Raw genomic sequence first — 144,179 nt, 5'->3', positions numbered from 1 at the left:
CCTGGCGCCGGGCCTGGGCAAACCCCCCGGGATAATAGATATATATTGCTGCCCGATAAACGGGTTTTCAGAGTGCCTGAGTGTTTGATTTGATTAAAGCAACTCGGATGAATTCCAGCTTTTTGTCGCGTCCATTCTTCCGATCGACGTGGGAGCCCCAGCTCCTTCAGTATCTTACATGATTCCAACCCTTTTGGTTATTTAACTGATTTTCCTCTAATCTGGGTGGCGGCCATTTAGTATTTCGCCAATATGGGGCCCCCGGGGGGGGGGGGCGCCCGCCTTGGCGCCCGTCAAAAATTGAAAGAGTATGGCATGGGCAACATCTGGGCCAAATTTGGTGCTTTTGGAAGAATTTGAACCAAACGGCCCCAAAATATCCCTAAGGGCCCTTTTACAACATTTGTACAGGTTTTGTACAGGTACAAACAATTTGGATGGTACAGGCGAGGTGGACAAGATGGTCACCAACTCAGTGACCGATGTATTCTGTGATATATGTGCTCGATGTCGTTTTGGTCGATTTAAATTTCTTTTTACCAGTGAAACGTCAGTTAGAGCAACAACATGCTACCCCTAGGCCAGCCAGCATACATATTATGCTACCCCTAGGGCAGCCAGCATACATACTATGCTACCCCTAGGGCAGCCAGCATACATACTATGCTACCCCTAGGGCAGCCAGCATATATACAATGCTACCCCTAGGGCAGCCAGCATACATACTATGCTACCCCTAGGGCAGCCAGCATACATACTATGCTACCCCTAGGGCAGCCAGCATACATACTATGCTACACCTAGGGCAGCCAGCATATATACAATGCTACCCCTAGGGTGGTGTAGGAGAATGTTTAAGACTCAGGAGACTTGAGATGCCCAAACAGCTTTATAAAGTAAGGATTTATTATAATTAATGTCACTTGTTTCAATTCAATAAAGACTACAATAGCTAAACGGTTTAGTACTCCAGTTGTTGGTTCTTCTTCCTTGGCCGGTCCTCTCCTAGCGCTGTTTCCCGTTCCGTACTCGTTCGTTCCGTTGGGCAGCGATTCTCGTGACAAGTGTCGAGTCCAGGAAATGTTCACGCTTTTATGGGCACCGCAGTGTTAATCCTCCCTGCGCTAATGTTAATCTCTTCTCCGCAGAAATGTTACTCGGTCGCCTCACCGGCACCAGCTCGCTCCCCCCTGCTGGGAATTCCTTCAATGCTACATTTGCTTCACAATAGTGAAAGCCTAGGAATGTGCTCTAGCCCGGGGCTGTGACAAGGTAAAACAAAAGGACTCCCAGGTTCCATGTTCCGAGATACATTCCTGACATTCTTACGAACCACTCATTGGTTCACTCACCAATCTCATAACTAGTTACATAGTATAAAGATTTATTCTACCACAGCAGCCAGCATACATACTATGCTACCCCTAGGGCAGCCAGCATATATACAATGCTACCCCTCGGGCAGCCAGCATACATACTATGCTACCCCTAGGGCAACCAGCATACATACTATGCTACCCCTAGGGCAGCCAGCATATATACAATGCTACCCCTAGGGCAGCCAGCATACATACTATGCTACCCCTAGGGCAGCCAGCATATATACAATGCTACCCCTAGGGCAGCCAGCATACATACTATGCTACCCCTAGGGCAGCCAGCATATATACAATGCTACCCCTAGGGCAGCCAGCATACATACTATGCTACCCCTCGGGCAGCCAGCATACATACTATGCTACCCCTAGGGCAGCCAGCATACATACAATGCTACCCCTAGGGCAGCCAGCATACATACTATGCTACCCCTAGGGCAGCCAGCATACATACTATGCTACCCCTAGGGCAGCCAGCATACATACTATGCTACCCCTAGGGCAGCCAGCATACATACTATGCTACCCCTAGGGCAGCCAGCATACGTACTATAATTGGCAGTCCAGAGAATGGCAAAATATTTAACGCTGCCACCACTCTGGAATGGGAGTAATGATTTGTTCTGCAATCTGTTCCACGATCCACACCTGGTTGGTGGGGCAGTGAGACATAGGTAGTGTGTTTATGTGGCAGACAGACATTACTGCTCACAGGTCACGCAGCTTCAGCTGTTATGGGACATGAACTATGCCTTACTGCTCTATTAAGCTAGGAGGTTCAACACAGTATTACACCGACTAGGTTTGCATGGCCACAGGTAAATGATTATGCGGTTTGTCATCGTGCCGAGCTCATAACAAGGGCGCAACCATGGTCGGCGACTACGCTGTCCTTGACTTGTGACCTTTAAATCCTCAATGTATAAAATAGACTCAAGTGTATGCTGCTGAATCTATTCTGGCAGGAAGTATGCACATATGACGTTTAATGCCATGATGCGTTTATCAGGTCAGAAATATATATATATTATACATATACAGGGGCGTTGAGAGGAATTTGAGGTCAGTGGGGGGGGGGGGGGGGGGCTCGCTGCCTCGGGGCCAGAGCTTCTGTAATTTTTTTTAAACAGTCCAGTGAAATCCCTCCGGCTCATCCTCATTTCCTCATTGTTGCATTTAAACCCAGGAGCTGATTTTGCTTTCTTGCAGGAAACAAAACATTCACCTGCTGTTAATGGTACAGTTTCAAACTTTACAGAAAATGGTTGATAACTAGAAATGTGCGTTACAAAGCAATGGATTTGTATCCTCTTTGTCCAAAAAAATTATTAACCATCTTCTCACGCATTGTTTTGCCAATATTATGGAGAAATAGTGTTCAACAGTCGAGGGTGCAAATTGACTCGATCGGTCCAAACGTCCCGCTATCTCCTTTATTTTCGATCATAAGGCTAAATAAAAGTGTCCATTTGTTTTTTTTAAGTTTTTTGTTTTTCATTGAAGAAAGTTCCTTGAAAAGTTATAAAAGAGAGAAATGGTGGGGGTGAGGTTGTTTGCCTCGGGGCCCATGCTGGCTCTCGGTGCCCCTGTTTATATATATATATCTATATATATATATATATATATATATATATATATATATATATATATATATATATATATATATATAGTTACGGATTCATCACTTCCGTCTTTGTGGTTGTCATCCACTTGAAGCATTTTTAGTTTCATGTACTATTATTGTTCCAGTTTGAATGTGAAATGGAGATAACTGTCTTCAAAGGTAAAAATAATGTCTCAGACTGAAAACGAGATGGGTGAGGAAGAAACCGGAAGAAGAAGAAGCGGCGGGCGAGCGGATCAAGTGAGATCGGGAAAGAAAGGCCTATCTGAATCGAGGTGTCGAGCGGACGCTGGTGGACATTGGTCACGAGCGAATATTGGTTTCCCCGGGAAAGGGATTCCTGTGACAGTGTCGTTATTGCTGTGGCAAATAATCCTGCGTGACGGGTTTTGCTTTTGGTTCTGAAAGTGAATCATCGCTGGAGAGCAGGTACGCCTCCATTACCGGCCCGTCCGCCATTTCACCTCACAACAGCCATTTCACCTCACACCAGCCATTCGCCTGGTTCTCGGGTGTCGTGGATTTCGCTTGGGAACTCGCGGTTCTTCGCGGTTCTCCGCTTGGGAGCCGCTGACAGTTCATGTCAGCTTCATTGTCTGGTGAACCGAAGGTGTGAATTCCCAGTCGCCTTTTGGGTGAACTTTTGCCGGACAGACGTCGGCCCGACACCTCACCAAGCGGCTCTTCTGCAGCGTCGACTGTTAGCCGTTCTGGGTTCAGGTCTCAGTACGACTTTTTCTTGTGATCGCGAGAGCCAAGGGGATCGACTTTGGCCTGGTATCGTGACACAGTGACTTTGGGGGATGTTACCGATTGCTCACGTGGGAATAGCGTGAGTTATTGATTCAGGAATAACTGAAAATAATAATAACCAGGTCCGGTTCCTCGGGCGAGTGAAGCGCACTTCGAGCTCTCCACGGCATCGAAGTTTAAGTGTTTTCCCATTCTTGTCTTTGTCAAATTTCCACTGGTTATTTTGCTGTGTACGTGTTATTGTGTGTTTCTGGTTGGTATTGGTTTGTAATTCGTACAAACTTGTGTGTAGTTTATCGTTTTCTGGGTCGTACCTCGTGCGCGGCCTGGTAACTTGGGGCTTCCCTCCCTCCGTCAGTGTTTTGTCGATTTGGGTTCTTTCCTTCACTGTATTGCTTGTTTCTTTTATTTTATTTTCTCCCCCTCACCTCACCTCCCTAGACAAAGAATTCTATATTGATTCTTTCTCTCCTCCCGGACACGTTGCTTGTTCGCTCTCCTCCTCGTCTCGACTTGTGCCCCACCCCCTGTCTCTCGTTTTTCTTCCGCCTCTGCTCCTTCTTTCTCAAATCCACGTTCTCGCTTGGAGACTTTTCCCAGATTGTTTTTCATGGTTTTCATGGTTCTGTTTGGATATTGTTGGAATATGTTTAAACCGCAGCCGTGATGCTGACACCGCCCCCCCCCCCAGAATTTCCATGTTTTAAACGTTTCCCAGTGGTCAGAATAGGTACACCGTATCCCTGCGTGTCGTAAGAGACGACTAAGTGGGTTGGCGTCAGGAAGGGCATCCGACCATAAAAAAAACATTGCCTCAAAAAGAGAACCATGACAATTACAACTACATATGGGCAGGGTGCAGCCCGAAGTGGAGATCGGTTTCTGAGGTTTGGGACATGGAATGTAGGGACAATGACAGGGAGATCAGGAGAAGTGGTGGAAGTATTGGTCAGAAGAAGAGTGGACATATGTTGTGTGCAAGAGACGAGATGGAAGGGAAGTGGTGTGAGAATGGTGAAGGGTAGGCAGGGACAGAAATACAAGCTTGTGTGGCAAGGGTGCCCGGAGGGCGTGAATGGTGTAGGTGTCCTGTTTTCTGAGGAGTGTGTAGACAGTATGGTGAGTGTGACGAGAGTGAGTGATAGGTTGATGATGGTGAAAATGATGATTGGAAAGCTCTTGGTGAACGTCATCTCGGGATATGCTCCGCAGGTTGGTCGGAGCGATGAAGAGAAGGACAAGTTCTGGTGTGCGATAGAGAAGCTGATGGAAAATGTGAAAGATGAGGAAGTTGTTGTGGTGGGAGGAGACCTGAATGGACATGTGGGAAGGAGTATGGATGGTTTTGAGGGAGTTCATGGGGGTTACGGATATGGTGTGAGAAATGGAGAAGGTGAAAGGATTTTGGAGTTTGCTGATGGAGCTGATTTGTTAATTTGTAATACTCAGTTCCAGAAAGAGGATAATAAGCTTGTTACATACACGTCAGGTGGGTCGACGACAACCGTTGACTACCTGATGGTGCGTAGGCGAGATAGGGGGCACCTCCAGGACACAAAGGTGATCCCGGGGGAGGAGGCTGTTTCACATCACCACTTGGTTGTCTGCGACATAAGGGTGAAAGGTGCGAGGAGAGCGCGGCGGGTGAAGTACCAACCAAGAATGAAGGTGTGGAGGTTGAAAGAGGTGACAGTACGGGAGGCATTAAAAGAGAGGCTGAGTAGGGTAGAGGATGATGTGGTTGAGCTTGAAAGTGGTTGGATGTCAATGAAAGCTAGTCTGTTGGGAGCCGTTGGTGAGGTATGTGGATGGACAAAAGGACCACCGAGGCACTCAGAAACATGGTGGTGGGATGATGAAGTTGGAAAGAGGATTGACGAGAAGAGGAAGAAGTTCAAGGAGTGGCAGAAGGCGAAGGGTACGGGAGCAGAAACAGCAGAGCATGAAAGTTATAAGGCAGCCAGGAAGGCTGCAAAGAAAGAGGTAGCAAAGGCGCAGGAGGCATGTAGGAAAATGTTCGGAGAACGCTTGGATTCGGAAGAGGGTCAGAAAGCAGTATTCAGGATTGCAAAGCACATAGCGAAAGAGAGGCGTGATGTGATGGGGGTGAGTTGCTTGAAGGATGAAGTGGGACAAATCGTTGCCGACCCAGATGGAATTAAAGGAAGATGGAAAAGATATATGGAAATGCTGTTGAATACAAAGAATGAATGGGATGGCAACATAGAGAGTAACCCAGTTTTAGGACCGGCAGAGAAGATAACTGAGAAGGAAGTTGAGGAAGCGATAAAAGCAATGAAGAGTGGAAAAGCGGGAGGGCCGACGGGAGTTGTGGGAGATATGTTGAAGGCAGCAGGAAGTTGGGGTGTGACGAGAATGACAGAGATCTGTAATCTGGTGGTGAAAGAAGGTCGCATTCCAGTGGATTGGGAACTGAGTACCCTCGTCCCTCTATACAAGGGGAAAGGTGACCCTCTGGAGTGTGGCTCGTACCGAGCGATAAAGTTATTGGAGCATGGAATGAAGGTATTGGAAAGGGTGTTGGAGAGGAGGGTAAGGAATAGAGTGAAGATCGACGAAATGCAGTTTGGATTTATGCCAGGAAGAGGAACGACAGATGTGCTTTTCATTGTGAGGCAGTTGCAGGAGAAGTACATGGAGAAGAGGAAGAAGTTGTTTTTTGGGTTTGTTGATCTGGAGAAAGCATTCGATATGGTTCCACGCAAAGTATTGACATGGGCATTGAGGAAGTTAGGAGTGGAGGAATGGTTGATCAGAGTAGTGATGGCAATGTACAAAAGAGCGCGCACAGCTGTAAGGACGAAGGATGGGAACAGTGGTGAGTTTGAGGTGAAGGTGGGAGTGCATCAGGGGTCGGTACTAAGTCCACTACTATTTGTAGCTGTGATGGAGGTGCTGGCTCAGAACGTAAAGGAGGGTTTACCGTGGGTGTTGTTGTATGCAGATGATCTGGTGTTGATTGCGGAAAGTATGGATGGACTGAAGGAAAAGATGAACAAGTGGAAGGAATGTATGGAGACAAAAGGTCTGAAGGTGAATATCGGAAAGACGAAGGTGATGGCAAGTGGTAAAGCATGTGGTGAGGTGGAAAGAACTGGGAAGTGGCCGTGTGCTGTGTGCAGGAAGGGTGTCGGAGTGAACTCCATTCAATGTACAATGTGCGCTGAATGGGTTCATCAAAAATGTAGTGGTCTGAGAGGGTCATTTACCAGTGTGGCAGCTACATTCAAATGTAAGGTGTGCACAGAGGGAGCTGCAGATGGAGGAAATGTTGAGTTGGATCTTGGAGACGGCGTGAAGCTGGAAGGTGTGAAAACATTTTGCTACCTCGGAGACATGCTGAATGGAGAAGGTGGATCACACTCGGCAACGGTTGCTCGAGTGAGATGTGCATGGAAGAAGTTTCGGGAACTGAGTGGCATGCTGATGAGGAGGAGAGTGTCGTTGAAGCTGAAGGGAAAGGTGTATGCTGCATGTGTGAGAAGTGTTATGATTTATGGGAGCGAGACATGGGTAATGAACGTAGAGCAACAACGAAGGCTGGAAAGGGTGGAAATGTGAATGGTCCGATGGATGTGCGGAGTATCGTTGAGAGAGAGGAAGACAAATGATGAATTGTGAAAGATGATGGGAATATTGCCTGTGATTGATGCTGTGAAGAGGAACAGGTTGAGATGGTTTGGTCATGTGTTGAGGAAGGATGAAAGTGACTGGTTGAGAAGAGTGATGGAAATGAATGTAGAAGGAAGTAGAGCATGGGGAAGACCGAGAAAGACTTGGCTGAAGATGGTGGAAGAAGAAATGCGGGCAAGGGGGTTAACAAGGAGAGATGCAGAAAATAGGGCAAAATGGAGAAGATTGTCATGGGGACCGCAAGGCTAACCCCCGCTCTGGCAGGGAAAATGGCCTTAAAATGCATGTTGTTGTTGTTGTTGTTGTATTGATTCAGGAAATTGGTGGTACCATCATATAAATTATATGGTGTTTGCTGTGCAAGTGAGGTTTTCTTGTACGTGCGTTACTTGTTATTATTGTGTCGTTTTAATACAATACTTGGTTTTTGTAACAATTGATTGGTGTGGTTTCACCATTGGTCATTGGCACACATAATAGCACATCTGTCTGCCGTGACTCCTTTCGGGGCTCGGAGGTACACCGTGGCCGGGGTTTGGGGAGGAGCACGTAACTATATATATATATATATGTATATATATATATATATATATGAATGAATGATCGTTTTAAGGCCATTTTCCCCGCTAGAACAGTGGTTAGCCTTGCGGGCCCCATGACAATCATGGTTCCCTGTTTGAGGCAATGTTTTTATGGCCGGATGCCCTTCCTGATGCCAACCCTTGGTCACGCTCTGACGATGCGCAGGGATACGGTGTACCTATTCTAAATCGGGGTACATACCGTGATCATTCATCCCAGAAAGCTGGTACTCAATTTGCCGACCTCGGAAGGATGACAGGCTGAGTCAACCCCCCTGGTATTAATTCAGCGATCGACCGGGATTCGAACCCAGGATCCGAGGATAACAAGCCGGCACCCGAACCGCTAAGCCAACACCAGTATATATATATACCTGTATGTATACTACAGTGATAAGGGGCAATGATAAATGCCCTTGAGAGAGGAGGGAGAGAGGAGGGAGAGAGGAGGGAGGAGAGAAACAGAGAGAGAGAAACAGAGAGAGAGAAACAGAGAGAGAGAAACAGAGAGAGAGAAACAGAGACAGAGAGAGAGAGAGAGAGAGAGAGAGAGAGAGAGAGAGAGAGAGAAAGACAGAGGGAGACAGAGAGAGACAGAGAAACAGAAACAGAAAGAGAAACGAGAGGGGGGAAAGGCATACCATAAGCCTTTTGGCTTTCAGAGGCATTCACTCCCTCGTGGGATAGCATGTCGATTTACTTTCTGTGCTAACCCCCCTCTGCAGTTGTTTCTTCACTTATAAAATTATGGAATTACCATGCATTCTGGCCCTGTGGTTTAGGAAATGTGTGTTTGTCTGATCATATGCTTTGGCCTTTGGGCTGAAGTGCATGTGTAAATTAGTTTGACAAGCTTTGTTGGACTGCATACTTCGGCCTTAGTGCTGAAGGAAATGTCCTTAGCTTAGTTATAATGTTTGATTATTGTACTTATTGTTTTTACTAAAAAATGTGCAGACTAGGTCCTAAGACCTCAATGTTAATTCATGACCATGCATTCTGGGTATGTGGGTTCAGATGCATGTGTTTCTGTATGACCTCATGAACCCTGGCCTAAGAGCCAAAGTGTATGTGTATTGGTTTGAAAAGCTTTGTTTGCCCACATCTTGGCACCAAAGTACATGACTTTCACTTTGTTATAATGTTTTATATTTTTACCATTTCAATATTAAAAGGCTTCTTAATAGAGAATGAAATCTTCTTCGTATAAATTATGATGCTGATTAAAGTAAACCTATTCATATCATACTTTTAGGCTGGTTTCTTCTTTTGTTCCAGATTCCACCGTTTTGCCATCATTGATGCAGTGTCTATTATACTGCCCTATCTATTACACCACCATGCAACAGTAACATGGCCATTAGTTATTCATGCCTGTTGTATGTGTCCTTTAGGAACTCCTTAAAACCAGTTAGGTTTCCTGTTTGGAGTTATTTTTAATTTTGTTTCACTGCCAGACAGGCATTCAGAGTTAAAAAAAAAAACAAAAAAAAAACATCTCCTTGCTGCTCAAGTGCAATCTGAATGAATTCAGAGGCAAAGTACTGTAAAACGGAAGGTTTGTTTTCTGATTCATGTTCCAATTCGTGTTCAAAATATAAGATTACATTTAAATAAGTTGTTTCTCGATCATAAGCTGACGTTTTCGAGACAGACAGATGGACTGACGGACGGACATGAAGCAATTACTTAACACTGCATCACATGTGTGGGGCGATTATTTAAAAAAAGGATTGTAATTCAAAAAACATGGGTTCTTACCGAGCAACAAACAATGTGTCACATTTTCAACTTCTTCTTGAAGTTCCTGAAGATGGAGAACTGTTGGTGTGTTAATGCAATAATAGTTTTCAAAATACCTCGTAAAAAGATTCCTAATGCATCTTGTTCAGATTATATACAGTTGAAGTCAACAAAGCAAAATATAACAAGAAAGATCAATCAGAGATTGCAGACCCTCGCCAGGATGTGCTTTTAGTGCTTTTTAAGGCTTTTGTGTTAAAACAAATATGGCGGCCGAACCAGGTGACTGCTGACATCATCATTATTTTTATCTCGACTAATTTATCCCTACACGATGCTCAATAAATTTCATCTTGATCGGACGAAGTTTTGTACTTGTCGAATTATGACGTCATAATGGAGGCACCTATGACATCATCATTAACATATTTTATTCCCCATGGAGAATTGTTTACAATGAACCATGTCTCAATTTTTCCTATTCAGCATTTTCGGAGATATCGAGGTGCAAATTTTTTCGGTTTTTCCAAGATGGCGGCCGAACCACGTGACCTATGACGTCATAATTATCATTTAAAAATTATACAGGTGGAGGTGCACCTGTGGTGAAAATTTCCTGTCAATCAGACCAATGGTTGCAGAGAAAATCATATTTATTCTGTGCAGACAAACAAGTAAACAGACAAACAAACAAATGAAAAATCGGTCAGACCGAGGACTTGCCAGAATGTACTTTTTATCGGCCATTTTGGACAAATATGGCGGCCGAACCACGTGATCGATGACGTCATCGTCATTTGTTTTCTGAACTAATTTATTCCGAGATCATGCTCAAGAAATTTCATCTTGATCAGATGAAGTTTTGTACTTGTCGAATCATGACGTCATAATGGAGGCACCTATGACATCATCATTAACATATTTTATTCCCCATGGAGAGTTCTTTACAATGAGCCATGTCTCAATTTTTTATATTCAGCACTTTCGGAGATATAGAGGTGCAATTTTTTTCCCGTTTTTCCAAAATGGCGGCCGAACCACGTGACCTATGACGTCATAATTATCATTTAAAAAATTATACAGGTGGAGGTGCACCTGTGGTGAAAATTTCCTGTCAATCAGACCAATGGTTGCAGAGAAAATCATATTTATTCTGTGCCGACAAACAAACAATCAAACAAGAAGACGTCATGCGTAGCATGATACTTGCAAAATCCCCCCCCCCCCCCCCCAAAGTTTTCCATTGATACAGCAAATTGTCCATTTCATGAAGATTAAAATTTACAATCTTGATCAAAACTCGGGTCAACAGGATGAAAATTGATGATTTTCCAGATGAAAAATGATGATTTTGGAAGGTTGACCTTGAGTTGACCTTTGACATTTTGACCTCAAAACTAGTTAGTTTCCCTATTTAGTGACTCGATGTGCAAATGCTGTTCAATTTTCAAGTCAATCGGATGAAAATTAAGGATATTAAAAATTTGGCCTATGTTGACCTTTTGGCCTATGTTGACCTCAAAAATAGATGGTGGTTGAATTCAGTGACCATATATATAAATCCTCTAAGAAGTTCAAGTCAATCAAATGAAAATTGGTGATTTTATAAATGTGGCCCATGTTGACCTTTTGGTCTATGTTGACCTCAAAAATACTTGGTGGGTGAATTCAGTGAGCAGATATGCAAATGCTGTTCAATTTTCAAGTCAATCGGATGAAAATTGAGGATTTTAGAAATTTGGCCTATGTTGACCTTTTGGCCTATGTTGACCTTTTGGCCGATGTTCACCTAAAATATAATTTGTGGTTGAATTCAATGACCAGATATGCAAGTCCTCTTCAAATTTCAAGTCAATTGGATGAAAATTGAGGATTTTAGAAATCTGGCCTATGTTGACCTTTTGGCTTATGTTGACTTCAAGAATACTTGGTGGTTGAATTCAGTGACCAGATATGCAAGTCCTCTTCAAATTTCAAGTCAATTGGATGAAAATTGAGGATTTTAGAAATTTCGCAAATTTGGTGACCTTTGGTCTATGTTGACCTTTTGACCTATTGACCCCAAAAAGAATAGGCTTCTGGCTTTTGACCAACTCTACCATTTGGTGAAGTTTGGTGAAGATCGGTTGAATATTGTGACCTGTAGGCCGGTGACAAACAAACAAACAAACAAACAAGAAAACGTCATGCATAGCATGATACTTGCAAAATACGCCCTCCCCCAAAAGTTTTCAATGTGACATGATGGCCTATGGTGACCTCAAAAATACTTGGTGGTTGAATTCAGTGACCAGATATGCAAGTCTTCTTCAAATTTCATGTCAATTGGATGAAAATTGAGGATTTTAGAAATTTGGCCTATGTTGACCTTTTGACCTATGTTCACCTAAAATATAATTTGTGGTTGAATTCAGTGACGAGATATGCAAGTCCTTTTCAAATTTCAAGTCAATTGGATGAAAATTGAGGATTTTAGAAATTTGGCCTATGTTGACCATTTGGCCTATGTTGACCTCAAGAATACTTGGTGGTTGAATTCAATGCAAGTCCTCTCCAAATTTCAAGTCAATTGGATGAAAATTGAGAATTTTAGAAATTTGGCCTATGTTGACCATTTGGCCTATGTTGACCTCAAAATTACTTAGTGGTTGAATTCAGTGACCAGATATGCAAGTGGTCTTCAAATGTCAAGTCAATCGGATGAAAATTGTGGATTTTAGAAATTTAGCAAATTTGGTGACCTTTGGCCTATGTTGACCTTTTGACCTATTGACCCCAAAACAATAGGCTTCTGGCATTTGACCAACTCGACCATTTGGTGAAGTTTGGTGAAGATCGGTTGAAAATTGTGACCTGTAGGCCGGTGACAAACAAACAAACAAACAAGCAAACAAACAAGCAAACAAACAAACAGAGTCACAAACACAACCGACCAATATACTTGAAAAATCTTCGATTTTGCAAGTAACAAACAGACAGACAAACAGACAGACAAACAGACAGACAAACAGACAGACAAACAGACAGACAAACAGACAGACAAACAGACAGACAGACAGAACCACAAACACAACCGACCAATATACTTGAAAAATCTTCGATTTTGCAAGTAACAAACAAACGGACTCAAATGCAATATCCTCTCCTCTGGCGAGGGTAACTAGAAAGCATCTGAAAATGCAAAGCCCATACGCGTCTGTTTGTATTCAGACATCTTCTTCTTCATCGTTATGCTCAAAATCAGGAAAAAAGTTTTAAAAAATGAAAATTTGAAAATTGATGATTTTATGCAGCTTTGACCTTTGAGCTTTAGATCTAAAAAAAATCAGCACTACCTTTTGATTAGTGAACCAATTCAGTGATCCAATATGCAAATTCTTAAAATTTCAGGTCAATCGGATGGAAATTGGTGATTTTACACCACCTTGATCTTTGGACCAAATTATTAATTTGCCTTTTCCATATTCTGATAAAAAAGCTTTGTTGAAAATTTGATGACAAAACTCAAATGGTAAATATAAATTTCAGGTCAATGGGCTGAAAATTTATTTTAGGTGATGCTGACCTTTAAGCTTTTGACAAAATTATTAATTTGCCTTCTCCACATTATAATATAGCTTTGGTGAAAATTTGACGACAATAGCTCAAATGGTGACAAAGTTACGGCTCGGACACACATACATCTCGTTTTTACATTTCTGTTACTCACAATTCTATCTCTCTCTTTTATTCACACACACACACACACACACACACACACACACACACACACACACACACACACACACACACACACACATATATATACACACACACACACACACACACACCCAGAAGTGATTACAAAACCCCTCTCCTGCTGCGCTGGGAACGGGCTAACTAGAACAAAAATACACATTACTCTGTAATGGCATATTGAGCTTGGTGTTGGCTTAGCGGTTCAGGTGCAGGCTTGGGATTCTAGGATCCTGAGTTCGAATTCTGGTCAGATCGCAGAATTAACGCCAGAGGGGTTGACTCAGCCTATCATCCTTCTGAGGTCAGCAAATTGAGTACCAGCTTTAAAAAATAAAATAAATAAAAAAGATATATATATATATATATATACACAAGATTGAAGCTCGTGTAAGAGCTAACATCAATCACAAAAATATAAAAACAGACACACAAAACATACAATAAAGGGAGCAATGGACAAGATGGGGAGACAGAGGGAAGCACACAAGTACAACAGTCGAGAACAGGGACATCGGGAGATCTTTGGGAGGGAGATGGCTTGGAGGGAGGAGGCATGGGAAAGGTGGGGGGGGGGGGGGTGGGAGTATTCCAGGTCTACCAGAAAGGTATAAAACGCATGGACATTGCTAGATCTTCCAGGAAAGAAGTCGGTATTTCATAAAAAGTGGATCTCGGGGTGAATTAACGGGTGTAGTTGGCTTGCTGGGATGAATGATCCTGGTGTGTACCCCAATTTAGAATAGGTACACCGTATTCCTGCGCATCGTAAGAGGCGACTAAGGGTTGGCGTCAGGAAGGGCATCCGGCCATAAAACATTGCCTCAAACAGGGAACCATGATTGTCAAGAACAATATTGTTGTATGAGTCCACCATTTCCCCACTCTGGCAGGGAAAAATGGCCTTAAAACGATCATTCATTCATTCATATTCACTCTGTAATGATACAGTCACGTGAAAAAGTAAGTACACCCCATGCAAAGTTTTGACTTTTTCAACATATTTCAACATACACCTATTTGATCTTCATTTCAACAATATTGATAGATAAAGGTGATATAATATAACAAATATCATGAAACATTTACATTTTGTAGTCCATTGTATAATTTAAATAAACATAAATGCAAATTTTGCATGTGGAAAAAGTAAGTACACCCCTACATTTATCACTACTTCAAATACCTAAAATTAGACTCAGGTGCACCAGCTCAGGTGCAAATGATCAGAACATTGTTAGAGAGGATCTTGGAGGAACCTGTCTTATTTAAACATCAGACATTTAGTTTGGTTTGCTCTTTGTTGTTGAAGTGTGCGGCATCACCATGCCGAGTTCAAAAGAACTCTCTGAGGCCTTCAGAAAGAATGTTATAGATGCCTACGCGTCTGGGAAGGGATTTAAAAAGATCTCCAAACAATTTGAAATCAATCATGCGACTGTCCAGAAGATCATCTACAAGTGGAGAAGATTCCAAACAACTAGCAACTTGTTCAGGCCAGGCCGCCCCAGCAAGTTCAGCCCGAGAGCAGCCCGCAAGATGCTGAAAGAAGTCTCTAAGAATCCCAGAATGTCATCACGGGACCTACAGGTAGCTCTTGCCACTGTTGATGTCAAAGTGTATGAGTCTACCATTAGAAAGAGGCTGCACAAATTTGATCTACATGGGAGGTGTGCCAGGATGCACAGGCCAGGAGGTACAGTTTCAGGAGCTGTCCAGAAAGAACATCAGGGCAAGACTAAAGTTTGCCAATGAACACCTAGGCAAAGACAAGCACTTATGGAACAATGTGCTCTGGACAGGTGAGTCAAAGGTAGAGCTATTGGGCCACAGTACCAGAAGACATGTATGGCGAAAACCAAAGACAGCATTTGACCACAAGAACCTGATACCAACTGTAAAGCATGGTGGTGGAAATATTATGGTTTGGGGCAGCTTTGCTGCATCAGGGCCTGGGCAGCTCAGCATCATAGAATCCACTATGAATTCTTCATTGTACCAGAGGGTGCTTGAGGGTAATGTGAGGCCATCTGATGGAATGTTGAAGCTCAACCGAAGGTGGACCTTGCAACATGACAATGACCTTAAACATACCAGTAAATCCACCAAGGAATGGCTGAAAAGAAAGAAATGGAGGGTTCTGGAATGGCCAAGTCAAAGCCCGGATCTAAATCCCATCGAGATGTTGTATTTGAAACGAGCTGTGCATGCAAGAAACCCCTCAAACATCGCACAGCTGAAGGAATTCTGCATGGAGGAGTGGGCAAAAATTTCTCCCAGTCGATGTTAGAGACTGGTAGACAGTTATAAGAAACGCCTACTTGAGGTTGTTTCTGCCAAAGGGGGCAATACCACCTATTACAGCCAAGGGTGCACTTACGTTTTCCACATGCGAAATTTGCATTTATGTTTATTTAAATTATACAATGGACTACAAAATGTAAATGTTCCCTGATATTTGTTATATTATATCACCTTTATCTATCAATATTGTTGAAATGAAGATCAAATCCCTGTATGTTGAAATATGTTGAAAAAGTCAAAACTTTACACGGGGTGTACTTACTTTTTCACGTGAATGTCTATTCAGCATATATCTGTCATGGATACTAAATAATTTTACAGTTCTTAAAGAGAATAACTTTGTTCACAGCAGGCCCGGGAAGTATTGTTTACCCAATGGCATCAAGTGTGCAAAAATTTGGGGAATTTTATCGCAGCAACCCATAAAAATTAACCAATTAGGAAATACTTTCGTTGGATTCTTCCTTTCAACTAATTGCTCAATGCACCGATTTCAAAATGTTTCTTCAGAACATCAAAGATGAAGTTGGCAGCTCAGCGATGCAAGTTCCTTTTTATATTTTGTTTGCTTGGGTGAGGGAGGTATGTGTGAGGATAGAATGTTAATGAGGGAATGACAGGGTGAACATACAGAAAGGTGGTATTGTTAGGATTGGGAACACGAGGGAGAGGAGAAACCGGGTGGACAACAGGAATACTGTAGTTTACTTGATATTCCCAGGAATTTTCTTTCACAGTTTTACTTTCAAACCATTTAAGCGGGAATTATAATTCGTGGGAAATGCATATTAAGATGGTGCCACAGTCGAACACCATGTCACCATGGATGCTTTTGATGATAGATCCACGAAGATAAAACAACACACGTGCAACCAGTTTAGACAAAAAAACATGCAGGCTCCCAACGTCTCCATCTTTACTTTATTTCCCCAAAATTCGAGGAAGAGGGAGATTATAACAACTATGACGACAAGCTTCGAGCGATGATGGCCCGTACCACTGTGGAGACTGATGTAGCACGTGCTATCAGGAAATTGCAAACACAGCTGGGGCGTCGTATAAATGAGAGCATGGTAGGAAGTATATTAAGCTGGTAGTCATAGAAACAATCCTACTGTTCTCCCCTCTGGGCTGGTGCTCCTGAGTCCTGCCTCACACCTAGCTCGGCTTCACGCTGTTGAAACCAAAGCTTTCAGAATCATTGCAATCTCCCGCAGAATCATTGGAATATCCCGCGATGAAACTAACTCCGAGGGCCTTTCACTCACTCACCGCAGGAAGGTTGGTGGACTTTCTGTCTTCTACCGACTCCTCTCCGGCCTTGCTCCCCCAGCTCTGTCTGTGTGGTCTTTCCCCCAAATATTCCTACAGGTCGCACAAGATCTGCCTGCAACCCTCTTATGGTTAAACTGCCAAAATCAAGACTTTCTGCTCACCTTCACTCCTTCATTCCTCTTTTCTCCCTCCTCTGGAACAAACTCCCTCACTCTCTTCAGTCCCACTCCTCCCTAGAGGTCTTTAAAACGGCTGTTCTCCGCCATCTCTTATCTTCCCCCATCCAAAACCTTGATCTTTTCTACCCCCGCTAATTTAACCCCAAACCCACTTTTTTGAAATACCAACTTCTTTCCTGGAAGTCCTAGCAATGTCCATGTGTTTTATACCTCTCCCACCCCCCACCCCCTTCCCGTGCCTCCTCCCCCCAAGCCCTCTCCCTCCCACATATCTCCCGATGTCCCTGTTCTCCACTGTTGTACTTGCATGCTTCCCTCTCTCTTCCCATCTTGTCTCCCGCTCCCTTGATCTTGTGTTTTATGTGTCAGTTAGTCTTTTTGTGATGAATGTTAGCTCTTACACGAGCCTCGATCTTGTATTCCAAAACAAAAACAAAAAAAAGTATAAAGGCTGCCGACCTGGAGAAGAAGGAAGAATCCAAAGAAGACAATGCAGAACTTGCCGAAAAAGCCGAGAGGCCCTCCCTTGCTTTGGGGTGAAAAGTATGACGACATGGAGAGAGAACGGATTTGAAAAGTTTGGCTCAACGGCGGAGTGATCAACTTGCTTCTTGTGAACTCAATTATGGCAGACTTCTGACTTTTATTTTAGTGTTTAAATAAAAGCTCGTGTTTTAGCGAGCTCGTGTTTAAAATATATTTTGTTTCAAATAAAAAAGCTTATGCTGTATATCTGATGTATTTTCTATAATTAAGTATATCTGATGTATTTTCTATAATTAAGTATATCTGATGTATTTTCTATAATTAAGTATATCTGATGTATTTTCTATAATTAAGTATAACTGATGTATTTTCTATAATTAAGTATATCTGATGTATTTTCTATAATTAAGTATATCTGATGTATTTTCTATAATTAAGTATATCTGATGTATTTTCTATAATTAAGTATATCTGATGTATTTTCTATAATTAAGTATATCTGATGTATTTTCTATAATTAAGTATATCTGATGTATTTTCTATAATTAAGTATATCTGATGTATTTTCTATAATTAAGTATAACTGATGTATTTTCTATAATTAAGTATATCTGATGTATTTTCTATAATTAAGTATATCTGATGTATTTTCTATAATTAAGTATAACTGATGTATTTTCTATAATTAAGTATATCTGATGTATTTTCTATAATTAAGTATATCTGATGTATTTTCTATAATTAAGTATATCTGATGTATTTTCTATAATTAAGTATATCTGATGTATTTTCTATAATTAAGTATAACTGATGTATTTTCTATAATTAAGTATATCTGATGTATTTTCTATAATTAAGTATATCTGATGTATTTTCTATAATTAAGTATAACTGATGTATTTTCTATAATTAAGTATATCTGATGTATTTTCTATAATTAAGTATATCTGATGTATTTTCTATAATTAAGTATATCTGATGTATTTTCTATAATTAAGTATATCTGATGTATTTTCTATAATTAAGTATATCTGATGTATTTTCTATAATTAAGTATAACTGATGTATTTTCTATAATTAAGTATATCTGATGTATTTTCTATAATTAAGTATATCTGATGTATTTTCTATAATTAAGTATATCTGATGTATTTTCTATAATTAAGTATAACTGATGTATTTTCTATAATTAAGTATATCTGATGTATTTTCTATAATTAAGTATATCTGATGTATTTTCTATAATTAAGTATATCTGATGTATTTTCTATAATTAAGTATATCTGATGTATTTTCTATAATTAAGTATATCTGATGTATTTTCTATAATTAAGTATATCTGATGTATTTTCTATAATTAAGTATATCTGATGTATTTTCTATAATTAAGTATATCTGATGTATTTTCGTGTGCTAATTCGCAGGGATTATAATTAGTGAAGAGAAAAAAACGTGAAAATTGCCAAAATTTATTACACGCGACGAAACGCATCAAGTGAATGAACAGTAAGTTGTAAAGGAGAAAAAGTGAATCAAAGTTGGTATTGTGGTTAATCGAAGTTGCTATTGTGGTTAATCAAAGTTGGTATTGTGGTTAATCAAAGTTGGTATTGTGTTTAATCAAAGTTGGTATTGTGGTTAATCAGAGTTGGTATTGTGGTTAATCAAAGTTGGTATCGTGGTTAATCAAAGTTGGTATTGTGGTTAATCAAAGTTGGTATTGTGGTTAATCAGATTTGGTATTGTGGTTAATCAAAGTTGGTATTGTGGTTAATCAAAGTTGGTATTGTTGTTAATCAGAGTTGGTATTGTGGTTAATCAAAGTTGGTATTGTGGTTAATCAAAGTTGGTATTGTGGTTAATCAGAGTTGGTATTGTGGTTAATCAAAGTTGGTATTGTGGTTAATCAGAGTTGGTATTGTGGTTAGTCAGAGTTGGTATTGTGGTTAATCAAAGTTGGTATATTTTAACAAAATAAACTAAAATTAAGCTTTCCTTGAATCAAAGTTGGTATTGTGGTTAATCAGAGTTGGTATTGTTGTTAATCAGAGTTGGTATTGTGGTTAATCAAAGTTGGTATATTTTAACAAAATAAACGAAAATTAAGCTTTCCTTCAATCAAAGTTGGTATTGTGGTTAATCAAAGTTGGTATTGTGGTTAATCAGAGTTGGTATTGTGGTTAGTCAGAGTTGGTATTGTGGTTAATCAGAGTTGGTATTGTGGTTAATCAAAGTTGGTATTGTGGTTAATCAGAGTTGGTATTGTGGTTAGTCAGAGTTGGTATTGTGGTTAATCAAAGTTGGTATATTTTAACAAAATAAACTAAAATTAAGCTTTCCTTGAATCAAAGTTGGTATTGTGGTTAATCAGAGTTGGGATTGTGGTTAATCAGAGATGTTATTGTGGTTAATCAAAGTTGGTATATTTTAACAAAATAAACTAAAATTAAGCTTTCCTTGAATCAAAGTTGGTATTGTGGTTAATCAGAGTTGGTATTGTGGTTAATCAGAGTTGGTATTGTGGTTAATCAAAGTTGGTATTGTGGTTAATCAAAGTTGGTATATGTTAACAAAATAAACTAAAATTAAGCTTTCCTTGAATCAAAGTTGGTATTGTGGTTAATGAGATTTGGTATTGTGGTTAATCAAAGTTGGTATTGTGGTTAATCAGAGTTGGTATTGTGGTTAATCAAAGTTAGTATTGTGGTTAATCAAAGTTGGTATATGTTAACAAAATAAACTAAAATTAAGCTTTCCTTGAATCAAAGTTGGTATTGTGGTTAATCAAAGTTGGTATTGTGGTTAATCAGAGTTGGTATTGTGGTTAATCAAAGTTGGTATTGTGGTTAATCAAATTTGGTACATGTTAACAAAATAAACTAAAATTTAGCTTTCCTTGAATCAAGGTTGGTATTGTGGTTAATCAGAGTTGGTATTGTGGTTAATCAGAGTTGGTATTATGGTTAATCAAAGTTGGTATTGTGGTTAATCAAAGTTGGTATATGTTAACAAAATAAACTAAAATTAAGCTTTCCTTGAATCAAGGTTGGTATTGTGGTTAATCAAAGTTGGTATTGTGGTTAATCAAATTTGGTATATGTTAACAAAATAAACTAAAATTTAGCTTTCCTTGAATCAAAGTTGGTATTGTGGTTAAGCAAGGTTGGTATTGTGGTTAATCAGAGTTGGTATTGTGGTTAATCAAAGTTGGTATTGTGGTTAATCAAAGTTGGTATTGTGGTTGATCAAAGTTGGTATTGTGGTTAATCAAAGTTGGTATTGTGGTTAATCAAAGTTGGTATTGTGGTTAATCAAAGTTAGTATTGTGGTTAATCAAATTTGGTATATGTTGACAAAATAAACTAAAATTTAGCTTTCCTTGAATCAAAGTTGGTATTGTGGTTAATCAAAGTTGGTATTGTGGTGAATCAAAGTTGGTATATGTTAACAAAATAACCTAAAATTAAGCTTTCCTTGAATCAAAGTTGGTATTGTGGTTAATCAAAGTTAGTATTGTGGTTAATCAAATTTGGTATATGTTGACAAAATAAACTAAAATTTAGCTTTCCTTGAATCAAAGTTGGTATTGTGGTTAATCAAAGTTGGTATTGTGGTTAATCAAGTTGGTATATGTTAACAAAATAACCTAAAATTTAGCTTTCCTTGAATCAAAGTTGGTATTGTGGTTAATCAGAGTTGGTATTGTGGTTAATCAAAGTTGGTATTGTGGTTAATCAAATTTGGTATATGTTAACAAAATAAACTAAAATTTAGCTTTCCTTGAATCAAAGTTGGTATTGTGGTGAATCAAAGTTGGTATTGTGGTTAATCAAAGTTGGTATATGTTAACAAAATAAACTAAAATTAAGCTTTCCTTGAATCAAAGTTGGTATTGTGGTTAATCAAAGTTGGTATTGTGGTTAATCAAAGTTGGTATTGTGGTTAATCAAAGTTGGTATTGTGGTTAATCAAAGTTGGTATTGTGGTTAATCAAAGTTGGTATTGTGGTTAATCAAAGTTGGTATTGTTGTTAATCAAAGTTGGTATATGTTAACAAAATAAACCAAAATTAAGCTTTCCTTGAATCAAAGTTGGTATTGTGGTTAATCAAAGTTGGTATTGTGGTTAATCAGAGTTGGTATTGTGGTTAATCAAAGTTGGTATTGTTGTTAATCAACGTTGGTATATGTTGACAAAATAAACTAAAATTAAGCTTTCCTTGAATCAAAGTTGGTATTGTGGTTAATCAAAGTTGGTATTGTGGTTAATCAAAGTTGGTATTGTGGTTAATCAAAGTTGGTATTGTGGTTAATCAAAGTTGGTATTGTGGTTAATCAAAGTTGGTATTGTGGTGAATCAAAGTTGGTATATGTTAACAAAATAAACTAAAATTAAGCTTTCCTTGAATCAAAGTTGGTATTGTGGTTAATCAAAGTTGGTATTGTGGTTAATCAAAGTTGGTATTGTGGTTAATCAAAGTTGGTATATGTTAACAAAATAAACTAAAATTAAGCTTTCCTTGATTCAAGGTTGGTATTGTGGTTAATCAGAGTTGGTATTGTTGTTAATCAAAGTTGGTATTGTGGTTAATCAAAGTTGGTATTGTGGTTAATCAAAGTTGGTATTGTGGTTAATCAGATTTGGTATTGTGGTTAATCAAAGTTGGTATTGTGGTTAATCAAACTTGGTATTGTTGTTAATCAGAGTTGGTATTGTGGTTAATCAAAGTTGGTATATTTTAACAAAATAAACTAAAATTAAGCTTTCCTTGAATCAAAGTTGGTATTGTGGTTAATCAAAGTTGGTATTGTGGTTAATCAAAGTTGGTATTGTGGTTAATCAAAGTTGGTATATGTTAACAAAATAAACTAAAATTAAGCTTTCATTGAATCAAAGTTGGTATTGTGGATAATCAAAGTTGGTATTGTGGTTAATCAAAGTTGGTATTGTGGTTAATCAAAGTTGGTATATGTTTACAAAATAAACTAAAATTAAGCTTTCCTTGAATCAAAGTTGGTATTGTGGTTAATCAAAGTTGGTATTGTGGTTAATCAGAGTTGGTATTGTGGTTAATCAAAGTTGGTATTGTTGTTAATCAAAGTTGGTATATGTTAACAAAATAAACTAAAATTAAGCTTTCCTTGAATCAAAGTTGGTATTGTGGTTAATCAGAGTTGGTATTGTGGTTAATGAAAGTTGGTGTTGTGGTTAATCAAAGTTGGTATTGTGGTTAATCAAAGTTGGTATTGTGGTTAATCAAAGTTGGTATTGTGGTTGAACAAAGTTGGTATTGTGGTTAATCAAAGTTGGTATTGTGGTTAATCAGAGTTGGTATTGTGGTTAATCAAATTTGGTATATGTTAACAAAATAAACTAAAATTTAGCTTTCCTTGAATCAAAGTTGGTATTGTGGTTAATCAGAGTTGGTATTGTGGTTAATCAAAGTTAGTATTGTGGTTAATCAAATTTGGTATATGTTAACAAAATAAACTAAAATTTAGCTTTCCTTGAATCAAAGTTGGTATTGTGGTTAATCAAAGTTGGTATTGTGGTTAATCAAAGTTGGTATATGTTAACAAAATAAACTAAAATTAAGCTTTCCTTGAATCAAAGTTGGTATTGTGGTTAATCAAAGTTGGTATTGTGGTTAATCAAAGTTGGTATTGTGGTTAATCAAAGTTGGTATTGTGGTTAATCAAAGTTGGTATATGTTAACAAAACAAACTAAAATTAAGCTTTCCTTGAATCAAAGTTGGTATTGTGGTTAATCAAAGTTGGTATTGTGGTTAATCAAAGTTGGTATTGTGGTTAATCAAAGTTGGTATTGTGGTGAATCAAAGTTGGTATATGTTAACAAAATAAACTAAAATTAAGCTTTCCTTGAATCAAAGTTGGTATTGTGGTTAATCAAAGTTGGTATTGTGGTTAATCAAAGTTGGTATTGTGGTTAATCAAAGTTGGTATATGTTAACAAAATAAACTAAAATTAAGCTTTCCTTGATTCGAGGTTGGTATTGTGGTTAATCAGAGTTGGTATTGTTGTTAATCAAAGTTGGTATTGTGGTTAATCAAAGTTGGTATTGTGGTTAATCAAAGTTGGTATTGTGGTTAATCAGATTTGGTATTGTGGTTAATCAAAGTTGGTATTGTGGTTAATCAAACTTGGTATTGTTGTTAATCAGAGTTGGTATTGTGGTTAATCAAAGTTGGTATATTTTAACAAAATAAACTAAAATTAAGCTTTCCTTGAATCAAAGTTGGTATTGTGGTTAATCAAAGTTGGTATTGTGGTTAATCAGAGTTGGTATTGTGGTTAATCAAAGTTAGTATTGTGGTTAATCAAATTTGGTATATGTTAACAAAATAAACTAAAATTTAGCTTTCCTTGAATCAAAGTTGGTATTGTGGTTAATCAAAGTTGGTATTGTGGTTAATCAAAGTTGGTATATGTTAACAAAATAAACTAAAATTAAGCTTTCCTTGAATCAAAGTTGGTATTGTGGTTAATCAAAGTTGGTATTGTGGTTAATCAAAGTTGGTATTGTGGTTAATCAAAGTTGGTATTGTGGTTAATCAGATTTGGTATTGTGGTTAATCAAAGTTGGTATTGTGGTTAATCAAACTTGGTATTGTTGTTAATCAGAGTTGGTATTGTGGTTAATCAAAGTTGGTATATTTTAACAAAATAAACTAAAATTAAGCTTTCCTTGAATCAAAGTTGGTATTGTGGTTAATCAAAGTTGGTATTGTGGTTAATCAAAGTTGGTATTGTGGTTAATCAAAGTTGGTATATGTTAACAAAATAAACTAAAATTAAGCTTTCCTTGAATCAAAGTTGGTATTGTGGATAATCAAAGTTGGTATTGTGGTTAATCAAAGTTGGTATTGTGGTTAATCAAAGTTGGTATATGTTAACAAAATAAACTAAAATTAAGCTTTCCTTGAATCAAAGTTGGTATTGTGGTTAATCAAAGTTGGTATTGTGGTTAATCAGAGTTGGTATTGTGGTTAATCAAAGTTGGTATTGTTGTTAATCAAAGTTGGTATATGTTAACAAAATAAACTAAAATTAAGCTTTCCTTGAATCAAAGTTGGTATTGTGGTTAATCAGAGTTGGTATTGTGGTTAATGAAAGTTGGTATTGTGGTTAATCAAAGTTGGTATTGTGGTTAATCAGAGTTGGTATTGTGGTTAATCAAAGTTGGTATTGTGGTTAATCAAAGTTGGTATTGTGGTTGAACAAAGTTGGTATTGTGGTTAATCAAAGTTGGTATTGTGGTTAATCAGAGTTGGTATTGTGGTTAATCAAATTTGGTATATGTTAACAAAATAAACTAAAATTTAGCTTTCCTTGAATCAAAGTTGGTATTGTGGTTAATCAGAGTTGGTATTGTGGTTAATCAAAGTTAGTATTGTGGTTAATCAAATTTGGTATATGTTAACAAAATAAACTAAAATTTAGCTTTCCTTGAATCAAAGTTGGTATTGTGGTTAATCAAAGTTGGTATTGTGGTTAATCAAAGTTGGTATATGTTAACAAAATAAACTAAAATTAAGCTTTCCTTGAATCAAAGTTGGTATTGTGGTTAATCAAAGTTGGTATTGTGGTTAATCAAAGTTGGTATTGTGGTTAATCAAAGTTGGTATTGTTGTTAATCAAAGTTGGTATATGTTAACAAAACAAACTAAAATTAAGCTTTCCTTGAATCAAAGTTGGTATTGTGGTTAATCAAAGTTGGTATTGTGGTTAATCAAAGTTGGTATTGTGGTTAATCAAAGTTGGTATTGTTGTTAATCAAAGTTGGTATTGTGGTTAATCAAAGTTGGTATTGTGGTTAATCAAAGTTGGTATTGTGGTTAATCAAAGTTGGTATTGTTGTGAATCAAAGTTGGTATTGTGGTTAATCAAAGTTGGTATTGTTGTTAATCAAAGTTGGTATTGTGGTTAATCAAAGTTGGTATTGTTGTTAATCAAAGTTGGTGTATGTTAACAAAACAAACTAAAATTAAGCTTTCCTTGAATCAAAGTTGGTATTGTGGTTAATCAAAGTTGGTATTGTTGTGAATCAGAGATGTCATTGTGGTTAATCAAAGATGGTATTGTGGTTAATCAAAGTTGGTGTATGTTAACAAAACAAACTAAAATTAAGCTTTCCTTGAATCAAAGTTGGTGTTGTGGTTGGTAAAATGAAACATTACCAAAAGAAGATCACGAAATGTTATAATTAATACAAATCTGTTTCCTAAAAATCTTTAAGTTAACTCGTTACCAAATGTGTTTTACAATCTACCTGCATCAAATGTTGGGGAAGGAACAGAACGGAATGTAAAGGGAATTATGTGCAGTGCAGTATCACCAAATTTGTTATTCGAGTCATGCATTGTATCGAGATACATTATTGGTTAATCTGCAAGGTACATTCATAAATTGTGAATACACTTTATACTTTTTCAAACATTTTAAAAGTTTTAATTAATTAAATAGCAACATATTATGAGAAACGACTTATAAAAACAGTTTGCCACACTTCATTTCAATGCTTCAATTTTATTCTTTCCATTTCTGTTTCCTCCAACATCTTGATCTGCAGTGCAATATTGTGCTTCAATTTTTCGTTTTCACTCTGTAAAAAAAAATAGGGATTACAATATTTCATTAATACCACTAATTTCAAATGATTCCCACTAATTAATCGTGAGAAGGATAGAAGAGAAATAAACCTCCGTTTGTGTGTGTGTGTGTGTATAATATGTATATTATGTCCTATACAATATGTGTGTATATAATATACAGTATAATTTGCCACGTATAGTGTATGTGTGTGTGTGTGTGTGTGTGTGTGTGTGTGTGTGTGTGTGTGTGTGTGTGTGTGTGTGTGTGTGTGTGTGTGTATAATATGTATATTATGTCCTATACAATATGTGTGTATATAATATACAGTATAATTTGCCACGTATAGTGTGTGTGTGTGTGTGTGTGTGTGTGTGTGTGTGTGTGTGTATAATATGTATATTATGTCCTATACAATATGTGTGTATATAATATACAGTATAATTTGCCACGTATAGTGTGTGTGTGTGTGTGTGTGTGTGTGTGTGTGTGTGTATAATATGTATATTATGTCCTATACAATATGTGTGTATATAATATACAGTATAATTTGCCACGTATAGTGTGTGTGTGTGTGTGTTTGTGTGTGTGTGTGTGTGTGCGTGCATGTATGTATGCATGCATAAACTGTTTAAGAAGCATCGCATGAGCAAAGAAGTACTGGAAGGTTTGTACTTCTATATTTAATCCATAAAAAACAAATCTGCTCACAATTTGGACAGGAAGGATATTCTGCAAGTCAGCATTTTTCAAAACTTGTTGCTCAAATTTTTTGGACAATTCCTGCAAAAAGATGCACTGCATTTTCAAGTTACAGGTTTATCAAATTATTCTTCATATGTTTTACTAATAGAGCTAGCAAGTTAACATAATAATATTCTCTGCATTAATTAGAAAGAAAGAATATGGTTCTACAACTTTTCCATATCTAGTAAAATTCCTGAATTCGATTTAAAAAAATTCAAAAGACAATGCTTTGATTTCCAACAGGCAAGGTTAATTTTAAACAAAATATATCAGAAAGTTAGGTTTTATGAATTGAAAGGTGACCAAGGTATGCTATTCTCAGAGCAGGGTAGGCTATTCCCAAAACGTCAGCTTAACTATAGTTTAGGCCAGGAGCCAGGGAAGCCCGCCATGCAACCCAGCCCAGGACAATTTTTCATGGATACCAAATTGTTCATTAGGATCAACTAAATGAAAAATAATGTTCCTTGAAAAATAACTAATTTGCACAATATCAAATTGAGCCGTTTCTATGGTAACCTATAGAAAAATTAACCATTGCACCTACATCAGTAAATCATGCATATCTGGATAAATCTTAAAGATAGAATAACAAAACTGGTATCGAATTAGAGGTTGTGCATTTCTCCTTAAAAAGACATTGATGTTGTCTTAATTAGCTCATTTGCATAATCATAAATGTTCATTAAATTTAGAAATGTTGCTTAAAATTCGAAAACTGACAATTTCAACACTTCTCAGAAAATATCGGAGAGGTTTATACATAACTAAATCTGCACTAATGCATTTCCGAATTCAAGACAATTAAAACTATAAAGCATCTGAAATTGCAAAGCCTGTCCGCGTCCGTTTGTATTGAGACATCTTATTATTCTTTCGTGTGCTCAAAATAACGAAAACAGTTAAAAAAAACGCAAAATGCAAAATGAAAATTGATGATTTTATGGAGCTTTGACCTTTGAACTTCAGATCTAAAAAAAGCAATCAGCTTTCAGCTTTTGATTGGTGAACCAATTCAGTGATCCAACATGCAAATTCATAAAATTTCAGGTCAATCGGATGAAATTGACTATTTTATGTGACGCTGACCTTTGACCTTTTGACCAAATAATTTTTTTTAAATCCACATATTATAATAAAGCTTTGTTAAAAATTTGATGACAAAACTCAAATGGGAAATTAAAATTTCATGTAAATTGGATGAAAATTGATGATTTTATGTGATGCTGACCTGCTGACCTTTGCCCTTTTAACCTTTTGACAAAATTATTAATTTGCCTTCTCCGTATTATCATAATAAAGCGTTGGTGAAAATTTGATGAAAATAGCTCAAATGGTATAAACGTTATGGCCCGGAAACACACACACACACACATACACACACACACACACACACACACACACACACACACATACACACACACACACACACACACACACACACACACACACACACACACACAGGCACACACAGGCACACACAGGCACACACAGACATATAGAAGTGATTGCAAAACCCCTTCTCCTGCTCACAGGGAACGGGCTCATAAATCTGCTTCCTCTTTGGACAGGAAGGATCTTCTGCAAGTCAGCATTTTTCAAATCTTGTTCCTGAATTGTTTTGCACAATTCCTGCAAAAAGATGTTTTACTGAATTTTCAAGTTACAGGTTTATCAAATTATTCTTCATATGTTTTGCTGGTACAGCTGGAGACTTAATAGAATAATATTCTCCACATTAAATATAAAGAAATAACATTTCAGAAACACATTTTTTTAATACAAGAGAAGAATAATCATAACTTTCCATTTAAATAATAAGGCCTTCCACAAACCAAGACTGTAGCTAAAAACTCTCCTGCGTATTCAGTTGTATCTGCAGACTTGGACCACGTTGGATTTAAGAGAAAGTTATACTCTAATTTATTAAAGACATCCTTTAGCTTGTAATCTTCTGATGAGATGAGAAATTAGAAGATCAAGGTCAAACTCTCTTAGTTTGGGACAGCTTTAAATTTCTCTCTAAGAACATGGCTCATAATGGATCCCATACATTTTGTTCATTTGTCCGTTGCATCCTCATCTAGATCCTTGTCCTGCTTATTATACACGGTGGCCCAAACGTCAGGAACTACATGAGGTTTGGGCGATTGGACGACAATAATTAATTTTTACCTTCCATATTATTTCATACTTGTATATTAAAATAAATTAATTACACATTTTTTTCTTTCCAGATAACTTATGGCAGAAAAATGAACAAAAGATGAGCGAGTGGAGCTTGTTAAGAAATGCTCAAACATCATGTGGGCATATAATCGAAACATGCCTGAAAGTTAATGGTCAGCAAATTTACTATTGTTGACTATCAGTTGTAATCTCGAGCCTCGATCTTGTATACAAAAAACAAAAACAAACAAAAAAAATCTCGCATGGTAATCAATTCATAAACTGGAACGGTACTAGGGAGAGCGCATACCTCCTCCATGCTGAACAGTTTACGTTTTGTATCTCACTGATAGGCCGGATCTGGATTCGGACCTGAACCAAAATCGAATCGGTTTGTTCTTGTGGCCTAACCAGCTCATCCACCAAGTTTCGTCATAACTCATCCACAACTTTTTGAAATATCATGCAAAATGTCATCTCAGCCAAATCTCTCATTGGTGAAGAATCACTTAAAAATTTGGATCTAGATCTTCATCAAAATTCAAAACAATTTGTCACACACACACACACAACCTCTCCACCAAATTGTTTCCAAACACATCCATAACTTTTTGAGTTATCCTGCTCACAGACAGACAGACAAACAAACACAGGGGTGAAAAAAATAATGTCCGTCCACCTTTGCTCTCCACCAAATTTTTTCCAAGCACATCCATAACTTTTTGAGTTATCCTGCTCACAGACAGACAGACAAACAAACAGACAGGGGTGAAAAAAATAATGTCCGTCCACCTTTGGTGATGGAGGTAATAAATTATTTTTAGAAATTTTTTTTAGTCCTTACATATATTTTTTACTTTATACAATATGAACCTTGTGGCTCCTGACTTTTGTGTCACTCTGTACTGTACATGTGAAAGCTCTTCCATGAACATGATAAAAACATTCTTAAAGAGTACGATAGGTAAGATTTTGTGGCAATCGATCAAATAAAGTCTCTCCCTTCCCAGATGTACTTTACAAATATTGTATTTGCATGGACTAAGTAGGTGAAATGCTTTTTTTTTTCTTTCTTTTTTTGTATACAAGATCGAGGCTCGTGTAAGAGCTAACATTAATGACAAAAAACAAACGGACACATAAGACAAAATAAAGGGAGCGGGAGACAAGATGGGGAGAGAGGGGGAAGCACACAAGTACAACATTTGAGAGCAGGGACATCGGGAGATCCTTGGGAGGGAGAGGGCTTGGGGGGAGGAGGCGTGGGAACGGGGGTGGGGGGTGGGAGAGGTAGAAAAAAAAACACATGGACACTGCTAGGACTTCCAGGAAAGAAGTCGGTATTTCAGAAAAGTGGATCTGTGGAGAATTAACAGGGGTGGGAAAGATCAAGGTTTTGGATGGGGGAAGATAAGTAGTTGAAATGCTTGAAAAATTTGTCCGCATTTTATATCCACAATTGCAATTTATCATGGTAAACACGTCTCTACCTCTACATCTCCATCAACTTTGTGATTTTTTCACGAGTTTTTAAGATAATATAATTACCATGAGAACAGGAATCATGTAAAACTTCAGAAAAAAAGGATTGCTCACTAAAAACCAAGTACAATATTTGTTGTGGATTATTACCTCTTCCTTCTTTTGTTTAAGTTCTAGTTGTTGATGAAAATATTTGTTTTCATCCACTTTTTGACGATGTTCTTTCTGCAAGCGAACATTCAGTTAAAGTTTGCATAAAACTGGTTGTAGTTGGGAAGATCTGTATTCAAAACAGAAGGCACCACCAATTTGTACAGGTACCCAATAGGCTACGCTCAGGTGGTAAGATTGGACTACCAAGTGGTCTTCATGTGGGACTCTGCAGGGTCGCCTGAATTTCTTTGTCAGCACAGTTCTGTATAAAGACCACTCGGTGGTCAAAATGTTGTTCCTGATCTTTGCTATTTTAGTTGGAGTTGCCTTCAGTTTTGAATTCAGTTTAAATTTTAAAACATTCACATTTGAGGGTTTCATTGTATGGTTCTACAACTTTTCCATATCTAGTAAAATTCCTGGAATTCGATTAAAAAACTAGAGCTTCCAGGGAAGCAGAACTCAATTGAACTGACTGGACAACTTTAAAGATAAAGTCTTAACGTCGTTTCGGAGCTGAAAACAATATGGCGGCCTAAGGCGGCCATTTTGTGACGAATCGGATTGGAATGCAATAGCAACCTACCTTGTGTGCTAAGGGTTAAACATTCTAAGTTCAATCAAAACCTGTTTATATTTGTGGACGCTAGAGTGTTAACGTCGTTTTCATGACCAAAAACAAAATGGTCGCCTAAGTCCGCCATTTTTCAACGGATCGGACTGAAATGTAATACCAACCTGGTGCTTGTGGTAAGGATGCTGCAGGTCAAGTTTGATCAGAATCGGTTGATATTTGTGGACGCTGGAGTGTTAACGTCGAAAAGTTAACGGACGACAGACGACGGACGACGACGACAGACGACGGACGCCGGAGGGTTCAGTATGTGCCGAACTCAACTGGACGGTAGTACAGTTGAGTTAAAAATTCAAGAGGCAATGCTTTGATTTCCAACAGGCAATGTTAATTTTAAACAAAATATATCAGAAAGGTAGGTTTTATGAATTGAAAGGTGACCAAGGTATGCTATTCTCAGAGCAGGGTAGGCTATTCCCAAAACGTCAGCTTAACTATAGTTTAGGCCAGGAGCCAGGGAAGCCCGCCATGCAACCCAGCCCAGGACAATTTTTCATGGATACCAAATTGTTCATTAGGATCAACTAAATGAAAAATAATGTTCCTTGAAAAATAACTAATTTGCACAATATCAAATTGAGCCGTTTCTATGGTAACCTATAGAAAAATTAAACATTGCACCTACATCAGTAAATCAGGCAGATCTGGATAAATCTTAAAGATAGAATAACAAAACTGGTATCGAATTAGAGGTTGTGCATTTCTCCTTAAAAAGACTGTTGTTGTGTTAATTAGCTCATTTGCATAATCATAAATGTTCATTCAATTTAGAAATGTTGTTTAATATTCGAAAAGTGTCAATTTCAACACTTCTCAGAAAATATTCAGCAACTCTCAGACACACACACACACACACACACACACACACACACACACACACACACACACACACACAATTGCAAAAGGATGGAGGAGCACAGCAAGCAGAGAAACAGGAGCGCAAACCCGATCGGCACGCAGACTTAAGCTGAAGATGAAAACTGTCAAATTCGGACATGACAGTGACCAACCCCCCCCCCCCCCCCCCTCCTATCCCCCGTCCCCAATGAGGGCCTCTTTGGAACTCTGAGTGCCAGATGTAATGGCTCCAATTGTCATTGGCCACGGCGCTTCTGCACTGCAGCATGGACTGACTTCAGTTGACTCTACTCCCTTGTTACTGTGTGACCACCCACGAACCAACTGGCCCACACTGACTGTGACTTTATTGCAGGTGTGCTGGTACAAGCCTGACTGACTGCCTGACTGACTTACCCCAATCTCTGGCTGTACTGGCCTCGACCCGACTGATGCGCTTCCCTGCAAAAGGTTTTACATCTACCATTGCACCCTAACCCTCCCTGTGGTGAGGTTCTCTCGATCCGCCGAGGTACCCCTTTCCCCTCCGAGGGCCGCACACGTGTTTCCGCCATGTTTGTTTTGGGCGTCAAACCTCGCTTATGCTGTTCTACCATGTTGTTGTAGCGGCCATGTGGGGATGGCAAAATACGAAGGGAAAGGATTAAGAACACCTTTTAGAGAGGGGATAGAGACAGACATTGGTGCCGCTGAACACCCGATTATGGCCGCTGCTAATCTGTGATCACAAGAAAGCTTATGCTAACATTAATTACGAAATAACTAACTAATTGTACACCGCACCTTTCCTATGCCATCTCCAGGCATTGCATAACGTCATTGCCGGGCACCGAAGGGGGCTCGGCAATGACGCACGCTGAAAGGGAGTACTCAGTTTTCACTCTGGTTGTTTTCTTGTTTTCTTGTTGTACACCGCTCCTTTGCTATGCCATGTCCAGGCGCTGCATAACGTCATTGCCGGGCACCGTAGGGGGCTCGGCAATGACGCGCGCGGAAAGGGAGTACTCAGTTTTCACTCTGGTTGTTTGTTTCTTTGTTTGTCCGGGCAATATCTCAGCCATCCTTTGAGCTAGAAAGCTGACAATTCGGCACAATAGTGAGCAAGTCCTTTGGCAAAAAGAGTATTTTTTTGTTTTTTTGATTAATCTATTAATTGATTAGTTATTTAATTATTATCGATTCATTAAGTATTTATTTATTTCCTTTCTCATCTGGGAAATATCTCAGGCAACTTTTGAGCTAGGAAGCTAATATTCGAACAGGACAGTGACCAAGTGATGTAGCTATAAATGATATTGTTGCGAATATGGAATTTGGCCTCCATATCCGCTTGTAAATATTCCCCTATTTCCCCAATACTCCCCAACTATCCCCAATCCCCCATTCCCTAGTCCCATTGTCTGTAAACAACAATCAGTAGAGCCGACCTTCCCCTTTTTCCCCCATTAAATGTCGTGCCCAGGTCCACCGCACCACACGTAGACAACTTTCGGACATCTTGCTAGTTATTCTTAGTCTATGTCAGTTAAGGACTCGTTTCCATTAATTATGACTCTTCGTTGCACCAGAATGTGATTATATGGCACCAGTAGTGAGTTTAGGACCTTTCCCATACCTCCTCCCATCTTCTTCCCCAAACAACAACAACAACAACAGAGGGGCACGGCGCTGCGCGGGGGGGAGTGTGCGTCCTGACACCGGCTCGGTTAGCCGCCATTGACAATGCGCTCCAGACCATGCGCTCCACGGGGTTACCACAAAGGGGCTGGCTGTCAGCTCCTCGTCAAGGTCGGAGCCTGGTAAACCCCCCGCACGCACCCAATGAGAAGCAACGTGCCGATTCCACGAGGCGGAGCTAACGAGCCGAGGGCGTGTCACTCCCCGCCGGATATACGCGGCCACGTAGCGGACGTGACGTCAGATGCGCCCCCAGCTTGAGCAGACAAGACGCCATCCGAGCGCTGCGACCTCCCCGCATCTCTAGACCGGACCGGGTCGACCCTGTCCTTGAGCCAAGAGTGCACCTTGAGCCATCGATACCCGCTTTCCTAGCCATCAAACCCCGTGTGAGTCAGCCTTTTGTCCCGTTTATCTGTCGTCTGTTGGGAATAATATAAGATTGTGTTTAAGTGCCCACCTTACTATGCTGTACCTCTCGTCCTTGTAATCTAACCTTCCGCCTTAATATAACCTCCCCCGGAGGTCTTGAGAACTGAACCCTGGGTGTCGTGTCATTTGAATCCCAGCCGTGGTGTCCTTTTCCTTTATTGACCTAGCGCAGCGCGATTAGTCGACGTTCGGGTATAATCGGGTAACTTGTGCAGACGTGGTCATACCAAAACCGCTCGGTAAATAACATCTAAGCCACGTCTGTAACAATTGGTGTCGAGGAGTGGAATTCGAACCCGGGACTAAATTTATTAGGCCCAAATTTGTAACAAGTAGAATCGATTCGGAGCGCGTTTTCCGCGCGTTATTAGGCCCAAATTTGTAACAATTAGAATCGATTCGGAGCGCGTTTCCCGCGCGAAATTATAACGGCCGAAATTTGTTTTGTTGTATAAAAACCCGAATTTTGAAAGTCGCGCTATGGCAGACCAAGACAGCTGGGGTCCGGTAGAGGAGAGTGAGGTAGGGTCGATCCAGGACCAAATTGAGGGACAAGAGGAGAGCGAAGCAGTGAGGGCGGCAGGGTCGCAAAATAGCGTTGTCATGCACGAGGTGGCCGCGGCGTCCACGCCCGCGACCGTAGTGGCGCCACTGGTGGATTCGAACCTTTTTATCCTGCAAATGAGGGCCCTTATGGAACAAATGGGTGAGCAATTGGGAGACCAAATTAGAGGTTTGAAAAGCAGTATGGGACAAATGGGGAACCGGATGGAGGCTCAGAATGAGCAATTGGGGGTAATGGGGAACCGGATGGATGCTCAGGGTGAGCAATTGTGGGTAATGAGGGACGAAGCGAGGGGTACCGGTGAGGGATTAGACAAGAAATTAGAGGGGTTAGACAATGGGATAGAAGGGGTGAAACATGGGTTAATGGGGGTAGAAAACAGAATGGCCGCTCAAGAGAATCAGATAGAGGGAGTGAAACATGGGTTAACGGGGGTAGAAAACAGAATGGCCGCTCAAGAGAATCAGATAGAGGGAGTGAAACATGGGTTAACGGGGGTAGAAAACAGAATGGCCGCTCAAGAGAATCAAATGGAAGGGATGCAAAAAGGGTTAGAGGGGTTAGAAAACACCATGGAAGGCAAATTGAGGGACATGAGGGACCAAGCGGAAAGGGAAGTTAACCAAATGGGGCAGCAGATAGAGGGGGTCAGAATGGGGGTAGAAACCAAACTGGATGCTCACAGGGAGGAAATGGAGCAGATGAGGGTGGCATCTGGGCAGGAGATGCAAGTGATGGGAGAGGAGATCAGAAGAGGAGTGAGTGAGGAGGTCGGAGGAGTGCGCGAGGAGGTGAGGCACTGTAAGGAGCGCATGGAGAAAGAGGTGAGAAAGGGGACTGTAAAATTTCAAGGTGGTATAGAGGAGTTGACGCTGGGAGTAGAGCAGCTGACGGTGGGACAAACGGAGTTAGTGGAGCAGGTTCAAAGGAACACTGCGGTATTAGGAGGTTTAAAAGCGACACAAAACGACATAAAAAACGACTTGATAGCGACAAAGAGGGAATGTCAGATGGTACGTGAGGGACTGACAACGAGGTTGGACGAGGTGGTAGAGGTAATGGAGACGAAGGACCGGCAGGTGAGGACGCACCTGGAAACGGTCAAGGTAGCCTTAGAGGATGAGCTTGAGGAGACGTACCGGGGAATGAAAGAGGTGAAGCAGAAACTAGAAGAAGTGGAAGAAGGGATGAGCGAAATTAAGAAGCGACGGAGAGGGGATAAGAAAGAAATAAAAGAGGAGATAAAAGAATTGGTCCAAAGTCTGTGTTTGGATCGTGATGATGTGCTCATTAACCGGATGAGGGATTCGCAGGTGATGGAGGAGAAGCGAAGAGGAAGAGGACCCGGTGTAAGTGGTGACCAATATGGTCGTGCGTATGATGCGCCAGGGGATTTAAGGAGCTTGGGGGTCGAGATGGACCCGGGTGTTCGTGAGAGGCCGTGGGTGAAGTGTGCGACAGGTCTGGTGTGCGAAAAAGGAGGTGTGCGAGGAAGTCCGGCTCTGGGGTGTGTGAGGAAAAAGTGCGTGCCAAGGAGTGAGGGTGCTGGCGAGAGTGAGTCGGTCGTAGCGCGTGTGCGAGGGGGCACATGGAAGCGCGGTGTGGTGAGTGTTACAGAGGATGTAACGGGAGAGTGTGCGCGAGAAAGGTGTGTGACGGACAGGTGCATGGGGAAAGAGTGCGCTGTCAAAAGTAAGGAAGAATGCACACCTGTGGTGAGTGTTACAGAGGGTGTAACGGGAGAGTGTGCGCGAGAAAGGTGTGTGACGGACAGGTGCATGGGGAAAGAGTGTGCTGTCAAGAGTAAGGGTGAGTGCGTGGTCAAGAGTGGAGGTGAGAGTATTGAGAGTGACAAGGAGAGTGAGTTGGTTGTGACAGGTGAGCGAGGATGTACACCTGGGATGGAAGGATGCACACCTGGAATGGTAGAGCGTGAGTGGGAATGCACGCTGGAGTTGGTGGTGAGGCACGTGGTTGGGTGTGCGAATGAGGGCACACCTGTGATTGTCACAGAGGAGGTGACTGAGGAGGGGGCGCGAAGAGGTGTTTTGGTGAGGTGTGCGACCAACGAATGTGTGCCAAAGTGTTCGGTGGTCAGGTGTGTGACCAAGGCTGTGAGTGGAATGGGTGTACCGAGGTGTGTAAGGAAAGGTATGAGGAGCATGGAAACGGCTGGATGTGTGAGCAAGGAACGGGCTGCGGGGTGTAAGCGTCCAGGTGAAGCATCGACGTTAGACGGGGTAGAGTTTAGAACGACTTATAGCCGAATCGGGCCCTCGGTGCGTGCTGGGCCTCGCTTTGAACGGCCGCGTCCGTGCTCCACTAGGCGGAGCGGGCGGCCCGATAGAAAGAGTCGTCATGGCGACCACTTTTTGGTGAGGCATTCCGGCAGGCCGAGATCGAGCCATGGGATGGCTCCGTGCCGAGATGGTGCGTGGGATCTCGGCCCGGGTAAGCCCCCGTCCCTGCACCGAGTGCCGGACGCATCCAGCCGCTGGCACAAAACAACCAGCATCCATTGCTTGGCTTTACGAAGCCGGGCTTTGGACAGGGATTGGCGCACCGAGAGGTATTAGTGAGTCGACTGGGTGATGAGGTTAGTGTTTTGGACCCAAAATTAGAAAGAAAAAAAAAAAATTTGATGATTGGCAAAGGATTGGCAGTAGTGATTGGCAGATGATGGGTAGTGATTGGCAAATTTTCGATTTGTTGGAATTTGATGTGCAAAATTGGTAGTGAGAGACCCCCGATGTGGTGGGATGGCAAATCCACCATCCTTCCCATGTGGGGGCAAAGGAGCAATAGCTTATGGGGTGTATGGCAGTGAAAACTAGCCCGGGTGGGTTAGGATATTGTGTGTAGGGATCTAGCGAAGATGACATTAGGTGACGATAAGTTTAGTTAGTGACTGATACCTGTAGTGGGGAAGCAGGTAGATTAGTATGGATGATAATGACGTGGGAGCGCAATAGTTTAAAGGGACGACTGGGAAGCGCAAGTTTCAGAAGGGAGTAGTTAGATGAGATGATGCCGTGTGTGTGTGAGGATGGAACAGGTGTGATTGCACAGGTGTGCAACTGGACAGGTGTGTGGAGCAGTGTGTGAGTAGTGAGTGTTGTGGATCAGCGCGAATGCGCTTGGGGAGAGAAGGGTGCAGGTGGCACCAGGTGTGAGAGCACAGGTGTGCAAGTACAGGTGTGTGGAGAGAGTTGGAGTAAGTGGTACGGAGTGGTGTGCATGGTGCGAAGGTGTGAATGGGGGAAGAGTGGACCCCTTTCACGAGTACCCGGGGCGGGTAGTGTAAGTGTTAGGTAGAGGGTACAGGTAAATTGTGGTTGGATATTGGCATTTGTGGTGCGGTTGCAGAATGGTGTTGTGGATGGGTGCATTAGTGTTGTGGAAATGGCTGGGCGTGTAGCCTGTTAGTGTGTGTAGTTGGTTGGGCACTCCACCACTGTGAGGATGTCGGCCAGGTGAGGCCGCAGGTGGGCTCTGGGAGCCGGTAGTTGTGAGTGGGTGCCTGAGGATCCCGGGTGTGGATCGGGTAGCCCAGTGCCAGAGAGGGCACCGAGTGGGGAGAGCGCCAGAGGGCCTGCCCCAGTTAGTTAGGTTAGGGTGAGGAGCTAGGTAAGCTCGGGTGGCAACTGCAGTGGTGGAGGTGTGCAGGTGGGTGGACCCACTGGGAGAGGTACACGCCACAGCCCAGAAATTGTGCGAGGGCACCGGGAGATGAATCGGGGGAGTGAGACCCCAAATTGAAAAGCACCACAGTTTGGCCAATGGGAATTGGTTTTTAGAACCCATAGTGTAAGAGGGCCAATGGGTTGGCCGGAGAAAGACCCCGGGTAGTGTAAAGTTGTTAAAGTCATTTAGGAAATAGTTAGGATTGATGAACCTGTCGCACCATACGCAGCCACTTACCTGTGGTGATGATGATGACTCCACACCTGTGTTTTCTTTGTTTTGTTGCAGGAAATGAAATTGCTGTTGGATTTGTGAGACGCATCACGACGTGGATGAGACATTGGGGTGATTCCATCTCTCCCTCCTTAGGAGGGACTGATGATGAATTGGTGATGGCAAATTATGATGTTGAGTTGAAAATGGCAAATTTGATTGGTTAGGAGGGAGAGAAGACGAATTTGGTATATGGGAGGAACGGGGAAGACAGTAGGGATGTTTGTTGATTTGTAAAATAGATGTTTATGGGTAGTGTTGTGTTTTGTGGATACAGTAAGGGGTAAGGGAGGGGCCATGTAGGTTACCTGGTGGGGGGGGGGGCGTACGGTAGGAACGTACCTGTCTCACCTGGTTCCCATGTGCCCCCAGTGTGCATTACCTTGCATTGCGTGCACTTTTGCGCCCTTACCACCTTACTCACTTGTCTGCTTCTTTTGTCTCCCACCTCCGAGGATCTGGCTTTGGGGTAGAGAGAGAGGAGAGAGAGGTGCTGGCTTCGCAGTTGTGGGCCTGCACTTTCGCTGTTTGCTGCTTGGATCGATACACCATATGGACCGCAATGTTTGTGGCCACCCACAATGGACCGCAGCTCTTTTGCGGCCAAGCACCACCCGTGGAAGGACCTATGGGTCAACGTGGCACCTATGCCAAACAGGTGAACCACTTTTAGTTGACACCACTGAAGGCCACAATATAGAAATGGACGCGGTTGGCGCCTTTCTTTATTTTTTTGAAAGAGGCAAGAAGGCCAAGTGCACCACACGAAGGCAAGACCAGCGGCAGAACATCGGCCGGCTGCGACACCACCGGTGATTTATAGACACTTTATTGGTGCACCGGATGGTGCTCACTGTGTGAAGGGGTGGTGCTTGATGCTTGGAAGGGGTGCTCTGCACTTTATTAAAGGCCGTAGGCCACAGAGCACTCGTGGGTTGGTGTATCGATACTAGCATGCGTGCTCTCTCTATGCATAACATCTGCATGTGTTCCTCCAAAAACAGGTCCTGGATCGTAGTGTAAATAGCAGCGTAGTCTTGTAAATAATGCTCCCTACCGGCTGTATGTTTAGTTTGAGAATTCTTTCCGGATTCGGTTATCCTGTGGGTGTGTTTCTGTGAGGAGAAGGGTGCAACGTCGCAGGGGGACATATTTACTCATTTGTGAATATCTGTAAAACTGTCGCACTCAGGGTAGAGTTAATAGTAGAGGGAACTACATTGCGTGCCACACTAAAGTAGGTAAAAATTTATCGGGTCGGGACGCCCCGAGGGTAGAGAAGGGTGCAATGTTGCGAATATGGAATTTGGCCTCCATATCCGCTTGTAAATATTCCCCTATTTCCCCAATACTCCCCAACTATCCCCAATCCCCCATTCCCTAGTCCCATTGTCTGTAAACAACAATCAGTAGAGCCGACCTTCCCCTTTTTCCCCCATTAAATGTCGTGCCCAGGTCCACCGCACCACACGTAGACAACTTTCGGACATCTTGCTAGTTATTCTTAGTCTATGTCAGTTAAGGACTCGTTTCCATTAATTATGACTCTTCGTTGCACCAGAATGTGATTATATGGCACCAGTAGTGAGTTTAGGACCTTTCCCATACCTCCTCCCATCTTCTTCCCCAAACAACAACAACAACAACAGAGGGGCACGGCGCTGCGCGGGGGGGAGTGTGCGTCCTGACACCGACTCGGTTAGCCGCCATTGACAATGCGCTCCAGACCATGCGCTCCACGGGGTTACCACAAAGGGGCTGGCTGTCAGCTCCTCGTCAAGGGCGGAGCCTGGTAAACCCCCCGCACGCACCCAATGAGAAGCAACGTGCCGATTCCACGAGGCGGAGCTAACGAGCCGAGGGCGTGTCACTCCCCGCCGGATATACGCGGCCACGTAGCGGACGTGACGTCAGATGCGCCCCCAGCTTGAGCAGACAAGACGCCATCCGAGCGCTGCGACCTCCCCGCATCTCTAGACCGGACCGGGTCGACCCTGTCCTTGAGCCAAGAGTGCACCTTGAGCCATCGATACCCGCTTTCCTAGCCATCAAACCCCGTGTGAGTCAGCCTTTTGTCCCGTTTATCTGTCGTCTGTTGGGAATAATATAAGATTGTGTTTAAGTGCCCACCTTACTATGCTGTACCTCTCGTCCTTGTAATCTAACCTTCCGCCTTAATATAACCTCCCCCGGAGGTCTTGAGAACTGAACCCTGGGTGTCGTGTCATTTGAATCCCAGCCGTGGTGTCCTTTTCCTTTATTGACCTAGCGCAGCGCGATTAGTCGACGTTCGGGTATAATCGGGTAACTTGTGCAGACGTGGTCATACCAAAACCGCTCGGTAAATAACATCTAAGCCACGTCTGTAACAATATTTTTGATTTATTGATTAATCAATTAATCGATTAATTATTTAATTAATCAATTAATGATTTAATTAATTGATTTTTTAAGTGGCAAATTCGGATGAAACGGTGGTGGTTTAGGTATTCTATTAGCCAATTTATTAATTATTTAATTACTTTATGATTATTATTTATTTCTTTTCATTATTAATCATTTATTTATTTTCTTTCTCATCTGGCCAATATCTCAGGCACCTTTTGAGTTACGAAGCTAATATTTGGACATGACACCAAGTGATGTGGCTAAAAGTATATTTTTTAATTTATTGATTAATCAATCAATCGATTAATTATTTATTGATTAATCAATTAATTATTATTTTTTTCTGATTAATGATTTATTTAATTAATTTTCAAAAAGTTACAGCTTTAGATGAAGCACTCACTGGTGGTGTAGGTATGCTATTAGTCAATTTATTAAGAAAATATTTTATGATCATTATTTATTGATTTTAATTATGCAATTAATCAATCAATTATTGTACAGCTCTCCCTCCCAATACAGTTTCTATGCACTGCATGGCAGTAGGCGCTCCGACAATGCAGCGTTAGAGGATGTTATTTATTTATTTGGCATGGGGGCGGTGTACTTTGAATGTATGTTTACTTGTTTACCTTTTCATTAACCCCCAAGTCATTTTCGTAACATTATTTGCAAGTGCTGATAAAAAATATTTTATTTTGCAAGTTACATTTAGATAACAAAGATGCCCAAACCTTTCAGGTATAATCCCCAACCCAATTCTGGCTCCCGATCAACCTTTTTGCAAGTAAATCAACAAACCTGAGTTTGATTCAGCTTCTTCTTCATCTTGATCTCTTCCTCAGACACCCTTTGCAGGTCACTCTCGAGCTGTTTCACTCTCCCGCTCAGGTAACAAACCTTCTCTCTTGCTTTCTGCAGAAGCATTAATAAAATTAATTACAAAAAAGATTGTTATTTTGTTGAAAATATTTTGAGTTGTGAAAGCATATTTTGCAGTTTAAAATAAACTTCAAAAAAATTGTTACAGTAACTTTGCTCCCATGTAATACATTTGTGTACGAAATCTCTGTCTGTACTTTAAGGAATTATGAAGAGAGGTATTAAACAACTTCAACACTAACTCTACCATATCTACAGCAGTTGAGTTGTTGAATAAATTGATGGTTTCCAATACATCATTGACAATGTAATAGTATTCAGAATGTTTTGAATCATTCATACCATCAGGGCCTCCTCCTCGACCTGTGAGCTTTTTTCAAATCCATGTTCTTTGCCTTTAAAGATGGATAATATTCAGAAATGTTTAAATATTATGATGTTCACCAAAATCGAAACGATTAGTCCTTGTCACACACACAACCTGTCCACTAAGTTTCGTCCAAATCTGTCCACCACGTTTTTAGATATCCTGCTATGTATCGGTTTTGTCCCTATCTTCCAATGGTGAAGAATCACTTTAAAAATTCTAGTAACCGGATCCGCATCCGGATCTTCACCAACATCTAATGATTTCGTCCTTGTCACATTCGCTACATCTCTGCCAAATTTCGTCCAAATCCGTCCACAACTTTTTTTTAAGATATCTTGTTCACAAACAGACAGGGGTGAAAACATAACCTCCATCCACCTTTGGTGGCGGAGGTAAAAATCAAGATATCTCAAAAAGGTGTGGACAGATTCGGACAAAACGTGGTGGACAGTTTTGGTATGTGAAAAGGAAGAATTGGTTCGATTTTGGGGAATATTCGATTACGGATCCAGATCAGGGAATTTTAAAAAGTGATTTTTCACCATTGTGTGATCGGGCAAAAACCGATACATCGCACGAAATTTCAAAGTTACGGACGGATTCGGACAAAACGTGTTGGACAGGCTTGGCATGTGACAAGGAAGAATCGATTCGATTTTGGTGAAGTACCAAATCCAGATAATTTTTAAAGCGATTCTACACCAATGAGTGATCAGACCAAAAACAATACATAGCATGATATTTCAAAAAGTTGTGGACGACTTATTTACAAAACCTGGCGGATGAGTTGTTTAGGTGACAACAAGCTGATTCGATTTTGTTTCACGTCCGAATCCAGATCCGGCCTATCAGTGGGATACAAAACATAAACTGTTCAGCCTGGCGGAGGTATGCGCTGTACCGAGTGCCGTTCTAGTTACATGATGTGATAATTGAGGCTAATGATGCAACATTTTGGCTTATTCAAGTGTAACCCATAAAAGGTAACGTCTTTTTTTATTAGGAGTTGTTAAATCCTTTCTTACATTTTCTGAACTAGCAATTGTGAGGCCCAAATGAAAAGGCAAAATATCAGAAATTGAAGGCTTTTTATTTTATTTTAAACGATTTATATAAACATCCGCTAAATCATATCACACGCAAATCATCAAAATCTAAACAGTATTTGTAGAATTTCAATAAAAGCCACATCACTGTTCATATCGGTAAATATTATTCCATCGTGTTTGGAAAAACTGGAAAATTGGAAAATTGGAAAAAAATTGGAAAAACAACATAGCCTAATTTACTCCCGGGGGTCCCAGGATTACCCACCCAAAATTTCGTTGCGATCGGTTGAGCAGTTTTTGCGGTACCTGGGAACAGACAGACAGACAGACAGACAGACATTTGGTGAATTATAGTAAGATTGCTCACAAAAGTATGGTTACTGAACAAGATCTATAGTCAATGTGAATCACGTGTCGAGGAGGATTGCCATTTTTCTGTTAAAGGAATCTGCTCTTGCTGATCAATGAACACATAAATGTTGCTGTCGTAACTCTGGAGAGGGACTGTATAGTTCTGCTTAAAAATGGAAGCAAATGTTTTCAAGCCAAATCAAACCAACTGGAACCAAATCACATCACGAAACAAAATGACGTGCTTTTGTATACCGTCATGTATTGTGTTTTTGCCATGTATGAACAACATCGGTCCATACATCTCCAAGGTATGGTTGCGGATGGATGAGACCCAATCCAGAAACCCCGGTTTCGTTTCGCAGGGGCTAATAGAGGCTGAGATGCATTTATTCATCCTAACCTGGATACTGCATGTATTTCTTCAAATACATGCATGTGCCTCATGTGTCCCTTAGCTTGAGAATGTATTAGATGTGCAAGAACGGATTTTGATACATTTCATGGAAAAACTAAGAGAAACACATATAAAGAGAAACATCTATTCATAAAATGAAGTCGTTTGTTCTACCAAATTGGACGAAGCAATTTCATCACTGATCAAATCATTTCACTTTTTCCTTGAGTGATTCGACAATAACTATCATTACGATTATTTGTATGAAATATTTTAAAAGCAGCACCACATTTAAATATATTACCTGGAATAGGTGGACAGGAATGAAATAGTACGGTCGTTTGAAGTCAAAATCATGGGCTACCGGGAAAAAATAGTTACCTAAGCATATATGGCATCAATCAAAGCGTGTTTTTGTGCTCTTTAACATGGTGAAAACTGCTCTTCAATCCTCCTTGGGGAAAAAAAGTTATAGTCGTTTTAGTGAAGGACCCTTTTTCAGTCAAATTTCAATGGCTTCCCATGTCAGAATAGTCTGGTCGTTTGATTGATGTACCGGGATAAAATTGTTACCGAAGCATATGTGGCACCAAAAGAAGCGCAATTTTATGCTCTACAAGATGGTGAAAACTCCTCTTTGATCCTCTTTGGGGAAAGCTTTTTACAGCACGATTTATCCAGCATGGTAACAGCCTTGTGTCCGGGGTGCGAATTTTTTCCCCATGATGGTACAGGGCAATTGTCATTAAAATATAGTATAGTATAGTATAGTATAATTGCCCTGTACCATCATGGGAAAAAAACATTACGCGTCCGGCGTATAGTCAGGCCATTACCAAGCAACATTGCAAAAAAGTGTCCGTCGTTGTCCTGGCATGATTTCCTCGGAAGCATCGCTTCTATGAGTCTGGCCATAAGTGCTGCTTCAACTAAAAAGTGTCCTCTTAGAGCTCTTGAAACAGCCTTCCCCGACATCATGTGTGTCACAGCATTCACACCATAAACAGTTTCAAGCAAGTCCGACAAGCCTGAACCTTCCATCAAGTTGCCGATGCTGCCGAGAAAGCTCATCATGGTATGAAAGCCTCCTAACCTGCAGACTATGTTCAGTGACTTGGCATCGATGATTTCGACAGCTTTTCTCCAGAGTGGCTGGTCAAACGTGATGCACGGTGTAGGAATGTTCAACTTCTCAGCTTGGCTCTGCATGTACAGCAATGTAGAATAGATACAGGTTTCATCAGCAGCGTTTAAGTCGATTATTGGCAACATCTGCACACGAGATTGTGGTGGATGTCTACCAGTTGAGACGTCCTGCGTGAATCCTGACCAGTTAGGCCGTGGGCTTTTGGAGTTGCTAAAGTACCAACCGGAGTGCCAAAGCAATTCTGAGTTTACAGAAGGTGGCAGAACGTAAGGGAAATGCAGCTCAATGAGAGGCTTGTAGACCGTTGAAGAGAGGCCAGGAGTGTCTGGCTCGTCATACGATTGGATGGGAATTCCCTTGTTTGCCACAACTGTCTTAACTTGCATTATCTTGCGTCGCTCGATAGCCTGAGGTGTCACTTGAGGAACAGGTCTGCCAAACGTCGACACTGCAATCACACCCATTCCATGAAATGTTCCACGACCGTCCAGAGTTGCAACGTTGTGGTCAATATTATCACCAACCCACTGGGTAAAACTTCCAGGATAAGCAGGAATTAGATCATCGAAGTTCTCAGTATGAACCACTGACTGCTTGAACCTCGTCACCTCATCATAGGATATTGAATACCCTAATCTGGCTAGTTCATTGATGAGCCATTTGGAACCGTATGCATGGTCAAGCTCAACACCCAAGCCAAATACCAAAGGGGGGATGATAGAGCGAGGTCTTGTCGCATGGACGATACACTGTCCTATTGAAGCTTGCTTGGTGTCGGAAGACAAAATGTTCTCCATAAAAATCCGCAGGCTATGTGGCAGCCACTCTAGGCCGTTTCGAATATCGTCAGTGGTTGGATACTTATCCTTGGAATACGACATTGCCCGGATTTGGGCCTTGATTATCTTTGCCGCAGCGAGAACGATCCTGTCTGTTTCGTCCTCAATGTTCAGTCTTTTTTCCTCGTACCACTTCTCGTTAATGATGAAGTTGGCCATATTCCGGAAGCACACAACGTTTTTTCTTCCATCAACTTCAGCAAAGAAAATGAAGTCCTTGTATCGATCCTGCAAATTCTGTTTTATTCTCTTTACAGAATACACATCACTGCTACCAGCAATCTCGATCATTTTTGAATACAGTTCTGGAAGAGTATACAGTTCAGCTTCTCTCTCAAGCCATTCACACAACTTGTTGAATTGCTCAAACATGTATTGGCTTTCAGGGCGGCCAGCAGCTTTCGAAGCTCCTTTGGGAGAGGCTAGGTCTTTGTCAGAGTAAAATTGAGAGTAGCAAGATTTGTGATACACTGCCTCAGCTGCAACAAGGTCAATGCAGTCCTGAAGGCGCATGCGCACATCCTTAGCCCAAGTGTCTTGCCTTTTCTGACATTTTGCAAGCATTTCTTCGCGAAAAGGAATCGTGCGCACAACTCTAGATTCATCGCGGTCTGGGTGTCCTTTATCAACTTTCACTTCACTGTTGCAAAAGAAACAGTTCTCCCTCCACTGGAATGGTTCTCTGCCGGATCGCAAGTTCTGTTTCTTTGGACTCAATGTTTCCTTTTCCTCACTTGGGCGCTTCAACCTCTTCTTGTCAACGAAGGTGCGTCGGCATTCCCCATGAACAAGAACTTTTCCACAAGGTGTAGTGCTACTTCGCTGGTGAAGATAATCGCGAAGATCAAGTTGGCCACGTACCTCACTGAAGATGATCAGATTTGGCAGACCCTAGTGACCTGTACCGGATCACCTGGTGCCTGGAAGCCATTTCGACCTATAACACAGCTGCTTTCATTGAAGACAAGGCTTTCTTCGCTGGGAGACCTACTGTTATGACATGACCTACTGTTAAAATATATGAAAGGCGTTGGATTAAAGAACTTTGATAATGCATCTAGGCACAAATCATGTATACTTATATCGTGTCTGTGGTTTCTGACATGGGAAGCCATTGAAATTTGACTGAAAAGGGTCCTTCACTAAAACGACTATACCTCTTTTTCCCCAAGGAGGATTGAAGAGCAGTTTTCACCATGTTAAAGAGCACAAAAATACGCTTTGTTGAATTGCTCAAATACCATATATGCTTAGGTAACATTTTTTCCCTGGTACATCAATCAAACGACCAGACTAAAAGTTGCCTGGTGCTTCCTCTTGTACGGGAGATTAAGAGGAGTGAAATGATCAGTTGGGAGGAAATTCCTGGTAAAAATCAAACGCTTATTATGAAAAACATTTCCCTTTTTCTTCTCCTGTACATTGCTTCTCTGTGAATTTTTTTGTGCTCTTCTTTCACCTTATCAGCAACAACAATATCAGCGGTAGCAGCATTATCAGCGGTAGCAGCATTATCAGCAGTAGCAGCATTATCAGCAGTAGCAGCAGTAGCAGCAGTAGAAGCAGCAGCAGCATTATCAGCAGTAGCAGCAGTAGTAGCAGTAATAGCAGCAGTAGCAACAGTAGCAGTAATAGCAGCAGTAGCAGCAGTAGCAGTAATAGCAGTAGTAGTAGCAGTAGCAGTAATAGCAGCAGTAGCAGCAGTAGCAGCAGTAGTAGTAATAGCAGCAGTAGCAGCAGTAGCAGCAGTAGCAGTAATAGCAGCAGTAGCAGCAGTAGCAGTAATAACAGCAGTAGTAGCAGTAGCAGTAATAGCAGCAGTAGCAGTAGTAGCAGCATTAGCAGCAGTAGTAGTAATAGCAGCAGTAGCAGCAGTAGCAGCAGTAGCAGCAGTAGCAACAGGAGCAGCAGTAGTCGTAATAGCAGCAGGAGTAGCAGTTCCAACAGTAGCAGCAGTCGCAGCAGGAGCAGCAGTAGTAGTAATAGCAGCATTAGCAGCAGTAGCAGCAGTAGTAGTAATAGCAGCAGTAGCAGCAGTAGCAACAGGAGCAGCAGTAGTAGTAATAGCAGCAGTAGCAGCAGTAGCAACAGGAGCAGCAGTGGTAGTAATAGCAGCAGTAGCAGCAGTAGCAACAGGAGCAGCAGTGGCAACAGTAGCATCAGTTGCAACAGTAGCAACAGGGACAGCTGTTGCAACAGTAGCAGCAGTAGCAGCAGGAGTAGCAGTTCCAACAGTAGCAGCAGTAGCAACAGTAGCAGCAGTAGCAGCAGTTGCAACATTAGCACCAGTAGCAGCAGTAGCAGCAGGAGCAATAGGAGCAACAGGAGCAGCAGTAGCAGCAGTCGCAGCAGGAGCAGCAGTAGCAGCAGGAGTAGCAGTTCCAACAGTAGCAGCAGTCGCAGCAGGAGCAGCAGTATCAGCAGGAGTAGCAGTTCCAACAGTAGCAGTAGTAGCCGTAGGAGCAGCAGTAGCAGCAGTTGTAACAGTGGTAGCAGGAGCAGCAGGAGCAATAGGAGCAACAGGAGCAGCAGTGGCAGCAGGAGCAGCAGTACCAGCAGGAGCAACAGGAGCAACAGGAGCAGCAGGATCAGCAGGAGCAGCAGTAGCAGCAGGAGTAGCAGTTCCAACAGTAGCAGCAGGAGTAGCAGGAGAAACAGGATCAGCAGTAGCAGCAGGATTAGCAGTAACAGCAGTAGCAGCAGGATTAGCAGTAACAGCAGTCGCAGCAGGAGCAGCAGTAACAGCAGCAGTAGCAGTTCCAACAGTAGCAGCAGCAGCAGCAGGAGTAGCAGTTCCAACAGTTGAAGCAGTAGCAGTAGGTGAAGCAGTAGCAGCAGTAACAGCAGGTGCAATAGTAGCAGCAGTAGCAGCAGGAGCAACAGGAGCAACAGGAGCAGCAGTGACAGCAGGAGCAGCGGTAGCAGCAGTAGCAACAGGAGCAGCAGTAGCAGCAGGAGCAACAGTTGCAGCAGGAGCAGCAGGAGCAACAATTCCAACAGTAGCAACAGTAGCAGCAGGAGAAACAGGATCAGCAGTAGCAGCAGGATTAGCAGTAACAGCAGTAGCAGCAGGAGCAGCAGTAGCAGCAGGAGTAGCAGTTCCAACAGTAGCAGGAGCAGCAGTAGCAGCAGAAGTAGCAGTTCCAACAGTAGCAGCAGTAGCAGCAGTAGCAGCAGGAGCAGCAGTAGCAGCAGGAGCAGCAGTAGCAGTTCCAACAGTAGCAGCAGTAGCAGCAGTAGCAACAGGAGCAGCAGTAGCAGCAGGAGCAACAGTTGCAGCAGGAGCAGCAGGAGCAACAATTCCAACAGTAGCAGCAGTAGCAACAGTAGCAGCAGGAGAAACAGGATCAGCAGTAGCAGCAGGATTAGCAGTAACAGCAGTAGCAGCAGGATTAGCAGTAACAGCAGTAGCAGCAGGAGCAGCAGTAGCAGCAGGAGTAGCAGTTCCAACAGTAGCAGTAACAGCAGTAGCAGCAGGAGTAGCAGTTCCAACAGTAGCAGCAGTAGCAACAGTAGCAGCAGGAGAAACAGGATCAGCAGTAGCAGCAGGATTAGCAGTAACAGCAGTAGCAGCAGGATTAGCAGTAACAGCAGTAGCAGCAGGAGCAGCAGTAGCAGCAGGAGTAGCAGTTCCAACCGTAGCAGTAACAGCAGTAGCAGCAGGAGTAGCAGTTCCAACAGTAGCAGCAGTAGAAACCTTCAAAACATCACTTGGAAATAGGCATGTGCTGAACAAGTACCATTGTGGACAGAGAGGTTGTGTAATGTCAGAGACTGAAAGTAAATCTTCCATGTATGCTACTAGCATGGTTTACTGGGGTAACTTAAAACATCAATAGTGCATCTCTGTAAGCTCAAGTTTATTCTCTTACGCAAGCAAGAAATCATCCCTGCCCAAAGTCACGTTAGAATCATGCTGGACTGCATCGAGCTTGCGTTTGGGTTGTTGCGATGCGATGGTCATTTCATCCATAAGGACAATTTATGAGTTTGAGTTTCAAGCTTCGATCACATCAGGTGTTCTTTTAGACAACAAATTAGGGTTTGTTTTATTGGAGAATGAACCGCTTTGGTTTAGGAGTGCAATAAAATTTTCTAAAACATTTTGGTTGCGGTGCAGTGGTACACTGCAGTGGAAAAGCTGCTCATGAGTCTCAATCCCACCTGGATTTCATCACAGTGGTGCCTCTATCACACCCCTGGGTTTTGTTGGTGACAGCAGGCCTTCACTCTTAATCTGCCTCAATCTCATTAATCCCCTTCATTTTTGATCATATCCAATCTGTCTGCCCATGCTTTGGCACGGAATTACACAGCAGTTGACTCACACTGTTAAACCAGCCCTGGTAGTATAACTTGGCATGTGGTTATTATTAACATGTTGGCATGGCATATTGGCATGTGGTTATGTGGTAAATGTGGTTATGTGGTAAATGTGGTTGTGGTTTTTAAATGGTGTGGTTATTTTGTCCTTTTTCCAGAATTTTCCAGGTTATCTATCCAGACTGTGGCAGGAGTAATCATGGCTGTATGAGCTTTCCAGGGAGTGGAAAATCAGGTACCCTGCCCACCTTGCATCAGGGCTGTAAGTATGTGCATGTTCATCACCCACAACAAAATTTCACCAGATCTGGCTCTGCTTCCTTCAAGATTACATTTAGATAGGACACTGTAGAGTTGTTTTCTCATATTGATGGTCCTAAACAATGGATTGGAGACCATATACTTATCAACAATTTCTTCCTTCATACAAGCAGAGTTGTTAGAGTACCCATCCTCTGGGTTTTGAGTCACTTGCTGAAAAACCTATCGTGTGTGTTTTTCTATGGATGTTTTTTTGCTATAGATATTTTATGAAAACTATTGATGTTTTTTGCTATAGATACAAACAACACAACAACATGCATTTTAAGGCCATTTTGCCTGCTAGAGCGGGGGTTAGCCTTGCGGTCCCCATGACAATCTTCTCCATTTTGCCATATTTTCTGCATCTCTCCTTGTTAACCCCCTTGCCCACATATCCTCTTCCACCACCTTTAGCCAAGTCTTTCTCGATCTTCCCCATCCTCTACTTCCTTCTACATTCATTCCCATCACTCTTCTCAACCAGTCACTTTCATCCTTCCTCAACACATGACCAAACCATCTCAACCAGTTTCTCTTCACAGCATCAATCACAGGCTCTATTCCCATCATGAGGCAAATAGACCTGCACAGGTGTATTATAATGGCAGGTGATTTTAACTGCACTCTGCAACCAAACCTAGACAGGAACGATGCGGAACCCCATCCCGGACCACCTAAATTATTAGCAGAGATAATAAGGGATTTTAAGCTTCTGGATCTTTGGCGTCAACAAAATTCCACGACGCATTAATTTACCTGGAGCAAGATCACAAACAACCAAGTATACCTGGCTAGGCTCGACCGGATCTATATAAATTCACCATTTTTTAATCTCTCCCCTACCACTGGAATTTGGCCCACTGGTTTTTCAGATCACCATTTAATTACTGTGAATTACCGTTCACATCTGTCTTTGAATCGCCAATCTTTCTGGAAGCTTAATGTCACCATCTCAGAAAACCCCTCCTTTAGGGCTGTTTTCGAAGACATATGGTTTGTTTTATTAAATAAAAAACACCAGTTTAGAGATCGGCGTTTGTAGTGGGACAACATAAAGGACCAATGTAGAGGATTTTGCCAACAATTTTGTTTCTTAACAACACAAGAGGAACGTAGAATAAGAGGCTAGTTTAGAATGGAAAATTCTACAAATTCAAACAAATTTTAAAAACTCACTCTTCCCCCCTCCCTTATCCCCCCCTCCCAACAAGAACTGAGACTGAAGGAAAAGAAAGCTTTCCTTAATACATTAATTGAGAATAAAACCCAAGGGGCATTAACAAGATTACGTTTTCAGCTGCTCAACCTTTTGGACACGCCAACCCGATACTTCTTTGATTTTGAATCTAAGGTTCCTCACCCCCAAATTACTGCTCTAAAATGCCCTGACAATTCTGTCATCACTCACCCTGAAGGAATCAAAAGGGAAGCTCGACTCTTTTTCTCCAACCTTTACAAAACAAAAGAAGTTGATCTAAATGGTGTCTCTCACTTATTTGATGGTGCTTCCACCTAAACCCCAGGGCTAAGGCAGAGCCTGGAGAAACCACTCATACTTGAGGAACTCTCCATCACATTAAAGAGCCTTGGCAAAGGAAAATCACCTGGCATTGACGGTTTACCGACATAATTTTTTTAATCGTTCTGGGACTTCATTGGCCCTGAACTGCTTTCAGTCTTCCAGGAGAGCCTTGAAACGAATGAACTCCCATTGAGCTGCAGAAGAGCAGTACTTAACTTCCTTCCCAAGAAAGGTGACCCTTTACTCATTTCCCAGTCGAGGCCAATATCATTACTATGAACTGATTACAAGACCTTTTCCAAAGCTATTGCCTTGCGTTTTCACCCTTCCTAAAGGACATTGTAAACATGGACCAAACTTATTGTGTTCCTGGTCATAATATCCATGACAATATTTCTGTTATTCGTGATCTGATTGATGTTTGTGATATCCATCATGAAAGTGTTGGCCTTGTTTTCCTAGATCAGGAAAAGGCTTTTGATTATGTTTCTCATGAATACTTGTCCGAAGTCTTAAATCGATTTGGTTTTGGACCTTTTATTTTATCATGTATACATATGTGTTACTCAAACGTATCTGCCCTGCTAAACATAAATAATGAGCTGGTGCCCCCCTTTTTGTATTAAAATAGGTGTCAGGCAGGGCTGCCCACTGTCAGGTGCTTTATACACCCTTTTCCTTGAACCCCTCTTAAACACGCTTCGAAAGTCTTTGTCTGGTTTCACTGTTAGAGGTTTAAACCACATTATAAAGACCATTGCCTACGCTGATGATATATGTGTTTGTATCAAAAACTCTGATGACATTGCTAAGATTATGCATGCTTTAGCACATTTTAGCAGAGCCTCATCAGCAAAAATCAACTGGAAAAAGACAGAGGCACTGTGGCTTGAATCCCTTACCCAACCGCCTTTCCCCCCCACTTTCCCCAACTCCCCCCTCACCCCTGTCTCTCTCTCTGCAAATATCGCTTGGAGAAGGGATGGGATCAAGTTTTTGGGAGTTTTATTGGTCCTGGAGATTTCACCAGGCATAACTGGGAAGGTTTGCCAGAGCGCATTGAACTGCTTTTAATAAAATGGAAATGCCTACTCTGCCAATTGTCTTACTGTGGCAGAGTATTGGTCATAAACAACCTGGTTACCTCCATTCAGTGGCACAAGGTTTTGGCTCTGCAACCACCCGCTGGGTTAATCGATGGAATACAGAAGAGCGTCATTCATTTCTTCTGGTCTGGTAGGCATTGGCTACGACCGGAGAGATTGAATTTGCCGATATCTGAGGGTGGTCAAGGACTTGTCAACATAAAATGCCGAATCATGGCTTTTTGTCTTCGCACGATATGGTCCATTTTGCACGAGCCTGTTGTGCTTTGGAGGCAACTTGCATGCTGTATTTTGGGTCAAGTTGAGAATTTTGGTCATGCAAAGGAGCTTTTCCTGATGGACTTGACAAAGTTGGATTTCTCTTCACTCCCTTCTTTCTGTCGAAGTTTGTTAAATGCACGGCAAGCTTTCACAAGCCATTGCGATCATACTACGCAGGAGATATCCATGTTTTTTTAACGAGCCACTGTTTTGCAACTCACTTTTTGAAGGTTTTGATAACAGCAGGATCTTCATTCAAAAGTTTGTTGATGCATCAATAACTAAAGTGTGCCACCTTAAAAACAATGCCAATGATAAGTGGCTAAGTGTTGCTGCTATTGCCTCAGCGACTGGCGTTAGGTCATCTCGCCAAATAGACAGATGTTTAAGGGTGGTGCTTCGTGCCTACAGTACCTCCCAACCTTGGTTGGTTTGTCCTGTACCTCCCTCTGAGCTGAGCCTCTCTCCTTTCCCCAACCTTCTTTTGACTGCCTCTGAAAACTTGGAGCCAATAAATTTTGGCCGCTCCTTTTCCTCTTCCAGTGATAACCATAAAATCTTGTATCTCCAATGTTTAAAAGCTCTTTTCCGCTCCTTGTCTACCCCAGCACCTTGCAAGTGGTCTGCAGTCCTGCCACACACTCCTCCTTTCTCCCCAAACTGGGGATGGTATTATAAAAATCCTGTGCCAAAACGTGCTGGTGATCTCCAATGGAGACTCGCACATTGGATAATACCTACAAATTCTCTTATTCACCGCTTTTCACAAGCGATAAGTGATCAGTGTCCCTTTTGTAGACAGAGTGAAACCTTGCCCCATGCGTATATTCAATGCAGTCATTTAACTCCTCTTTTTATTTTCTTGAAAGTGCTATATGCACATCTTTCTCTTGGTTTCAGTTTTCCAATTTTCATTTTTGGTCCAAGTGGCCCCTTTAACATCCAAGCAACAATTATTTGCAAACTTTTTCATTTCCCAAGCAAAATTGGCAATTTACCAAACTAGGAAATCAAAGATAAAGAATGATTTGTACAGTACAGATACTGTAGCAATGTTCAGAGCATTTTGTGAAAGCCAGATAAAACTTGATTTTCACTGTTACTCGCTTTCCAGCCAACTTGAACTCTTTGAAAGAATGTGGTGTATAAATGATGAATTTTGAAAAAATATATGATGGCTGCTTGGTGCTTTCTCTCTAGTCTTTACTAAATATCCTTTGTGCTTTTTTTGGTATTAACATTTTTGTTGCTTTTGATTTTCCCGATGGTAAAATTGTATGTAACTAGTTTGTTTCTTTTGTTTTGACTGTAAGGAATCTTTATTTTACACTTTTGTAATAAAAAGACATAAAAGCCAAGTCTCTCTCTCTCTCTCTCTCTCTCTCTCTCTCTCTCTCTCTCTCGTCGTGCGTGGGTGTGGCAATCATGGCTGCTGTGTGTGAGGAGCTGTGAGTACTGTGTTGTGTTGTTGCCTTTCCCATCCCCCTTTTCACTCCCTCTGTGTCTTTGTACGTGTTTGTGAAGTTTTCCCCGTGTTTTCCTTCTTCGTTGAGACAAGAGAGAGAAAGAGAGCGCGCACGGTGAGTTTGGTGCGAGTCCTAAAGAACCTTGTGTTCTTCGGGCCTGTGCTCTGCTTGTCGTGTTTTCATTATCGTCGTTTATCGGCTCCCTTATTCTATTTCTTTTCATTTTACCTTCGCCTGCAGGCTTTGCTTGCGATAGGTTCTATTTTGTTTTGCTTTTTCAAATATTTCCTTAGTTTTGGTTCATTTATCGCTATGGCAAACAGTCGTTTGCAGAACAGCATTTACGAGTCACTTACTCGTAAAAATGGGGTAATAGTTAGTCCACCCGACGGGGTTCGGGTCGATGACGTCGTGATGGGCTTGGGTGAACTCGTTGGTTTTGAAAATGTGTTAGCAGCTTCAAAGATGAACCAACGAGTTGTTGTTTTTCTTTCCGAGGAGCGCTATGTCGCTCAGGCGGTTGAAACTGGTTTGTCCTTACCGCCAGATATTTTCGTTAACGTTAGTATGTTGGACTCACCGGCGGTGAAAATCACTTTATCTAATTTACCGCCTTTTGTTAAAAACGAACAGATTTTGTCCGTTTTAACACAGTTTGGCACCGTGGTGTCAAAAATTTCCATGATTCCCTTCCGTTTGCGTTCGGATTCTACAGTCCGCCATATCATGTCCTTCCGGCGGCACTGTTACATGGTGTTAAAAAACAATGCTCAATCGCTCAATGCCTCAGCTACGTTGGTCGTTGAAAATCGAAATTATCGAATGTACATCGCAACAGAGACAATGACGTGTTTCACGTGTGGTGCCTTTGGACATTTAAAAGGTGCTTGTCCGAAGTGTGTATCCGGTGGCACATCTAGACAATCAGGAACAAATGCCGATCCTAGTGGCACATCTAGACGGACGGAACCAAATGTCGATCTTCGCAATGATAATGGCGCGTCTGGGACGGCAGATCAGCCTTCACATTCGAGCGCGGAAATCGATAATTCACCGGCTGATGACGCGGGTTTTACTACCGTGTCCTCCAGGAGGAGTTATAAAAGAGGAAGCGGTAATGAGGACATACAGGCGAGCGTTTCGAAAAAGATAGCGCCGTCGAACGAACGTAATGTTTCTTTTTTAGAAACAGAAGCCCCTGCAGCTGGTCTTCTGCTGCAGAATAGGTTCAGTGTGTTTGCTGAAATGGAAGAAGACGTTTCCGTTCATTCCTCTCATGAACAAGGACCAAGCGCAATGCCCCAAGATGGTGTGGTAACCCCCCCGGTTACTGAAACTAAAGTCAAGAACCACAAACCTGCTCTCGTCCCGCGCCCTGCTGACGATGAAGTGTCTGAAGTAATGGAGGCAGAAGAAGTAGCAGCTCCAGAAGGAGAGTGCAAAGCCTCTGATACAAAAACGTTAATCCCTGTTACGGTTTTTAAAACTCCCGCTGTGGAAACAGCTGCACCTTTAGTAGAAGACGATATTCCCGTTATGAGAGCATCGGTTTCGGTGTGTGGGGAAAAAAATGAAGACCTTTCGGATTACGACTCAGATGGGGCCTCGTCGCTCGCCTCTAGTGCTAGTAGCGAGGTCTGGAATGACCCAGCAATAGCCAAGGAACTGGAGGGTGATGATGATTTATCACCCATGGAAATTCTAAAGTTTCTTCAGGACACCTTTCGAAAGAAAAAGGTTAAAATTATAACCTTCTTCCCGAACCTGTCTGGCTTTATAAACTCCTCAAGACGTCTCCTCCTTAAGGCTGAACAACTTGGTGTGACTGAGTCACAAGTATTTCGCCTGAGAAAGTGTGTATTGAAAGCTCAGAAAGAGCTACAAGCACACCCTAACTTCCCTTTACATGATAAACCTTCCCTACCTACACCATGACCTTCTCTGTTGTAACTTTAAATATAAATGGGGGACGTTCACCCCTGCGTAAAGCTCAGGTAAAGTTGCTTGTCGAGCAAAAACATTTCGATGTTGCTCTTTTGCAAGAGACAAGATGTAGCTCTTCGTGCATGAGCGAATGGACTCGCATCATGAAAGGACAGTGGTTCTTTAGTAGCTTGACCTGTCCTAGTGCTGGAGTGGCTATTTATTTAAATCCTTCTTTCTGTCCTGAAAATGTCACTTTTAAGGAGATTACTAAAGGGCATTTAGTCTCAGTTAATTTCTTTTATAATGGTTACAAACACACTTTAATAAATGTATATTCACCCAGCACGAGCACAGAAAGATTAGTTTTTTTCACACAGTTAGAAATGTCCCTCACACACCTTGATTTTGATGGTCTTGTTTGTCTGTGTGGGGACTTTAATTGCACACTGTATCCCACCCTTGATCGTAATGGAGAAGAGCCCCACCCATCAAGTACAATGCCCTTAAAGAGAGCATTGTCCAAATTCTCCCTTATGGATGTATGGAGACTCCAGAACCCATCTGCACGGCAATACACGTGGTGCCGATGTGCAAATGGCCGGTTATCTCTTGCAAGGCTAGACAGATTTTACATAAATAATGACTCTCTAAATGTCATAGACCATGTTGACACCACCCCAAGTGGTTTTTCGGACCATCACATGGTTGTTCTTCATATACTCTCCCCGGCTCGAAATCGTGGCACTGCCCATTGGACCTTCAATGTGAGTCTTCTGCAAGATGACGCTTTTCCTGTCGCCTTCCGAGCCTTTTGGGAAGCCTTACTACTACGGAAGCCTTCCTACTCCTGCCTCACACAATGGTGGGACAATGCGAAAACCCATATTAGGACCTTTTGCCAGCAATATAGCTCCTTTTGTACAAGGAATGAATCTGCGCTGCAATCTCTAATTGCCAAAGAAATATTGTCTCTCCAGTCAAGCCTCCCAGCTCCCAGTGCCGAAAGGACTAGTTCTCTAATAGCAACGAAGAAAGCACTCCTTGCTCAACTCTGTGCAAAACAAGCCAGAGGGGCTCTAATAAGGCTACGAATGGAGAACTACAGCTCTATGGATACTCCTTCCAAGTTTTTCTTTGCTTTGGAAGCACGAAAAAAGAGAAACCAGCAAATAACTTCGCTGCAGGCACCAGGAGGCCGAACAACACACGATCCAAAAGACATTAGAAGCTTGACAAAACAATACTTCTCTGACTTGTATTGTGCCAGAAACATTAAAGAAGACATGATTCGTTCCTTAACCACTTCTTTGCCCACCTTGTCCGAACCTGCATGTCAACAACTTGACAAGGAAGTGACTCTTGACGAACTTTTTACTGCTTTGCAAACTTTGCCCACAGGTAAAGCTTCTGGACTTGATGGAATCCCTGCAGAGTTCTACAAAACCTTCTGGGATTTGTTGGGACCTGAGTTGCTTGACCTCTTAGTTGATAGCCTACGATCAGGCTTGTTACCAATCAGCTGTCGCAGGGCTATACTTGCTCTCATACCTAAGAAAGGAGACCTCCAGCAACTTAAAAATTGGCGTCCCATTTCGCTCCTCTGCACGGACTACAAGATTTTCTCAAAAGTTCTTGCCAACTGCCTTAAACCTCTGATTGGGGAGATTGTACACCCCGATCAATCCTATTGTATTCCTAAAAGGACAATACACGATAGCATTTTTATTGTACGTGACATGATCGATATTTGTATTGCTGAACATAGAAATGTTGGTCTGGTGTTTTTAGACCAAGAAAAAGCTTTCGACACGATTGATCACTCTTATCTCTTTGCTGTTTTACGGGGGTTTGGTTTTAAGGAAAATTTTATTTGTTATATTAAAATATTGTATAACAATATTTTTAGTTTGCTCAAAGTAAATAACATTTTAAGTCAGCCTTTCCCTGTTACCAGGGGTATTCGTCAAGGGTGCCCCCTGTCTGGCCTATCAACTCCCTATCAATTGAACCTTTACTACATCGTTTACGCACACGGCTACAAGGGTTTTATCCTCTGCCGTTAGAAAATCCCGTAAAGACCATTGCTTATGCGGATGACCTCTGTGCAATTGTGTACTCCGATGACGATGTTCGTGCTCTGGTTGAGTCTGTCGAGGAATTTAGCCTGGCAAGCTCGACTAAAGTTAATTGGGAAAAGAGCAAAGCTTTTTACTTAGGTCCACAGAATGAAACTCCCCCTCCAACCCTACCAGGGCACCTTGTATGGACCAATGAAGGAATACATTACCTCGGTGTCTTTCTTGGAACTCAAGATTTTATTTAAAAAAACTGGGAGTCGCTGATTACCAAAACTGAGCAGCGGTTGATAAAATGGAGGGGACTATTGAGGCAGCTCTCCTTCCGGGGTCGTACTCTGGTCATTAATAATCTCGCGGCATCAATGCTCTGGCATGTTTTCAAAGCACTGCAGGCCCCAGGTTTTATCCTTAAAAAACTTCAAAGCTTTTTTGTGGATTTTTTCTGGGGGGGAAAGCACTGGCTCCGGCCAGGAATACTAAGCCTGCCGATTGCAGAAGGTGGACAGGGGCTAATAGATGTGACGAGCAAAGTGATGGCTTTTCGCCTCCTCTCAGCACGAAGGCTTCTATACTCCGACGTCCCATGGAAAGCCTTTGCCCATTGCTTGCTTAGGCAAGCTGGGAAACTTGGCTATGGTGACGAGCTTTTTCTTCTTGACGCGAAGCACGTGGATATGACATCGGTCCCGTTGTTTTACCGTAGCATGCTGGAAGCGTGGCAGGCTGTTTCTTTTCGCCGTGACACCAGTGCTTACTCCCTTCAGATGTTCCTAAATGAACCAATATTTCTAAATTCTTTCTTTGATGGGGTCTGTAGTGACAGATCTTTCATGCAAAAGTTTATTGATGCCGGTGTTACCAGAGTAAAACACCTCAGGAACCCCTTGGTGCATAGATGGAAGCCAGCTGCTGACATTGCCGTGGCCACCAGTGTGAGGTCCATCAGAGTCATTGGCAGAATTTTCTCTGTGATTTTACGGACCTTTAAGCAAACCGGGTTAAAATGGGACCCAGACATAGAAGATGCCCTCCACCGATCCCAATGTCCTTTCCCAAATCTTTTAATTTTATTTCAAAGTTTTAGGCTCTTTACCCAGATGGAGAAATCCTCAGTGTACAATCTATGTGTTCTCACTCTTTTTCCTGGCAAACCTGCAGAGCCACAAGCTCATTGGCGAGCGCTGCTTCAAGCTAACCGTTTCACAACAATAAACTGGCAGGTGATGTACAAAGAACCTACTGTCAAGCGCTCGGGTGATCTACAATGGCGGTTAGCGCACAACATCCTGCCTTGCAACATCCTGTCCCACCGTATATGTCCTGAAAACTCGGAATTGTTTACAACCTTGTGTACAACCTTGAGGCTTTGTTTTTCTCTCAGCGGTCCGTCGTTTGTGATCCAATAACTTTCGTTCTCTGTATTCCCAGGCTTTTCACCCATAGCCTACTTCCTTGTGTAAATCTCAACTCAAAAAAAAAAAAAAAAAAAAATACATTTCCTTCTCTGTTCTCATTCGTTTATTCATTCTTATTCGTTCGTTCGTTCTTCGACCACGTGTTTCTCCCCCATTTCCCCAGATAGTTTTCACTCATTAACCTTCAATGTTTACACTTTCCCCTCAAGTTATGTATTCCGTCATATTTTATAACACCTTTTTCTTCTTCTTCTTTAAAAGGCTGCTTTCGACTTGCTCACCAAATCAATTCATCCCAAAAAAAATATCCATCTCCTATAGTGCCTTTTTTCTACATTCCCTAAACTCTCCTGCACTCCATCCTCCATCCAGCGTCCTTAAACGTATTTTTAACTCGAAGGTCACAAGAAACTCATTTTGCAATAAATGTTCGTTTCCCATAAATCGTACACTTTCAAAAATCCAATCTCACCCCTCCCCTCCAAATCTTCCCCATAACCCCTCCCCTCCAAATCTTCCCCATCACCCCTCCCCTCCAAATCTTCCCCATCACCCATCCCTTTCAAATCTCCCCCCTTGCCCCCTCCCTCCTAAACTACCACCTCACCCCTCCCCGCCAAGACGCCCCCTCGCCCCTCCCCTCCTAGACTCCTGCCTCACCCCTCCCCTCCAAATCTCCCCCATATCCCATCCCTTTCAAATCCCTCCCCTTGTCCCTTCCCTCCCAAACTCCCCCCTCACCCCTCCCCTTCAAATCTCCCCACCCTCATTGCTTCTCAATTTCCCCCCTCTCACTCCCCCTCCTCAAAGCGTCCTCCCCGCTTCTTCCCCCTTCAAACTCTCACCTCCATCTCCCCCAACCTTCTGCCTCGCTCTTCCCCCTCCTCAAATAACACCTCATTGTGGCTCACCCAATCACCATCAAACCTTTTGTCCGCCCCATCCTTCCCTTTCTCCGAGCTATTCTGAAATCTCTGACACACCTTCAACAGCTCTCCCTATCTCTTCCACCTCTTCCACATCTTACCCTACCCCTCCTCCCCCCTGTTCTGTATCTGATGCTCCCCCTTCCTCTTCATTAACGGTATGGACCTCAAACATCCGGGGCCTTCGTTCAAACTTAACTGATCTCTCCATACAGGTAGCTTCTGTCAAACCAGACGTGATCTGCTTAACAGAAACTTTCCTCCTTTATGATGTCTCTGATTCCATAGTATCTCTCCCGGGCTACTCCCTCCTCCGGTATGATAGACCTGAGCCTCGTCCTGGAGGCCGGGTTGCTATCTTTATCAAAAACTCTCTTCCTCACTCGCCCTGCACTGCACTCTCTCCACCTCACCCCCAGGAATACCTCTGGCTACGGCTTCCCCTTCGCTCCCACCTCTTGTTCATATGTGTGTTGTACCGTCCACCAAACAGTGATGACTCCATCTACATCTCGCTGTCTGATGATATGGACCAACTTCTATCTACTCATCCCAACTCTCTCTTCCTCATATGTGGTGATTTCAATTGTCACCATGCCAGTTGGCTGGGTGTGGGTACCTCTCTCACCAGCCATGGCTCTTCAGCAAAGGACTTCTGCGACTCACTGGGACTGACACAATCTGTCAATTTCCCGACCCGGATCTCAGTCAACGGAACATCTTCTCTTCTGGACTTGGTTATGACTAACTTCCCTGAAAATGTCTGCTGCTCTTCTTCTGCTCCGATCGGATCATCTGATCATGTCCTTGTTAAAGTGGACATCTCTCTGACCATCCTCAGGGAGCCTGCTCAGCGTCGACGAGTCTGGCATTTCACTCAGGCCAACTGGCACGGTCTTCAAGCAGCCATCAATCATCTGGACTGGTCTCCCATCTCTACCACCTCTGACATCAACTCATCCTGGGAATTCTTCCAAAGTAAATTGCTCTCTCTCATGCACAGATTTATCCCATCTCGTCTTCAGTTGTCATACCCTTCCTCCCGTCCATGGTACACGGAATCTTGTGGTGAGGCTGTTGCCCAGAAACAACTTGCCTTCGTCTCCTGGAAAGCAAATCCAACGGAAGGAAATCTCATTTCCTTTCACAAAGCCCGAAACAAGTGTGTGTCCACCCTCAGGAGAGCCAGGAAACAATATCTCTCCGTTCTCAAGACCGAACTCTCTTATCTGTCTCCCTCTTCCAAATCCTGGTGGCGTCTGGTCAAATCCGTTTCTGGTGTTTGTTCCCCCTCCATCCCCTCCCTTACCTCAAACGGCTACACAGCTGACTCCGCACGTGAAAAAGCTGAATGCCTCAACTCTGTGTTTGCCTCTAAATCTTGTGTCCCAAACCCATCCCTCTCTGTACCCACCATACCCAGTCGTACCCTGCTGCTCCTGGACTCCGTGTCCTTTCCTCCTGACAAGGTGGAAAAGTTTCTGTCAACCCTCGACTCTGATTCTGCAACTGGACCCAACGGCATCAGCCCACGGGTCCTAAAATCCTGCTCTGCCGCTCTATCTCACCCTCTCTCTGTTCTCTTCACCCTCTCTTTTGCTCAAGGTCAACTGCCATCTGCTTGGAAATCAGCCAACATCACCGCTTTGCACAAAAAAGGTGCAAAAACAGATCCTAGCAACTACAGACCAATCAGCCTTCTCCCAATTATCAGCAAAGTCATGGAATCCATTATTGCTTCGGATATGAAATCTTTCCTCTTCTCCAATGGCTTGATCTCTGATCATCAATTTGGTTTCAGACCAGGTCACTCTACTCTGGACATGCTGCTTCTGCTGTCTCAACAATGGATGGAGGTCCTCAATGCCAAACAGGAAATTAGAGCTGTCTCCCTCGACATATCACGTGCCTTCGACACGGTCTGGCACCCCGCTCTGCTCACCAAACTCTCCTCCTTTGGTATCCATGGAAATCTCCACGCATGGCTGGCGGACTTCCTCTCTAGTCGTCGTCAACATGTGGCCCTGAATGGGTTTCTCTCATCTCCTCTTCCTGTTCAGGCTGGAGTTCCCCAAGGCAGTGTTCTGGGCCCCGTGCTTTTTCTGGTCTTCATCAATGATCTCTCTGACTCTCTCGAAAATCCTCTCTATCTCTTTGCTGATGACTCCACTCTCTGCCGCTCCATTCCTCTTCCCTCAGATCGGCAGTCTGCTGCCTCCTCACTCTCTGAAGACCTGGACAAAATCACAGACTGGTCAAACAAGTGGAACATGTCTTTCAATCCTGACAAATCTCACACTCTTACTATGTCTCTCCGAAAAGATCGACTGGACAACCCTCCCATCTACTTTCTCAACAATCCTCTCCAAGAAGTTCTGTCGCTCAAGATTTTGGGTCTCACTATCTGCCATGATCTTTCTTGGGAAAACCACATTTCCAAGCTGGCCTCCAAAGCCAGTCGCCGACTGGGCATCCTCCGTCGTGCGAAGTCCTTCCTCGGCACACCTGAGCTCCTCACCACATACAAGGCTTTCATCCACAGCTCAATGGAATACTGTTCTCCCCTATGGGCCGGTGCTCCTGCCTCACACCTAGCTCGGCTTCACGCTGTTGAAACCAAAGCTTTCAGAATTATTGGAATCTCCCGCGATGAAGCTATCTCTGAGGGCCTTTCACTCACTCACCGCAGGCAGGTAGGTGGTCTTTCTGTCTTCTACCGACTCCTCTCCGGCCTTGCACCCCCAGCTCTCTCTGTGCTCTGTCCCCCAAATATTCCTACAGGTCGCACAAGATCTGCCAGCAACCCTCTGATGGTTAAACTGCCGAAATCTCGGCTCTCTGCTCACCTTCACTCTTTCATTCCTCTTTTCTCCCACCTCTGGAACAAACTCCCTCACTCCCTTCAATCCCACTCCTCCCTCCAGGTCTTTAAAACAGCTGTTCACCACCATCTCTTATCTTCCCCCATCCAAAACCTTGATCTTTTCTACCCCCACTAATTCACCCCAGATCCACCTTGTTTGAAATTCCAACTTCTTTCCTGGAAGTCCTGGCAGTGTCCATATGTTTTATACCTCTCCCACCGCCCCCTTCCCATGCCCCCCACCCCCCAAAGCCCTCGCCCTCTCTCAGATCTCTCGATGTCTCCATGTCTCTCGGTCCCTGCTCTCAAATGTTGTGTTTGTGTCCTTCCCCCTCTCTCCCCATCTTGTCTACCGCTCCCGATGTTATATGTTTTATGTGTCGGTTTGTCTTTCTGTGTGATTAATGTTCGCTCTTTCACGAGCCTCGATCTTGTATACAAAAAAAAAAAAAAAAAAAAAAAAAAAAAAATTGTGACCCTTTTGCGACACCCCAGAGACCATTTTTCATATTTTTATTGAATGTTCAAGGTTGGCCTCGTTTTTTAAAATCCTGTCACGTGTGATCCGGGGGCTCGGTTTGACCTTTACACATTGTGTTTTCATATTTGGTTTTAATGTCTTGTATCAATGTAAAAATGAATGTCTTTTAGCAAACTTTCTGTGTTCTGAGGCAAAACTTGCCATTTATTTATCGAGGAAACGTAAACTGCAGAACATTGACGTTTTAGATGATGACGTTTTAACTGTTTTTAAAGCATTGGTTACATCGCATGTTCTTTTTGAGTTTGAAACTCAAGATCCTGTTTTATTTAAAAACCGGTGGTGTGCGAAACAATCCTTATGTGGTATGGTTGGTGGTGTTCTAACAATCAATTTATAAATCTAAAGTATTGCTTCTTTGTTACCCCTTCCTTTCCTGGTTATTTCTTTTGATGCCTGTACAAACATCCTTCACCATGTAAAACTTGTTTTCCTTGTAATAAAGGGGAAGAAAAGTCAAAAGTCTCTCTCTCTCTCTCTCTCACTCTCTCCCTCCTCCCACTTTGCACAGCTGCCGCTCGCTTAGCACGCACGTGCGATTGCCAGGTCTGTTGCTCAGTCACTGGCGGTACGTGCTGTGGCTCTTGTTGCTTTTTCCTTTCTTCCTACCTTTTGGTCCTTTCTGCTGTCCGAGTGTCGGTGTCCCTTTCTATCGTCTTGTCTACTGAGCGAGAGAGGGAGAGACAGCGCGGTTAAAGTTATCCGCTTTAGGTGGTTAACGGGATTTATTTATTTATTTCCCAGTTATTGTTGTTGTTGTTTATTTTCATTTATTTCGGCTTTATAAACCTTTGTACCATTTATTGGTTATTTTTTTCGTTTAGTTACTTCAAATGGCTAGCAAGAATAGTCGAAGTAATGCCGGTCGTGACGCCGATGAGGGGTTAACAGATGAACACGGCATGTGTTTTGTCCCACCGGAAGATGTCTCGCTGGAGGAGACGCTCCTCGCAATCGGAGAATTGATCGGTTGTGAGAACATCCGGGCAGCGTCCCGAATGCACCACAAGGTGGTTGTTTTCGTTTCACGTGTCCGTTTCGCGCGCATCATCGTGCAGAACGGGCTCACCTTGGGTAATGACCAGTTTGTTCCGGTTTCGCCATGGAACACTCCGGCCTCGAAGGTAATACTATCAAACGTTCTACCGACGCTGTCTAATGAGGAAATTCTTCAGAAGCTCGGTCAGTACGGTACTGTGGTGTCGAGAATTATCCAAGCCTCCATTCGCACCACAGACGGGAAGCTTAAGCATATCGAAACGTTTAGACGGTTTTGTTATGTTGTTTTGAAGGATGGTTTGACGCAATTGAATGTCTCTCTCGTTTTTAAGTCGTCAAAACGTGAGCACAGGATTTTTGCGGCAACGGAGAGGTTGATTTGTTACGGGTGTGGTGTACATGGACACACTCGGCAGTATTGTCCTGATGGGGAGAAAACGTATGCCTCAGCAGCCGGACCAGCCCCACCCGTGACCATTACGGAGGATTCTATAGATGTTTCGCCTTCAGTGCGGGAATCTACGTCGGACCATCAAGGTACGGCTAAGAGTGGTGCTGATGAGACCCATACGGATGTGCTTCGTGTAAGCGATGAGTCATCCAGTACAGCTGGCCATCGTGCAACCAATGAGTCAGCAAATGTAGGGGAGAAGCCTCTACCTGTAGAGGGAATGTTTTGTGAGGAGCAGCAGATTGTAGATGCGGCGTCTCGGAAAAATTTGAAACGGTCACTTGTAAGTGCGAGGAATGAGGACAAAGGTGTTAAAGTGTTGGTGGTGCAGACAGGAAGCAGTTTAAACGATTCAGACAGTCCTTCACATGAAGATCAGCAAGGTGGTGAAACTATGGCTGACATGATACCACCTGCTCAGGATGAATGGGAACTTTTTCCTGAAGGTTGTAAATCAACCTGCGAAACCGAACAGCCTACTGATGACCATATCAATTCTAATGGGGAATGCAAAATACCCATTACTACTAATAACGACTCCTCCCCCCCCATTGCAATGATGCATGAGGATGAAGAGGATGAAGAACCTAAGGTAGATGGGGATGGAACAGGTGTTTCTGTACAGGTTCAGGAGGAACTCGTTACTAGCGTCACGGAGGGAATTCTAACTACAGAGACACTGATCGGCCATGAGGAACCAGTGGCAATGGTTGACAGGGCTCCCCCCCCCCCCCCCCCCCCCCACAGGAGGAAGAGCAGCCTTTGGAGATCTCAAAAGAAAATATTGTCAGATTTTTGAAGGAAACTTTCAGACAAAGGCATGTACGAATTAAGGATCATTTTCCTAATATCCAGGCTTTCCTTGCAGCCGCAAAACCTTTGCTGCAAAGGAGTGAGCATGTGGAAATCTCTGAACCTGAATTTCAGCGGCTGAGGAAATCCATCACGAAGGCAAACAAGGAATTAATTGAGGAAGAGGACTTCACCCCCGAGAAGAATCAACCATGGAACTAAATGTTGTATCCTTAAATATTGTTACGGGTCGCGGACAGATGTTATATTGACCGAGCGGTGGTGTATTACCGCGACCTAACAGGATCCCCGACTCACCCGATTCCACCCAAACATTGGCCGGATCGCACCGCAGCTGCTCAATGAGGGGAAAAGACTAAAACGACGAATGCAAAGAGGAAAACGAAGGCAAGGAAAGGTTTGGAAATACTACTAAATTTATTGACTATTTACACACATAAGCAAAAAGAAAGCAGTCATGTTTATTTACAAGCACATAAGACGCAGGTGACAGGGAAAATACTAGCTTACCTACAGACTTAATTAAATACCCAGGGACAGAACAAACAAAACAAACTCACGTACACAAGAAGGGTGGAAAGGCAGGAGGTGGATGGCTGGAGGGAGAGGAAGGTCCAAGGGGGGTCCTGCAGCATGATCGGCGCGTTTAGCAGCCGCCGTTCCTTCACGGCCTTGCTCAAAACTGCCGTCCAGGCCCCAAGTGGCTGTGGGGTGTTGTTGCTGCTGTGGCCTCCGCTGCTTTCCCAGGACTTGTCTGACGCATCTGGTCCAAACCCTCAACTCTTTCTTGGTTCACTCACTCCTCACCACCGACTCCTCACCGCAACCAACGTAACCACTAACCGCCACCACCGACTCCTCACCGCAACCAACTGACAACCGACTCCACTGACTGACTCTTCACGACTCTCTCTCTTGGTGACCGACCCACTTGCTTCCTGCGTGCGCGCCTTTATAACGCCTCCGGCGATTAAGCCGCCGGCCTTTTGGACACGCCCATCGGGGTGCTCACCTCGGCCCTGGTTGGTCGCGCGACCCTCTGGCTCCGCCCTTGATGACGATGGGCGGGCACGCCTTTCTTCTCCGACGAGAGCACAGGTTCAATGGCGGTTATTGGAGGGGAGGTAATTGGGAATCGAGGCTCGGCAATGACGAGAGGGGATGTAATTGGCAATCGAGGGTTGGCAATCACGAGAGGGGATGTAAAAGGGAATGGAGATTTTGGGGATGGGAATGAAAGGGGATCTATTCTCTTTCACTGGTGCAATGGAGTACTTCAATTAATGGGAGACACAGCCTTACCCTAAAACACAGAATAAGAGATAACTATCAACAGGGGTATTCTATTATTTGGCTGATGTGTATGCTTGTGGACTAATTATGGGATGCCCTTTCACCTTTACACAGCTCCGGAGGTAGGGGGGCGCAGAATAAACAATAATAATAATAGTACAGCACACAATCAAAAAATATACAGTCCTCATCTCCGCAACACTGCACCCTCCTCCTCTTAGGGACGTCCCGGGCCTACAACTTTTACTTTTAGTGTGACACGTAGGTGTAGTTCCCTCTACTTTTAACCTGACCCTGAGTGCGACAGTTTTAAAACATAAATAAATGTGTCCCGCTGCTCCATTGCACCCTGCCTAACAGACTTGCGGAATGGTCTTCAAACTACACACTGACGGTGGGAAGCATTATTTACACTTGACGCTACTTTTATTTACAAGACTAACCCAGGACCTGTAATTGTTCTTTCTGGGGGGGAGACAGTCTGCTCTGCATCGACGCACCATGAAAGCACCCCAAAACGCACCAATACAAGCACCCTCAAGCACCAATCGGTGCAGTCACCATTGTTCATCAATAAAAATAAACCAACAACCCCTAACCCTGCAGGTGATCTCTTGCTCTTCGGCTCCCTCTGCTGGTTATTATTATTTTCCTGGTGTTGTCATCTTCCCTTGCTGGCGGCCTATTTGCAATAAAAGAATGCACCTAACGTGTCCGTTTTTATTTTATTTATGGCCCACAGGGGCCGACTACGTGTGGTTCACCTGTGGGGCATCGGTGCCCTGTGGCCAAGGTCCGCCAGCAAGATTTCGGGCCCTCATGGCCGGTGCCAGCAGAGGGGCCATGCCCCAACCCATGGGGTCCATAGGTGGTGCTCGGCCACAGACATGTGGTCCATAATGTGGTGCATCGATGCAGACAGCTGGTTCTGGGAATTTCGGGCGCACAATGGCCGACCCACGCACGCTCCCCTCGGCACCCAGTGGCGCACAGGTCATGTGGGAGACAAAAGGGGAAAGACAATTGAGCGAGGGGTAAGGTCACAAGGGTACACATCAATAAGGCAATGCAAGGCGAAATGCGTATGGAGGGCGAAGTGAGAAAGCTCGTCCCTACCGTACGTCACCCCCCTGTCATCTACCCTACCCTTGCCCTTCCCCATATGTACAAAAATCTACACATTTACAAATTCGTCACTACTGTCACGTCTTCCCCATATTTCCTCTATACCAAATTCGTCGCCACAATCCCTCTACTTCAAAATTTGCCATCACCCAATTCGTCATCAATCCTCATAAGGAGGGAGAGATGGAATTATGCACAATTTCACACCCACGTCATGATGCGTCTCACAATCCAAACATTTGCACAGTAAAAATAATTAAACATGGCATGGTGCGGAGTACCTGTCACCCCAGGTGAGTGGATGCAGATGGTGCGAGGAGACTTCATCCTAACTACTTTCTAAATGATTTTAACACACTTTACACTACCCGGGGTCTCTCCATGCCAATCCATTGGCCAACTTACACTATGGGTTCTAAAAACCAATTCCCATTGACCAAACTGTGGTGCTTCTCAATTTGGGGTCTCACTCCCCCGATTCATCTCCCGGTGCCCTCGCACAATTTCTGGGCTGCGACGTGTAGCTCTCCCAGCAGGTCTACCCACCTGCACACCTCCACCACTGCAGTTGCCACCCGAGCTTACCTAGCTCCTCACCCTAACCTAACTAACTGGGGAAGGCCCTCTCGCACTCTCACACCCTCAGTGCCCTCTCTGGCACGGGCTACCCGGGTCCGTACTCCGGATCCTCGGGCCCCATCCACAACAACTACCGGCTCCCAGAGCCTACCTGCGGCCTCACCTGGCCGACATCCTCACAGTGGTGGAGTGCCCAAACCAACTACACACACTAACAGGCTACACGCCCAGCCATTTCCACAACACTAATGCACCCATCCAAAGACCATTCTTTCACCCGCACCACAGATGCCAATATCCAACCACAATTTACCTGTACCCTCTACCTAACACTTACACTACCCGCCCCGGGTATCCGTGATGGGGGTCCACTCTTCCCCCATTCACACCTTCGCACCATCCACTCCACTCCACAATTTCCACCATACTCACTCCACGACCATCCATTTCAATACTCCATTTATTCCACACTACCATTTATTCCACACAGCCACATACACCTGTTGTTGCACACCTGTGCCCTCACACCTGGTGCCACCTGCACCCTCCTTTCTTCCTGGACCATTTGGTCAGCACAACACGCAATCACCACTACTCCCTCATACACTGCTCCATTCACCTGTTCAGTTGCACACCTGTGCAATCACACCTGTTCAATTCTCACCTGTTCAATCTTCACACACACGGCATCATCTCAGCTAACTACTCCCTTCTGAAACTTGCGCTTCCCAGTCGTCCCTTTAAACTATTGCGCTCCCACGTCATTATCAACCACACTAAACTACCTGCGTCCCCACTACAGGTATCAGTCACTATCTAAACCTTAACGTTACCTAATGTCATCTTCGCTAGATCCCTATCAATATAACCAAACCCTCCCTGGCTCGGTTGTCATAGCCACCCCATAAACTATTGCGCATTTGCCCCCACGTCTGTGAGGGATGGTGGATTTGCCATCCCTCCACATCGGGGAGGTCCTACTATCAATTTTGCACACCTAAATCCAACCAATCAAAAATTCTGCCAATCACTCTACCATCATCAATTTTTGCTTTTTTCTAATTTCGGGGCCAAAACACTATCCTCATCACCCGTCTACTTATTACATCCTCTCGGTGCGCCAATTCCCTTCTAAAGCTCGGCTTCGTACAGCCGAGCCATGAACGCGGGTTCTTTTGTGCCGGCGGCTGGATGCGTCCGGCACTCGGTGCAGGGACGGGGGCTTACCCGGGCCGAGATCCCACGCACCACCTCGGCGTGGAGCCATCCAATGTCCCGATCTCGACCTGCCGGCACGTCTCAATAGAAAGTGGTCGCCATGACGACCCTTCCTATCGGGCTGCCCGCTCCGCCTAGTGGAGCCCGGACGCGGCCGTTCCAAGCGAGGCACAGCGTGGATTGCGTACGGCGGTTCTTTCGAAACCGCCATGGTTCGGATCCCCGCTGGTCCTCGCGGCACGCGAAGCTGCCCGACGCGCACCGAGGGCCCGATTCGGCTATAAGTCGTTCTAACCTCTAACCCGGTTACCGTCGATGCCTCACCTGGATGCTTACAAGCATACGCTACCCCTTTCTTGCTCATACATGCAGCCGTTTCCATGCTCCTCGTCGTACCTTTTCTTACACACCTCGGTACACTCATTCCGCCCACCGACTTGGTCACACACCTGACCACCGAACACCTTGGCACACATTCGTCGCTCGCACACCTCACCAACACACCTCTTCGCGCCCCCTCCTCGGTCACCTCCTCTGTGACAATCACAGGTGTGCTCTCACTCGCACACCCAACCACGTGCCTCACTACCAATTCCAGCGTGCATTCCCACTCACGCTCTACCATTCCAGGTGTGCATCCTTCCATTCCAGGTGTACATCCTCGCTCACCTGTCACAACCAACTCACGCTCCTTGTCACTCTCACTACTCTCACCTCCATTCTTGACAGCGCACTCACCCTTACTCTCGACAGCACACTCTTTCCTCATGCACCCGCCCGTTACACACCTTTCTCGTGCACACTCTCACGCACACTCTTTCGTTACATCCTCTGTAACTCTCACCACAGGCGTGCATTCTCCTTCACTCTTGACAGCGCACTCTTTCCCCATGCACCTGTCCGTTACACACCTTTCTCGCGCATCCTCTCGCGCACACTCTTTCGTTACTTCCTCCGTAACACTTACCACACCGCGCTTTCCTGTGCTCCCTCGCACACGCGCTTCGACCAACTCACTCTTGACGGCACACTCACTCCTCGGCGTGCACTTTTTCCTCACACACCCCATGGTCAGACATTCTCGCACACCTCGTTTTTCGCACACCAGACCTGTCGCACACTTCACCAACGGCCTTTCACGAACACCCGGATCCAAACCAATCCCCAAGCCGACTGAAGCTTTCCTCACATCATATACATTGCCACTCACCTCCGTACCTCGTCGTCGCACCTCCTTTGCCACCTGCAAACTCTTTATTCGGTTAGTGAGCATCACATCATGAGTTGAGCACCGACCTTGCACATATTCCATCACCTCCTCCTGGATTTCTCTCTTAGTTTCTGTCCGTCTCTTCTTAATTTCACTCACCTCTTCTTCCACTTCCTCTAATTTTTGTTTAACCTCTTTTATTTCTCGGTGCGTCTCCTCAAGTTCGTCCTCTAAGGCTACCGTGACCGTCTCTATGTGCATCCTCACCTGCCGGTCCTTTGTCTCCATTATCTCTGTCACCTCGTCCACCCTCATTGTCAGTTCCTCACGTACCATCTGACATTGCCTCTGTGTCGCTATTAATTCGTTTTTAATTTCTTTTTGTGTCGCCTTTAACCCTCCTAGTACCGCAGTGTTCTTTTGAACCTGCCCCACTAGTTCTTTTTGTCCCTCCGTCAGCTGTTCCACCTCCTCCGTCAGATCTTCTATTCCCCCTTGTAACCTAGCCGTATTATTCCTCACTTCTTTCTCCATACGCTTCTCACCTCGCTTTACCTCCTCGCGTAGCCCCGACACCTCCTCACTCACACCTCGTCGTATCCCCTCTTCCATCTCCTCCATCTCTTTTGTAGATGCCACCCTCATCTGTCCCAATTCATCCCTCTGAGCATCCAGTTTACTTTCTAACCCGATTTGCACCTCCTCTATCTGGTTTCCCATTCGTTTGATTTCCCGGGCAGATTGTTCCCCTATTTCCCGCAATTTGTCCTCCATCCTATCTTCTAACCCCATTAACCCATTTTTCACCTCTTTTATCCCGTTGTCTAACCCCTCAAAATTATTGTCTAACTTCCCAAATTTCTTGTCTAACTCCTCAAAATTATTGTCGAACTTCCCAAATTTCTTGTCTAACTCCTCAAAATTATTGTCGAACTTCCCAAATTTCTTGTCTAACTCCTCACCGGTACCCCTCGCTTCGTCCCTCATTACCCCCATTTGGCCCTCCAATCGCTCACTCTGAGCCTCTATACTGTTTTTCAAACCTCCAATTTGGTCTCCCATTTGTCCCATAAGGGCCCTCATTTGCAGGAAAAAAAGGTTCGAATCCACCAGCGGCGCTGCTACGGTCGCGGGCGTCGTGGCCATGTGCGAGGCGCCATTTTGCGCGCCCGTAACCTCGTGCGCGAGGGCGCCATTATGTGCGCCTGATACCCCCTCAACCGCCTCCTCATTGCTCCCCTCCATTTGATCCTGGGTTACTCCTAACCCCTCTTCTAGCTCACCCACCGGCATTCGATCGCCTTGACCAGCCATGGCGCGATTTCAAAATTCGGGTTTTATAAAACAAAACAAATTTCGGCCGCTCCAAATTTTGACCAAATTTTTCCTAGATGTTTTAAAAATTTGGTTCGGGCCCCGAATCTCACTCCCAGACACCAATTGTTACGGGTCGCGGACAGATGTTATATTGACCGAGCGGTGGTGTATTACCGCGACCTAACAGGATCCCCGACTCACCCGATTCCACCCAAACGTTGGCCGGATCGCACCGCAGCTGCTCAATGAGGGGAAAAGACTAAAACGACGAATGCAAAGAGGAAAACGAAGGCAAGGAAAGGTTTGGAAATACTACTAAATTTATTGACTATTTACACACAAGCAAAAAGAAAGCAGTCACGTTTATTTACAAGCACATAAGACGCAGGTGACACAGGGAAAATACTAGCTTACCTACAGACTTAATTAAATACCCAGGGACAGAACAAACAAAACAAACTCACGTACACAAGAAGGGTGGAAAGGCAGGAGGTGGATGGCTGGAGGGAGAGGAAGGTCCAAGGGGGTCCTGCAGCACGATCGGCGCGTTTAGCAGCCGCCGTTCCTTCATGGCCTTGCTCAAAACTGCCGTCCAGGCCCCAAGTGGCTGTGGGGTGTTGTTGCTGCTGTGGCCTCCGCTGCTTTCCCAGGACTTGTCTGACGCGTCTGGTCCAAACCCTCAACTCTTTCTTGGTTCACTCACTCCTCACCACCGACTCCTCACCGCAACCAACGCAACCACTGACCGCCACCACCGACTCCTCACCGCAACCAACTGACCACCGACTCCACTGACTGACTCTTCACGACTCTCTCTCTTGGTGACCGACCCACTTGCTTCCTGCGTGCGCGCCTTTATAACGCCTCCGGCGATTAAGCCGCCGGCCTTTTGGACACGCCCATCGGGGTGCTCACCTCGGCCCTGGTTGGTCGTGCGACCCTCTGGCTCCGCCCTTGATGACGATGGGCGGGCACGCCTTTCTTCTCCGACGAGAGCACAGGTTCAATGGCGGTTATTGGAGGGGAGGTAATTGGGAATCGAGGCTCGGCAATGACGAGAGGGGATGTAATTGGCAATCGAGGGTTGGCAATCACGAGAGGGGATGTAAAAGGGAATGGAGATTTTGGGGATGGGAATGAAAGGGGATCTATTCTCTTTCACTGGTGCAATGGAGTACTTCAATTAATGGGAGACACAGCCTTACCCTAAAACACAGAATAAGAGATAACTATCAAGGGGTATTCTATTATTTGGCTGATGTGTATGCTTGTGGACTAATTATGGGATGCCCTTTCACCTTTACACAGCTCCGGAGGTAGGGGGGCGCAGAATAAACAATAATAATAATAGTACAGCACACAATCAAAAAATATACAGTCCTCATCTCCGCAACAATATAAATGGGGGTCGTGCCCCCTTACGGAGGGTGCAAACCATTCAAGCGGTTGGAAAAGAAAAGGCTGACATTATTCTCTTACAAGAGACCCACGCTACTAGTGCTCAAGTAGCCGATTGGGGGAAACTTTTTAAAGGGCAATGGTGGCTAAGTGGGTTCCCTACACCTCGGGCCGGTGTTGCCATTTGCCTAAGTCACAAGATTTGTGCTCAACAGGTTTCATTTAAAGAAATCTATAAAGGGCATTTGATCTCCGTAGATTTTCTTTATAATACCCAAAAGATTATCGTAGTGAATGTTTATGCACCGTGTGACCCAATGGAGAGGAAAATTTTCTTTTCCACTCTGCGGGATTTTGTAAAAACTCTGGACCCAACAGCCTTTATCTGTATCGCGGGAGATTTTAATTGCACAATTTGTCCGTCAATTGATAGGAATGGTCATGAGCCTCATGTTGCCTCGACGAAAGCTCTAGAGGACACCATCAACATCTTTCGGTTTAAGGATGTGTGGAGATCACAACACCCACTCTCACGCTGTTATACATGGTGTAGATGCAATGATGGTATTATGTCAATGGCAAGGCTGGACAGATTCTATGTGAACAAGCCAATGTTGAATGTGGTGTCTGTCTCCAAAATTTTACCAACTGGATTCACAGACCACAGTTTAATCTCAATGTCCTTTAAGTTACCCTTTCCACCCGGTGGTAGTGCTTACTGGTCTTTGAATACTCGTCTCTTACATGACAAGGAATTTAATGAGGCCTTTCACGTCGTGTGGGAGAAAATTCGCTCCTCCAGACCTGAGTATGATAGTCTCCGGCTGTGGTGGGACATTGCAAAATCCCAAATTAAGAATTTCTGTCAACAATATAGTGCATACACCACCAAAATCCAATCAATATCAATCGATCAGTTAAAATCTGAAATTATATCGTTAGAACAGAATGTTGACGAGGTTGGGAGAGGTGCACGTGACCAACTAATATGGGCAAAGAAAGCAGTGCTGGAGGAAGCGGTACGGCAACGGGCGATGGGTGCCTTGGTCCGAATGCGAATGAGCTATTTAACTCTGGACATGCCAAACAAAGAGTTCTTTAAGTTAGAGTCTTCCCTCAAAAGGTCACAACAAATTCATACTTTACTCACTCCCAATGGGTCACTGGTGACCTCTCAGCAGGCGATCAGGTGTACTCTGAAAGGGTTCTATTCTAACTTGTATTCTCCTCAGAACGTGGACAATGAGGTGATACGAGAGTTAACTGCTGGGCTTCCGAGTGTCGAGGAGGATGAGCGATGCATGCTCGATTCCCCAATTTCGGCTGATGAACTTGAAGCAGCTGTGCGGAGCCTGAAAGATGGGAAAGCTTCTGGAATAGATGGCCTGCCCACAGAATTCTACAAGACCTTCTGGGCCCTTGTGGGACCTGACCTACTCGATGTACTCGATGAAAGCATACGTGTCGGAGAACTTCCAATGTCTTGTAGCCGAGCAGTCGTTTGTTTGCTACCAAAAGCTGGGAATCTTCAACTGGTTGATAACTGGCGACCTGTCTCCTTATTGTGTGTTGATTACAAGATTTTCTCTAAAGTACTTGCTAATCGTATGAAGACTGTGATCAGTTCAGTTATACACCCGGACCAGACCTACTGTGTGCCTGGAAAATCTATTTATGATAATATTTTTTTGGTAAGAGATATTATTTCATGCAATAAGTTCCTGCGTGACGATTTTGGGTTGCTGTTTCTTGATCAAACTAAGGCCTTCGATCGTGTTGACCACAAGTACCTTTTTTCTGTCCTGAAAGGAATGGGGTTTGGTGAAACTTTCACCTCTTATGTGAAACTCCTGTATACTAATACTCGATGTATGATGAAGATCAACAATAGGTTATGCTCTCCCTTTCCTTTCCAACGGGGTATTCGCCAAGGTTGCCCCCTCTCTGGGCTTTTATATATAGTCACCCTTGAACCACTCCTTCGGTCTATTAGACAGCAAATACCTCAGGGAATGAGAAGTATAGAAGGAGCAGAATTTGTGCAGACGGCTTATGCTGATGATGTCTGTGTTTTGATTAGAAGCTCCAATGATGTCTCTGCTTTACAACGTTGTATGCGAGATTTCTCTGCAGCCTCTTCCGGTGGGATCAATTGGAATAAAAGTACAGCATTATGGTGTGGCATAGGCAATCTCTCTTGTGTATCACCACCCTCACTCCCACACAACCTGGTCTGGAGAACGGACGGGGTTAAATAACTTGGAGTGCATATCGGTAATCGTGAAACAGAAATGAAAAATTGGGAAGGAGTGTTGGAGCAAATTATGCACAGATTGAAAGCATGGGAAGGACTGCTGAGGTCCATCTCCTATCGAGGCCGTACCCTTGTCATAAACAATCTGGTTGCAACAAAATTATGGCACAGAATTATTGCTTTACAGCCATCAAACCAACTAATTATGGCTACTCAGCGAATGCTAGTAAACTTCTTTTGGAGTGGCTACCATTGGCTGAGGCCTGAGATATTGTACTACCCCCGGAAGGAAGGTGGCCAGGGCATTGTTGATATCTCTGGTCGGGTTGTGGCCTTTCGGCTGCAGTCTCTGCAGAGACTACTGTTCGCTGAACAGCTGCCCTGGCGGCCCTTGCATTTTTTTCTGTTACAACAGGCTGGTAGACTGAGATATGATCGGCAGCTTCTTTTGATAGACCTCGAGCATATAAATTTTGCCTCTCTTCCGAGATTCTATCAGAGTTTATTGGACACTTGGAAAAGGTTTGACGTCCACCGCTTCCTTGAGGGCTATAATTGTCGAATGTTCCTTCAAGAACCCCTTTTCTTCAATAACTTTTTTCCTGGTATCCCTCATAGCCATGCCCTGATTAAAAAATTTATCCAAGGAGGGATTAACAAAGTATGTGATCTCAGAGATTCATCTGGAGTTAAGTGGAAACCTGCTGGTTTGGTGGCAACCTCAGTTGGATCTCGGTCTGTCCGACTTGTAGACCAAGTTGTACGTATAGTCATTAGAAAATTTAGACAGCTAAACATCGGCTGGGAAGGTGTTGGTAACATTGAGGACTTTCGGTTAGGTTTCCCTGAAATCAAAGTGCTCCTTTCGTCTTCTCTTCAGCCGGAGATTGAACATACCCCCCCTTTTCATCTTGTAACTAAGATTGGAATCCGTGATCTCTCTCGACAAAATAAGAATGTACCCCTCTCTGGGAGAACACGAGTAGCTTTGTGGTCAGAGCGGTTAGGGTTGGGGTCTCCCTCTACCCCCCTTTGGCCTCACATGTACACCTTACCAATACATGGTGTGTTAGCGGACATACAATGGAGGTTAGCACACTGGGCGCTTCCCTCCAATATTTTTGTCCACCGTATTAACAGCTCACTGCCGGAAACTTGTCCTTTCTGTGACCAGAAGGAGGATTTGTTTCATGCTTATGTACAGTGTCGTAGACTGACATCGCTTTTCTTGTTCCTTGAATGTCTTTTTCACCAATTGTCCTTCCCTTTCAATATGCATATGTTTATATTTGGTGTGTCTTTCAGGCCCACATGTAGAGATGTGGGTGTTCTTCTCAATTTTTTGGTTGCTGTTGCAAAATATGCGATATATAAATCTCGGAAAATTAAAATAGATAACGGCTATGGCTCTGATGCTATTTCTATTTTTAAAGGGTTTGTCTCAACACGACTCAAGCTAGAATTTGATTTCTTTGTCAGTAATGGAAACGTCCAACTTTTTGAGAGAAAGTGGTGTATTGGCAATGTTCTGTGCTCAGTCGATGATTCAAAAGTGGTAATTACTTTATAATTCCTGATTGATTTGACTTTTTTTCTTTGGAACTGATTGCTTGCATATATGTTTCTTCCTGTGTCCTTGAATACATTTCTCTCTCTCTCTCTCTCTTAGTTTTTCGCTTAATTTGCTCTTGATGTATTTATAGCTCTTGCATGAGCATTTCCTTTAAAATTGGTTGTGGTTTTGTTTGTGTCTTCCCCTTTGGTTTGTAAAATATATATATTTTTTGTATATTTGCTGGTTTCTTTTAAATACCCTTTGCTCTTTTTGTGGTGTCTTCATGATCCTTATGCAATTTCTTTAAACTGCTCAAGTCTCTCTCTCTCTCTCTCTCTCTCTCTCTCTCTCTCTCTCTCTCTCTCTCTCTCTCTCTCTCTCTCTCTCTCTCTCTCTCTCTCTCTCTCTCTCTCTCGTGGATTGCTTGGACTATTATGGTTCAGCTTCTTCACCTTTGGTAAACTGGAACATGTGCCAGGCGATGTGGATGGGCCCATGCCAGCACCCTATGCCTGTCCTCCCGAAACACCTCACCTGGTCCCTCAACCGAATGAAGTACCTTGGTGTTTACATCGGTGATGAAGCAACACAAGCGAAAAATTGGGAGGGTCTCGCTGACTCTCTCGAACAAAAGCTGCGGAAATGGAAAGGTTTGCTGGCTTTGCTTTCATACCGGGGACGAGTCCTGGTCATAAACAACCTAGCAGCATCTATACTGTGGCACAGAATCAAAGCCATTCCACCTCCTGAACGCTTTCTGCTGAATATACAGAAGACAATAATACACTTCTTCTGGAGTGGAAAACATTGGCTTCGTCCAGAGATCTTGAATCTTCCCTTAGAGGAAGGCGGGCATGGTTTTGTGGACATCGTATGCAGGGCTATGGCATTTGGCATTGCCTCAATCTGGCGGCTTCTCTATGGTCCATCAGACTTAGCCTGGAGGTCCACTGCTCTCCTCCTCCTCCGTAAAGCCGGCATGCTAGACTATTCATTTGGTCTATTCCTAATGAACATGAAATGTATTGATCTGTCCTTGCTTCCACCATTTTACAATATAATTTTGAATGCTTGGCGTGTTTTCATGGTCGACCGTGATTATGTTTCCTACACCCAAGAGATGTTTTTCAGAGAGCCTCTTTTCTACAACTCTCTCTTCAAAAGAATAAGAACGGAACGCTCTTTTATTGATTATTTTGTTCAGAATGGTGTCCATCACGTTGCTGATCTAATGATTGAGACAAGGACATGGTTAAGTGCTGCAGCACTTGCAAATAAAGTTGGCATGCGGTCAAACCGCATAATATCTGCTGTGCTATGCGAAATACTTAGCGTATACCGCAAAGTTAAGGTGCACTGGGAGCAATCTCCTCGCACTGGTGATGGCCCAATTGTTTGTGAGCCAAGCCTCTGTTTCCCAAATTTAGAAGTCACCCCCACTGTAATGAATTCTGGTACAATAATAAAATATTTACCAAAAATACGTTTTGGATCTGCAGGTCTGGAAAATCGTGCAATATACCAGGCCTGCGTCAAAGCAATCCGGCCCTCCTTAGGAACTTGGCAGTCAAGGAAGTGGCACAATTGCTTGCCTACAGAATACCCCTTCCAACCTAACTGGAAAGCCTATTATCACATACTTATTCCAAAGAAAACTGCCGACCTGTCGTGGAGGTTGGCACATTGGGTATTACCCACCAATAAGCTCTTGCATGTTTTTTCTTCTGAAATATCTGACCATTGTCCCTTCTGTGGTGCTCTTGAGACCGTGTCACATGCTTATGTTGAATGTGCACGCTTGATTCCTTTATTTGGTTTGCTGCATGAAATGTGCATGAAGCTTTCTTTAAACTTTACTTTGAATTCTTTCATTTTTTGCTTTGCCTCAAACACACACCAAATAGAAGTGGCCCTAGCGAACTTTATCGTTGCCATGGCAAAGAAAGCAATATATCGCACGAGGAAAATGCAAATTGAAAATCCTACAAGATGTACAGATAACCTCCCGGCCTGTTTTAAAGGACTTGTTTTTGCCCGGATTAAAACAGAATTTTGTTTCTATACATATATGGATAAAGTATTGATCTTCAAAAGTATATGGGCATTGAATAATGCGCTTTGCTCTGTGCAAAATGGTGCGCTGATCACAGATTGATCACTCCTCGAGCATGATATGATTTCTTTGTGAGGAGCAAAACACTTTATTATTTTTTTTCCTGTTCCCTTTCTTGATGTACTAATGGTCTTCATGTAAATGTTCCCTTTAAAATGGGTTTGCTTGTTTTTTTACCTCTGATTTGTGAAATGCTTTGTGAAATGGTTGTATTTATACGTTTTACAAAATATACTTTTTGATATTTTTGTCATAAAAGGATGTAAAAGTCAGTCAGTCAGTCTCTCTCTCTCTCTCTCTCTCTCTCCCCCTGCTGGCCTTTCGTGTGTTGGGCGTGGCAAGATGGCGTGTACTCGTGTTCGTGTGCTGTAGCTCTGTGCTTATGTTGGTTTTCCCCCCCCCCCTCCCCATTCCTTTTTTCCCATCGTGCTTTTGTCGTGTTCTTCGTTACCACCTGTCCCTCTTTTCCCTCCCTTGAGACAGAGAGTGAAAGAAGAGCCCAAAGGTGAGAGCAGACCCGTTCGGTTCAGTTTACCAGCTCCGTCGGTGCTGTTTACCTTACTCGCGTCGTGAGAACTTTATTATTTATTATTTCATTTCGACTTTATTTATTTTGTGTCCTTTCCGCCTGGTGAAGGTGGAAAGGTGAGACATCGCCGTTATGGCGAGTGTTCGTGCACGGCAGGAAGGGTTTGAAACCCTAACAAGGAAGCATGCTTTCGTGTGTGTCCCTCCCGAAGGTGTTCCTACCGAGGACATTATCCTAGCTGTAGGGAATGTTATCGGCGATGGAAATGTCCGCGCCGCGTCGTGGATGAACCAAAAGTTTGTTGTTTTCGTGTCGGACGAGAAGTTCGTGCATGATGTTGTTAGTACCGGTCTGTCATTGAAAGGTGGGCAGTTCGTCATGGTTTCCCCGATGGACACACCGGCGATCAAAGTTATTATTTCAAATGTCGCTCCGTTTATCACAGATGATAAGTTAATGGCTGTTCTGACCCGGTATGGAACTGTTGTTTCCCGAATCTCGATGATTCCCCTGGGATGTCGGGATGAACGAGTGAAACATGTTATGAGTTTCCGGAGACAAGTATTCATGGTGCTTCCTGATCGCGGCGACGATACAGGACTAAACATCTCGTTTAAAATTTCGGTAAATGATCGTCAATATCAAATGTACGCTTCGTCAGGCACCTTAACGTGCTTCCTTTGTGGAGCCTTCGGACACGTTAAAAGGTTTTGTCCCAAAGCATCTTGTACGAAGTGCGGCAAATTGGGACACACCAATGTGGGCTGTAAAAAAGAAAACGCCCCGACCGTGCTTCCTCACGCCTCGACCGTGCTTCCTCACGCCTCGACCGTGCTTCCTCACGCCTCGACCGTGCTTCCCCACACCTCGACCGTGCTTCCTCACGCCTCGACCGTGCTTCCTCACGCCCCGACCGTGCTCCCCGACGCTCAAACCGTGCTCCCCGACGCTCAAACCGTGCTCCCCGACGCTCAAACCGTGCTCCCCGACGCTCAAACCGTGCTCCCCGACGCTCAAACCGTGCTTCCTGGCACTCAAACCGTGCTACCTGAAGCCCCGACCGTGCTTCCCGACGCCCCGACAATGCTTCCTGATGTCCCAACTGTGCTTCCCGAGGTCCCGACTACGCTTCCCGAAGCCCCAACCGTGCTACCTGAAGCCCCAACCGTGCTACCCGAAGCCCCATCCGTGCTTCCCGAAGCCCCGACTGTGCTTCCCGACGCCACGACTGTGCTTCCCGATGCCCCGACCATGCTTCCCGACGCCCCGGTGCTACCCAAACCCAGTGAGATGGCACTTGGTGATGCTAGTACTGCTGGCGAACCCATGAATGAAGAACTTGTCATACTGACCAAAAAACGGAAAGCACCACTAACAAATAGCCCCGATGGTGCGATAAAGAAGGCTGTCTTGGGCAGAGACACTGTCTCTGCAAAAGAGGGCAAAACGTTTACAGCAAACGAAAATATCGAACGCCAAAGTGGAAAAGAGGATGTTACTGATTTCCCAGGCTCTGAGAATAAAGCCTACATTGATCCGAACAATGCGGCCATTTTTGAGCCTGAACGTGAAGCCCTACCGGTCCCCCCTCCAGTAGCTGAGCGGACTGGTGACCAAACAAATTGCTCTGTCTTACAAACAGAAATCGTAACCCCGGCTACGCAGAGATCTGCAGCCATTTGCCAAAGCACACATAAAGAAAGTAAGCACCAGTCTGCTCGTGAGTGTGTACCAGAGTACCCAACGAAATCTCAGGAGATGCCTCCAGAGGAGCTCGTGAGAGCTGCAAGTAAGGCCCAAGATCCAGGCGGGACATTATCAGACCTGTCAGAGTCTGAGGACGAGGTGGAAGTGACTGAGCTGTCACAGTCATCAGCATCTCAGTCACAGATACCCCCCCAAACACATCGTGTCGTTTCTAGCCGAAACGTACAGACAGCGTAACATAGTCATTAAAGACTATTTTGACGATTTGGTTGCATTCATCCACACTGCAAAATCCATAATTAAAACGCCTGAACAATTTGACCTGAATAAGTCACAATACCGCAGGTTAAGAAAATTAATCACACGTGCAGGTGTAGAGTGTTCCCAGCCACAGGCTGATTTCATCAATACAGGATGAAAACTATAAAACTTGCAACTTTAAATATTAACGGTGGTGGTGCTAGCCACCTCCGCCAGGTTCAAGTAAAAAACATATTTCAACGGAAAAAGGTGGATGTGATCTTACTTCAAGAAACTCACATCACACCAAATGTGGAACATAACTGGCATCAACTTTTTAAGAGCCAATGCTATTTCAGCAATTTATCAGCTTCATCTGCTGGAATCGGCTTCTTGCTGAAGCCAGGCCTCGTGTGTGAGTCATGCCATTTTCAGGAGGTAATAAATGGTCGGCTTAGCTCTCTCAAACTAGTAAGCCATAACTTCCATTACACCATTTTTAATGTGTATGCGCCAAGTGATAGCGTAGAGCGTAAGTCCTTCTTCACCTCAATGATAAATCACTTAAGATCGGTTGATTTTGATCATTGTGTGTGTGTCGGAGGTGATTTCAATTGCACCTTCGACCCATCGGTTGACAGAAACTCTGTCGAACCCCATCCTGAGTCCCATGTACACTTATCCAATTTTTTTAGCACAATGGGCTTCGTTGATGTTTGGCGGTTGCACCACCCAAACACATCCCAGTACACCTGGTGTCGATGCGCCAATAGTCGAGTATCCTTGGCAAGGCTTGACAGATGGTACATCAACGTACCCTTTAAAAATACTGCGGTTTCTTCAAATCTTTTTCCTTTCGTGTTTTCAGACCATCATATGGTAACCCTAAACCTTTCCTTTCCTCAACCCGCAAATAGGAGCGCTTATTGGAAGTTTAATGTTAGACTTCTAGAAGATGGTATGTTTAAAGAAGCCTTTCGTGTTTTCTGGGCAAGTCTAGTAGCAAAGAAATCTTCCTTTTCTTCATCCAGCATATGGTGGGATAACATGAAATCTCAAATTCGGGTTTTTTGTCAATGTTTCCAATCACACAGCACAAACGACAAGCACATTACAATGGCCCGGTTGGAATTGGATATTCTACAATTGGAGAGTAAATTGGCTCATGAAAACAATGACGCCAATTACCGGTTATTGCTTGTAAAGAAAGCTCTTTTAAGGGAGTTAGTTCAAGAGAAAGCAGCCGGTACATTAATTAGACTTAGAATACAGAATGTAAAATTATCAGACACCCCAAACAAGTCTTTCTTTCATTTAGAATCCTTAAGCAAGCCATCACGGCTAATCTCTTCTGTTTTGGACTCAAGTGGCAACGTTGTTGTCAACGAGGATGATGTTAGAATAAACATTATTGAATTCTTTACAAAACTTTTTGAGGAGCAGACTGTTTGTAATGATACAATGATGGATTTAACCTCTCACCTCCCCTCCCTAACTGAGGCTCAACGGTTGGAGCTTGACCTACCAATCACCCTCCTTGAGCTAACCTGTGCTCTTGCTGCCATGGATTCAGGGAAAGCTCCGGGTATTGACGGTCTACCTCCCGAATTCTTTCTGACATTTTGGGACCTTTTAGGCCCTGAGTTGCTGAATGTTTTGGACACTTCTATACAGACTGGTATAATGCCGCTGAGTCTAAGAAGAGCCGTAGTGTGCTTGCTCCCGAAAACTGAAGATCCCCGACTTTTGGTGAACTGGCGACCGATCTCCCTGCTGTGCACGGACTACAAGCTTTTTTCAAAAGTACTAGCTAATCGACTAAAAAAGGTTATTGGTGATCTAGTACTGCCAGAACAGAGTTACTGTGTTCCTGGAAGATCCATCCATGATAATATTTCTTTAATCAGAGATCTCATTGATGGTAACCGTGTTAAAGAAGACTTTGGAATGATGTCGCTTGATCTTGAAAAGGCATTTGACAGTATCGACCATAAGTTTATGCATCATGTGTTACAGGCATGCGGCCTCGGAGCAAACTTTCGTTCCTACATTTCCTTGCTATACACAGATGTATTTAGTTTAATTAAGATTAATAATGTGCTGGCTCCCCCCATCAAGGTTCGGAGAGGGGTTCGGCAAGGGTGCCCAGTCTCTGGTTTATTGTTTGCTCTTTCTTTAGAGCCTCTTCTCAATCTACTGAGAAAGAAGATTTCTGGAATAGCACTTTCTCCCATGAGTGCACCGCTAACCCTATGTGCTTATGCGGATGACGTCTGCATCTTTGTAAAAGATAAGGATGATATTGATATCCTTGTTGAGTGCCTATCAAAGTTTCACGCTGCCTCCTCTTTAAAAATCAATTGGAACAAGAGCAAGACGTTATGGATACCCTCCCTTTATCGCAACCTTCTTCAGCCTGTACCACAGCCGCCCCCATCCCTCCCCGCAGGGTTGCTGTGGGGAAGTGAGGGAATTAAGTACTTGGGCATATTCATTGGTTCCCCACAGTATGCTCAGAGAAATTGGGACGGGGTAATTGAGCAAGTGGGAGAAAGATTGAACCGATGGAAAAGGGTTTTACCTCATTTGTCCTTCAAGGGCCGTGTGCTAGTGATCAACAACTTAGTTGCCACAATGTTGTGGCATAGGTTCATCTGCCTGCAACCGCCAGAGGCCCTACTCAAAGCACTCCAGGGCAAACTGGTGGACTTCTTCTGGGGAGGCTACCACTGGCTACGACCCGATGTGATATGTCGCCCCTCGGCTGAGGGTGGCCACAACCTCGTCGACATCAAAGCCCGCCTAATGGCCTTCCGGCTGCGGTCCATTCAACGTCTCCTCTACATGGAACATCTGCCAGGCCGGCTCCCTGCACGCCTTGTACTGCAGTGAGCGGGTAGGCTCGGGTACGGGTTTGAACTTTTTCAAATGAACCTCCAACATGTCGACATATCGGTTCTCCCTGCTTTTTACCAAAGCCTCTTAAATGCCTGGCAGAGTCTTTCTGTGAGTCGTCAGGCGGACACATATGCAACAAAAATGCTGGCACACGAGCCTTTTTTCTATAACCCTCTCTTTCCCGACATTCCAAAGAGTCGAGATTTTTGCCAACACTTTATAGCAGCTGGTATCGTGAAGGTGCGGCATCTCCGACATGACTCAGGGTATGGTTGGAAATCCGTAAGTGAAATCGCCGACCTGACAGGGATTTGGTCCCATAGGATGATTGCAAAAATTTTGAGGAAAATGATTCAGGTGGGACGGCAACTTGGCCTAACTTGGACTCGAGGTACAGAAGAAGATCTAAATGAGCCGACAGTGCCTAAATTGATTGTTGAACCCATTCAAAACGATTTGCCCCCTGTTAGGGTCAAAGCTTTTCCAGACAATGGACAGCAAGGGCATCTACAAGATGTGCCTCAAGCTGTTAAATGGGAACCCTTCGTTAAATGGAGTTACCCGATGGAAAGGATTGTTACCCGGAGGACCCCCCTCCGAACCTATCTGGGAAGCCATGTATAGTGAGCCCACATCCAAAAGAACAGGTGATCTCCAGTGGCGTTTGGCCCACTGGATTGTTCCCTCCAACACGTTTATTAGACATTTTTCTCCTGTATCTGTTTGTTGTCCCTTCTGTACAGTCAATGAGGACTTGTTTCATGCATTCATAGACTGTATCCGATTATTTCCTTTGTTTCATTGGTTGAATTACATTGCACACGAAATGCATGTTACTTTTTCTTTGAGAAATTTCGTCTTTGGTTTTGCTCCTAAACAGAATCCTGTGTCTAAACTGTTTAGTTTCCTAATAGCAACTGCGAAACTTGCTGTTTATTTGACAAGAAAAGACAAACTATCTGGCAAACCGATAGAGCACTGCAATATCATGTTGTGTTTGAATGCATTAGTCTCAGCAAGATTGAAACTGGAATTTACCCTTTCCAACGAGGCCGGAAATTTTCAAAACTTTGTTGATACTTGGTGTGTTGGTGGGTTTTGTGAGGTTAAAGAAAACGAATTTAGAATACTGTTGTGAGATACTGATTGTTTCTTATTTGATGATCATTGGGTGCTTCTTCTTTTTCTTTTTCTTTTTATTGGCATTATTGATTTCATTGCAAAACGTGTATATTGTTACTTTTATATTTTTGTAATAAAAGGACTAAAAAGTCAAAGTCTCTCTCTCTCTCTCTCTCTCTCTCTCTCTCTCTCTCTGTCTCTGTCTCTGTCTCTCTCTGTCTTTCTCTTTCTCTTTCTCTTTCTCTTTCTCTCTTTTTCTTTCTCTTTCTCTTTCTCTCTCTTTCTCTCTCTCTCTCTTTCTCTCTCTCTTTCTCTTTCTCTTTCTCTTTCTCTCTCTTTCTCTTTCTCTTTCTCTTTCTCTTTCTCTTTCTCTCTCTTTCTCTCTCTCTCTCTCTCTTTCTCTTTCTCTCTTTCTCTTTCTCTCTCTCTTTCTCTCTCTCTTTCTCTCTCTCTCTCTCTCTCTCTCTCTCTCTCTCTCTCTCTCTCTCTCTCTCTCTCTCGCGCCCCCTGCTGGTCGTTTGCATGCTGGTTGTACTGTCATGGCGTCTGCTTGTGGAGGCCTGTGAGTGCTCTGTGTTGTTGCTCCATTCCCCCCCCCCCCCCGTTTTCCCCCCTCTGTGTCCTTGTACCTGTTCGTGGAGTCTTCCTGGTGATTCCCATATACGTTGAGACGGGAGAGAGAGCCGGAGAGCACAGGGTGATCGCTGGTAAGGGTTCGCCGTTTTTGGGCATCGCCCGATCGGTGTTTGCTCCTTCATCTTAAACCTCTATTTCCTTTTTTTCCTTTCGTTTATCCTTCCTTCAGTTTGTTTTGTTGCCTCCCTTTTCCGAAGTTAGGGAAATCGGAGAGGTCTGATTGCTTCCCATTCCCGGAGTTCGGGTAGGGAAGATTGTATTATATATTCACCCTCCCCGAGTTGGGGAGGGGTTGTAAGTGCAGCTGTTCCAGCATGGCAGCTGCACTATCTCGATTTACGGCCTTTCAGAGCCTGACCCGTAAGCACGGGTTCTTTTGTGTACCTCCGGAACGTGAGGTTAGTGTCGAGGACGTTGTCCTCGCAACCGGTCGTGTTGTCGGGATCGACAAGGTTGTTGCCGCTTCGCGGATGAACAAGCGGATCGTTATTTTTTTGTCCGACGTGGATTGTGTCCCACAAATTGTCGAACAGGGTTTGACAATCGATCCAGATTTATTTGTAATGATTTCCCCACTAGATAGCCCAGCGATAAAAGTCGTGATATCAAATTGCCCCCCATTTGTATCCGACGATGTACTAATTAAAGAGTTGTCCCGATACGGTACCATCGTGTCTCGTATCTCCATGATTCCCTTCGGGTCACGAAACAACGATTTAAGGCACGTGGTTTCATTCCGACGGCAAGTGTTTATGATTTTAAAAAATTCCCAGAAGGATTTAAACCTTATAATAAAATTAAAACATCAACAGAACGAATATACAGTGTACGTGTCCACCAACGTTCTAAAATGTTTTGGCTGCGGACAATTTGGGCATGTTAAGCATGACTGCCCCCGAAAAGAGAATTCTCCACAAGTGCAACCTCCCCTCCGAACCGGGAATAAGCAACCCCCCCACCTCCCCACCACCGGTCCAAACCCTCCCACCACTGACCCAAGCCCTCCCACCACCGACCCAAGCCTTCCCACCACCGAACCAAACCTTCCCACCACCGAACCAAGCCCTCCCGCCGCCGAACCAAGCCCTCCCACCACCGACCCGAACCTTCCCACCATCGACCCAAGCCTTACCTCCACTGATCCCAATCTGTCCACCACCGACCCAAGCCCTCTTACCACCAATCCAAACCCCCCCGCCGTACCCCCCTCCCCTCCCCTTGAAACAGGGGCCCCTCCCTCTACTGAAGGATCTAATTGCAGCCATCTCCTGTTAACTATAGATCTCACCCCCCAGGCGACATCGTCCAATCACAGCTTGTTGCCTGCTATAACTGATCCTACCTCTCCCGCCGTGGTAGCCGATGGGATCCCCCTCCCGATGATCACGTCCTCCCTCCCCCCCCCCTCCCCCCAAACCCTTGCAATCTCTTCCCACTAACCAGGACGAGTTTCAATTAGTCTGCCCAAAAGGAAAAAGACATCTGCAAACAACAGATGAAAACGGTCACCTCTTTAAAAAACCTACAACTGAAAACCGACAGCCCCTCCTCTCTGGCCTAGATTTGTCCCTCGTCACAGAAAATCGTTTCTCGGTATTGGAGGACATAGATGTGGATGAATCCTCGCCCTTGTCTACTGACCTAGAAACTGATATGGTTGAACCACAAAAATTAGTACCCCCCCCCTCCCCCCCCTCCCCTGAAGATGGCTCATTTCTCTCCCTCCCCGTCCCCCCCCTCTATGGACTATGCCCCATCCGATAACGTGGAGGGATGTGATGACGGTGAGGAGATAAATGATGAAAACCAGTGTGACACACCATCTGAGCCATCTGATATAGATGACTCTGTTAGTGAATGTGGTAGCCTTAAGGAAGAAGAAATCCCTCCAATCCCTCCCTCCGAGATAAAAAGGTTTCTTAAGGACACATTCCGAAAAAGGAATGTTGTAATAGAAACCTTTTTTCCGGAGCTACCTGATTTTATACATTCCGCTAAACTGATGGTAAAACGGCCCCACGTTTTTAATTTCAATTCCTCCCAACGTCACCGTTTAAAGAAGTGGTTGCAAAAAGCTAAGAATGAACTGCTATCAAAAAATTGAGTGGTGGTCACTCCTCCTTATAGCTGTAATGAGTTTTTCCATTTGTAGCCTGAATATTAACGGAGGATGTAGCTCTGTCCTTAAAGTTCAAGTAAGGGATTTTTTATTACAGAAGAAAGTTGACATTGTCCTCTTACAAGAGACCCATGCCAACGACTGCTGTGTCGCAGAGTGGTGTAGGCTCTTCCCCGGCCTGTCCTTCTTTAGTAACGGTGACTCCCGCAAAGGCGGTGTCGCAATAATTCTTAGCCCCTCCTTTTCGCCTTCATCGCTTAAATTCGACGAAATACACAAGGGATCCCTAGCATCCCTAGAATTCCACTACTATGGAAAATTCTATACTATTTTTAATATCTATGCCCCAAGTACGCCTGTAGCTCGGCGAGTTTTTTTTAATGACCTTGGGACACACCTAACGTCCCTCGACAGTCAAAACGCCCTAAAAAACCAAGACAATCATGTTTGTATTGGTGGAGATTTTAACTGCACCCTCCAACCCCAACTCGACAGGAACAGTGCAGAGCCCCATCCTGCCTCCACAATCCCTCTCACCAAATTTTTAAAACAAATGAATTTGACAGATATATGGCGGGTACAGCACCCATCAATCAGGCAATACACATGGTGTCGATGCATTCAGGGTAATATTGTACTTGCTCGCTTGGACAAGTTTTATATTAATCCTCCACTTGAACGCCTCGTTCTGTCATCCAATATTTGCCCATCAGGATTCTCGGACCACAGCGCAACATTTCTCAAAATTTCTGCCCCCTGCCCGAAACACAAGAGTGCTTTTTGGAAATTTAATAACAACTTACTTGATGATAGTACCTTTAAGGACATTTTTCCGGAAATTTGGAATATTCTGGTTGCCTCCCAAGGGAATTTCTCCAACCTCAGACAATGGTGGGATAATGCCAAAACGCACATCAGACTGTTCTGCCAACAATATCGTGCGTATGGTGTTCAAGAGGAAAGAAAAACCACAACCTTACTTGAAGATGAAATCCTGGAATTACAGGAACAGCTTCAGGGAACCGCAAGTGTGAGCTACCAGGGAATGAGGCAACAAATCCATGGAAAAACGGCCTTACTGAATTCCATATCCGAAAGGCGAGCACAAAATGCTTTATTGCGCCTGAAGATGAGGTACATACACGACCTTGATGCTCCAACCAAATTCTTCTTCAGCCTTAAAAGGGGGGCCTCTTCGTCAATGATTACACGCTTGCTCCATGATGGGGAACTCCTTTATGAAGATGGCAGAATCAGGGAATGTGCCCGGAAACATTTTAAACAACGGTTTATGCGGCATGACATTAACCAGGATGCAATATCGGAACTTGTTTCTAACCTTCCAACATTGGCGGAGGATCAGAAGCAGCAGTTGGAGGATCCTCTTAGGTTACCTGAGCTCACCGCTGCCTTGAAGGCCTTGGAACCTGATAAAGCCCCTGGACTGGATGGGCTGACAAGTGAATTTTTCCAGTTTTTTGGGGACACCATTGGACCTCACCTACTGCGGGTATTGAATGAATGTTTAGAGGATGGACAACTGCCGTGGAGTTGCCGGAGAGCAGTCACCACCTTAATTCCTAAGAAAGCGGACACTCAACTTATAGAGAACTGGCGTCCTATTTCTGTTTTATGTACGGATTATAAAATTTTAGCCAAAGCCTTGTCTAATCGAATGAAACCTTTTATGAATGTACTAATAGGAGAACATCAATCCTTTTGTATTCCTGGACGTACTATTTTTAATAATATCTTTCTTATCCGTGATACCATTCGGTTTTGTAACAATTTTAATATGAATGTTGGTCTGTTTTTTATTGACCAAGGAAAAGCCTTTGACTGTATTGACCACATGTACCTTTTTAGAGTTTTAGAGAATTTTGGGTTTGGACCTATTTTTATCTCGTACGTTAAACTTTTGTATTGTAATATATCCAGTGTTCTTAAAATTAATCAAGTATTGTGTAGCCCCATTGCTGTACAACGGGGAGTACGGCAAGGTTGCCCGCTATCTGGACTTTTATACTCTCTTGCCATCGAACCTCTTCTGCTCCAATTACGTACGCACATTTCTGGCTTCACTGGATCAATTCTTACCACACCGCTAAAAGTCTCTGCCTATGCAGATGATGTCTGTATTTATATAAAAAATAGTACTGACGTCACTGCGGTGGCTCAGGCACTAAAAACATATTGTCAGGCTTGTTCAGGCCAGGTAAACTGGAAGAAGAGTGAAGCCCTTTGGATAGGACCTGGAGATTGCCCGCCAATTGTCCTACCAGGAGGAGTGAACTGGCAGAAAAGTGGCATTAAATACCTCGGTATTTTCCTCGGAGACAACACCTTTGAGCAGCAGAACTGGGTGGGATTACCAGACAAGGTAATGGCAAAACTGGCCCGCTGGAAAGGACTTCTTTTCCAACTTTCGTACCGCGGAAGAACTCTCGTCATTAACAATCTTGTCGCCTCTATGCTATGGCATAAGATGATATGCCTACAACCGCCTGGGAGCCTTCTTATTACACTGCAAAAGAGCATTGTCGACTTTTTCTGGAGCGGGAAACACTGGCTCCAACCCCCCGTGGCATACTTGCCACTCGCTGAAGGTGGCCAAGGTCTTATTGATATCCGCAGCCGGATTATGGTCTTCCGGCTTCATATCGTGCGCCAACTTGTATATGGAGATGAAGCCCTACTCTGGAGGCCTCTGGCTAACTGCATATTACAGCTTACATGCAAGCTGGGTTACGACCGAGAACTTTTCTTAATGAACCCTCATCAAATCGATTCATCCTTGCTGCCCACCTTTTACCAAGGGGTGATGAACGCCTGGCAAGCCCTGTCCTTTTCCCGTGAAATGGCAACATACAACATGGAAATGTTGTTGAACGAGCCCCTATGCTACAACCCCTTCCTGGAAAACAGCTTGAATAATAGGGGACTCGTTCAACGTTTTGTTGATGCCAAGCTGCTGCGAGTGAAAGACCTCATGACAGAGTCTGGGAGCTGCCGGCTGAGTGCTGCCGCTGTGGCACAAAAAACCGGAATAAAATCTGTCAGGATCATCTCTCGGTTCCTTCAAGGGATATCCACAACGTATCGTAATACCTGCGAGGAACTTGGCCCTTCCCCCGAGGAAACAGCGGGTGACTTCCCCAAACTCCTAGTTTTCAGCCCGCCACTTAATCTGTCCCCTGGCCTGAACAGCCCTGATGATACTGCATTATCCCTTCCCGCCTTTCCAAAGAAAACTCTGTACAACGCGTACGTTAAAATTTTATACGCAAAAACATTTTCTGAGCACCCGAGGCTTCGATGGCGGGATGTTTTACCCCCAATACCACCCAATTGCCCCAATTGGCGAAGTTTTTATCTCTTGCCTACTCCAAAGTATGTTGGAGATATTCAATGGAAACTTGTACACTGGATTTTACCTTATAATGTTTTACTGAACCGGTTTTCTACTGCTAACTCTAATCTATGCCCTTTCTGTGCATCCATTGAAACCCTACCGCATATATACCTGGAGTGTGAACGATTGCAACCTCTTTTTACATTCCTTCAGGAACGCTTTGTGAAGCTTGGTTCCCTCTTCAATCACAATGTTTTTATTTATGGTGTTTTAGGACCGTCTTCCCTTAGGAATGTGGTTTTAATGAATTTTTTAATTGGCCAGGCCAAGTTTGCAATTTATAAATCCAGGAAGAAAAAAATGGGAAACGCTTCTGACTCGTCATGTGATGTACTGCTCACCCTTAAGGCTCTTGTAAATGCAAGACTAAAGCTAGAGTACCGGTTTTTTAAAATGAACAAGAATTTAACATGTTTTAAAGAAAAGTGGGTTTTTAATGATGTCATATGCACACTTGATGATGATGATTTGAAAATAACCTTTCCTTGAGACCATTTTATTGTGTTTTGTTTCTTTGTGACTGAACATAACTGATTTTTTGTACTCTTGTAATAAAAGGAAGAAACAGTCAGTCTCTCTCCCTCTCTCTCGCCCCCTGCTGGCTGTCGGTGTGTTTGGGCGCGGCAAGATGGTGGCTGTGCATGTGTGGTGAGGTACGAGCTGCTCTGCTGTTCTACTCTTTTGTCCCTTTCCACGTCGTATCTCACCTTTTCCTTCCCCCTGTTCGTTTATCTTTACATCCTTACTCTGCATTTGTGCCCCAACCCCTCCCCTTTGATCAGACCCAACACTTCGGGGCTTCTGCCTCCCTTTTCCCTCCTCGATTCCCTTTTCTTATCTCGTTTGTATTTATATTCACTCCGTGTCCTTTGTTTCCTTTTCCTTTTCTGAGAGAGAGAAAGAGAGCCCGCAGCTGTTTGTGGATAACTTTTGCATTAATCGGCGGCCCATCCCGTCCTCCGGCTGATCGCTTTTTTCTCCACCAGCTGTGTTTGTTTTCGCCTTTGAAAATCTGTCTCGGCTCGTAATTAATTAATCACTGTTCGAGAGCGATATTCACTCTCCCGTCCTCGTCCCCCCCCCCGTTCCTCGTCCCCCCCCCCCGTCCCCCGTCCCTCGTCCCCCGTCCCTCGTCCCCCGTCCCCCGTCCCTCGTCCCCCGTCCCTCGTCCCCCGTCCCTCGTCCCCCGTCCCTCGTCCCTTGTCCCTCGTCCCCCGTCCCCCGTCCCCCGTCCCCCGTCCCTCGTCCCTCATCCCTCGTCCCCTGTCCCTCGTCCCCCGTCCCTCATCCCCCGTCCCCCGTCCCACCCACACCCTCGTCCCTTGTCCCCCCCCCCCTCGTCCCCTGTCCCACCCCCACCCTCGTACCTTGTAAATTATGACTTCGTTTTCACGTTACGCGGCATATGAAGCGTTAACTCGTAGACATGGCGTTGTTTGTGTCCCACCGAACGAGGTCAGCGTCGAAGACCTCGTTATTGCTGTGGGCAACATAATCGGTATTGATAAAGTTCGCGCGGCCTCACGAATGAACAAACGTGTCGTTATTTTCGTATCCGAGGCTGAACTGGTTCACGAGATTGTATGTACAGGATTATCGACAGATGACGGACATTTCGTACTCGTGTCCCCTCTCGACACTCCAGCCGTTAAGGTCATCATCTCGAACTGTCCTCCATTCCTGAAGAACGAGAGACTGGTCTCCGAACTATCTCGTTATGGTACTGTGGTTTCGCATGTCACGATGTTACCTTTACGTTGCCAGGACGACCGGGCTAAACATGTGATGTCTTTCAGGAGACAAGCTTATCTTGTACTTCCTCCTTCTAACGTCGAAAGAACGCTGAACATTGTTTTGAAATTCAAAATTGATAATCATGATTACCAATTATACGTAACCACTGACACCTTGAAATGTTTTGAATGTGGTAAATTCGGACACCTGAAACGCTCTTGCCCAAAAACGGCTTCGTCGAACGATGGGACAAACCACGTAAACAACAAGGATTCTTCTTCTTCATCTTTTGCTTCGGCTGTGAAGGGAACATCTTCCATGTCCGGCAATAACGCTCAGCCTTCCCATCCCGATGATCCAAACAGCACAACGAACGTCGGGGATGGTGTAACGTATTATTCTGACTTGTATTTGCATTGTTGTTGTGGTTTATCGGACGCGCTTATTCGTCAGACACGAGTGAATCATCACCGCGTCGATAAACGCGCTTTCCGCTTCCGGCACGATGGAGTCTGCTTGAGTTCGTTACATGGTGTCAGAAGTTCGTTGATATTCACGCCATAAGCCACCATTCGTCTCCATAAATATGGCATCTCCGAACTTTGATCATCCCTCGATCGACTGGGAGAGTCTGGATCTCTACCAGGAGTTTTGCCGGTTCAGAAATCACGTCAGTTTTGTCTTGTCAGGGCCGCTCGCAGACATAACGAAGCCTCGTCAAGCAGGATGGCTCGGAACGTGGATCGGCGAAGAAGGTCGTCAAATCTACCAAACTCTATCTTGGGAGGAAGGAGAGAAAGACGACCCGCAGGAAGTGCTGAACAAATTCCAGAACTATGTGCAGCCCAGAAAGAACAAAAGAGTTGCCAGACACCGACTGAAACAAAGGCGCCAGCGGAGTGGTGAGTCTTTTGATCATTTCATAAAAGATCTGAGGATAATTCTCATGGATTGCGATTACCAAGACCCAGACGACATAATCGTCGATTGCATCATTGATGGCAGCCATGATAAGAGGGTCCAAGAGAAATTACTCGATAGGGGTGAGGAGCTCTCACTAGCTAAAGCTATAGAAATTGGCCAACAGCTAGAGCTCTCGCAGAAACATATGAGAATAGTCCGAGATGAAGATGCTCTCATCTCAGCCCTCAGATCTGAAAACGAACGAACTCAGCACCAGACTCAACGTTGTAAGAGCAAGCCTGATAGGCATACACAAGCCACCGAGCTGTTCAAAGCTGAGAATCGGTTTCGGAATGACGGTCCCTGCAGCAAATGTGGCCAGTCAGTGCACAGGCAAGCCAAGTGTCCAGCAATTAATTCTAGCTGCTCCTACTGCAAGAAGCCTGGTCACTGGTTTGCGGCGTGTCGGAAGAGACTGCGCGACCTAAAGTCCCTTGATGAGGAGACCAGTCTAGATCATGTAGATCTTCCTCAAGAACTCGTCAAGGAATCTGAAATTTTAAGGATCTCCGCTCTACAACCAAGCATCAATACGGCTACTCATGACAAGTGGGCACAGACCGTCACGTTGCTGGGTCAGCCGACTCGGTTCCGGATTGACACGGGTGCAAGGTGCAACACACTAACACTCAACGACTACCAGTTAGTCCAGCACCTCGCAGGCGATCTACAATCGTCGCATAAAGTTCTTAAAACATACTCGAACCATACTATCCATCCTGTCGGTACCGTGACACTCCCTCTCTCTCACAAAAACAAGACCGTTAGAGCCAGTTTTGAGGTCATTGACCTCGATCAGGAGAATGTAATGTCAGGCGCTACCTCGGAAGCCCTAGGCCTCATTGTCAAGCTCGATAAGTTGTCTCTTGTTCAGCCTCTAGTCAATGTGTCTCAGGAAGCAGTAATCTCTGAGTTTCCAGAAGTTGCCAAGACAACTGGAACTCTTCCCGGAACTTATCGGATCAAGCTTGTAGAAGGGTCACAGGGAGTAGTTCACGCTCCTCGCAGACAGCCTGCAGCATTGAGAGAGCAAATAGTTGACAAGCTACAAGAGATGGTCACCGAAGGTCACATCGCGAAGGTAGAACGACCGACTGAGTGGGTGAGTTCCATGGTAGTAGCTCTTCGCAACGGCAAAGTCCGCATCTGTATAGACCCCAAAGACTTAAACAAGTGCACAAAACGTGAGCACTACCCAATGAGAACTGTTCAGGAAGTTTTAGCTCAAATCCCTGGAGCCAAAGTATTTTCTGTGCTTGACGCCCGCAGTGGGTTCATGCAAATTCGCCTTGACGAGCCTTCTTCATTCTTGACCACGTTCAATACACCTGTAGGGAGATACCGCTGGCTGCGTCTCCCTTATGGATTGAGGTGCTCGCCGGAGATATTCCAGCGAATCATGGACCAGATGCTAGAAGGGATAGAATGGGCAACAGCGGTAATGGATGACATTTTAGTTGCTGGTCGTGACATCACCCACCACGACTGTGTACTGAAGCGAGTTATGCAACGAGCTACAAGTTATAACCTGCAACTAAACTTCCGAAAATGCCTCATCCGGCGAACCTCAGTCCCTTATGTAGGCCACCTGCTTACTGCAGAAGGAGTGCTACCAGATCCATTCAAGACGAAGGCAGTTGAGAAAATGCCACGTCCAACAGACAAACAAGGCGTCAAGCGTTTCCTTGGATTCGTTCAGTATTTAGGGAAGTTTATCCCCAACCTAAGTGACACAAGCAAGCCTCTCCGTGATCTCTGCAAGGCGGACGTGGAGTTCTCCTGGCAGTCAGCTCAGGAGCTGTCCTTCAAGAAGCTGAAGCAAGCATGTATTTCGGCCCCGGTCCTTCAGTACTACGATGTAAGTCAGCCAGTTGAAATACAAGCCGATGCCAGCCAAAACGCTGTAGGAGCCTGTTTGCTCCAGAATGGCAACCCTATAGCGTTCACATCACGCAGTATGACCGATACTGAGTGTCGCTACGCTATGATTGAGAAGGAAATGCTCTCAATCGTCCATGCAACAGAAGCATTTCACTACTATATCTTTGGAAAATCAGTAGTGGTATATAATGACCATAAACCCCTTGAGGAAATCTTCAAGAAGCCTCTCCTATCTTCTCCCATGCGTTTACAGCGTATGTTGCTCAAGCTTCAACGGTATGACTTGGAGGTTAACTACTGCCGTGGTTCTGAGATGGTGCTCCCCGACACATTGTCCCGTGCACCTCTACCGGACACCGACTCAGAAGCTGGGAAAGACCTTGAGCCTGTGAACATGTTCCAGTTCCTTGCGATCACGAGTGGGAAATACCTCGAAATCCAGGAAGCTACTCTGAGTCAAATGAGCCTTCTCTGCGGTGTCATTGCAAGTGGATGGCCTGACTCCCGAAAGGAAGTCCCAGCACAGGTCCGTCCGTACTTTGACTCCAGAACGCAATTGGCAGTCTCAGACAGTGTTGTCTACAAAGGCATGCGCCTTGTCATCCCGCCAAGCCTCAGACCCAGAATGCTGAGCTTGATTCATGAATCGCACCTCGGAGTGAACAAATGTAAGCAGCGTGCTCGCGAGGTCATGTATTGGCCCTCAATGAACTCTGACATCGAAGAAACTGTACGGAATTGTTGCAAGTGTGCAGAGTATCAAAGCGCTCAGCAACGGGAGCCTCTCTTGCCGACTTACACGCCTGATCTTCCATTCATCGAAGTTGGAAGCGACGTTTTTGACTTCGAATCAAAGCAGTATTTGCTCACGGTCGATTATTACTCCAAGTTTGTGGAGGTGGATTGCCTCAAGGACATTACAGCTCGCTCTGTAATCGAAGCTCTCAAGCAGCAGTTTTGTCGACATGGTATTCCAGAGAAGCTGCGAAGCGATTCCGGAAGTCAGTACACGTCAGAGGAATTTTCTCAGTTTTGCAAAGAATATGGCATAACTCACGACATTGTGTCCCCCAAGCACCAACGTGCCAATGGAGAGGCAGAAAGAGCGATCCAGACAGTGAAAAGGCTCTGGAAGAAGTCAGCAGATAAGTACTTAGCCCTGCTAGACTACCGCACCACTCCACTTGAAGGAATAAACTTGTCCCCGGCTCAGCTCCTAATGGGAAGACGCCCCAGAAACACACTGCCTTGCAACTGCACTCTTCTCATGCCTGCGCGGTATGACCATCACCTTGTGAGATCACGCCTTGACACACAGAAGGAGAAACAAAAATACTATCATGACAAGCCATCTATGTCAGATTTGCCACCGCTCCAGCCGGGAGACAGTGTTAGGATGTTGCCAAACCCGGAGGCCAGGCATTGGATTCCGGCTGTAGTTGAGGCGCGCCACAACAGCACCCGGTCATATTTGCTGAGGACCCCAAACAATGTGTACCGGCGTAACAGGCTCCATCTCCGCAGAGTGCCTCATTCAGCCAATGTTGGCCCGGTGGGAAGTCAGCCACTCTCTCGCTTTTACTCTTCCCAGGACATGAGGGACTTCCCTGATCCCACCACTCAACAGGACACCCCAGTGGGGAACTGCTGCAAGTCCCCAAGTCCAAGTGAGCAAGCATCTGAATCCCAAAGTCTCCCAACAGTGTCATCGCCTCGAGCCACTGCATCTCCCAGAAATACCAAGTTCATCACAAGGAGCGGCAGAGCGGTTAACCCTCCCAGACGTCTGGATCTTTAAATTTAAATCAATTGATTCACGTGATCTGAATGTGATGCTGTTTGTTAATTAATTCAGTGTAAGTTTTACTTTATAGAGTTATTTGCTTTGCTGGTTTCCTTTAAAGTGGCTTCCTTGAAAGAAAGGAGGATGTAACGTATTATTCTGACTTGTATTTGCATTGTTGTTGTGGTTTATCGGACGCGCTTATTCGTCAGACACGAGTGAATCATCACCGCGTCAATAAACGCGCTTTCCGCTTCCGGCACGATGGAGTCTGCTTGAGTTCGTTACAGATGGTTTCACCATTGTTCCGTCAAGGAAGAGAAAGACCTTTCCCGACGGTCATTTAACTCAGAAAAAGGCAGCATTTAACAATAAGCAACCTGTCGGTAACACCCCCCCAGTCGTGACCGATGCCACTCTACAAGGCTTACCTGGGACAAACCCTGTACCTACAGCCAACAAGTTCCGCCCCCTTTCATGTGAGGACATAGACGTTCCACATGCAGGGACTGGTTTACCTGTTAACAAATCAAATGGAATCGTCTCACCTGTTACGGACTCGGCTATTGGAAAGTCCTCTGATGATTTTGCTGAGACCACTGGTGATGAACCTGCTGAGACCACTGGTGATGAACCTGTCGAGACCATGGATGATGAACCTGCTGAGACCATTGATGATGAACCTGCCGAGACCACTGGTGATGAACCTGCCGAGACCACTGGTGATGAACCTGCTGAGACCATTGGTGATGAACCTGCCGAGGCCACTGGTGATGAACTTGCTGTCACTTTGGAAAATGTTAATCCTGAGCATGATGATGCTGAATTCCCGCCAGCAGAAAATAGCGAAACTGTCCCAGTTACTGCTCTCACCTCATCACCGGGTGAAGCTGGAATCGCAGGAATCAATATCTTGCAAGAGACTCCTATTCTGCTAGATACCGCCACACCATCGGAGGTTGTTGCAGTCGGGGGAAGCAACATCGCTGCATCTGCTGATGCTGTTTCTGTTTCACAAAATCCACAGATTATTGCTGTTATTCCTCAAAGCAATGTTCCCACGGTGGGAGAGCACACAGATGTTACAACTAGTGCAGGTCCGTGTGCCAATATTGATGACAGCAGCGACATGCAGGATTATACAAGCTTGTGTGATTCGGAAATCAAAACTGACTCTGACGAATCTGACCTGGAGGAAGCAAACAGCCAGGTGGAAGCAATGGAGAAACCTACCAGTCTAGGTCCTACTTCCCCTGAACAAATACGACTTTTCTTGCAAAATACGTACAGGAAACGCAGTATAAACCTAACAGAATACTTTCCCGATTTACCGTCCTTCCTTGAGTGTGCTCAGGCTATTATACGCAGGCCTGACTTATTCAACTTTCCTCAGACACATTGTCACCGTTTAAGAAAATTGATCGCCAAGACGAAAAAGACTCTAAGTTAATTCATGGTGAGTTTCAAGATTGGAACAGTAAATGTCAATGGTGGTGGAAGTTCACTCCGCCAGATCCAGATCAAGCAGCTGATAAACGCAAACGGTCTCGACATAGCTTTGTTGCAGGAGACCCACGCTGTCAGATCTGTTCAGGCCCAGTGGCGGCTCATTATGGATAAGGAGTGTTTCTTTAGTAACAGCTCCTCGTCTAAGGCAGGAATCATGTTTGTCTTAGGGAAACATTTCCAACCATCCTCGCTTCAATTTGCGAATATCATTGATGGCCATCTTGCCTCTGTGACCTTCTATCTCAATCAGGTCAAGTTTACAATCCTTAATGTGTATGCTCCAAGCAAAAATGGTGAGCGGATCTCCTTCTTTGCTGAACTGAGAAAGTTCCTCCAAACACTGGATCTGCAGACTTGTCTAATTATTGGTGGCGATTTTAACTGTACTGTTAATGCCTCATGCGACCGAAACGGGCCGGAACCTCAACCATGTACCACAAAACTCTTTGCAAATATCATCGCAAAATATAATCTCCATGATGTCTGGCGCTTGCAACACCCTTCCGAACAATCCTACACATGGTGTCGTTGTTCCAACAACCACATCTCACTTGCGAGGCTTGATCGCATTTATGTAAATTCTCACCTGTTACATGGAGTTTGCAAATCTGACATCGTGCCTTCCGGTTTCTCCGATCACTTCCTAGCTCGAGCATTCGTTCAACTCTCGAAACCGTGTCCAGGGAGTTCTCACTGGAAGTTCAACAATAGTTTAATAGAAGACTTCAACTTTATTCAGGCTTTTGAATCTTTCTGGACAGATCTCTTGGAACGGAAGCTAAGCTGTTCTGTTAACCCACTGGTGTGGTGGGATCTAGTAAAAACCCAAATCAAAGGCTTCTGCCAACAATACCAGAGCTTCTCAAAAAGGGCTCATTATGAAGCAAGGAAATTATTGCAATCAGAGATTTTACATCTTCAGAGGGTCACAGGACAAAATAATAATGTGCAAAGAACCTTAACCGAAAAACAGTCTTTATTGAAAGAAATAACTGAGAGGAATGCACGTGGTGCCCTAGTTCGGATGAGGGTGCAGCACCTTAACGAGACAGACATACCAACTAAGTATTTTTTTTTCCTTAGAGAAACGCCTCCCGAACAAACAGCTCTCTCAACTGCTTTTGGCAGACTCATCCATCACTTTCAACCAATCAGTTATTAAACTTTTCACAAAGGAATATTTCTCGAAAATATACTCGATGGAGCAAATAAATCCCGTCAGTGTCGCCTCTATCTCCGTAGGGCTGCCAGTGTTGTGTGAGGGTGGACGTTCCTACCTGGAGGGGCCCATTACCTTGGACGAACTTGGCGCCGCTCTGCACAGCCTTGCTGTTGGGAAAGCGCCTGGATTGGACGGACTCACAACTGAATTTTATAAGAAATTCTGGCATCTACTGGGTCCCGAACTCCTCAACACCTTGAACGCAAGCTGCCAGCTTGGAGAGCTCCCTCAGAGTTGCCGACGGGCTATTCTCACCCTCATTCCAAAAAAAGGAGACTTGCTCTATATTAAAAACTGGCGCCCAATCTCTTTGCTATGCACAGACTATAAAGTATTCTCAAAAGCCCTGGCATTGCGACTTACTCCTCATCTCTCCTCATTGTTGAAAGAAGACCAATGTTATTGTGTACCCAAGCGCTCCATCTATGACAACATCTCCCTCGTAAGAGACATGATTGAACTGTGCAAAGAAAACCCCACAGATTTGGGACTTCTTCTCCTTGATCAGGAGAAGGCCTTTGACCGCGTCGATCATCGGTACCTCTTCAAAGTGCTTGAACGGTTTGGACTTGGTCCGACCTTCATTTCTTACATTAAGATACTGTATAACAATATCTCTAGTGTGCTTAAGATAAACAATGGACTTGTTACACCCTTGCCTGTCAACAGGGGAATTCGACAAGGTTGCCCCCTCTCTGGCTTGCTCTATGCTCTCTCCATCGAACCCTTACTGGGTTATTTGCGTGCTAGACTAACCGGGGTTGGGTTTTCTCATCTTGAACGGCCCATTAAGGTGCTGGCATATGCTGATGATGTGTGTGTTTTTGTGCGGAACCTCAATGACATTAACGTTGTCCGTTATTATCTATCCGTGTTTGAAAAGGCTTCTTCAGCCAAAGTGAATTGGGAGAAAACGAGCGCCATTTGGCTTGGTCCGTCATGTCACTCAGCACCCAAACTTCCTGCTCCTCTTGCATGGGCCACTGATGGCGTGAAATACCTTGGAGTGTTCTTGGGTAATGACGCCACAGTAGCAAAGAATTGGGCTGGTCTGTTGGATCTTGTTGAAGGGAAACTGCAAAAATGGAGAAATCTGATAACACAACTGTCTTATCGTGGAAGGGTCTTGGTGATCAACAGTTTGGTGGCCTCTACCCTATGGCACAGGTTCTTTGTGCTGCACCCTCCGGTAGTGTTGCTTCAACAGCTCCAGAAGTGCTTTGTGTCTTTCTTCTGGGATGGAAAGCACTGGTTGCGACCCGAGGTCCTCAGCTTGCCACTGACCGATGGAGGCCAAGGCCTGGTTGACATAAAGAGCCGGTTAATGGCCTTTCGACTTTCGGTTGCTCTACGCATGCTGTACATGCACCCCTCTCCACCTTGGGTCGACGTCGCTCGTCGCCTTTTGCAGCAGGCGGGGAGACTAGGCTATGACCACGCTATATTCTTGATGGATCTCTCGCATCTTGATATGTCTCCCCTCTCCAGGTTTTATCAAAGTGTACTAAACGCATGGCGAACTCTAACGACAACAAGAGCTACGCATTCGTACACAAAGCAAATGTTCTTGATGGAACCTTTGTTTTACAATTCAATTTTCCATGATATGCCTGCTGATAGGTGTCTCGTTCAATGCTTTGTCGCGAAGAACATAAAATCGGTCGCCGATCTTTTAAGCCTAAGTGGCAGTTGGATTGGAGCTGATGCATTGGCAAGCCTGGTTGGCGTGCGACCCTCCAGAGTTGTGGCACGTATGCTACGCTGTGTGCTTCATACCTATGTACAGCTTGCACCTAACTGGGAGCAAGTCCAAGCAGACAACGAACAAGGTGCCTCTCCTGCTACCTTTCCTGAACTTATTTGCAAGTTTTCTCTTGCCAACTCTCCTCCGTGTACCCCCTTTAGCATAGGATTCAATGGGTTTCCTAAACAAAAAGACCTCTATTTGGGTTGCGTAAGTTTCCTTTTGCAAGGGCAAATGACACAGCAGAGGGTTCGATGGAGAGACCTCTTACCTTGTTCCCCCCCATATTTTCCTAATTGGAAAGGATTCTATCATCCTCCTGTGCCGCCACGACATGGTGACCTCCAATGGAGACTTGCACACTGGATCCTCCCCTCTAACCACTTGCTGCACCGCTTCTCAAGTCTCCTAGCAGATGAATGTCCCTTTTGTAAAAGGCCTGAAAAACCTCTTTCATATTTATGTTGAATGTCAACGGTTGGCTCCTTTATTTATCTTTCTTAAGAATTGTTTTGGCAGGATTGGCTTGGTTTTCAACACTTGTGTTTTCATTTATGGCTTAGACATCTCACACAAGAATATGAATGATGTGTTAGGTAATTTCCTGCTTGCACAGGCAAAAATGGCAGTGTATAAATCAAGAAAAAGAAAAGTTGATGATCTCGGAGCAAATGAGGAAAATGCCTTATTCTTGTTTAAAAATCTTGTGACGAGCCGTGTAAAGTTAGACTTTGCCTTTTTCTCCATAACAGGAAGGCTGCCACAGTTTGAGACCAAATGGTGCGTGAAAGAAGTCATTTGTAAAATCCTGGAGAAACGTTTATTGTTTTGTGAAATGTTTTGTGCATAATTTTACTGTATTTTACTGTATTAATATTTTTTGTTTGTTTCTCTGCTTGAAATGACAATGTGACCCCTATTTGGGGGTTTTCTTTTTCTATTTTTATAATAAAAAGATACAAAAGTCTCTCTCTCTCTCTCTCTCTCTCTCTGTCGCCACCTGCTGGCTGTTTGTATGCTGGTTGTACTGTCATGGCGTCTGCTTGTGGAGGCCTGTGAGTGCTCTGTGTTGTTGCCCCATCCCCCCCCCCCCGTTTTCCCCCCTCTGTGTCCGTGTGCCTGTTCGTGGAGTCTTCCTGGTGATTCCCATATACGTTGAGACGGGAGAGAGAGCCGGAGAGCACAGGGTGATCGCTGGTAAGGGTTCGCCGTTTTTGGGCGTCGCCCGATCAGTGTTTGCTCCTTCATCTTAAACCTCTATTTCCTTTTTTTCCTTTCATTTATCTTTCCTTCAGTTTGTTTTGTTGCCTCCCTTTTCCGAAGTTAGGGAAATCGGAGAGGTCTGATTGCTTCCCATTCCCGGAGTTCGGGTAGGGAAGATTATATTATATATTCACCCTCCCCGAGTTGGGGAGGGGTTGTAAGTGCAGCTGTTCCAGCATGGCAGCTGCACTATCTCGATTTACGGCCTTTCAGAGCCTGACCCGTAAGCACGGGTTCTTTTGTGTACCTCCGGAACGTGAGGTTAGTGTCGAGGACGTTGTCCTCGCAACCGGTCGTGTTGTCGGGATCGACAAGGTTGTTGCCGCTTCGCGGATGAACAAGCGGATCGTTATTTTTTTGTCCGACGTGGATTGTGTCCCACAAATTGTCGAACAGGGTTTGACAATCGATCCAGATTTATTTGTAATGATTTCCCCACTAGATAGCCCAGCGATAAAAGTCGTGATATCAAATTGCCCCCCATTTGTATCCGACGATGTACTAATTAAAGAATTGTCCCGATACGGTACCATCGTGTCTCGTATCTCCATGATTCCCTTCAGGTCACGAAACAACGATTTAAGGCACGTGGTTTCATTCCGGCGGCAAGTGTTTATGATTTTAAAAAATTCCCAGAAGGATTTAAACCTTATAATAAAATTAAAACATCAACAGAACGAATATACAGTGTACGTGTCCACCAACGTTCTAAAATGTTTTGGCTGCGGACAATTTGGGCATGTTAAGCATGACTGCCCCCGAAAAGAGAATTCTCCACAAGTGCAACCTCCCCTCCGAACCGGGAATAAGCAACCCCCCCCACCTTCCCACCACCGATCCAAACCCTTCCACCACCGACCCAAGCCTTCCCACCACCGACCCAAGCCTTCCCACCACCGAACCAAACCTTCCCACCACCGAACCAAGCCTTCCCGCCGCCGAACCAAGCCCTCCCACCACCGACCCGAACCTTCCCACCATCGACCCAAGCCTTACCACCACTGATCCCAATCTGTCCACCACCGACCCAAGCCCTCTTACCACCAATCCAAACCCCCCCGCCGTACCCCCTTCCCCTCCCCTTGAAACAGGGGCCCCTCCCTCTACTGAAGGAGCTAATTGCAGCCATCTCCTGTTAACGATAGATCTCACCCCCCAGGCGACATCGTCCAATCACAGCTTGTTGCCTGCTATAACTGATCCTACCTCTCTCGCCGTGGTAGCCGATGGGAATCCCCTCCCGATGATCACGTTCTCCCTCCCCCCCCTCCCCCCAAACCCTTGCAATCTCTTCCCACTAACCAGGACGAGTTTCAGTTAGTCTGCCCAAAAGGAAAAAGACATCTGCAAACAACAGATGAAAACGGTCATCTCTTTAAAAAACCTACAACTGAAAACCGACAGCCCCTCCTCTCTGGCCTAGATTTGTCCCTCGTCACAGAAAATCGTTTCTCGGTATTGGAGGACATAGATGTGGATGAATCCTCGCCCTTGTCTACTGACCTAGAAACTGATATGGTTGAACCGCAAAAATTAGTACCCCCCCTCCCCCCCCCCCCCTCCCCTGAAGATGGCTCATTTCTCTCCCTCCCCGTCCCCTCCCTCTATGGACTATGCCCCATCCGATAACGTGGAGGGATGTGATGACGGTGAGGAGATAAATGATGAAAACCAGTGTGACACACCATCTGAGCCATCTGATATAGATGACTCTGTTAGTGAATGTGGTAGCCTTAAGGAAGAAGAAATCCCTCCAATCCCTCCCTCCGAGATAAAAAGGTTTCTTAAGGACACATTCCGAAAAAGGAATGTTGTTATAGAAACCTTTTTTCCGGAGCTACCTGATTTTATACATTCCGCTAGACTGATGGTAAAACGGCCCCACGTTTTTAATTTCAATTCCTCCCAACGTCACCGTTTAAAGAAGTGGTTGCAAAAAGCTAAGAATGAACTGCTATCAAAAAATTGAGTGGTGGTCACTCCTCCTTATAGCTGTAATGAGTTTTTTCATTTGTAGCTTGAATATTAACGGAGGATGTAGCTCTGTCCGTAAAGTTCAAGTAAGGGATTTTTTATTACAGAAGAAAGTTGACATTGCCCTCTTACAAGAGACCCATGCCAACGACTGCTGTGTCGCAGAGTGGTGTAGGCTCTTCCCCGGCCTGTCCTTCTTTAGTAACGGTGACTCCCGCAAAGGCGGTGTCGCAATAATTCTTAGCCCTTCCTTTTCGCCTTCATCGCTTAAATTCGACGAAATACACAAGGGATCCCTAGCATCCCTAGAATTCCACTACTGTGGAAAATTCTATACTATTTTTAATATCTATGCCTCAAGTACGCCTGTAGCTCGGCGAGTTTTTTTAATGACCTTGGGACACACCTAACGTCCCTCGACAGCCAAAACGCCCTAAAAAACCAAGACAATCATGTTTGTATTGGTGGAGATTTTAACTGCACCCTCCAACCCCAACTAGACAGGAACAGTGCAGAGCCCCCCCCCCCCCCATCCTGCCTCCACAATCCCTCTCACCAAATTTTTAAAACAAATGAATTTGACAGATATATGGCGGGTACAGCACCCATCAATCAGGCAATACACATGGTGTCGATGCATTCAGGGTAATATTGTACTTGCTCGCTTGGACAAGTTTTATATTAATCCTCCACTTGAACGCCTCGTTCTGTCATCCAATATTTGCCCATCAGGATTCTCGGACCACAGCGCAACATTTCTCAAAATTTCTGCCCCCTGCCCGAAACACAAGAGTGCTTTTTGGAAATTTAATAACAACTTACTTGATGATAGTACCTTTAAGGACATTTTTCCGGAAATTTGGAATATTCTGGTTGCCTCCCAAGGGAATTTCTCAAACCTCAGACAATGGTGGGATAATGCCAAAACGCACATCAGACTGTTCTGCCAACAATATCGTGCGTATGGTGTTCAAGAGGAAAGAAAAACCACAACCTTACTTGAAGATGAAATCCTGGAATTACAGGAACAGCTTCAGGGAACTGCAAGTGTGAGCTACCAGGGAATGAGGCAACAAATCCATGGAAAAACGGCCTTACTGAATTCCATATCCGAAAGGCGAGCACAAAATGCTTTATTGCGCCTGAAGATGAGGTACATACACGACCTTGATGCTCCAACCAAATTCTTCTTCAGCCTTAAAAGGGGGGCCTCTTCGTCAATGATTACACGCTTACTCCATGATGGGGAACTCCTTTATGAAGATGGCAGAATCAGGGAATGTGCCCGGAAACATTTTAAACAACGGTTTATGCGGCATGACATTAACCAGGATGCAATATCGGAACTTGTTTCTAACCTTCCAACATTGGCGGAGGATCAGAAGCAGCACTTGGAGGATCCTCTTAGGTTACCTGAGCTCACCGCTGCCTTGAAGGCCTTGGAACCTGATAAAGCCCCTGGACTGGATGGGCTGACTAGTGAATTTTTCCAGTTTTTTTGGGACGCCATTGGACCTCACCTACTGCGGGTATTGAATGAATGTTTAGAGGATGGACAACTGCCGTGGAGTTGCCGGAGAGCAGTCACCACCTTAATTCCTAAGAAAGCGGACACTCAACTTATAGAGAACTGGCGTCCTATTTCTGTTTTATGTACGGATTATAAAATTTTAGCCAAAGCCTTGTCTAATCGAATGAAACCTTTTATGAATGTACTAATAGGAGAACATCAATCCTTTTGTATTCCTGGACGTACTATTTTTAATAATATCTTTCTTATCCGTGATACCATTCGGTTTTGTAACAATTTTAATATGAATGTTGGTCTGTTTTTTATTGACCAAGGAAAAGCCTTTGACTGTATTGACCACACGTACCTTTTTAGAGTTTTAGAGAATTTTGGGTTTGGACCTATTTTTATCTCGTACGTTAAACTTTTATATTGTAATATATCCAGTGTTCTTAAAATTAATCAAGTATTGTGTAGCCCCATTGCTGTACAACGGGGAGTACGGCAAGGTTGCCCGCTATCTGGACTTTTATACTCTCTTGCCATCGAACCTCTTCTGCTCCAATTACGTACGCACATTTCTGGCTTCACTGGATCAATTCTTACCACACCGCTAAAAGTCTCTGCCTATGCAGATGATGTCTGTATTTATATAAAAAATAGTGCTGACGTCACTGCGGTGGCTCAGGCACTAAAAACATATTGTCAGGCTTGTTCAGGCCAGGTAAACTGGAAGAAGAGTGAAGCCCTTTGGATAGGACCTGGAGATTGCCCGCCAATTGTCCTACCAGGAGAAGTGAACTGGCAGAAAAGTGGCATTAAATACCTCGGTATTTTCCTCGGAGACAACACCTTTGAGCAGCAGAACTGGGTGGGATTACCGGACAAGGTAATGGCAAAACTGGCCCGCTGGAAAGGACTTCTTTTCAACTTTCGTACCGCGGAAGAACTCTCGTCATTAACAATCTTGTCGCCTCTATGCTATGGCATAAGATGATATGCCTACAACCGCCCGGGAGCCTTCTTATTACACTGCAAAAGAGCATTGTCGACTTTTTCTGGAGCGGGAAACACTGGCTCCAACCCCCCGTGGCATACTTACCACTCACTGAAGGTGGCCAAGGTCTTATTGATATCCGCAGCCGGATTATGGTCTTCCGGCTTCATATCGTGCGCCAACTTGTATATGGAGATGAAGCCCTACTCTGGAGGCCTCTGTCTAACTGCATATTGCAGCTTACATGCAAGCTGGGTTACGACCGATAACTTTTCTTGATGAACCCTCATCAAATCGATTCATCCTTGCTGCCCACCTTTTACCAAGGGGTGATGAACACCTGGCAAGCCCTGTCCTTTTCCCGTGAAATGGCAACATACAACATGGAAATGTTGTTGAATGAGCCCCTATGCTACAACCCCTTCCTGGAAAACAGCTTGAATAATAGGGGACTCGTTCAACGTTTTGTTGATGCCAAGCTGCTGCGAGTGAAAGACCTCATGACAGAGTCTGGGAGCTGCCGGCTGAGTGCTGCCGCTGTGGCACAAAAAACCGTAATAAAATCTGTCAGGATCATCTCTCGGTTCCTTCAAGGGATATTCACAACGTATCGTAATACCTGCGAGGAACTTGGCCCTTCCCCCGAGGAAACAGCGGGTGACTTCCCCAAACTCCTAGTCTTCAGCCCGCCACTTAATCTGTCCCCTGGCCTGAACAGCCCTGATGATACTGCATTATCCCTTCCCGCCTTTCCAAAGAAAACTTTGTACAACGCGTACGTTAAAATTTTATACGCAAAAACATTTTCTGAGCACCCGAGGCTTCGATGGCGGGATGTTTTACCCCCAATACCACCCAATTGCCCCAATTGGCGAAGTTTTTATCTCTTGCCTACTCCAAAGTATGTTGGAGATATTCAATGGAAACTTGTACACTGGATTTTACCTTATAATGTTTTACTGAACCGGTTTTCTACTGCTAACTCTAATCTATGCCCTTTCTGTGCACCCGTTGAAACCCTACCGCATATATACCTTGAGTGTGAACGATTGCAACCTCTTTTTACATTCCTTCAGGAACGCTTTGTGAAGCTTGGTTCCCTCTTCAATCACAATGTTTTTATTTATGGTGTTTTAGGACCGTCTTCCCTTAGGAATGTGGTTTTAATGAATTTTTTAATTGGCCAGGCCAAGTTTGCAATTTATAAATCCAGGAAGAAAAAAATGGGAAACGCTTCCGACTCGTCATATGATGTACTGCTCACCCTTAAGGCTCTTGTAAATAAATGCAAGACTAAAGCTAGAATACCGGTTTTTTAAAATGAACAAGAATTTAACATGTTTTAAAGAAAAGTGGGCTTTTAATGATGTCATATGCACACTTGATGATGATGATTTGATAATAACTTTTCCTTGAGACCATTTTTAGTGTGTTTTGTTTCTTTATGACTGAACATAACTGATTTTCTGTACTCTTGTAATAAAAGGAAGAAACAGTCAGTCTATCTCTCTCTCTCTCTCTCTCTCTCTCTCTCTCTCTCTCTCTCTGTCTCTCTCTCTCTCTCTGTCTCTCTCTCTCTCTCTCTCTCTCTCTCACTCTCACTCTCACTCTCTCTCTCTCTCTCTCTCTCTCTCTCTCTCTCTCTCTCTCTCACTCACTTCACCCGTCATCGCACGACAGTCGACACCACCCAGGCACACTCGGACTCTGCCAACAAAATGGACAATGAATGCTTTGTCCCACCATCGCAGGCTGGCCAGGTGCCTTGTATGTTATTGGATCGTCCCGTTTCATACTTTCCTGGGACGCAATTTGTGTCTGTAGCCGTGCCGTGCCATACCTTGTAATGTCCGTGTTTGTTGTGCCGTGCCGTGACCTTGTTGTGACTGTGCTGTCATGTCCATGTCCATGCTGTGTTGCGCCATGTCCTTGCCATGTCGTACCGTGTCCGTGCTGTCATGTCGTGTCAATGTCCTGCCTCAGCGGTGGTACTATTGTGGAGAGGGAGTGGGGAGTGTGTGGTGGTGTTGGGTATTGTTAGGGTGATGGTTGATGGGAGGTTGTGGGAGGATGGTGGAGGTGGAAGTGATGCTGGATGGTCTTACAGTTTTCAGCAACGGCTGTTTCTTTCACTTTATCGTGGGGATGGCATCCTCTCTCAATCGTGGCGGATAATCACAAGATCTAGCCATCTCTGTTGTTTCATAACAGTGCTCTGTAAATGTTCCGAGCACAAAAGTGAACATATTGTAGGGCCGGTCCACACTCTGGTATTTCCGACAAACCGCGTCCAATTTTTGGCAAAAGGACACACCAACTAGGTATTTGTGGAAAATGTGTGGAAAAGCTGTGGTATTTGTGGAAAATTAGTGTTTATTTGTGGAAAATTAGAAATTAGTATTCGTGGAAAATCGAAAATTAATCACCGTTTGACTTTTAAATCGTACTTTAAATTTTAAATGTAACCCATCGACAATACAGAAATAGCGGCCGACTTCTGAGTGTGACGTCACAGCGAAGCATGAAGAAGAAGAAGATCGCGACTTTGAATCGCAAAATTACCTACTTTTTAAATCTCAAATTGGAAAAAGACACGTATATATTTTTTAGGGTACCAAGAGATAGGTTAGCGTCGAGGTGGTTTGAGTGTTTGGGTTCCCCTGTAAGAGGTAGGAAGTTGTATAAATGAATCTGCCATCCCTCAGATGGATGTGAAGCTGATGCTAAATGTCCTGTCTGCTGGCATTAGCTCATGGATGTTAAAGATTCTGTGGTTCCTTCCACAGTGAGTAGGGGATTTATCACTCACACATTGCCAAAATAACAACTTCCTTCCCTAATGTGCAATGGTAATGCGTTAGTGGCACCGCAAAACTCAATAATGATGCCACTCAGCAGGCTGGGGTGAATCCCAGTCCAATATGCATTCATGTAACGACATGACGAATCATGTTTTTTTATTCACCTGACTGAAGACTTTTAATTTTTTCTTGAAGTGATAAAATTTTCTTGTACTGTTTTTTGTTGTTTTCAGCCATCAAAAGCAGCTTCAAAGACAATGCTTCCACTTGTCTCTTGTATTATTCACAAGTGCATCTTCTTCCTGCATAATTCCAAACGTGTTACAGAATATCTTACAATAGTAAGGGAAACATATGAAAATCTGTTAACTAAATTGTTACCAAAAAATTTCTTCACCAATATGTTTGTAAAGGTGTGTAATAACATGTGTTAAAATGTTGAAGTTCAACTCCCGTGGGAAACACAGAAAAAAAGCTGTTGAATTCGGGTACCGAAAAATTAATTTCGAGAATTTTTATTTTTTTTAATCGGCCCTTAAGTAACTTATGAGGGGTCAAATAAGGGTTTTTCATGATTCTGAGTTGTTAACATTTATATTTCACCACAGACACTCCTTTGTGGAAAAATAATTTCTAAATATATCTCATTTTCTACTTTGCAGGACATGGAGTCTAGCAATATGGATGAAGACGTTACTCCACCTGTGCTCAATTGCTTCATCTGTGCACGCTCGGATACACCAGCTGAAAGGCTCATACAGGCAACTCCAAAGGGATACTCAACTTTATTGAAACAAGCAGAAACTGTCGAAATGTTACTGTTGTGGAACGTATGAAGGAGGCTCAAAAGGAAGGAAAACTGAGGTACCACCAGAAGTGTAAAAATGATCTGTACAACAACTTTGTTGCAACCACCAAGAAGTCAGCTCAAGCATCAAAGGCAGAGAAAGAGTCATCAAAGTTGAAGAGAAGACGCACTACTTGTGAGTTCAGTTCATCAACTGGCTGCAGTTCTAGACGATCACAGTCAGTTGACCTCCTGTATAAGGATGTATGCATTCTTTGCAACCAACCAGCCCAGCTCTACAAAAATAATCCAGCACAAGCTAGAAAGAAATACAGAGTGCCAGATAATTTGACTGCAGATACACTGAAGGCAAGCTTGCTGAAGACAGCACGGAGTCGCGGGGATGACTGGGGCACTGAAGTCACTGGACGCCTGGAAGGGATCAACGACTTGGTAGCAGAAGAAACACTGTACCATTTGCGATGCAAACTTATGTTTGCGAGAGGTGACAGTTTGTCCAAGACTGATGAGGAAGGAAAAAGGAAGAGAGGACAGAGGAGTATTGATGAGGAGCGAGAGGCAGTTTTTATTGAATTCTGCGAATGGTTAGACTCAGAATTAGAGCATGGGCTAATGAACATGGACCATGTCCATGAAAAGCTGCAGGAGTTTGATCAGTCACCAGAGAAGAGCCTTTCTTATTCAAAGCATTGGCTAAAGATAAAACTTCTAGAGAAATACGAAGACACCTTGTATTTCACAACACAGGAAAGAAGGGCAGATGTACTCTGTCTCAAAGATGGCACCGACAATATTCTGCGAGAGCATCATGCTAATCTTGACCATGGAGATGAGAAGACTCAGATCATAAAGACGGCACTCGAGTTCATATCCAATGATATTGCCTTGATTGATTTAGGTCCAAAGTCATACCCCACCACACACAGTATGACTGACATCGATAGTCAGCTGACACTTGTTCCTGCAAGCCTTCAGATGTTCTTGAGAACGATTGTCAAGACAGACGAAAGAGTTGCCGTTTGGGGGCAGAATTTTATTAAGGCCTGTCGACCTCGGTCTGGAGTATTGCCACACCAAATGGGGCTTGCCATACAACTTGATCATAGATTTGGGTCAAAATGGATGCTCAACAAGTTCCACCGGCTGGGATACACTGAGTCTTATACGGAGACACAAAACTACAAATACTGCTTCCTTAATAGTAGGAGTGGAGATGATGTTCCAGATACTTCTGGCACTCTTGACACCATTGTGGAGGAAACCGATGAACAGATCAATGATGAGGTTGCGGTTGATGCTGCGCTTGAGGATCAATCAGTGATGACAGCCAAAGTGCCAGCCAGTGAAAGTGAATTGTCAAGTAATGATCAGGTGGTCTTTATGGAGGTTGGGGAAACAAACAATGCAGTCACTCAGTTTGTTGGAGACAATATAGATTTAAACATTGTCTCTATTCACGGAAACACTCCCTTTCACTCAATGGGTTGGATCGAAGTCACCTCTCCGGCACCACCTTTGCCAGATCCACAGACAACAGCAGCTTTCCCCTGGGTGAAGTTGAAGGCACTCGACAAAGCTAAGATCCTGAGAGGAACTGAAGTAAAGATTATTCCATTTACGAACAGGAAACAGATAGGAACGAACGCGATCATGTTTCTCCCCCTCGCTGAGCTTTCCTCCTCCCTGGCTCATGATCAGCCACTCCTCACTCCAGGTGACACACTCTGGGCAGCGGGGTGGGTGATCAAAGCCAACGATCCTGAGTTCCCACACTCCAACTGGAATGGCTGGATGAAGAGAATCCATGCTAATGATGCAAAGCAGAGCACACAGATCGAGTTCCTCCCAGTTATTGAAGGAGACCCTAATGACCTCAACACCATCTTCACCACTCTGAAAGAGTGCATACGGCGCGCTGGGGTCGCTATAGTGACCTTTGATCTTCCGATTTGGCCGAAGGCTGTGAATATAATAAAGCAGGCAAATCTACCCGTCATTCCAAGGTTGGGTGGTTTTCACCTGCTGAAGTCTTATCTTGGATCAATGGGTAACATCATGGAAGATTCTGGACTACTAGATGTGATCCAGTTGATCTATCCTGGAAGTACGACAGCCAACCACATCATGGATGGAGGATGTTTTGACAAGGCAATCCGTGTTCACCTCCTCATCGATGCAGCCATCTATCAACATATCATGAAACTTGCCTTCACTGAGGAGGAGCGTGGTGACATGAAGACCTTCATGGAGAAGGTGGCTGATGGGAAGATGGGAGCCAGACACTCAGACCCAGTAGTGCCAGTGTTTGAGCAAAGGTTTGAAGAAACCTTCAAACGACTCACAAAAGGAGGAAGAACACCTGCACTCTGGGTGGAGTACCACCACATGGTAGATGTGATCAAGGTCTTTATCAGAACCGAGCGACTTGCAGACCACAATGGGCATCTGTCCTGCATTGTTACCAAGATGCTTCACATCTTTGCCGCTGCAAGCCATCATCAGTATGCCAAGGGCGCACGGCTGTACTGTCAACTCATGAAGGAACTAGAAACTTTGCCTGCTTACAAAGACACCTTAGAACGTCTCACTGCCCACGGGAACCACGTTGTCCGTTACTCAAGTCATGAGTGGTCCGGCTCTGGATCAAGGAATGAGATGCCCATTCTTGGAATGAGAATCAATCAATCAAGGAATGAGAAATAACTCTTGAGTATTATATATGTATGTGAAATAAAAGCTACTTTGTGTGTAAATGTAAAAGTGAAAATATAAATGTTAACAATCAACTCAGAATCATGAAAAACCCTTATTTGACCCCTCATAAGTTACTTAAGGGCCGATTAAAAAAAAAAAAAAAATTCTCGAAAATAATTTTTCGGTACCCGAATTCAACAGCTTTTTTTCTGGGTTTCCCACGGGAGTTGACCTTCAACATTTTAACACATGTTATTACACACCTTTACAAACATATTGGTGAAGAAATTTTTTGGTAACAATTTAGTTAACAGATTTGTGAAATATCTCATAAAATGCCCTTACTACAATGTTATACACCTTAATAAATGTTATGTTAATGTTATATACCTTAATTTTTTTTTTACTGAGACCTTTTGCCTGCCACAAAGCCTTTAAGGCCACTCGAGGTGAGGGTTAAATGGTAATGTTCATATTAATTAATTGATGTTATACAACAACAATCAGATCAGATCTCGCGAGATCTTGGAGACGGCGGCAGCGATTCTCGAAGCTCCACACGGTCTACACGTTTTCAAAGTTAAGTCTGTTCACAATTGTATTTTGTCGAAACTGTATTTATCTTTCGGTGTGTGAAGTTATAGTGTGCACCTTGGAAGTTTCTCGGTGTTTATCTTTCATAAATTAATCGTCTGTTTGCCGCGTCGCGAGCAAGGCCTTTGCCGCGTCATGAGCGATTTGAAATCGAAGTTAAGTAATTGTTCCCATTTGTATTTTCGTTATAACTGTATTTATTTTATGGTGTGTCCGTATATTGTGTCCCGAGGAAGATTTTCGGTGCAAATCTTTCATACCTGTATTGAAAATCGTGTTAATTCGTGTCGTGTCTTGAGGCCTTGTACAGTGTACAACCTTGAGGCTTTGTTTTTCTCTCAGCGGTCCGTCGTTTGTGATCCAATAACTTTCGTTCTCTGTTTTCCCAGTCTTTTCACCCCATAGCCTACTTCCTTGTGTAAATCTCAACAAAAAAAAACAAAAAAAAAACATTTCCTTCTCTGTTCTCATTCGTTTATTCATTCTTATTCGTTCATTCGTTCTTCGACCACGTGTTTCTCCCCCATTTCCCCAGATAGTTTTCATTGTTATTAACCTTCAATGTTTACACTTTCCCCTCAAGTTATGTATTCCGTCATATATTATAACACCTTTTTCTTCTTATTCTTTAAAAGGCTGCTTTCGACTTGCTCACCAAATCTATTCATCCCAAAAAAAAATCCATCTCCTATAGTGCCTTTTTTCTACATTCCCTAAACTCTCCTGCACTCCATCCTCCATCCAGCGTCCTTAAACGTATTTTTAACTCGAAGGTCACAAGAAACTCATTTTGCAATAAATGTTCGATTCCCATTAATCATACACTTTGTAAAATCAAATCTCACCCCTCCCCTCCAAATCTTCCCCATAACCCCTCCCCTCCAAATCTTCCCCATCACCCCTCCCCTCCAAATCTTCCCCATCACCCATCCCTTTCAAATCTTCCCCCTTTCCCCTCCCCTCCTAATCCTCCCCATCACCCATCCCTTTCAAATCTCCCCCCTTGCCACCTCCCTCCTAAACTACCCCCTCACCCTTCCCCTCCATGACTCGCCCCTCCCCTCCTAGACTCCTCCCTCACCCCTCCCCTCCAAATCTCCCCCATATCCCATCCCTTTCAAATCCCTCCCCTTGTCCCTTCTCTCCCAAACTCCCCCCTCGCCCCTCCCCTTAAAATCTCCCCACCCTCATTTCTTCTCAATTCCCCCCCTCTCACTCCCCCTCCTCAAAGCGTCCTCCCCGCTTCTTCCCCCTTCCAACTCTCACCTCCATCTTCCCCAACCTTCTGCCTCGCTCTTCCCCCTCCTCAAATAACACCTCATTGTGCCTCACCCAATCACCATCAAACCTTTTGTCCGCCCCATCCTTCCCTTTCTCCGAGCTATTCTGAAATCTCTGACACACCTTCAACAGCTCTCCCTACCTCTTCCACCTCTTCCACATCTTACCCTACTGCTCCCCCCCCCCCCCCCTGTTCTGTATCCGATGCTCCCCCTTCCTCTTCTTTAACAGTATGGACCTCAAACATCCGGGGCCTTCGCTCAAACTTGACTGATCTCTCCATACAGGTTGCTTCTGTCAAACAGGACGTGATCTGCTTAACAGAAACTTTCCTGGTTCATGATGTCTCTGATTCCTTAGTATCTCTCCCGGGTTACTCCCTCCTCCGGTATGATAGACCTGAGCCTCGTTCTGGAGGTGGGGTTGCTATCTTTATCAAAAACTCTCTTCCTCACTCGCCCTGCACTGCACTCTCTCCACCTCACCCCCAGGAATACGTCTGGCTACGGCTTCCCCTTCGCTCCCACCTCTTGTTCATATGAGTGTTGTACCGTCCACCAAACAGTGATGACTCCATCTACATCTCGCTGTCTGATAATATGGACCAACTTCTATCTACTCATCCCAACTCTCTCTTCCTCATATGTGGTGATTTCAACTGTCATCATGCCAGTTGGCTGGGTGTGGGTACCTCTCTCACCAGCCATGGCTCCTCAGCAAAGGACTTCTGCGACTCACTGGGACTGACACAATCTGTCAATTTCCCACCCCGGATCTCAGTCAATGGAGCATCTTCTCTTCTGGACTTGGTTATGACTAACTTCCCTGAAAATGTCTGCTGCTCTTCTTCTGCTCCAATCGGATCATCTGATCATGTCCTTGTTAAAGTGGACATCTCTCTGACCATTCTCAGGGAGCCTGCTCAGCGTCGACGAGTCTGGCATTTCACTCAAGCCAACTGGCACGGTCTTCAAGCAGCCATCAACCATCTGGACTGGTCTCCCATCTCTACCACCTCTGACATAAACTCATCCTGGGAATTCTTCCAAAGTAAATTGCTCTCTCTCATGCACAGATTTATCCCATCTCGTCTTCAGTTGTCATACCCTTCCTCCCGTCCATGGTACACGGATTCTTGTGGTGAGGCTGTTGCCCAGAAACAACTTGCCTTCGTCTCCTGGAAAGCAAATCCAATGGAAAGAAATCTCATTTCCTTTCACAAAGCCCGATACAAGTGTGTGTCCACCTTGAGGAGAGCCAGGAAACAATATCTCTCCGTTCTCAAGACCGAACTCTCTTATCTGTCTCCCTCTTCCAAATCCTGGTGGCGTCTGGTCAAATCCGTTTCTGGTGTTTGTCCCCCCTCCATCCCCTCCCTTACCTCAAACGGCTACATAGCTGACTCCGCACGTGAAAAAGCTGAATGCCTCAACTCTGTGTTTGCCTCTAAATCTTGTGTCCCAAACCCATCCCTCTCTGTACCCACCATACCCAGTCGTACCCAGCTGCTCCTGGACTCCGTGTCCTTTCCTCCTGACAGGGTGGAAAAGTTTCTGTCAACCCTCGACTCTGATTCTGCAACTGGACCCGACGGCATCAGCCCACGGGTCCTAAAATCCTGCTCTGCCGCTCTATCTCACCCTCTCTCTGTTCTCTTCACCCTCTCTTTTGCTCAAGGTGAACTGCCATCTGCTTGGAAATCAGCCAACATCACCGCTTTGCACAAAAAAGGTGCAAAAACAGATCCTAGCAACGACAGACCAATCAGCCTTCTCCCAATTATCAGCAAAGTCATGGAATCCATCATTGCTTCGGATATGAAATCTTTCCTCTTCTCCAATGGCTTGATCTCTGATCATTAATTTACTTTCAGACCAGGTCACTCTACTCTGGACATGCTGCTTCTGCTGTCTCAACAATGGATGGAGGTCCTCAATGCCAAACAGGAAATTAGAGCTGTCTCCCTCAACATATCACGTGCCTTCGATACGGTCTGGCACCCAGCTCTGCTCACCAAACTCTCCTCCTTTGGTATCCATGGAAATCTCCACGCATGGCTGGCGGACTTCCTCTCCAGTCGTTGTCAACGTGTGGCCCTGAATGGGGTTCTCTCATCTCCTCTTCCTGTTCAGGCTGGAGTTCCCCAAGGCAGTGTTCTGGGCCCTGTGCTTTTTCTGGTCTTCATCAATGATCTCTCTGACTCTCTTGAAAATCCTCTCTATCTCTTTGCTGATGACTCCACTCTCTGCCGCTCCATTCCTCTTCCCTCAGATCGGCAGTCTGCAGCCTCCTCACTCTCTGAAGGCTTGGACAAAATCACAGACTGGTCAAACAAGTGGAACATGTCTTTCAATCCTGACAAATCTCACACTCTTACTATGTCTCTCCGAAAAGATCGACTGGACAACCCTCCCATCTACTTTCTCAACAATCCTCTCCAAGAAGTTCTGTCGCTCAAGCTTTTGGGTCTCACTATCTGCCATGATCTTTCTTGGGAAAACCACATTTCCAAGCTGGCCTCCAAAGCCAGTCGCCGACTGGGCATCCTCCATCGTGCGAAGTCCTTCCTCGGCACACCTGAGCTCCTTACCATGTACAAGGCTTTCATCCGCAGCTCAATGGAATACTGTTCTCCCCTATGGGCCGGTGCTCCTGCCTCACACCTAGCTCGGCTTCACGCTGTTGAAACCAAAGCTTTCAGAATTATTGGAATCTCCCGCGATGAAGCTATCTCTGAGGGCCTTTCACTCACTCACTGCAGGCAGGTAGGTGGTCTTTCTGTCTTCTACCGACTCCTCTCCGGCCTTGCACCCCCAGCTCTCTCTGTGCTCTGTCCCCCAAATATTCCTACAGGTCGCACAAGATCTGCCAGCAACCCTCTGATGGTTAAACTGCCGAAATCTCGGCTCTCTGCTCACCTTCACTCTTTCATTCCTCTTTTCTCCCGCCTCTGGAACAAACTCCCTCACTCCCTTCAATCCCACTTCTCCCTCCAGGTCTTTAAAACAGCTGTTCACCACCATCTCTTATCTTCCCCCATCCAAAACCTTGATCTTTTCTACCCCCGCTAATTCACCCCAGATCCACCTTGTTTGAAATTCCAACTTCTTTCCTGGAAGTCCTGGCAGTGTCCATATGTGTTATACCTCTCCCACCCCACCCCCCCCTTCCCATTCCCACCCCCCCCCTTCCCATTCCCACCCCCCAAAGCCCTCGCCCTCTCTCAGATCTCTCGATGTCTCCATGTTTCTCGGTCCCTGCTCTCAAATGTTGTGTTTGTGTCCTTCCCCCTCTCTCCCCATCTTGTCTACCGCTCCCGATGTTATATGTTTTATGTGTCGGTTTGTCTTTCTGTGTGATTAATGTTCGCTCTTTCACGAGCCTCGATCTTGTATACAAAAAACAAAAACAAAAAAAAACAACATCAACAACAATAGGCATTTTAAGGCCATTGTCCCTGCTCGAGCGGGGGTTAGCCTTGCGGTCCCCATGACAATCTTCTCCATTTTGCCCTATTTTCTGCATCTCTCCTTGTTAACCCCCTTGCCCGCATTTCTTCTTACACCACCTTTATCCAAGTCTTTCTCGGTCTTCCCCGTCCTCTACTTCCTTCTACATTCATTTCCATCACTCTTCTCAACCAGTCACTTCCATCCTTCCTCAACACATGACCAAACCATCTCAATCTGTTTCTCTTCACAGCATCCATCACGGGCTCTATTCCCATCATCTTTCGCAATTCATCATTTGTCTTCCTCTCTCTCAACGATACTCCGCACATCCACCGAACCATTCGCATTTCCACCCTTTCCAGTCTTCGTTGCTGCTCTACGTTCATTACCCATGTCTCGCTCCCATAAATCATAACACTTCTCACACATGCAGCATACACCTTTCCCTTCAGCTTCAACGACACTCCCCTCATCATCAGCACGCCACTCAGTTCCCGAAACTTCTTCCATGCACATCTCACTCGAGCAACCGTTGCCGAGTCTGATCCACCTTCTCCATTCAGCATGTCTCCGAGGTAGCAAAATGTTTTCACACCTTCCAGCTTCACGCCGTCTCCAAGATCCAACTCAACATTTCCTCCATCTGCAGCTCCCTCTGTGCACACCTTACATTTGAATGTAGCTGCCACACTGGTTAATGACCCTCTCAGACCACTACATTTTTGATGAACCCACTCAGCGCACATTGTACATTGAATGGTGTTCACTCCAACACCCTCGGAGTGAACGATAATCGACAACATGATTAATTAATGTTATACACCTTAATTAATTATTTTTTCCTTTTTTTATGAGGTATCGCCCACCACAAAGCCTTTACGGCCACTCGAGGTGGGGGCTAAATGTTAATGTTCATATTAATTAATTAATGTTATACGCCTTAATTAATTAATTTTTGATTTTAAAAAAAAGAAATAACACCCACCACAAAGCCTTTAAGGCCACTCAACGTGGGGCTAAATGTGAATGTTAATATTAATTAATTAATGTTATACGCCTTAATTAATTAATTTTTGATTTTTTTTTTTTAAAGAAATACCCACCACAAATCCTTTAAGGCCACTCAACGTGGGGCTAAATGTGAATGTTAATATTAATTAATTAATGTTATACGCCTTAATTAATTAATTTTTGATTTTTTTTTTTTAAAGAAATACCCACCACAAAGCCTTTAAGGCCACTCAACGTGGGGCTAAATGTGAATGTTAATATTAATTAATTAATGTTATACGCCTTAATTAATTAATTTTTGATTTTTTTTTTTTAAAGAAATAACACCCACCACAAAGCCTTTAAGGCCACTCAACGTGGGGCTAAATGTGAATGTTAATATTAATTAATGTTATACACATTGATTAATTGATGTTTAATGTTAATGTTATACACCTCAATTAATTAATTAATTAAGTTTTAGATTTTATTTTTAATGAGATATTGCCCACCACAAAGCCTTTTAGGCCACTCAAGGTGGAGGCTAAATGTTAATGTTAATTAATTTATGTTTTACACATTAATCAATTGATGTATAATGGTAATGGTATACATCTTAATAGATCTTACAATGTTAAACTTACAATGCGATACATGTTTTGTTATACATACAATTTTTTTATACAGCTTAATTTGATATTTTTATGCAGCGCATAATCGGAAGGATTTTGCAAGATCCAGGCTTGAAGGAGTTCATACTCACAGGAGTGAGTGGGAAACCACCGACACAACCCACAACGGAATAAAAGTTTACGATACTATGTCTATGATAAGTTGAACGTTTAATGACCAATTGCACAAGTCTTGCGCAATCATACAATAGTCGTACATCATACCTCATTTGACTGGATAGAAATGGTCTCTTTTGCAGTCTTCTGCTGTTCCAATAACTTCTGTGGAAGTACAAACGAGTGAAGTAATCTGTGAGAAAGGGATATTTATTTTAAAAGTATAAACGTCACAGTTTCGTTAATTTTAATGCCATTTCCTGTGCTGCAACCAACAGACTTGGTTTTTTTCTTGCTTTTTTCTGTATACAAGATCGAGGCAGGAAGTTATTCTTGTTATTTTTGTTTTGAAATTATTTTTTGAATACAAGATCACCTGTAAGAGCTAACATTAATCACAAAAAAAAGGGACACACAAAACATGAGACAAAAGGAGCGGGAGACAAGATGGAGAGAGAGAGGGAAGCACACAATTACAACATTTGAGAGCAGGGACATCGGGAGATCTGTGGGAGGAGGAGGGCTTGGGGGGAGGAGGGCAAGGAGGCATTTTGTTCAAATCATGTTGATTTGTCTACCCCCAGGCCCTCTCCCTCCAAAAACATCTCCCGATGTCCCTGCTCTCAAATGTTGTGTTTGTGTGCTCCTCCCCTTCTCTCCCCATCTTGTCGACCGCTCCCCTTTTTATATACTTTGTTTGCTTGTTTGTTTGATTTGTTTGTTTGATAAATGTTAGCTCTTTCACGAGCCTCGAATCTGTACACAAAAAAAAAAAAAATCATCAATATAAACAACAATGTAGAAATGTCTAATGACTCAAAAATAAAAATGCATAATCATTTTTTTATCAGGATAAATCATAACAAAAATGTCCGACAGGATAATGCAGAGGTCACTTACCTTTGGGCTGTGTAGTCTGAGTTTGATTCTTGACCTGACTATAGACTGGTGCTTCGCAGGCCGGGTGCCATCTCTTGCAGGGAAATGTGCTGTCAGCAATGACTGTGCTATCCCTAGAATGGAAGTTAAGCTCGGGGCCCATCCGCTATAGCATTAGTTGGTGGAAGTTGAAGATCCACAATATATTTGAAGGAAGACCACATGAGTTATCACTGGCATGCTGAACAAATTCCAAATTCCTGCCATAAACTACAACGGGCACTCCATCATCAGTGCCATACATCCTACAGACATTGATACAAGACAGTAGGTCAAACTGACAATTGACTGCTGCTCCAAAATGCATCTGCTAAAGAACGAATGACAAAAAAACCAAATGTTTTAACCCAGTTTGAAGGATGTGCTGGAACTGCTATATTACCAGCAGTATTACTGACCACCCCAAGTGACCCCGAAAGGACCTGTGAGACAAAATCAGCCAACTTTAAATTGTGAATGAGCAATAAAGCATAGGATCGTTCGTAGACCAGAACAGGCAAACTGGCCTTTCCCTTGTAGTCTTATATGAGCTATCGGTGTTATTTATTGGCAATCCAGTAGCAACATGTTTATTACCCTGGGACCAGTTCAATTTCCAGATGCTCAGAAAGTAAATCTATCGTACTGTTGTCTTCGGACAGATTTGAAAGCACACCTTCTGCAATGCCACACCATCATCATTACCACCATACTTAAGATATACGTTTAATTGCTACATTAATTTAAGAACTTCCTCAATTATGACTTAGGTCCTGTTGCTAGAAGCCCGGATAATCCTAACCTGTGGATAAATCACATATCCGGCGCATTCAATTTATCCGCTGGATAGCTTCTAGCAACCGGGCCCAGGTGACAAAGTTCATAAATGTTATCAGCAGATGCGAGCTATCAATGGGACCCTGGCCAAATTCCAAATTCCTGCACACTTGGTCAAGTATCCTGCTCCAGAATGGTGACGCAACCAGGAGAGTGACTCCATGCTTCTGCTTCTGCAGAACTGATGCTCTTTAGAGAGCATGGTACTTGATGAGGATGCTGATGATGATGACGAGTATTTACATCTGGCCTTGCTCCTACGCTCTCCTATATCTGCCCGCACAAGCCAACCTGGGCTGCACACATTCCTCAATATACCCTCACCTGCTCACCCTAAAAAAATCCACACCAGTTACCCACCTGCATTCGTTGACCCTTATTCTCCAGAATAAGAAATCCACTATCTCTTCCTCATGTCATTATTTTAAATGCAGTACCGAATCAATGTCATGTGCTCACATATGCACATCCATGACGTCTTCTCACACACTGATGACCTCATATTCTATTCCTCTCCAGACCATTGTTACTCATTTTTGTGTCATTCCTCCTTTTGTATGTCCATCGCCGCCCCCACCCCCATGCCCATTGATATAATATGAACCAGCTACCCTTTGTCACTCCTCTCCTCCGTAAGTCTAGATCCTTACATAAAAAAAGCAAAAATCAAAAGTACACTACCTTATATTTGTCTTTTAATTCCCTCTACGTCTTGAGTTTTTCATTCATATCCTTCATTTCTTCCGTAACTTTCTCCATCTTACAGGCAGAAGAGCTGCACAATGACAGAAAGATGAATTAATTATGGGTCAGCTCGGACATATATATATATATATATATACCAAGGAGTTTAAGGTGGTGAGGGTGCGGGAGTTCATGATGTTGCGGGATTCAAGTGATGCAGTGGTAAAGAATGCTCTCCCAGAGAAGAAGGGAAGTCGGAAGTGGAATGCAAGAGCAGAGGTGGACGAGATAGAGGAGCGGTTGCAACAGGAGGAGGTCATGGGGATGGTACAGCATGGGAAGCATGGCTTGGGGGTGGATGGAGCATGAGCGATGGGGAAAGGCATGTGTGAAAGAGAGGAGGAAGATGGTTGAGAGGGAGATGAGAAGAAAGGAAGAGGAGGGGAGATATGTGAAAGCAGTCGGTCAGGCACAGCAAGGTGCTTGGACTAAGTGGGAAGGTGTGTGGGTGAGGATATTGAAGTGGCAAGAGATTTGGAGGATGGAGCCAATATTGTTGAATTTCCTGTTGCGGGCAACGTATGATGTGCTTCCGTCACCAGTAAACTTGAGATTGTTGGGGTTGTTGCAGGAGGAGATATGTTATTTGTGTAGAGGTGTGGGAACGGTGCATCATGCACTGAGTGCATGCTCAGTAGCATTGGCAGCAGGAAGATACAGGAGGCGACATGATCAGGTGCTGGCAGTGGTGGTGCAGATGGTGCAACAAGAGGTGCTGAGATCAAGAGAGAGAAGAGTGGAGAAGGAGACTGATGGGGGAGATGTGTGGTTTGTTAAAGAGGGCCAAGTGGTAAGAGGTGGAAAGAGGAGGAGGTGGAAAGCAAGAGGGCTGTCAGATGCTTGTGATTGGCAGGTGGTGGCAGACCTAAAGCCACAAGTGGTATTCCCAGAGGAGATCTGTGTGACAAGGTTGCGGCCTGACATTGTCATTTGGTCAAGTGCAACAAGAAAGGTCATCTTAGGGAAGTTGTCGGTACCTTGGGAAGAGAACATGGAAGAGGTGCACGAGTGGAAGAGAGGAAAGTACAGTGAGCTGGAGGCAGAGTGCCGGGAGAAGGGTTGGCGAGTTTCGTGTCAGCCCTTTGAGGTGGGGTGTAGAGGGTATATTGGCAGTTCCTTTTCTGCATTTCTTGCTAGGGTGGGAGTGTGTGGGACAGAAAGAAGGAGGATGTATGACAAGGTGGCCCAGGTTGCCTTGAAAGGCTCATTTTGGATATGGAGGAGGTTTATGGAGGCACGTCGAACGGGGTAGGTTGGTTGTGTTTTATTTATTTTTATTTTTTTATTTTTTTTGTTACCATTATTATTTCTTATTTTGTGTATATGAGTGAGTGGGTGAGGGTGTGTTTTATTGCATGAATTAATTTTTTCATGAGTGTGTGTTTTTGTATGTTGAGTGGTGTATGTTGTAAGAGTAGGTGGTTGGTTGGTGTTGTGTGTGTACGTATGTGTGTATGTGTGTGTATGGTTGTGTATGTGTGTGTATAAATGATCTGGTGTGTTTTGTTGTTGAGTGGTGAAGGGTATAAAGGTGGATGTTTGAGTGTTCCACCATGTTTGTTTGGTGCTGTGGATTCTGGATGTGGAGGTGTTGTTGTTGTAGTCTGCGTTCGCACTGGCTGGGGGTGGGGGTACGTATGCATCCAGGTGTAGTTGCTGCATGTGGATGTGTATGTGCCCCTGCTGGCCCACCTTAGCTGACCGTATCGAGGTTGAAGGGCCGAAACGGGATGATGCTGAGGACCTCGACTGAGGACCCGGTCAGTGCGGCACACTTGTGACCAGGTGTGTTTTGAATTTATGTATATATATATACAGTCACGTGAAAAAGTAAGTACATCCCATGTAAAGTTTTGACTTGTTCATCACATTTCAACATCTTCATTTCAACAATATTGACAGATAAAGGTGATATAATATAACAAATATCATGAAACATTTACATTTTGTAGTCCATAGTATAATTTAAATAAACATAAATGCAAATTTCGCATGTGGAAAAAGTAAGTACACCCTTGGCTCTAATAGGTGGTATTGCCCCCTTTGGGAGAAACAACCTCAAGTAGGCGTTTCTTATAACTGTCTTCCAGTCTCTGACATCGACTGGGAGAAATTTTTGCCCACTCCTCCATGCAGAATTATTTCAGCTGTGCGATGTTTAAGGGGTTTCTTGCATGCACAGCTCGTTTCTAATCCCCCCACAACATCTCGATGGGGTTTAGATCCGGGATTTGACTTGGCCATTCCATACCCTCCATTTCTTTCTTTTCAGCCATTCCTTGGTGGATTTACTGGTATGTTTAGGGTCATTGTCATGTTGCAAGGTCCACCTTTGGTTGAGCTTCAACTTTCGGACAGATGGCCTCACATTATCCTCAAGCACCCACTGGTACAATGAAGAATTCATAGTGGATTCTATGATGGTGAGCTGCCCAGGCCCTGATGCAGCAAAGCTGCCCCAAACCATAATATTTCCACCACCATGCTTTACAGTTGGTATCAGGTTCTTGTGGTCAAATGCTGTCTTTGGTTTTCGCCAAACATGTCTTCTGGTACTGTGGCCAAATAGCTCTACCTTTGACTCATCTGTCCAGAGCACATTGTTCCAGAAGTGCTGGTCTTTGCCTAGGTGTTGATTGGCAAACTTTAGTCTTGCCCTGATGTTCTTTCTGGACAGAAAAGGTTTCCTCCTGGCACACCTCCCATGTAGATCAAATTTGTGCAGCCTCTTTCTAATGGTAGACTCATGCACTTTGACATTGTAGGGGAATTTGTAGCTGAGAGACTCACAAGACTCCAATGACCGGACACAGGTTTACAAAGGGTCTGGTTTATTAACTGGTTATTCACTTCATTCCATTTACCAAATAATACCGCATAATATAATGGATCAGGTTAACTCTTTTCCAATGTCCTTCTCGTTCGGTTGATGTTCCTCTGCCACTCCCGTTGGTCAGAGCTTCTGGTAGCAAGTTCTCTCGACTCCACGTTTGCTCTCGTTTATATGGACAAACTGGACTTAATCCCCTCTCCGCTAATGCCCCGAGGTCATGCATGTACCAAGTCCTGGTATCAGCTCGCTCCCCTCCTGTTGTGAGTTCCGTTTACCAAACGATAGGGGGGTGCTTCAGCCAGGGGCTGTGACCAGGTGGACAAGAGATTATCATGTTCGGGCGCATTCCTGACACTCATTTACAAACTCGTCTTTCACAGAGTTTGCATGTAAAATGTATCTGCTTCGTTACCAGGTTAATTAATAAGTTACCAGTGCCAATTAATAAGTTACACTGAGTTACACTTCCACAATTCCCTCATCTTTTTGTTTTTGTTTATATTAACCATTAATCTAAACATCAATATAAGTAAACAATCAATCACTACAAGTAAACATCATTACAAGTATAAGTAAATAATCAGTCACTTTGGTAATCAAATTCCCTTGGGCATACACCGTCATCCTGCAAGAATCACAAAACATTTCGTTGGTCATTTACTCCTTCCATATCGTTCAATCTATTGCATTTGCATCACAAATATATTTTCAAAACAACACTTCACCATCACCAAGATACAACAATTTCACTTCATTTTCAAGTTTTGTAAAGCATCTGCACCATCTGGCAAAAAACGTTTGCCTCCACACAAATGTTGACTTTGTTTGAAAGGAAGGGCTGATCACTTGTGTTTGAATCCTGGTATGAAACATTTTCTCCTAATGTCTTCATAGCTCCTGCACTACTTCGTGTAGGATTTCGCTGTTGTGGTAACATTGCGGAGTCATAGACTGACCCTGCTCTCCTTGTAGCATTCTTGCCACTTTTTGCTGTAAACCATAGTAATTCCTGAACAAGGCCTTCACCCAGTTGTAGTCGACTTGCCTCCTCCCTCATTGTGAGTGGGCAGCAAGTATTGGTGTGACGTTGATTGGCCAGCAAGATGTGGAACAGGGGTGCCGGATGCATCCACAATGATGTTGGGACCATGGTGTTCAGGTCATTCATGGTCCTTACCAGGAGCAACCAGCAGAATCGTGCACAGCTGTTGTGACAAGGGCACAGCCGTTTTTTGCAGCTCCATGCTGGTTCCCCGGACGTTGGTGAAGTAATAACATATGTCCCCGCATTTCACAGAGGTTGCAGGTAAAATGTCGTTGTCCTGCAACTTCTGATGTGGTGAATGTTCGAAGCCTTCGAACAAGAGTAAGTGATCGCCTTTCTTTCATATGTTGCAGTGTGATCCAGGCAAATGGTCACATAAATTTCCTTGGTGAAGGTAAGCATTCATCTCCAAGTTACACGGGAGAATGTCTTCATCATTCTTTGAGAAAGAGGGTGTATGCCACGATTAACTTCATTTTTTTTTAGCCACAAATTTTCTTTCTCGAACTCCTTCCCAATTCCGTTAGCAATCCCTCCAAAATGTGATCTCGTCTTATCCTTATGCTCAGTCACATCTGAATCTGCTTTCCGCACACACTGAATCAGATAGGGTACATCTTACCATGAAATCAGCATAATCATGTATATCTTCCGACAGTTTCACATTCAACAATTTGTTGTTTTTCCTTAACACAAAAAGTTATATTCATTTATATGCGTCACACAAATAATATTCAATCAGGTATGTATTTTATTACTAAACTAAGAATAGCATTGTATATGATTACAATCACAAACGGGAATACCTAATTCCCAACAACAATTTTTCCAAACCAACAAATTAAACATAATGTATTATTACCATAATTCCTCTCCACTTTTTTTCTTTTCCCTCTTTTTCCTAACAGTGTGTCACTCGTGGTGATATGAGTTCACTGATATTGTAATTGACACAACTCATAACATTGTCGTTATGCCATTATCTTAATTCTACTGTTTCATTTGCAACATCACTTGATTTAATCTTTTAATCTCAGTATTTTTTCATATCATCATAACAATCTTTCTATTTTAGGTCCATATTTGTTTATATTCTTATCAACCTCCTACGGTTTATCAATTTGTTCCAAAACACTGCAACCAAAGGTTTTAACCAAAGCTCTACCAAACTATTTCCAATTTGAACTCAAAATGCTAATTAAACAACAATTCAAAGAATTAACTTCAATGGGTCAACAAACTCATTTTATAAACAGATCTAATTTTCCCATCCAATAATTTTCCTTGCCAAATGTCATATTGCAACACTTTAATAAACCTTCGAAAAATGTCTCCCAAATCAATAAATTCCCTTTTTACTTCCCAAATACTCATCTGTAAATTACATATTCAATTACAGTTTTTCCCTATTTGTTCGGCCTAAATGGCCACTGAAGTGGCTGCCAACATGCAGTACCGTTTTATCTACCAAGCAAGTATTCGTCCACATAAGATCTCTACCAAAATGTTGTTTGTAAAAACAAATCTGGGATTTCTGATTACATGGATGCACACTCTCAGGACATTTCAGGCTGCTTGTTAACAATCCACTACGATTAATTAATTCCTTTACCCACAATCAAATAATTAGTACAAATTGAGGATATTATCCCTATCACATTCTTTTATAGATTCATTATGTTGGATCTAAATTTTCTCCCACTGCTGCAAGGAAGAACAATAGCTCTAATAAGTCTTTGTAATATCTCACTTCATTTACCCAGCATCGAAGAATTTATTTACTATCCATTCCCATCTGTTAACCAGTGACTTTGTTTGAACTCCAAAACTTAATTTGATGAATCCCATGTGTATGGTACCACTTATTGAAACCCCTACTTTTGTAGAAAATATCCAAGTAAGTGTTTTTTTTACACCCCCTTAACTGTTGCTCATCCATTTCTATGCACCCAGTGAGTACTACTGACACCAGTATGCCAATATAGGTGTGCGAGATTAACAAATATGTTGCAGGTACACGTAACAGCGCGTTCTGAGTATAAATAACGTAACAGCGCGTTCATGGCTGCCCCTTGGTTTAAGATGCACAATGCATTCCGTTTTAAAACTCACAATAGTTCAAATCAGCAAGATTTTCTTTACTATTTTCCCATATCATCTATGCCTCATACACATCCATACATGCAGCACAATTTATATGCTGATAAAATTCAAGTTTATATATATATATATAAATCCATGAGCAGAGTATTCTGGGAAGTCAGTGTAAGACCTCTCCCAAATTTGGATGATTTTGTACTTCCTCATTTCCTTTTATGAAGCTCATATCCATAAATAGCTGTTATTCTCATATAAATTCTATCAAAAATGGAATCCCCAAATTACTCACAATTTTACTATTTAATTAATGGCTGCTCATAACCCAGCACATCAAATCTTTATATTCCATCTCCCTTGACAAAAGAGATAATGTTCATAATCAAATTTTATTTCTATTTTATTTTACGGATTCTCTGCATATTCAATCCCATCCACATAAAACTATCCATTTCCAGACAGGCACACTGTCGGTGTCAACAATCTTGTAAGATTGATACACAAAACAATAAAAAACACTAACATTGACACACAAAAATACACACACACATGCATTATGCGTATTTGTTTGCGTTGGAACTATTATTTACAGATCAAGATGGGTGTCAATTTTATTTCAATTTCATAAAATTTGTCCTTCAATTTTTTATAAATGCTAATACACAAATGGACCAAAAAGTTTATTCTTAGAAAACCCCTATGATGTCACATTGAAATTACCCTTTCAGTTCCCACAATAATTTATCCAAATTTGACTACACACCCATTTACATGTCAGTCGACCACTGACTTATCAATCGTGTGGAACAATAGTCCGAAATTCCCACCTGATCATCATGTGACCCTTGTCCCTTGGTTTAAAATTTGCAAAGCAATTGTTCCAACTTTGTAAATTTAAAATTGTGTGCCCAACATAAAAGATCCAATTTCGGCATTTGATCAATTAATTATCAATTTGCTTACAAGCAAAAGAAAAAAATGAATAATTCTTGCTCCGAAAACTTTTCAGACCCAAGAATCATCGACAGTTATTCTTGTTTGTCCAGTAATCGAATCTGTTGAGGCCAATCATCATTTGGGATTTGCAGCAATGAAGGCCTAATCATTGTCTGAGGTACCGGTACGCACTGGTACCCTTGATCTTGGTTTCTTTGTCCTTGGTTTCTTTGTCCTTGGTTTCCCTGTCGAAATTGTCTTCTGCTCAGATATGGGCATCTCCTTATCCAGTGTCCCATCTCTCCACAGTTGAAGCACCGGCTTCTGTCGTTACCTGCTCTGTCCACCTGTGCATTTGTATTGCTGGGCTGCATCTCTACATCCCTGAGTTGCCACTGCAATCTCTCGTTGTCTCCTGAAACACGAAAAATTCTCTGTACCGTCCTTTTTGGGGAGACAACTGGAAATCAGATGGGACAACCGTCACTTTCATTCCTAATTTCGAGGGCAGTTGTGCATTTGTCTCCTCCACTGTATCCTGTATCCTTTTTATTTTAAGTTCTAGATCCGTTATCCGTTCTTGCTGTTCCCGTTGTCTGGATTCACCATCCCAAAGATGGAATGCAAGCCAGTCTACCGTTAGATTCTGTCTCTTCCTGGCTTTCAATCTTTGTTCCAATCTTTCCAATCGACTTCGCTCAAATGTACCATCTCTTGGAAACTCCTCATCATGTCCCTTTGTCCACAAATACCAATTCTCGACCTGCCTTATAGCTTCTGCACCATAACGGTCGTACATATGATGTGTACAAGTACCTTTTTGTGGAATCTCTGGTTGTCCTTGTGTATTCTTGCAGGCTCCATTTCCCATTCTGCCTTTTATCAAAGTAGCGTTGGATGTGTTGTAGTTTGTTCCTCTAAAGCTTCACTCATACCTCCAGGAAGGGTCTCTCCACCTGTTCACCCGGTGATTTTCAGAGAATCTCCCTCAGCCGTGGCTTTTGCACAATCCAATCTCACAGATCAGTATTTGCAGATGAGCCGGAGGGTCAGTATGAAATGGGTGAATCCTCAGGTGTCCGCTCTGTTGACGGGGAAATCACACAATGGTAACCGCACATATATATCTGTATATAAACTCACCACCTTGCTCAATTTTCCCAGGTTGTCTCCACATTGTTAATATCTCGCAAAGATATCAAAGCTTCTTTCTTGAGACCGCATTTTCATCAATCAAACAATCAATATATTCAATTCAATTTATTCAGTTCAATTTATTCCGTTAAATTTATTCAATTAAATTCAATCAATTAGATTCAATCAATTAATAATTCAATCAATTATTCAATTTCAATTAATTCATCACTATTCATCAATAAATCAAATTAATCATTTTGGATGACTCCTTGCATAAGCCCTTTCCCCAATGATGTCAGGACAGGTCCATCCATTGACCGTCACCTCTGGTTCGTACCTCATGTTAATTGATGAATCACCGTCCTGTCCTAGGGTCATATCTGACATATTTCCCCATTTTGCCTGATCTCCACAAATTTTCTTTGCAACCACTAAAGGCAACTCATCCTTCATTCGTGAGACAGCCAAAATGGATGGCAGATATTAAAGTTCTTTGGGAAAAATATCTCATCATTTTCCTTTTAATAGTACCCAAAATCTCTTGGCAATATAAATTTCGTAAAACTCCTGAAATGGGACTGTCAAATTCCTTCAATCATGCTAAATTTTGAAACTCCATCGCTTGTAATACCCAATTTATCCCATAGGGCTTGAAAGTTCTTTCCCAAGTTCATGCAGCATTCTGCATTTGAACCCTATGATATCATTCATAATAATCATCATGATTTTATAGTCATGGTCCTATCATAATCATCTATTTAAACGAACATTTCCTTTATCACCACAGCTATGTGGTATAATCAACAATAGAATAAAACTGTACATAGCAACAGGCTACCTCATGGCCACTTAGTATACCTATTGACAATAAGTCATAACAATATCGAATAATCATTGAATCAATTCAAAAATCGCTTCCACTGCTCTAGCCGCAGCATCCGTGATATTTGTTTGCTCATTCACTATTCCTGATTCGTCATCAAGGATCTCCATCATCACACAGCGTACTTAATTCCGCATTTTAATGAGAATTCAACAGGAATTTACGACTCAAAGGAAAAAGAACGAGCAGACCTTTTGCAGGATGATCGTTACAAAAATCGTTACATATATTAAAGTATTTATAATGTCGACAAATCATATCTTAATTCTTACAAGATTTGGTTCTTTGAATAAATCACAGCACCGGGAGAACCAGCTCCAAAAATGGATCTTTGTGTTTATTCAGCACCCTAGTAATTGGTTCTTTGTGTACTAATTACACAGCACCCAGGCCCCGCTCATATGGATCTTTGTGCAGCACTGCACAGCACCTGAGCAAAAGGGGTTTCATCTACATTTTCCCTATCCGGTGTACCATCCGTGATATTTGTTTGCTCATTCACTATTCCTGATTCATCATCAAGGATCTCCATCATCACACAGCGTACTTAATTCCGCATTTTAATGAGAGTTCAACAGGAATTTACGACTCAAAGGAAAAGAACGAGCAGACATTTTGCAGGACGATAACTGGAATTAGTCGTGAAAATATATCCAAATACACAAAAATACACACCCACACAAATAAACAACATTTATTCCGTTTAACAGAACAAACATTTCCTCTATCATGACATGCATGTCTTCAAAATTATATGACCAAGAGAAAAAGTAAAATTAATTAAAACTGCGAGCAGTGATAATCCGGGGACCATACCGCTCCATCCTGATTGGACGAGTGCGTGCTAGAGTCGTTAACAGCGACAGTCCAGATCCGATTGTTCAAAATTTCAACTCAATCGATCGAAAAATGAGCGCAGGGATGCATTTTAAAGGTGCAGTGGCACTAACTGAGTTGCCACGAATATGGCCATGAAATTGCCAATATGGCCATCACAAAATATTTTCCTTAATCAATTGGCTCATAGCATAACCAATCTGTAAGTATTTCATCCGAAGATGTATTTCTGAGGACTTTTAATTAAATAAGTCATTTATAAATCAACGAGTTAATTTATTAAATGATTAATCAATAAATCAATATTTTCCTTGACAGCCACATCACTTGGTCAGTGTCATGTCCAAATATCAGCTTCCTTACTCAAAAGGTGCCTGAGTTAATGTAATGTAATTACTGTAATAAGATTACTGCAATTACTGTAATGATTACTGTAATTACTGTAATTACCGGAACTGTAATTACTGTAATTACCTCAGGTAATTACTGTAATGTAATTACTGTAATTTAATAAGAAATGTAATTAATTAAATAAGTACTTCTATAATCGCTCATAATTAAATAACTCGTGAATTCTTATCCGGTTTATTTAACATTTGAGTGTCCCCAAAACGTTGGAGCAAAACGTTGCAACAACGAAAGTAAAACGTTGTAGCGACGTTGTGGAAACGTCAGCAAAACCCAACATTTGAATGTTCCCAAAACGTTGGAGCAAAACGTTGCAACAACGAAAGTGAAACGTTGTGGCGACGTTGTGGAAACGTCAGCAAAACCCAACATTTGAATGTTCCCAAAACGTTGGAGCAAAACGTTGCAACAACGAAAGTGAAACGTTGTGGCGACGTTGTGGAAACGTCAGCAAAACCCAACATTTGAATGTTCCCAAAACGTTGGAGCAAAACGTTGCAACAACGAAAGTGAAACGTTGTGGCGACGTTGTGGAAACGTTAGCACAACCCAACATTTGAATGTTCCCAAAACGTTGGAGCAAAATGTTGCAACAACGAAAGTGAAACGTTGTGGCGACGTTGTGGAAACGTTAGCACAACCCAACATTTGAATGTTCCCAAAACGTTGGAGCAAAACGTTGCAACAACGAAAGTAAAACGTTGTGATTAATCAATAAATCAATATCCCATTAAAATCCCATTAAAATCCCATATCTTGTCACCCTTTGCATTGTTGAAAGCAATTAATTCCATAACTTAATATTACCTCAATTTATATATACTAGGGCGTGCCCGCACGTACGTGCTTGCAAAAAAAACATGCGTGCAAACAACAACAAAAACTTTGAAACCACGTGGCAGTAACGACCACAGAACCCCCCCTTCTATTTACATGAAATGGTTTGGTCCATTCGCAAAGCCAAAACGAACGACCACAGAACCCCCCCTCTATTTACATGAAATGGTTTGGTCCATTCGCAGAGCCAAAGCGAACGGCTTGCGAGTACGGTGACCATACCTTGGGACCCACTTGTCTGATTAATTTCAAACCTTGACAAATTTTCCATTCCTTCCCTTCCTGATCTTTCGATGTAGGGTTGGGTTCTTTTTTTAGGATCATGTTGCATCGAGCATTATTTTCCAAAACAGTGTGAACATTAAACCACACCAAAACCTCTGACATCCCACCATTAACACCTATTGTAAGCGTGCCGAATCAGTAAGCATCACCCCTTCTATGAGCCTCGACCAGAGGGTGGTTGTTACTCACAAACACTCGTCGCTAGCTGTTCCATTGTCTGCCGATTCCCACTCTGCTGTTTTTGTCTCATAATCACCAAACAAGAACAGTACACATTTCCTGTAATTATCTCTCATAATCAGGATAAATTTGGAACAGCCCTTAAACTAACACCAAGCAGATCAATTTTTATATTTAGGTTGAGGTTTCACACAAACTGGTTAACTAAATAATACAGAATTATTATTATTATTATATCTCCGCCTTGGTGAACAGTTTATGTTTTGTATCCCACTGATAGGCCGGATCTGGATTCGGACCTGAACCAAAAATGGAATCGGCGTGTTTTTGTCACTTTTTTTTTTTTTGAATAATATTAAAATAATAACATTAATAAGTATATTATGTTAAATATCATGTATATCGCTTTTCACCCGATCTCTTTATGGTGAAGAATCACTTTAAACAATTCTCGTAGCCGGATTCGCACCTGAGTCTTCACCAAAATCCAATCATTTCGTCGTGTCACCCATGCTATTTATCTGGCAAATTTCGTTAAAAAAAAACAACAGCACTGGTTCCGTGTCACCCATGCTATTTATCTGGCAAATTTCGTCAAAAAAAAAAAAACAGCACTGGTTCCGTGTCACCCATGCTATTTATCTGGCAAATTTCGTCAAAAAAAAACACAACAGCACTGGTTTTGTTTCCTGGAAGCGTCCTGCAAAACGCTTTGCTTCTCGCAAAACGTCCGCCAATGGGAAGTAAAGGGAGGGAAAAGGAGCGGGAGGAAGAGACAGGGTGCCGGAATGGACATGAGGGACAATGAGGAACAGTGAGGGAGTGTTGGTATGAAATTTTTATCCAATCGCCATCTTTCACAGTAATTCTGGACCGGCATGAGGTGGGATTGTCTGTCATGAATTTATTTGTTGATCGAACGAGTTTTAATTTGTCTAAATCCGACCAGTCGTTTCCAAAGATATAAGCCTTTTTGTCGCAATACCATAAATTGGAATGAGGTAAAAATATATATATATAAATATAATTCCCTTTCCCGGTTCCCTGTCGCTCGCCGAGCGCCGAGCAAGTCGCTCGCTCGCCGAGCAAGTCGAGTGCTTTGAACAAGTGCAAAAAAAAGAAGTACTTTATACGTGTAATGCGGCATTTGTGAACGAGTGTACCGGCCTTACACGTCCTGGAAGCAAATGGTCACAAGGTGCACGCTTGCTCCGTTTGCTCCCAGGTCACAGTAAGACCCTTAATGACCAGCGCAAAAATACGTATTTACAGAAATCATTTAGGAAAACACGAATAAATAGAATCATTTAACACGTTTCATCCTTGTATCACCTATGGACAATCGCAAGTCCCACACAAATCCTCCATGTATATACAACATAACTATTCCCAAGTTCGTAAATCATACTGGACCAAAAACAAGACACACTCACCTTTTAAAGACTTGTTTGTGTCCAGTTGATCCCAGCGGTGCCTCCAAATTGTAGGGGAATTTGTAGCTGAGAGACTCACAGGACTCCAATGACCGGACACAGGTTTACAAAAGGTCTGGTTTATTAACTGGTTATTCACTTCATTCCATTTACCAAATAATACCGCATAATATAATGGATCAGGTTAACTCTTTTCCAATGTCCTTCTCGTTCGGCTGATGTTCCTCTGCCACTCCTGTTGGTCAGAGCTTCTGGTAGCAAGTTCTCTCGACTCCACGTTTGCTCTCGTTTATATGGACAAACTGGACTTAATCCCCTCTCCGCTAATGCCCCGAGGTCATGCATGTACCAAGTCCTGGTATGAACTCGCTCCCCTCCTGTTGTGAGTTCCGTTTACCAAACGATAGGGGGGTGCTTCAGCCAGGGGCTGTGACCAGGTGGACAAGAGATTATCATGTTCGGGCGCATTCCTGACACTCATTTACAAACTCGTCTTTCACAGAGTTTGCATGTAAAATGTATCTGCTTCGTTACCAGGTTAATTAATAAGTTACCAGTGCCAATTAATAAGTTACACTGAGTTACACTTCCACAACATCAACAGTGGCAAGAGCTACCTGTAGGTCCCGTGATGACATTCTGGGGTTCTTAGAGACTTCTTTCAGCATCTTGCGGTGTGCTCTCGGGCTGAACTTGCTGGGGTGGCCTGGCCTGAACAAGTTGGCAGTTGTTTGGAATCTTCTCCACTTGTAGATGATCTTCCGGACAGTCGAATGATTGATTTCAAATTGTTTGGAGATCTTTTTAAATCCCTTCCCAGACTCGTAGGGATCTATAACTTCTTTCTGAAGGCCTCAGAGAGCTCTTTTAATCTAGGCATGGTGACGCCGCACACTTCAACAACAAAGAGCAAACCAAACTAAATGTCTGAGGTTTAAATAAGACAGGTTCCTCCAAGATCCTCTCTAACGATGTTCTAATCATTTGCACCTGAGCTGGTGCACCTGATTCTAATTTTCGGTATTTGAAGTAGTGATAAATGTAGGGGTGTACTTACTTTTTCCACATGCGCAATTTGCATTTATGTTTATTGAAATTATACAATGGATTACAAAATGTAAATGTTTCATGATATTTGTTATGTTATATCACCTTTATCTATCAATATTGTTGAAATGAAGATCAAATAGCTGTATGTTGAAATATGTTGAAAAAGTCAAAACTTTACATGGGGTGTACTTACTTCTTCACGTGACTGTATCTTGTAGTCAATTGATATTTTCCGTTTTCAATCTATTGACAGCTATAAAAAAAAACATGTTTTCCTTTCGCTCGTTTTGCTGTCAATTACCATTGTTTCTGAAAGACTTCTTAGAATCACTGGGAGCATCAAATCAGTGCATTACAGGATTAGGGTTACTTTAGTATCTGTAGTAATTGTGGATAAGTTATTACTTTAATCAACAAAAGTGAGTAGAGGGATTGTGTACATGCTGCATACACACAGGGAATGGATGGGAGGGGGTTAGAAATTGAATTCACATTTAGAATAGGAACAGAAGAGGAAAGGATGTCTTTTCGATCAAACGTCCTTTGTGTTGTCCCTCAATGAGATTGACACATTGAATAAGTGGTGTGGAGACTTTTGGCTCACTCTAAACGTGTGCAAAACTAAAGGAGATGATTTTGTATTTTAGAAAAAGTCACAATCATGAGCATTTATCCATAAATGGTGAAAAGGTGGAAATTGTTAACAAATTCAAATACCTGGGCACCATTATTGATAACAAGCTAACTTTTGATGAAAATACCATTGCTGTGTGCAATAAATCACTGCAAGCATTGTATCTTCACAGGAAGTTGGATTCATTTTTGGTGTTCGGTCACGCGTGATGCGGATGTTGGCCAATTTCTTGCTGATCAATGTTTTGTCATTTAATTTAGTTTCCTGGTATTGTTGTCGAAATGTGTGGAATAAGTTAAGACTGAGAAAGGTCATTACATTACAGGCATTTAAAGTTGGTGGCCCTTCAACCGGTATGGAGTCTCTATATTTGTGAGCGTTAAAAAGGAAGTTGATACATGTCTGTACCGATGAAAGTTAATTCTTGAACAGACTTTTTGGAAAAACTGACATCAGGGAGACACTTTCGTTCTACGCTTATTAAGAACATTTTCAAAAAGTCATTTGTTCCATATGCAATTCAAGTATTCACATTATTAGCCATTTTGTTGTTTATCATACAAGCAATGGTACCCACCCTATGGGCGGGGCTTCAATTGTGAGGCCCAAATGAAAAGGCAAAATATCAGAAATTGAAGGCTTTTTTTTTATTTTAAACGATTTATATAAACATCCGTTAAATCATATCACACGCAAATCATCAAAATCTAAACAGTATTTGTAGAATTTCAATAAAAGCCACATCACTGTTCATATCGGTAAATATTATTCCATCGTGTTTGGAAAAACTGGAAAATTGGAAAATTGGAAAAAAAAATTGGAAAAACAAAATAGCGTGTTTTACTCCAGGGGGTCCTCGGATTACGCATCCAAAATTTCGTTGCGATCGGTTCAGCCGTTTTGCGGTACCTGGAAACAAACGGACAGACGGACATTTGGTGAATTATAGTAAGATTGTCCATCTTTTTTTTTTTTTCTTTTTTTTTGTATACAAGATCGAGGCTCGTGAAAGAGCTAACATTAATCACACAAAAAGTCAAACCGACACACAAAAAACAAGGGGAGCGGCAGACAAGATGGGGAGAGGGGGGGAAGGACACAAACACAACATTTGAGAGCAGGGACATCGGGAGGACTTGGGGGGTGGTGGGAGAGGTATAAAATATATGAACACTGCAAGGACTCTTGGGTGAATTACCGGGTGTAGAAAAGAACAAGGTTTTGGATGGGGGAAGATAAGAGATGGTGGTGAACAGCTGTTTTAAAGACCTGGAGGGAGGAGTGGGATTGAAGGGAGTGGGGGAGTTTGTTCCAGAGGCGGGAGAAAAGGGGAATGAAAGAGTGAAAGTGAGCAGAGAGCCTAGATTTTGGCAGTTTAACCATAAGAGGGTTGCAGGCAGATCTTGTGCGACCTGAAGGAATATTGGGGGGACAGAGCACAGAGAGAGCTGGGGGAGCAAGGCCGGAGAGGAGTCGGTAGAAGACAGAAAGACCACCAACCTGCCTGCGGTGAGTGAGTGAAAGGCCCTCGGAGTTGACTTCATCGCAGGAGATTCCAATGATTCTGAAAGCTTTGGCCTCAACAGCGTGAAGCCGAGCTAGGTGTGGGTCAGGAGCACCAGCCCAGAGGGGGAAACAGAAATCCATTGAGCTGCGGATGAAAGCCTTGTATGTGGTGAGGAGCTCAGGTGTGCCAAGGAAGGACTTCGCACGACGGAGGATGCCCAGTCGGCGACTGGTTTTGGAGGCCAGCTTGGAAATGTGGTTTTCCCAAGAAAGATCATGGCAGATAGTGAGACCCAAAAGCTTGAGCAACAGATCTTCTTGGAGAGGATTGTTGAGAAAGTAGATGGGAGGGTTTTCCAGTCGGTCCTTTCGGAGAGACATTGTAAGTGTGTGAGATTTGTCAGGATTGAAAGACATGTTCCACTTGTTTGACAAGTCTGTGATTTTGTCCAGGACTGCAGAGAGTGAGGAGGCTGCAGACTGCCGACCTGAGGGATGAGGAATGGAGCGGCAGATAGTGGAGTCATCAGCAAAGAGATAGAGGATTTTCCAGAGAGTCGGAGAGATCATTGATGAAGACCAGAAATAGCACAGGGCCCAGAACACTACCTTGGGGAACTCCAGCCAGAACAGGAAAGGGAGATGAGAGAAATCCATTCAGGGCCACAGGTTGCCGACGACCAGAGAGGAAGTCCGCAAGCCATGAGTGGAGATTTCCATGAATACCATAGGAGGAGAGTTTGGTGAGCAGAGCTGGGTGCCAGACCGTATCGAAGGCATGTGATATGTCAAGTGAGACAGCTCTGATTTCCTGTTTGGCATTGAGGACCTCCATCCATTGTTGAGACAGCAGAAGCAACATGTCCAGAGTAGAATGACCTGGTCTGAATCCAAATTGATGATCAGAGATCAAGCCATTGGACAAGAGGAAGGATTTGATATCCGAAGCAATGATGGATTCCATGACTTTGCTGATAATTGGAAGCAGGCTGATTGGTCTGTATTTGCAAGGATCTGTTTTTGCACCTTTTTGTGTAAAGCGGTAATGTTTGCTGATTTCCAAGATGCTGGCAGATGACCTTGAGCAAAAGAGAGGGTGAAAAGAACAGAGAGAGAGGGTGAGATAGAGTGGCAGAGCAGGATTTTAGGACCCATGGGCTGATGCCATCTGGTCCAGTTGCAGAATCAGAGTCGAGGTTTGATTTAAAAAAACTTCTCCACCTTGTCAGGAGAGAAGGACACAGAGTCCAGGAGCAGTTGGGTTCGACTGGTAAAGGTGGGAACAGAGAGAGATGGGTTTGGGACACAAGATTTTGAGGCAAACACAGAATTGAGGCATTCGGCTTTGTCACGTGCAGTGTCAACTGTGTAGCCATTTGAGGTAAGGGAGGGATGGAGGGGGAACAAACACCAGAAACGGGTTTGACCAGATGCCACCAGGATTTGGAGGAAGGA

The 144,179-nt window shown here is 43.6% G+C and overlaps 1 protein-coding gene across 4 annotated transcripts; it reads right to left on the bottom strand.

The window, feature by feature from the left end:
• Positions 1-25,871: 25,871 nt before the first annotated feature.
• Positions 25,872-142,624, bottom strand: LOC137433668 (uncharacterized). Of its 4 annotated transcripts, XM_078785660.1 has the most exons (7): positions 126,561-126,682; positions 124,233-124,289; positions 43,950-43,990; positions 42,185-42,298; positions 30,870-30,944; positions 27,033-27,119; positions 25,872-26,334 (listed from the first exon to the last, which is right to left on the bottom strand). In XM_078785660.1, exons 4-7 carry the CDS (start codon positions 42,209-42,211, stop codon positions 26,245-26,247), a joined length of 279 nt encoding a protein of 92 aa, XP_078641786.1. In that variant the 5' UTR covers positions 42,212-42,298; positions 43,950-43,990; positions 124,233-124,289; positions 126,561-126,682; the 3' UTR covers positions 25,872-26,244. The 4 variants fall into 4 exon arrangements, 2 of the variants coding, with proteins under 2 accessions (XP_078641786.1, XP_078641785.1); XR_013624727.1 differs by lacking the exon at positions 30,870-30,944; XR_010985711.2 differs by lacking the exon at positions 30,870-30,944 and having other exon boundaries at positions 27,033-27,104.
• Between the last annotated feature and the right edge of the window lie 1,555 nt (positions 142,625-144,179).

The sequence above is a fragment of the Myxine glutinosa genome, chromosome 10, assembly GCF_964187855.1.
Source record: "Myxine glutinosa chromosome 10, kmMyxGlut1.1, whole genome shotgun sequence".
NCBI lineage: Eukaryota > Metazoa > Chordata > Myxini > Myxiniformes > Myxinidae > Myxine > Myxine glutinosa.
This window is presented reverse-complemented; position numbering and strand designations above follow the sequence as displayed.

Coding starts and splice junctions, on each gene's coding strand:
- LOC137433668 (XM_078785659.1), bottom strand. CDS start 142,345: ATGTCCCTGCTCTCAAATGTTGTGTTTGTGTCCTTCCCCCCCTCTCCC. Junction 27,105..30,869: donor TTAAACAAAAGAAGGAAGAG/GTAATAATCCAC, acceptor ATCTTTTTGCAG/GAATTGTCCAAAAAATTTGA. Junction 26,335..27,032: donor ATATCCTTCCTGTCCAAATT/GTGAGCAGATTT, acceptor TTTTTTTTACAG/AGTGAAAACGAAAAATTGAA.